Consider the following 121,896-nt stretch of genomic DNA (forward strand, 5'->3'; position numbering starts at 1 on the left):
GCGACCTTGCCTGGAGGTAGTCCCGCCGTCGTCTCTTCGTCTCAGCGCAAGCCTTGCTAACCTGCGGACCTAATTAAGGAAGTTGAATAGTTAACGGTTCTTTTGGGACTATAAATGTTGCCTGACTTGGGGACTGTGTTACCTTTACCGCTCCTTGTCACATTATCAACACCTCCAGTAAGGTCGCATCGCACTAACAATATACGGGCCTATTACGATAGTTTCGTAAGAACACAACGTCCATATCCGTGCACTATACCTATCAAGATAGTGTAGCCTGTGCTGCACCATTCTTTGCATCGATTGGTTGTTGAATTTTCACGCTGCCGTGCATTGACGTTTTGATTGTTTCCTAACGTCACCTCTCTACCGCGCGCCTTGTACTGCAGACATATGCTTTATTCATTCAAGTCAAGTGACAGTGGCGAGGAAAATCCTTGACTTCATCATCAGCCACGCGACTTTTGGCTTCACTCTTGCCATCCGGGTCTCTAACAAGCCCCAGACGTCCGGGCACCCGAGGCATCTGGTGCTAGTGAGGGAGGCAAGCGATAACACCATTGACGACCGACCTAGAATAGAAATAAATGTTTGTATACAAGATTGACTTGATACAATTATTTGCCTGTAAGCTATTAACAGTATTCTCAACCGAATTTACAGCTTCGCCCTTTCCTCCTTTGCATCACTCACACGCAAGCCTTTCACCCTATTCTTATCCTGATCCATGCCCTTTAATACCCTCCTCAGGAGCTTCCCCGCCCCATTCCTCGGAATGGAGTCCGTGAACTCAATCTCAACGAGCCACTTATAGCGAACCTTTCTCTTCATGACAATATCCAAGAGCCTTCTCCCCATTTCGACGCTTGGCCATACTCCCTGCTTAAGAACAACGAAGGCCTTCGGTCGCTCACCCGTGTATGAGTCCGGGATGCCGAGGACGGCGCACTCTTCCACGTCTGGGTGGCTAAGCAGAGAATCTTCCAGCTCAGCCGGTGGTACTTGCAGGCCCTTGACTTTGATCATTTCTTTGATTCGGTCTTCGATGTAGATGAGGCCTTCTGTGGTGATGTGGCCCACGTCACCGGTGTGCAAGTAGCCTTCATCATCAAATGACTCTTTCGTCGCAGCTTCGTTGCCCAAGTATCCCATAGCGATTTGAGGTCCTTTGGCGCATATTTCGCCCGTTTCACCCGGACCCAAAAGTATGGTGGGATCCTCCAGAGAAATGACTTTGGCGAATGTATTCGCAACCAAAATGCCAGCGCTTTTGGCATATTGGTAGTCAAAGTGACTCGGCGGATGGGAGGAAATGCAAGCCGTCGATTCAGTGGCTCCGTAACCCTGACGGAAGCCTGTGTCTCGAAACTTCGCATGCAATTGCTCAATGATCTCTGGAGATGAAGGGGCAGAGCCAGAAGACCACCTTTTTACCACACGTCTCAGGTCCGGGAGATACTTGTCGACGACTGGGTCTCGGACCATGCGCACTATGATTGGTGGCACGAGGATCAACTCCTCGATACGGTATTCTATGATGGATTTCAGCATTTGGTCCATCGTGAATTTCGGAAGCATGATGGAGTCGCCGTTCAGAAAGACGGGGTAGTGGCAGAAGCGCACTAGTCCCGTGATGTGGAATAAGGGCATCACGGCCAAGATGCGGTACCTGGATCCGTCCGAGGGGAGAACCTGGAGTTGTTGCAGTTGTTGACACTGAGCTATGACATTGTGATGAGACAGCATGACAGCTTTGGGTAGTCCAGTGGTGCCCGAACTGAAATTGAGGTATCCGCAGATGTCCTTGTTCGTCTTTCCAGGTGGAATAAACCATGGAAGCTCCGGTTTCAATCCCTGAATTTCGTACTGCGCGATAAGTTCCTGAATGTTAGTGAAACCGGGAGCCGACCCCTCGAGAAGTAGGACGTGGGACTTGGGCATGCCGACACTTTTGCCGGCAGCGATAGCCACTTCCAAGGAGCTCGGCAAAGTCATGAGTAACTTGGCCTCTGCCGTCTTCAGCGCCTGCTTCATTTCTTCGACCGTGTACGAAGGCGAGGCTCCGTTAACTCGACCCCCTTTTCCCATGAAGGGTATTGGTGAGCGTCATGGCAGATATTGCGCCCCCGACCGCCTCGGCCACCTACCTGCTCTCACAGTTGCCCACATTGCCACCGGGTACCAGATTGTGTTTGTGCTAAACAGCGTGACAGTCTCCTGTGACTTGAGTCCATAGTTACGGACTAAGATAGTGCTCAGCTTCGTAGCCTTTTCCTTAACCTGTGCAAAATCGAGTCTCTCCCTGGTGACTGCATTGCAGTAACTACCCAAGTCAGGCGAGGGTTGTTGAAGTGGCGAGAAAACCGCGGATTCAAATGCCCACTCCCATGTCGTGATGTCAGTCGGGACTGTACGGTTAAGTAGTCAGTCGCAGTACGCGTTGAAAAGGCTCTCGTTCGACATCATACTCGCAAGATCGGGATGAGGCGATTTCCAAAGCACCATACTTGTCGTGAAACCCAAGAAACGAACAATACGACAAGTTCAGGATGTGAGAAGGACGCCGTGCATACATCCCTTCATCAAGCGCCGGGGATGGAATAACCGCATCATCGTTGGATTGTGGGGTGCGGGGTATGGGGTATGGGGTATGGAGAACCTGGCGAGCGAACACACTATTAGTAATTGCATACTGTGGCCGGATGAGCATGTATGTATTAAAAGGGCCAAGCCTTGCTTTTATCTACATACATGGCATTTAATACAGATACTTGCGACTAAACTAACAGCAAATGCCTCAACTTCATCCCAAATTGGGTTTGTCCAGATCTGCTTGTCCAAAAAGTGCCTCAATCTTCTTCACGCCCTTCCACCCAGGTCATCTGACTAGTCCGCCGCCCTCAGAGCTCCCCATGCCAGTAGCACTGGACGCCGAATTTTCAATCGACGATTCCCTCTCTTGGAAACACATATGTCTTGACAAATTATTTCGTAAACACAAACCTTGTAGTCAAACAATATCCTTACACAACGTGCCGCCCACCAGGCGATATCAATATTAGATGCCCACCAGGTTGACACGTGAGAACCTCTTGTACCTGGACAGATGGATATGCTAAGCTGCTCTAGAAGCTCGATCGAGTCTGCTAGTCCCCGACGGCCGTGGGTCATGCTCTACGGCTTGCTATATCCAGGTGAATTCCAAACCTAAATCCCACGTGTTTTCCTCGCACAGAATTGATATTTGGCAGAGAAATTCAGTCCCTGCTTCGGCTATTCTGGCAATATGGTGACTGGATGGAAACATAAATTATCCTTATGATCCTGGAAAGGCTATGGACGCGATCTTCCAGTCTCCCGCCTGCGCTGAGGTTGGGACTGGGCCTTCCAGCCTCTATAGCACTCAGTTCTACAAAAAAAAGCAATAGAAATATTGTGTTCCCCCACACTCCACGGCGGGATGGGGTGCGTACGCCTCAGAACCTTCCCAGCAGCCATGGGCACGATGTTTGTGGGGGGGTTCCTTTGGCTCATTACTTAATCCAATGGCCGCGTGACAAGAAATTGAATTCTGGTCCATTGCTCTGGGTCTCTCGAAATTCTATAAGTAGTGAGGCCTTCCCCCAGGTTCATCTTTCTCCGATGATTCTTTTCATCGACCAATTGTGACCACATCGGTTTTCTCCGCATCCCAACGACCTACGCAATGTCTTCTCCGATAACTAACAATTTAACGCATGCTTCTCGAGCACAACAGCATGGTAACAGTTTCGAGATAGCCACGTATGAGATTGCTAGCCCAGTAGGCCCAGGGAAGGAGGAACTCTCAGTCAAGGAAGAGGACGACACTCGGTTCAGTGAGTCCAGCCAGGCCAAGACTATTCTTACCGAGGTCAGCAACCCCGAAATACTAGGATATGCTTTTTCTACTTGGAAAAAATGGAAAATCCTGATTGTCGTCTTCCTCGTGCAATGTTCCATGAACTTCAACACGTCATTGTATTCCAATGGCCAGAAGGGCATCTCGAAGGAGTTTGGCGTTAGTGAGCAGGACGCTCGTAGCGGTGCTGGACTGTTTCTAGTACTCTACGCCTTTGGATGTGAGCTGTAGGTGTTTTATCCCGTGCCTTCGCACAACGCACCGTGTTGACTTATTTCCCAGCTGGGCCCCCTGGTCTGAAGAAATCGGCCGCTGGATCATCCTGCAACTGTCTCTCTTCCTCGTCAACCTCGCCGCCATCCCCGTAGCCATTGGCCCCAACTTCGCCACCATACTCGCTTTCCGCTGCCTTGGCGGTCTCTTCTCCGCCGGCGGCAGCATCACTCTGGGAATCGTCGCCGACATGTACCGCGCCAATGACCAACAGTACGCCGTCGCGTTTGTGGTCCTAGCCTCGGTGGGTGGATCCATCTTCGGCCCCATCATCGGCGGCTTCGTCGAGGAACACCTCGCCTGGCGGTGGAGCATCTGGCTGCAGATCCTCGTCGGTCTCGTCGTCCAGCTCCTGCACGCCTTCATTGTCCCCGAGACTCGCACCACCTCGCTCCTGAACGCGCACGCCGAGAAGCTGCGCAAGCAGACCGGAAACGACAATATCGTTGGGCCTAGCGAGGGCGAGAGCTGGAGGGAGAGGCTGCCCCCCAAGAAGGTCATGCAGATCTGGATCCGGCCCTTCAAGATGTTCGTAACCGAGCCCATCGTCCTGGCTCTGTCGCTGCTCTCCGGCTTCAGCGACGCGCTGATCTTCATGGGTTTCCAGTCCTTCAGACTCGTTTACGGCCTCTGGAACTTCGGCCCACCGGCGCTGGGACTGACGTTCATTGCTATTGGCCTGGGGTACCTGTTAGCGTACGCCACTTTCATCGGGGCGATTCGGAAGAACATCAAGATGAGACAGAGGAAGCCGGACAGCGAGTTCGCCATGTTCGAGTCACGTCTCTGGTGGATGTGCTACACTGCCCCTTGCCTGCCCATCGGTCTTGTGCTCTTTGCCTGGTTCAGCGACAGTTTGACGTTTCACTGGATCTTGCCTGTCATCGCCACTGCTATCATCGGTGTTGCCAACTTTGCTATCTACATGGGTACTATTGACTACATGGTAAGTCACACCGAGCCATTTGGATCGTTCTTACACCTTCTTATTCGATTGACCGCCTACTAATTTCTGCCATCACAGGTCGCTGCTTACGGTGAGTATTCCGCCTCCGCCACTGGCGGCAACGGCTTCGCCCGTGACCTTTTGGCCGGTGTCTTGACCTGGGCCGCCATCCCCTATTACGAGGCCTTCAAGAGCAACCCCGATACCGCCATGTTCCACCTCCAGATCGCCAACACCGTTCTTGCCGCTGTTGCCTTCCTCCTCGTCGCCGCTGCCATGAGCATCTACTTCTGCGGCAAGAATCTCCGTCACAAGTCCAAGATGGCGGAGCGGCTCCACGATGACGGTCCTGGGGCTATTGTCGGGCCTTCGGCAAACCACCCCACTGTTTGAAGGATGCTTGATGGTTATCTGAAGGTGGCATTTTTGTTCCTTCTTTGTTTGCTTTGCAGTTGTTTGGTTTCTCTTTTTGGATGTGTTGTTGGGCTTGGATTCGATGTCACAGCCGGGGCTGGACAATATTGGGCGCGGCGTCTGGCGATGCGGACACAGGCACAATACGAAAACGCACATATCCGCCTTTGGGATTATATAGTCTCCATGGTTCCTGTGTAAATAGGTTGGAATCTGGGGGTTTTCGCGACGATGCCTGCATTATACCCAGGCCACCAGTTGGTAGACCTCTCATAGCCTTCGATAGCGTTGAAAAGTTTGAACTGTTGAACTGTCCTCGAAGGCAGGTTTCTTCCCTTTCGTTTTGCATGTGATTCAAGAGGATCGCTAACTGTAATAACCACCAGATCTCGTCGGCTGTGACGCCGAAGTGAGACAGCAATAACATCTTGCCGTTATAACTCTTCGCCATTTTTACATCTGACTTCCTTGAGAACTATGAGAATGGTTAGTCATAAGAACTTCCACAATAACCTCTCCACTAGATGTCACACCTAATGATTTTCTTAGTCCTTCTCCCTTCTTCTTGACCTTATCCTCCGCCTCCTGGTTTGGATCACACCAAGGCTTTCCCTTGAGGCTATGTTTCTTATATAATGCCTCAAAACTTTGCTCGACATCCTTTACCTGACTGAGAAACGCCTTCAGTTCAGAGGGCTCCGACGGCCGTGCCTCGCGTATGCGTTCCAAGGTGTGGACTTCGATCTTCCATCCCCTGCACTCCTCGCGCGTCTCCATAATCGCTTTCCCTAGGGCCGCATCATCCTCTTTGAGCACCGGTTTCCTGCTCATATTCTCACAAATCCCCTGCAAAGCCTTGATGTTCAACATCCTGTGACTCTGCGCCGGACTCAACATTACCGCGCTAAATGCCAACGAAGCATCCACAAGCCTCCGCGCGAAATCCAGCAGCTTCGACCTCGTCTCGTTCCTCCCATCGACAGGGAGCCGGTGTATATCCTCACCATACACCTCAATCATCTTCCTCAACCTCGCCAGCTCCAAGAACGACTGTTCCGTGTCGACTCGCTGGTCAGCAGCGATAATCGCTTCGACGTCCATTTTTACGAAGTCCCCGCAGAACATAGGCACAACTTCCAACAACCTCCTGTACTTGGTCTTTCTGTCTCGGAAAATCCGCGATACCTGGAGACACCAATAATGCAAAACATGGACCAACTCCCTCCTGGGCGCGCGACGCATCGAAGTAGCGATGTAATACAGGAGCAGCATCAATCGCATAGTCCCCAAGATGGGTGGCCTCCTATTTTCAACGGCCGCCTCTTGTCGGTAGCTCTTGTGCTGGCGGTCGATGTCTTTTAGTGTCGCGACGACGAGGTCGCTGGCTTCTTTTTCGGGGAGGGAGCCTAGGCATTCGGGGCAGGGGAGTGGGATGTTGGAGTCGGGTTTGGTGGGGATGAGATGTCGAATGTGTAGTTCGCGTTGGATGCGGATCGGGAGCCAGCCGCCGGTGTGAGAGCATTCGAATTTGATGCCGGGGGCTGTCTCCATGGTTGGGGGCAGGCACGAATTAAATCTGAACGGGAGCTGTGGGTCGACCTGTCAGTGTCAATGTATCACCCGTCAATTGATTGTTTGCGGTTCAGTAATTCAGAATTGCATAGGTGGTGTGGTGGGATTAAGATGGCACTTCTGTTTGTTGCCGACATTCTGGAGATGCCTTATTTCTACCGTATTCCGCTTGGTTGAGGATGTTGAAAGAAGGCTAAAGGAGGTGCCAGGTTTGACTTTCAATATTTGTTATCCTATGGACAAGTACTTTGTTGTCGAGATTTTCATGGATTTTCGTTGAAACATCAGTAGTTGTCGAAGAAGAAGCACGACGACGACTTTTGTGTTGTACAAAGGTACGTGGTATTAACCCTAAAGCCTGTAGGCCCCTCTGGGGAAAGCTCTGACTTGTCATCCTTAAAAGCACATTTTTATCACATCTATCTGGCCAGTGTACTGTGGTTCTGTTACAGGTCACTTTGGTCCAGTGGCACTTCCCCAGTCTTTCTCTTGAGCCTGAAAACTCAGGTCTCAGGATGCCACTTGATACAAAGTTCACGGCCGACTACTTTCAGGATAGCACACCGGTACAACATGGAGGATTAGATAAGATATGGAGGCCTGCGCGCCTGACAACACATGAACATGATTTGAGAAAGGGTTTTGGCTCAATTGGAGTCTCGCAAGTACGATCAACCTTGCAAGACCAAGCAGCAAACATACTATTGAGAAACCAGAGTATTCCGGAAGGATCGAACCATTCACCGCATCGGCACTATCCGGCCTTCCCTGATCGACAGTTTCTTGCCATATAGTGATATGAAATGACTGAAGGGTTCAAGAACAGTGGCATTAGCCAAGGGGGCAGCCCTGGTTCCACCATCCGGAGTCAGCTCGAAGCCAAGTAATGAGTGTATTCAGGGAATCAGCACTCTCTTGATGACTCTGGATGGACCTCGTGTTAATCGCTATGCCTGCTCTACGCTTTGTGCTAAGTACGTAGGCCTTGAGAGGCTCTGTGAGGTGCTCTTGCTTTCTCCGTCTGAGAAGGCAGGATCTGACCCACTAGCTACACCAGCAATTGTACCGCTTTCGGCCGAAGGCACAACTGTGGCGCTCAATCCCGCATGTATGATCCAACTATTTGCTCCACATATCTAAAATACGTTAATATATGCTGCACCTAGCACCTGGACTAATTGAAACCCTACGAAGTCATAACTTCAAGCGCACAGCCAAGCTCTGGTCCTAGTTGGGATATTGATCCTGGTCAAAGAGGGTGAATGGGTCTCTTGCCTTTCTCTGACACAAGTAGAGCACACCTCCAACGCCAATAATTTTAATGAAATCGAATATTAATCAGAGAAGGATTTTGATTAAAAGGATGAATATACTGATATCTGCTAGTGGAATGGATATTGTCTAAGAGCGCTTGCCGACTGGCTCCCAACCAATCAGAGATAATATAAAGCGGTACCACATTGCTTAATCCTCATAATGCCCAATGAAGCGGGTTGTAGTTGGAGCGGGTCCTACTACATCGACTTCAAATCATGCCTTTTGCTTGACTTGATCGTGGATGGCCCATGCAGCTCCCTTCGCAAATCTATGAAAACACTTATCTGGAAGATCAGAGTGCAACCTTGGTTTTTGGGCATCACCATTGCCTTTTTATCGTCTGATTCATTCCACCTTCTCATATCTCAGCAAGGGGTTTCTATCCGTCAGTCTAAAGGCTATGGACTCGAGAGACATAATTGACTTCATGCTTTCCCGGTTGTTTTCGCAAGCAACGTGTGTTACAGCTGCGTCTACAGTTCCGATTGGTTTCCTCCAATCATGTCTTTAGGCTCATTTCCCTGGCATGGTTATGTTTGACCATCTGTTGCTGCTACCGATCTCATCCATATTTTCCCTTTGACTGGGTGCCCTTTCAGCTTCACCGTCGGTATGCAATTACCCCATTCAATCTCTGATATTCAAGACCCTCTGCATTCTCGTGTAGCTCTCTTAGAAGTTTCAGAGCCTCCTTATCCTTATAACCACACAGCACGTGCGCCTCACAGTATAACAGCTTGACGTCCTCCACCCTCTGCTTCGCATAAATCTACTCGTTCTGTCGCCCTTCTGCTCCCTCTTCCCCATCCAGCACCGGCTGGCAAATCTCCGCCGTCAACTCATCCAATTTCTCGTGGAACCAATCGCAATCCTGCTCCGTCCCCTGCACGGACACCGCCACATCATTCACTCCTTCATAGCGTACTTAGCCACCGGCAACAGAGCCGCACACCACGGCCCCCCGCTCAAGGAGCACCCAGACTAGCTCCAGAAACGACCCTATCGCCTCGGGCCACTCGCTCAAGGTCAACTCGCCCGGATTTTCTACACCCCGTCCTCGAGTCGCACCAGACGATATTACTTTGGGCGTGGGGGAGTTCTTGGATGGTCCACATTCGTCTGCAGTGTGGTCTCGCATGGGTTGTGAAGTGACTCAACTTGTATTTTTCAAGACGAGAAGGTGCTATCCGGAACTTCGCTGAGGAAGGGGCTGTGACGACTAGTCTGCGAAAAATTGCATCGCTAGGTCACTACCATCGGTGTTCATCCCTGAGTACACGAAAACATCGGCGGCCGCGGCGTAGATGCGCTTCATTAGTCTGATTTGGTGGTTATGTTCATATCTGATTAGTTGATACAGGTCATATCGATCCGTAAAACAGTCGGCCGAGGAAAGGTTGAGCTCTGCTGATGGAAGAACGACCATAGATTCTCCTCGGGTTTGATTGAGTCATCTCTAAGGAGTACTCAGTCACCCCAATTGTATAAGATTGTCGTATAATCAGCGGATGTAAATAGGTCTATGTAGATGAATTTGTCTGTAATGCGAGATAACAATGTGATGGGAGCAAGCTGGAACAAATGTATTAGCTGATTCTCTCGGCTTATAGGGCAATTAGACTTTTCCCGTAGCCATGTTTGAGATCGGTAGAGATACCTCCATTTTAGTGTTCCTCGCAGACTGCGTGTGGAGTTGACTCTTCATTGGTTGTTGGAAGGGCTTCAGCTCGTGGGTACCCATGGCTTGAAGTACAGCCAAGCTGAGGCTCTTACAAAATAACTCTGCCTCTCTGGCATCTGCGTCGACCCTAGAATCAGCACTGCGCAGTTCCTCGTGCAAATTTTGTGGGATTATTTATGGCCTGCATACCGCTACAACCCCTCGTATTACACTATTTACAGGTCTCGTACAAAGAGCCGTTGGCTTCGGGGAGAACACATGCCTCAAGAGTACAATAGATCCACAATATCCATCTTAGAACTTTCACGACATTCTCGAGCGGCAGCACCTGTTACGGTCCTTGCCGAAAAGCCATATACTAATACGCATCCTACTTCATGTCTTCTACCCTAGAGATCTATATCCAGCGTGAATAATAGTATCTTGTGTGTTTGGGGCAGTGGTTAGTCCTGTTGACCATGGTAAACTTAGCTTCAGTTGTTTGGGACGCGTGCCATTCTGCCAGAAGTGGGTGCTCGTGAATTCTCCATAGCTGCATTTTCGCTCAGTTACTTTGATGACACTAGATTTGTACCAGGCAGGTTCGCGATCATGAGATTGCTTGCGTCTAGCTTAGCTTAATGCGGAAGGGTCTCTTTGAGAGACGAACGAAATGTGGTTTGTATTGAGATCGTGACCATCTGTCGGCAGCATCAAATTGATTGATAAGAAACCTCCACCCTACTGAAAAGAAAGCTGATCTTCGATGTAGTGGCACTGTCTTTGCTGCTAGTGTCGAGTGATGGTCTTGCCACTAATGAAATGTCAGATACTTCTCTTTTGTGGGTGATTGTGTTTCAGACTTATACAGTTAGCAGCTTTGAAAAGTATAACAATTGGGAAGAATTGAAGTCACTAATTCCCAATTATTAGTAATGTCATGTATAGAAAACTACACTTGCCAAACACCAGTAGTAAGGATCATTGTTAACTCCAGCAGTAAAATCTAGTCAAACCGCATATTGTTGGGAGTAATTATGAGCAGCACGTAGAGAAACCTCCATTTATTTATAAATCGGAGAGTAAGAGACCAATCCCAGGCCCTTCCGTCCTCTTTGTGTGCTTGAAAACGTCAGCAGGATATATGACACTCTTTCCGCCGTGAGTTTTCATGGCATGCATACAGGAAGACCTGACCGTTCCTTGGCTCAGCATTGGGGTCCAACTGATGCCTCACCAAAGTACAATTCAAGACCGGTCAGGATACCCAACCGCCCAGTTTTTGCCTTCATTTTTCGACAGATGCCTGTACACCACCATCATGCAGTCATGATTGTCCCGCGCTTTGGAATTGGCCAATGGCCAAGCCACCTGCAGGCTACTATATCTGCTATCAAGTAAAATCATGCTGGGGCTGCTGCGGCTGCATGGACAACTCATATCTTCCCCGCAATTGTTGAGCGGCCACATCGGATGTAACTATGACTTGAGGCTCTGCAAGAATGGTGCGACGAATAGGAGATTGGCTTTGGAATATCACACTCCCTACTCCAAGCGCTAGCGCTTCTGTATCATGGATTTCACATAATTTAGCCTGCTGCGTTGGCCTGAATAACCCAATGGCAGCCCGACAGCCTCGTGGTCTTCATGCCCAAAGTCCTGTGGAAGCCTCATTCTCGAATGTCGGAATTGGAAAATGGGATAGATAAAAGACCATGATTACCCGCCGTTTTCCGCCTTTTTTCATGCTCATGTGCTCAATTCCCTGCTTCGATTCGCCACCGGTTGACAGCACGGAGAAGCAGGATCGACTTCAGTCATGGCTTCACAATCTGACCTTGAGCTCTTGAGCTCATTGAAAGAGTAAGACTACCCTTTAACTTACCAGGGTTATACTGAGTACCGTCATAGTCTCCTCAGTACTGGTCAATACTCCGACTTGACTATCGCCAGTGCGGACGAGCAACACCAAGTCCACAAGGTCATTGTGTGCCCTAGGTCCCATGTCCTCACGAAGCTTTGTTCTGATCTTGATGCAGTAAGTTGACACCAAAGACCCATCCCGCACTAGTTCACTCCCGCGGGGGCTTTATACTGAACCCGAAATAGAATAAGGAGCAATTGATCTCCATTCCCGAAGAAGACTCCCAAGCCGTGCAGCTGATGATACACTACCTGTACACCCTCGACTATCCTCAGGTCACGCCCCGAACCCAAGTCACCCCGAAATCTCCTGAACACCAACCTCTCGGCGCCAATGGCACAAATGGAGCCAACGGAGCCAACGGCACGAATGGCACCCACCCCATAGACCCCAAGCAATCCAACGGCCATGGAGCTCCCCTTGTCTCCCCGGTGGAATACTCCATCGAGCAAGAAGAGTTCATCGCTGCCACCGACTTGGCCAACAAGGCCGCTGCCAAAAACAAGAAGAAGAAGAAGCGCGCCCAGAGCACTCCTACTACCACCTCGAACCTCGTCATCCACGCCCGAGTCTACGCGCTCGGCTCTAAATACGGTATTAAGGGGCTCAAGAACCTGTCGGCCGATAAGTTCGAGGACGAAGTCAAGCGCCACTGGGATACTGAGGACTTCCTCGGTGCGGCGCAGGAGGCTTATACTTCGACTTCGGAGCAGGATCGCACAATTAGGGATTCAGTGTTAAATACTATCAAGTCGCACCCGGAGCTTTTGGGTAGGAAGCAGGTCCAGGAGGTGATTAAGAAACTGGAGTTGTCGTTTGATCTGTTGATGCATCATCTCCAGAACTCGACTGGCACGTTAACGAAGTAGTGAAGATAAGTTGCGTAGTTTGTTTGACTTGAGTAGAAAAATGATACGAGACTGAGTTATGAAACTGTTTTAACCAGGTTGGTCCGCTGAAGTCTCTTTTCAGAAACGCTTGTGACCTTTCTGTGATGTGAACAGACCCTTGGGAATGCGTAGATCATCACTTATTCCAGTAAGTTCCGGTTGGACTTTTCTGACGAACATGGGCACTGAAACTGAGGGACGACGCTTGGAAGTAAATTATCTTGTAATATTTTCCTGATCACTAATCCTTCAGCGGATAAGTTCGAACTTCCACTCTAATACCCCTTAATCCTATCACGCAGACCTCTCTTCACCTCATCTTCGCATTTCTCACAGGGTCCCTTGATTGTCCCACCATTGAATTTGACCTTGAACTTAGGGCAACGCATCGTTCCCGCGAGATCTTCGTTGCAGCAGTCCCAGTTGCGCGGATACGGGTCTGTTCTGTGACAGTATGGGCATAAGATCCAAGTAGCATCGGCCGCACACATGTTCTCAGATGTCTCCTGCTTGGATTATATACAGTTATGTCATTTTATTAGTTCGTATAGTTGGAATTGTATACTTCTGCCATGAATATACGTGTTGTAAATTGATCGATGATTTTCTGTAGGGGGAAAAGAGAAATGGGGGAAGGAGAGCCGAGCGAAATTTATATTGTTCCTGGGGAGGTGATGCGCAACAGGCTGCGTGTAACCATGGAGGAACTGGGAAAGGATAGTGAAGCAACAGGCACATAGCAATTGACGCGGCGGACGGTGACTGGTGTGGTGCAAGCCGATAACCAGTCTCAACCGATGCATGGCCTAGTCTGGCAAGCTTGGAGTTTTATGTTCAGACTGTGATTCAGGGAGAACTGCGCGTCACTCGGCCGGGGAAGTTAACATTGTCAAGAACCACCCCAACCTGACGGTAGAAAGTAAGGACTCCTGAGAAACTGTTGCGTGCCCCAGGCACACAGGGTGCAGCGCTTGGGCCAATTGCCCTAGTGGTATCCCGTAATTATTTCAACTTCTCAAGAAACCTAGAAGTCAATGTCAAACTACCTGATCATAGCGAACAAAAGGAACGAAACAAGTAATTATTATGGTGACCGGCATCACTTCAATCATTACCTCCAATACGACGATGGTCCGCAGTCGTTTCCTCTATGTTGTCAGGTGCAGATAACACAGTGGCTTGCTGGGCCCTAGCCTATGCGAAGGTTGGCAATGTATAAATAGGCTGCTGTAACCCCCCCCCCCTCTTTTGAGGAGGAACAGCAATTAACTTGTCTTTATTGAGTCCCCTACAATACACTGCTAGTACCCAGCTGGTGACAGGCAACCGACTTCTCTCTAGCACGCCCGTCCTTCACTCTGTACTTGAAATACCCATGAAATATGACCTTCCGATCATGCGTCCAATGATAGCTTGGACTTTCTATGACGTGCACCGGCATCGGTACATCAATGAATCCCAAGCCCGACTAGTAACACAAGTTGGACTGGTCAGTATCACAATAGTACATCTGTGAGAGGAAAAAATATTCAGAAACGGTAGGAACATTTCGTCCGCCTAAGCCCCGAGACAACCCAACCACTTCAACCTGGTTGCCAAGGGTTTGACGTTAACCAGCCAACCCAACCCACCAATTCTCCAGATTTTGGTTGCCAAGGCATATCAATTTCGATACTTGGTTGGTGACTTAGTTGCCAAGTGGTTGCCAAGCCAAGGGCTCACTATGTTAGTAATTTGCACGTGCTAGAGGGCCCTACTAGCCCTGTAGGGACTTTCGCTATCATCTCGGCGGTCTTCTGGCGCTCAAGTCACCCAATTCTACGGAATCCAGGATAAATTTAGCTACTTCACGCTCGACAACGCGGGAAATAACGATACAGCGGTCGAATGGCTTGGCTAACAGCTTGGTTTCGATGGACGGCGCCGGCGAGGTTGATGAAGACCTCATTTCCGGCTAGTTATGACAACCAGTCAACCCAGCCCAGTGTGGATGGCCGGTTGGTCAGTCCAACGGTCATTTTGTTTACTAATTTGAACGTCAATCCAACGGAAGAGCATGGTGAGGTTTATGTCTGCCGACTTACATCTTTCCTGTCAACATATTCCACATATCAAGACGAGTAGTAAGATATTTACATCACCTAGCGATTAGATGTATCAAACCCCGTTTCTGTCGACGTGGGCTCTTGGGCAGTAGATCAATACATAGCTACCAAGATACTGGTCTCGGCGGTAACACACAATGTTAGGATGGGTGACAAGAAAGCTCTGTGTGCAATATCGGGGTAGTCATGTAATACAATGTCAGGGTACGGCTAGGCCGAAGGCAATAGTACAGAGTGATGGGGAGTAACGGGCGTCCCTCCTACGTAATACCGGGTGGTCACTGGCGGTCTCAGGTAGGGGTGCCCACGGTGATGCATTGATCTCTGCTCCTTCCCTATCCTACTTCGAGATGGTCCTTATATAGATAGCTAGGCCGCCGCTTGGACCCGGCATAACAGCAGGGTCGGCGATGCCAAGGATCTCGACTCTCGTCATCCCAAAGCTTCACATAGATTGTAATCATGACTCGGGAGTCTTTTGTCCGAAACACCCCTCCGGCGCCCCACCCGTGTCTTGCGTTCAGTGTCCTGACACCCACTGGTGCCTATGGCATTCTGTTCTCTGACATACAACGAGTAACGTATGGATGTATGTAGACACGGGTATATAAAAGCCTATGCATACACCTCGAGTTTTGCCTGAATATTTAACTTGTAAGTAGCTGTCTCTGTAAGCACAACCTGAAATAAAAGTTTCCATTACAATAAGGAACAACTCAAGTACTTTTGAGGCACGTTAATAGAACGAAAACAGACGCATGATATCTTATGTGATATTTCCGTTAAGCAAATGCTATATCCAGTTCAATACAATCGTGTTTCGGTCAAGTCACATTGACACTCAAATTTGTTAACGAACCAAACCAAGGTAACCCCGACGGGGCCAGTTAATGGCAAACTATATCAAAGAGCTCCTCACTATGTCCCAAGTATTTTGATAGTACGTGCAAGTTCTAAACCTTTCCAATGCAAAAGCTTTAGTTGTTTTGAATTAGAGCTGCCTATGGCTATCCCCCTGATCTCAAACCACCACAGAAAATTCAACACTGAAGCGCGACTTCAGTCATTCAAATTTCAAAGCCTTTGTAATATTTCATGAAAGGAATCATATTAGCAGTCGTAAATCGAATCTTTCGGGCCATGGCGCAGCCAGGCAACGATCTGGCAAGCAGATCAACCAACCTCAGTATCACGATAATGGTGAAACGAGCAGGCCGCTGACATAACCTCCACACCGTACGAATCATTCAGGGGCCTCGGTTCGGAACCTCGTGATGTTGCTGCCAATCAATAGTAGCCATGCCACCTTGCATGATTCTTTTTTCTCTTTTTCAGGAAGGTGTAACGGCATAGTTGGCTTCGTTGACGGGGAGATAAAAGTATGGTTCGGGCGTGATATCGCGCCTATCAGGTTTTCGGCTCCGCGACGAAGGCTCATTATCATAATCCCAGTTAACAAATCCTAATATGGTGATACGATGAGAAGTCGAACGATGTACAACACCCTGCTGGCGAAGATGAAGTTTCAGAATTAGTCCTGGATACTGGTGGCTGGGAAGACCGTAGTGGTTGTGACGGCATTGCTCTTTTATTCTTGCGTGATCATATAACAACAAAAAGGGAATGAATTGTGCGAACGCAAATTGTGATATTGACAAGGGTGGGATTTCGGGCGCCAGCCCATCAAGTGTACAGGAAGCGGTATCGCATTGTGCGTCAAATACTTAGACATACAGACAAGGTGGTGGTCTCTATACCTGCGTGGTCGAGATATTTGACAGGATTTTCTGGGCTGCCAGATAATTTTACAACTTCGAAAACACCGTCGGCACCTCCCCGCCCATTTCCACCAACGTGCTCTTATTCCTTACCCAGGCCTCCAATCCCCTCTTGCCATTCTCAACCCCGACACCACTCTGCTTCCACCCACCAACCGCCATCTCGGCGGGAGACTCGCCCCAAGTGTTGATCCATGTAATGCCAGCCTGCAATTTCGAAATGACAGTGTGGCATTCATTGACGTCCCTGCCAAACACGCCAGCGGCAAGACCGTGCTCCGTGTTGTTTGCCCTCCGTACGACCTCGTCGACGGTATCATATGTGAGGATTGACATGACGGGCCCGAAAATTTCCTCCTTGACAATTGTCATGTCGTCCGTGCAGTCAGTGAATACCGTCGGCTCGATCCAGTACCCGTCTTTAAGCCCACCGGGCAGGCCACGGGGTTGTGCTGTTCCACCACACAGTAGTGTGGCCTTGTCCTTCTCAATTCCCTGCTTTACCATGCCCACAACCTTGTCGTAGTGTACCTTGCTGTTCAGGGGTCCAAAGTTGGTGTTCATATCAAACAGGTCGCCTGCGCGGACAAACCGTATCTTTTCCAACACGGTTTGCTCAAATTCCTGCTTCATGGTTTTTGGTACGAATACCCGGGTACCGTTGGTGCACACCTGCCCCGAACTATAAAAATTGGCCAGCAGCGCCCCGTCCGCAGCCTGGTTAACATCCGCATCGGGGAGCACGACCAGCGGGCTCTTCCCGCCCAGCTCCATAGTGACGTACTTCATGCCACCGGCAGCCGAGCCCGCGACCTTTTCCCCCGTGCTCACCTGCCCCGTGAAACTGACCTTGGCGATGGCCGGATGGCTGGTTAATTGCGCGCCGACATCTCCAGCACCGTACACAACGTTGAACACGCCATCAGGGACGCCGGCTTCCTTGTAAATAGCAGCCAGGTACTGCGCATGCAACGGCGTAAACTCGCTCGGCTTGTACACCATGCAGTTCCCCGCGGCCAAACAAGGCGCCGACTTCCACAGCGCAATCTGAATGGGATAATTCCAGGCGCCAATGCCGGCACACACTCCCAGGGGTTCCTTAGCGGTGTAGACCCAAGCCGAAGGACGGAGCCGAATGGATTCCCCGTTGAGCCCCCCGCCGGCGATGAGATTGGCGAAGTACTCGAGGACGTCGGCGCCGGTGACAATGTCGACGGCGGAGGTCTCGGAGAAGGGCTTCCCCGTGTCGAGGGTCTCGATGCGGGCTAGCTCATCGTTACGGGCGCGTAGGAGGGAGACGGCGCGCTGGAGGATGCGCGCGCGGTCTAGGGGCGGGGTGGAAGACCACGAGGGGAAGGCATCCTGGGCGGACTGGATGGCGGCGGTGATGGAGGCGGGGGACGAGGTGTGGATGGTGCACACAGGTTTGGCCGTTGACGGGTCGGTAGAGCTAAATTGGCCGGGTGAGTCTGAGGATGGCTGCGGTTTCCCTGCGTAGAACGTGTGGCGGTCCTCTTGTCCCTGGTGGGCGGCCATTTTGAACTTCGGGGGTGGGATGAGTGAGATTGATTGATCGAATGAGCGGGTGAAGCGACGTATGAATCGACGTGCCGGGATCCCGAATTGTCGGTCAGAGATAACCAGGGATGAAGACAAGCAATGCTGCTCAAGTGATCACCAAGCTATGCGAGGTTCCCAGCTTCCAATCGGTGCTCTTATCTGCTCGGTGGTCTTTGCTACGAAGTAGAACTTCGATGCTGTGAGATAAGGCCGTGGTCAACGGTGCGGCGTACAATTGCACTTTTTTCTCGCCCTCGGCCTCACCGAATGGACCCTCAACAGTGCTAGCATCCGTTAAGCGCGGCGGTGAAAACCAAGGATCTACGCAGCGTAGTGGGCCCCTGTCAGACATAAAACAGCTGGGACATCTGTTAGCCAGACTTGGCACCTACGTCATTGGCCGGTAGGGTAGTCCGGTTACAATCTCGAGAGCTTATCTGGCCTAAGTTTAGTGCATTTTACGGACGATTCTGCGAGCTGACCAACCCGCAGCCAATCGTCTTATATGGCGTGCTGCCCGTACGAGGCTCCAGTAGTGTCGAGGCTAGCCGCACTAAATAGGGCAGTCGGACCCGTACAGCAGGGGACCGAAATGCGGCTGTCAGCTCATGTTCGGTCACATTTTGCCTCTCCTCAAGCCCGCAACTGGCTGGTATCTGGGCAACGTCAAGGCAAACAAGTCTGAATGCCACAGTGGACCTCACATCATTACGAGTCAGGTTCAGGCACTCCCTACTAGTTACAGTGGACCGCTTCCCGAGTTCCACCCCCACCTCGCGCTCCAGTTTCCTCGTTCTAAGCCCGTCGCGTGTTGATTCACGGCGTCATTTCACTGGGCTGTATCAAAGTTTTTTTCATCCGTGGTGGGCCGGCCGCAAAGCTCGCAGCAGCGCATGGCACCGGCATCTTGGATCCCACGGGCAACTTTAAAGTCTGCCATGGTCACCTGAGGGCATTGCACATTCTTCCATGCCCATTTTGAGTTGACAGTTTGCTGTTGCTTCGCAGACAAGTCACCCATTTTTTGCCCAAACTTCCCCACGCACAATTTCTGCAATCATGGCCACTACCGACCAGCTCCCCGCGTCCGATGTGGAGAGGTATGACTATGTAGTCGTAGGCGGAGGCACCGCCGGATGTGTCGTCGCTGCGCGGCTGGCCGAGTACCTGCCTCAGAAGAGGATTCTCCTGGTTGAGGCCGGACCGAGTGACTTTAGCGACGACCGCGTGCTGGACTTGCGCAAGTGGCTGAGCCTGTTGGGCGGCGAACTCGACTACGACTACGGCACCACCGAGCAGCCGATGGGTACGTATCGCATGCCATGCCCGCTTCCCAACGTGTAATCGTCCGCTCATTCGTGTCGCATTAGGAAACTCACACATCCGCCACTCGCGGGCCAAGGTCCTCGGAGGTTGCTCATCGCACAACACGCTGATCTCCTTCAGGCCTTTTGAGTATGATTTTAAGATCTGGCAATCGCTGGGCGCAAAGGGCTGGGACTTCAAGACCTTCATGAAGGCCATGGACAAGCTGCGCAACACGGTCCAGCCCGTACACGCCAAGCACCGAAACAAGTTGTGCCGAGATTGGGTTGACTCTTGCAGCTCCGCTCTCGATATTCCCGTCGTGGAGGACTTCAACAAGCAAATCACCAACACCGGCTCGTTGAAGCAAGCCGTCGGTTTCTTCTCAGTCAGCTACAACCCGGACGACGGTCGACGATCTAGTGCGTCGGTCGCGTACCTCCACCCGATTCTGCGAGGCGAGGAGAAGCGGCCGAACTTGACCATCCTCACCAACGCCTGGGTGTCCAAGTTGAACGTGAAGGGAGACGCGGTGACAGGCGTCGACTTGACCTTGAAGGATGGCTCCAAGCGGACCATCACGCCCAAGAAGGAGACGGTCCTCTGTGCTGGCGCTGTCGACACGCCCCGCCTGCTGCTTCATTCGGGTATTGGACCCAAGGGTCAGCTCTCCTCCCTCGGCATTCCGGTCGTCCATGACCTGCCGGGTGTGGGTGAGAACCTGCAGGACCACCCCGAAAGCATCATCATGTGGGAGCTGAAGAAGCCCGTCCCGCAAAACCAGACCACCATGGATTCAGACGCGGGTATCTTCTTGCGCCGGGAGGCCCCCAACGCCGGCGCTAAGAAATCGGCGGCCAACCCGGACGGCATCCCCGACGGCGACATCGCCGACGTCATGATGCACTGCTATCAGATCCCCTTCACGCTCAACACCTTCCGTCTGGGCTACCCCGACATCCCTGACGGCTACGCTTTCTGCATGACGCCCAACATCCCGCGCCCCCGCTCCCGCGGCCGCCTCTACCTCACCTCGGCGGACCCCAGCGTCAAGCCCGCCCTCGACTTCCGTTACTTCACCGACCCCGAAGGTTACGACGCCGCAACCCTTGTGTACGGCATGCGCGCCGCGCGCAAGGTCGCTGAACAAGCCCCCTTCAAGGACTGGATCAAGCGCGAGGTTGCCCCCGGGCCCAAGCTGCAGTCCGACGAGGAGCTGAGCCACTATGCGCGCAAGGCGGCGCACACGGTGTACCACCCCGTCGGCACGACGCGTATGGGCGATGTGAGCGAGGACGAGCTGGCCGTCGTGGATGAGGTGCTCAAGGTGAAGGGGCTGCAGAAGGTCCGGATTGCGGACGCGGGTGTTTTCCCGACCATTCCGACCATTAATCCTATGTTGACGGTGCTGGGCGTTGCGGAGAGGGCGGCGGAGATGATTGCTGCGGATGACAGGGAGACAGCTAAGTTGTAGATGATCACGGACGGAATGATGGAGTGAAAGATAGAGGAAGCGTGTATTAGCATTTTTGTACATGTTACTTGGCCAAGTTGGAGACAGACATTTTGGTCTCGTTTGGCGTATAGCTAGGGCATATCTGGGCCGTTCTTGTTTGCTAGAGACTAGCATAAGCATTATATCGTTATGCATTTTCAAGTTGAGTTGCTGCGGTGATATGCTGTCTTTGGGGCCTACTTTGTGGGACTCTGTGGTGGCAGTGTGGGTGTACAGGTTGCAATGTGCAACTTGCGAAAATCGTGGATGTTAGTTATAACTTGCGTGGCTGCGAGTCACCGTATGGCATGGAATCTCATGAGCATGTCGCGAGGGTTGGGATGATCATAATTGATTATTGGGGAAAAACTAGGGCTGAGTCTGCCTCGGGCTTGGAAGGCACCTTATTCATGTAGCCATGGGGCACTTTACCGGCATCTTCTGTCGTCTTTGCGGTTCAGAATTCCACCGTATCCGACGAGTTGATACCAGACTGGCCCAAATACCGGACTGGAGGATCAGGCCAGGTCACCCAAGCGCCTCTTAGCGACGGGAACATACAATCCTAGGTTTCACCATTTCTGAAAATGCGTCCACACCACAGGTCATCTTCGCATTGGGCTGCATATGAAGTCTTTAAGGTCATCGGCCATCAGCAATCTGCCGCATACAATGACTTCGGAGCTTGGTTGGGGCTTGTGGTGCACTCTTTGCTAGCCAGTGTTCAAGAGTCACGACACCAGGAGTACCGGCAGCCACAACCGCCGCCCAAGAGAATGTTCCCGAGAAACACGCACTGTCGCTACCCGCGAAATTTGGAATTGGTGTTATTGGGTCACCTGGCAGTGTCCTACTAGCCGCGATTGTTTTCCTGCTTCGAGTCTAGCACGCAAAGAACGAAAGGATAGCATGGATCAACAAACCAACCAAACTCCAAGCGGGATTGAATACATTGTCAAGCCCGAGCTATTTTCTGAGAGCGCCAGCATCCAAGGGATTTTGACATCCAATTACCCCTCTGAGATCGTCTCGGGTGAACAGGATATGCCGCAAGGGGGGCCGTATGAGAAAGAAGCTCCGAGTCAAGGTGGGTGACGACGTGCCAACGCCAGTTGTTATACCAGCCCACTGAGAGAGCTTCTCGGCATCGAAAACTGGATAGTAGGCGCGTTTTTCCCACTATACTTCGCAAGAAAGAACGGTCAGAGCTTCGACAGAATGTTATGCTAGATTTGGTTTCTCCCTGGGGAGGATATCTGCACTACACAGATGAACTTATCATATTTAATAATGCCGAATAAATTAAAAGTTTCATCGAAAGGAAGGAGAGCGAATTCGTGCATTTATGTCAGCTGTCAAAGGAAAACTCCATTTCGGCACAAACGATATTCTCTCCATTTCGATGGAAAGGGAAGTTAACGTGCATTGGACTCTTTGAAATCGACTAGTTTGAAACAGGGCTGCATACAAAAAGGCTTTAAATACATACATATTATAGACACTGTTCAGAGAGATGTATTTCTTGAGATGGTACATGTTACGGATATACTGTTAAATACTTTGAAGCACAAAAGTTTTGGCGGAGAATTTTCCAAGTATCTCAACTCTTCGAGAAGAATAGGAAAGTAGAACAGAACAAAAATGTGATTCTTGTACCCAGATAGAGAGCGACCGGCGAAAAGAGAGAAAACGTCTTCCTCAACTGATGTGGCCAGATGCAGCCGGCGCAAAGAGAAATGATATCCTCCGCTCCGCAGCTCATATGCCTGACGAATTCCGACCAGCGCAGAGCTGTAGTCCCTTACTTAGATTTACACGCTTGGATATAAATCTCCTCTCAATAGGTTATTGAAGATCTATTTCCACTGAGGTCCCCAAGTATACACCAGGTCTCAGGTATTGGCTTTTCAACGGTTGGCGAGGCGTTTCCGGGAAATTGACAGCTTAGCTTGTGACGGGCGAAGTCGTCTCGGCGGGAGCGTGCATGGTAGGTCTCTCTAGACACAAAACTCACCGTAGCCACATGTTAGTACCCATCTCATGTATGCGATCATTTCGCCAAGAGTTGTGCTTTCCAGTGCCGTATGAAACCTAAGTCGTTCTCAGCTGTCCTTTCTTACCCTATTTGTGCAATGGATCGAAGTGCTCAAAGAAAACCACACTCAAATTGTGCACATGACTGTCGATCCAAGATTTTCCGCAAGAACATGCATTTATGCAGGAGTGCTTGTCGGGGTGTTGCAGTGTTATTTGCGTAGGTGGTACCATTAGCTAGTGGGAATTTACGACTGCAGTAAGTAAGTTAAGTCATCGCAAGACCAACGTCGTTACTCCTGCTTCATATACATAATTGTCATTTATCAGCAATTTGAAATCTAATACTATAATTACGTACAATTGGGATGAGCAATGTTCTAACAGTACAGAGATAGGCATCTGCTAGTGTCCATTGCTCGTTATATTCAGAGGTAATATACCTGGGTGATAGGATCAGGCTGGATCTTCTTTTTTCATATTGAGCACCGGGTTTAATGAGGTTATGAGAATGCCCATTATCGAGAAGAAGGATTGACGACGTGCAGCCAAACCTAGTATTGTATTTTTTACAAGTATGTCGCTGTGTATTCTAATCTATCAGGAAGCCTCCCTAGCACGCAAATATGTTACAAAGCTCCCTTCCCTGTGCCCTCTTCGTCTTAACTACTCACCAAGCCGAAGTATTAAAACTGGACAAATCCTCCTCCACCAACCCCAAAGTATAATTACTCCCGGAGAACCAATCCCCTAACTGATTAGTAGTCTGCATCATTCCCCCTCCACCTGTCCCTGCACCCGTACCCCCGAACCCTATCTCCTCTCCCTCTCCCCCCGCCACCCCCGTCCCTGTCCCCATGCCCTCATCCGTAGGTATGAACCCCAACTGGCTAAGATACATATCAAACTCGTTTCCAACAGGGATCATAGCCTGATCCATTGCCTGCTGGGCCTTGGCTTCGACGTACAAGAGGGCGACGTTGTACAGCATGCGGGATAGCTGGTGCAGTTTGTCGATGGCGGGGGATATGTGGGATGATCCCTGCAGGGACTGGACGAAGAGCTCAAGGCAGCGAAGGTCGTCAGCGTTGGAGGTTTCGATAGCGTGGCAGAAGATCACAATGAAGGGGATGAAGGGTGCGTAGAGGATGGTCCTAAAAGTGTATTGATGTCAGTGATCCATGTTCATACATGTGATATTTATGTAGTGAACGCGGACATGGACAGACTGTGATAAAGATTGCGATACGGAATAGGGTTGGACTCAGGGGTAAGCTCAAGGGTAGGTTCACTCACCAATGCAAATACACCACCGTTAAACTCGGATCAGACATCATATTCATGGCCTCCTGATGAGTCCTCATAGCTGCCCTTGCCGTATCCAAACACTCATCCGCAAATGCCCTACTCCCCGTTCCCGCCCCTGGCGAAATCGGAATTGCCCTATACGCCAGCGCCAAACTCGAAAAATACGACACCTGATCGCTCTTCAGAATCAGCACAAACATCCGACTCTCTTTATCGTCCTGCCTAGCCGCTTCATCGTACAGCTTCAACGTTTCTGAGAGTAAGAATTTCAGGTCATTCACGAGAATTTCCACCTGCTTCATGCGAGTGGCGTCCGTCTGCCGCAGCGCGCCGGGCGAGTAAAGACGCTGGTATATATTTCCCTGAACCTCGGAATGCTTGATCCACAGACTCAGAATCGCTGATGAGGGCTGAGTCAGGCTGCCGTGCGTTTTTTCCAGCACGCTGGGGAGGCTAATATCGTAGTCCTGGAGGATACTTGCCCGGCCCAGTCGGAGGGAAAGGCCCTTGTCGAGCATGTACGTACTCCAAAACAACAGCGCCTTGTCGGACCTTACCCTGGGGCTGTCATTGCGGACACTACTTTCCTGGTGCAGACCTAGTGCGCGGCACATATGCGTTGCTCTACTCGTCAACAGCCAAGCTAGACTGGGTCGGCTGAGGTCGATGGCAAAGCTGGCGCCCATGAGGAGGGCCTCGATGTTTTCGAGGGTGGCGGGCATGAGTAAAGGGAGCTGGGCGAGGGCGGTCTCGACGTTGGCTTGGCACATGGCGCAGCACTGCTCGAGCTGCGTCTTCTCAGGCGAGTTGGCCGTAATCGTAATGGCGTTTTCGAAGAAGAGGTAGTTGAGGGCAGCGTTTACGACGATGAAGGTCGAGATGGGGATGTCATGGTCGTCGGTGCTGAAGTAGATGCGCCGGCATTTGTCCGTGAATGCGTCGATGTCGGTGAAGCAGGTGACGACGAGGAGCATCATGGGCCCCGGTCGTCCTGGTAAGGTATTAGTTATGCATATCACGACATTGCCCCTTTTCACAAGTATAGAAAGGAAAGTGGGTCGACAGCAATGATGAAGCCAGACTCATACGTTTGGTCAGCCTCAACTTCTCCACCACCAAGTCCATCGGAGGCATGGGCAAATCTTTCAACTTGACTCCCGGACCCCTTCCAATCATATTGCCTTTATGGTTTCCCTTAGGGTCTTCATCGCCACCTGTTGCCCTGGCATTCTTCTGCAGCTGAACCATAGCCCGGAGACTCGACAGAGCCGCCTCCATGCGGTCACTGCCCCCGCTGAACGTGGTCACATCGTGGACTGCATTCTCGAGGAACTCAGATGCGAAGGCGGCATGTGCAGTCAGTGAACTGCCCCCTTCGAAGGGCTCCACATCCTCCGGGTCGAGCGCGGTAGACACACTGTCTTCAAAAGCCGAAGGGGTCTCCTTGTCCGCTGAGCTTCCCGTCTGTGGTCCACTGTGTGATGAACTGTGAGAGGACTGGCCCGAAACTTTCGGGTTGAAAGATGCAGATGGGACAGATAAATTTCGGAGCAGTGACTCAATGCCAGCTAAACGCTCCTGCATATCATCGAGCTTCCTCTCACTGGAGCTGAGTCAGCCACTGAGATGGATCCAGGGGGCAGCATCCTGGGGGCATACTATTGGCGAGAGATGAGCACCCTTTGCCCAGGTTCCTTGGGCTTCTGTCCCAGACCGAGTGAGCTACAGGAACGTTTGGCACTTTTGCAATTGGCGCACGGCGATTCCTTGTCACAGCGGATCTAAAGCACGAGCTTGTCAATATACGGTATAAGTCAATATCAAGTATCGAGTGAATTGCCGACAGACCTACCTTTCTCAGTCTACACTGGTCGCACTGCAAGCCAAGAAGTCAGTGGCTGTCTACAATGATTTCCGAAGTCCACGGATTCCGGCCGGGAGTAGCTTACCGCTCGCCGAGTGCCTGCCGGCGATGCCCCACCATTACCACCCGCTGATTCGGCATTCATAATATCTTTGCTTCGAGATTATGTCGAACAGTTGGGACTGCAACCATCCGATGACTGAATGCAGGAACCCAGTACTATGTGGGGTCAGACGACAGCAGAAACTTGGGTCGTACGATGGGCGAGCTCGGCTCAATGTGCTCAATTCCCCCAGACGCCGCAGGTACGACTGTTTGTCCAATCATGATCCATCCCGGAATTCGGCATCCGCGGGTTCCGATGCGAATATTGTTCAAGTCAATAAAATGAACGTTCGACAAACTCATTCTTGATTTCCTCTTCTTGATGACTTGGTTGCGAGAATCGGTCTTCAAAACCAAGCTCAATCATATTTATCTATGCCGTTGGTATCATCACGTCGTGACTGATTGCTGCACATGAGATATAAGCATTTATACCTTCATTTACGGCTTTAAAATCCTCACAAATCCAGAAACCCATTTCTCCCATCGAGCCTCTTCCGTTGCGTGAATCCGTAGCAATTTCGCACTCAGCTCGTTCAGTGACTACCCACAATCCACTAGATTATAGTCGTCCTTAGCAACTCAACTTTCCCAGATCTAACCCCCTCCACCTCCATACCTGCGAACATTTGCGCCAGAAGGCTGGTGCCGAGCCCCTCTGGCGCATGATGGCAACTCCCTGGCTCAATGTTGCAGGCATGAACAAATACGCCGTCTTGCCCCACTACGCACACTTCCTGTGAGCCCACCGTGACCAATGCTTTCTATCCTGTCAAAGTATTACATAAATTGTTGCAGTAGCTAGTGAGCTCGTCATCGAGGTCTTGGCAAACAGGAGAGGATTGTTAGATGATGTGTATTTGCGCTTCTTTCAAGCACACGATTCGAGTAAATGTCTGTGTTCATGGTCCCACGGGAGGTTCTCAGACTCAAGCTGCCATATTGGCCAAAGTCGGCCATGCACCAGGACCAGGGACACGCTTAAGAGAATGAAATCGAGACCTGAGTTTCCCTATGCGTGGAAGTGATGTCTTCTCCCGGGAATAGCTTCCCACTTACATTTATGTACAATGCTTTCTTCCCTTCTCCAACTCTCTCTTCCGTCGTCTGGAATTCCCTTGCCCATCTCCCTTCCTCGCAACTCCCCGTCCTCAACACACCCGATTCAACCCAGCGCAGCGACCTCCCTTTGCGTTTTAGATGTCCTCTCGGCCTCGAGCTCCCTCTCAGCCTGCTTGTAGTACTTGGCCGTATCGACACCATGCTGGGGGTGGTTGACAAAATTGAACCAGGGCAGCAGATGCATAGCCATGGCCGAGTATCTGCTCTGGCGCGCGGCGACGCCCTGCATGTGTGGCGTCAGCTTGCTCTCACCATACAGCGGCTCGCCCGCCTTGACCTTGGCCACCATCTCGCGCATGTCCATTTCGACTTCGCGCGAGTTCTCGAGGACGCCGTAGAATCGGACTGTATATCGCGAGGTTAGTTTTCCGTTCCAAGTGGCGAGTACATAAATATGTATCTGGATAGCATTTTACGCACGAGAGGATCGCTGGTAGAAGTAGAGGAAGCCACCCAGAGCTCCAATAACACCGCATAGTCGCATTGCGCGGGCGAACCCTCCTCGGCCGACTTGAGACGGCGCGAACTTCTCCATGGCGTAGAGCAGACCCGGTCCTCCTAATCCGGCGACGATGCCATGAGCGTAATCTGAGGGTCTCGCATAGCCGATAACTCTCTTGAAGTGCCTGCCATAGTATCAGCCTCCCTTACGGATGAGTGGTCGGCAGCGACAGCCACATCGATTGGGATATTCGAGGATTCGAACGTACGGGTCATTGTCGATGAGCTATGCGCGCATATTAGCCACTTGATATGCGTTCTTGCTGGCCAATTGGGCAAAGTCTTACGGGATACTCGGTCCTCAGGACCTTGCTGGGCGTGTAGCTCGGCTGCTGTGGTGTCGACATGGTGATGTGCACAATTGGGCTGTCCAATATTCGAGCTGCGGAGCTCCTCGAATCGAATGAGGTCGTTCTTGGAAGCTTCAGCAAAACAGCCGAGTTCCAGGGCGGCTAAACATCGGGTGCTGACAACTCCTCAAACAAGATGGTTGAGACTGGCTGCAGGCGCTTAGACCCCCATCCCACCACCAACGCAACCCACTTTAAAGTGATCTAATTGCACGACGCGGTCTTCCATCCGAAGACGCGTTTTGGTACGGGTGTTAGTGACGATCCTGGTACAATTCTGTACATCTTCTCGATCGAACTGCATATTTCATTGTGCAGAGACTGTTAACATGGCGCCAGTGACTGTTGACTACGATATCGACAATTTCGATGTCGACGATTTCAACGATCCGTTTGCCTCGGACGACGACAACACCAGCAACAAAGCCCAGTCTAAGAAGCGCGATGCAGAAGCCAGCGGACTCGGTATTGACGAAGCAATCGCCGTCCACAAGAAGCCCAGAGCGCCCAATGTCAAGTTGGATGAACACAGGTTCGTAATTAAGATCCGTTGTGCTCAAGCCCAGATTGACAATCAATACAGACTACTAAGCGACAATGGCATACCCAAATTACGAAAGAAGGCGGGCGAGCTGAAGTTCAAGGGCAAGGGGCACGAGGTTCGTAGAGTCGACTCTCGTGTGCTCCTACATAGAATGCTAACGCGCATAGTTCTCCGACACCAAACAGCTCCTCGACCTCTACCAATTTTGGCTCGACGACCTGTTCCCGAAGGGCAAGTTCCTCGACTCTCTGGCCATGATAGAGAAGACGGGACACAAAAGCCGGGTTATCAGCGCTCGCCTGAACTGGATCAATGAGTTGAAACCGAAAGCGACTCAGGACAGCGACGAAGAGCCAGAGGAAGAGTCGAATCCATTTGAGGAGCGACAGCCTGCCAAGTTCCCAGCGAGAGTTGCGCCGATATTCCAGAACCAGGTCAGGGCGAGCCAGCGACCAAAGACACCAGATAAGGAGGATTTGTTTGGAGATCCGGATGAAGATATATACGATGCCACTCCGAGGAATACCACAACGACGGCGGCGGCTGGGGGGTCGTTGTTTGGGAACGGTGCGATAGGTGGTGGTGAACCGGATGAGGAAGACCTGGATGCGCTCATGGCAGAGGAGGAAGCGCAGCGAACTTCAACCACTTCAATATTTGGCAGTGGAAGGCCTGCGCCGAAGCCCGCACCACGCCAACAGGCGCCTGATGATGATGATCTGGATGCATTGATGGCGGAAGCTGAAGCTGAGTCGAGTATGCAGGAATATACTCAGGCAAAGGGACCGAAACCCAGCAAGCCAGCCGTGGAAGATGAAGATGAACTCGATGCCCTTATGGCCGAGGCGGAAGCAATGGACGCTGGGACACGGGCGGTGTCAACAAATTTGCCTCGACGGGATAAGCAGCCAGCGGCAGATACAACATTCAATGCAGATGATGAGGAAGCTATGGCGGAAATGGATGGATTATGGTAAGAGTTGGTGTACGAGGAGTTCAGGTGTATTATGGTGTCGGAAATTTGCCCTGGCCCAATAGCTGGGTACTGTTGAACACCTTTGAGTTCTAAGGCCAAGGAGAACTAGGTATTATGATAATATGAAGAATTACGGCTATGATCAATGTCTAACAATAGCATTCAAACGAAGGCTTACATTACAGGTAGAGAAGCACGAGCCTGGGAGTGTAATTGAGATTCCCAGGTTGTCATTCTTTTATTAGCGCGGGGTCGCAAAGAAGTCGGTGTTGCAGCTTCCGACACCCCACCATAATTCCAGTTTCACCAACAAAGACACCACCAATCTGAGGTGTCAGCGTCATTCAATCACCTATTATTTCCGAGCTCGCTTGAGTCCTTATCACTTCATATTCCTCATACGCCTGTCATACGCCTGATATCTGCGAATCGAGCGTCAAGATGGCGTCTTCCGAATTAATAGATGCCATGGAGAAGCTCTATGTCAGCCCGCAACCTGACGATTTCAACATCGACGACATCCTTTTCCAGCAAGGCCCGCGAAAGCGCCTAAAGCAAGACCCCGCGGCGCTCAAAGCCCAGCTCGAGAAAGACTTCCTCACCCCATCGCCCAAGTTCTCAACTGAATGGCTCAACCGTCTGCAGCAGCGATGGGACTGTCCCACCTATGTCACGGATCTCTTCCGCATCGCGCCCACCCAAACGAGGACAGTGACGCGGTTCATGAGACAAGGGCTGGAGGGCAGAGTTACTGGCTATAAGAATGTCACGGTACCTGCGAACAGCGCCACAGCCAAGAACTCCACGAGCATGATGCGCAGACCTGCGGGCAAGGCGGACATGATCAGAGGCGCAGCTGGCTTCTTCCCTTTCGCGCCTGGTGGATTGGAAGGGGTAGACTCCATTGATGCAGTTGAGGACCAAATTCTGCGATCTGGTGGTGTGGGTACGAGTGGGACAGGCAATAAACTCGAGCGTGTCATCAAGCTTGGTGCCGAAGGCGGCTTGCTCGAGGTTGCCCCTGGTCTGGAAAGAGGTATCGACTTCAGCAAGAAGAAGAGCAAGGTCAGCGAGAAGGAAGCCAAGGCTATCGAGGAAGAGCTGGGTCAAGAACCAGAAGACACGCCAGAAAATAACGGCAATAATGGTGTCGGGACCAGCGGAGTCAACAAGGATGACGACGAAGAGAAGGAAGAAGATGGCGAGGATATCGATGCTCTCCTTCCTGTCGAATTCCCAGCTCTTGAAGCTCATGGTAATCTGAAGCCTTCTAGCGGTAGAAAGGCTGGGAGAGACTGGGCGCATATGGTCGACATTAATCGTGATATCACCAACTTTAGGGAATTGGTTCCGAACATGGCAAAGGAATGGCCCTTCGAGCTCGACACCTTCCAAAAGGAGGCTATTTACCACCTGGAAAATGGAGACTCGGTATTCGTGGCTGCTCACACCTCTGCTGGCAAAACGGTCGTGGCCGAGTATGCCATCTCTTTGGCCGCCCGGCACATGACTAAGGCTATCTACACTTCGCCCATCAAAGCTCTGAGTAACCAGAAGTTCCGCGACTTCAGGCAGATCTTTGACGAAGTCGGCGTCTTGACCGGAGATGTTCAAATCAATCCTGAGGCTAGCTGTCTAATCATGACAACCGAGATTCTCCGAAGTATGCTCTACCGTGGTGCTGATCTCATTCGGGATGTCGAGTTCGTCATTTTCGACGAGGTTCATTACGTCAATGATGCTGAGCGTGGAGTGGTATGGGAGGAAGTCATCATCATGCTACCCGAACATGTGACGCTCATTCTTCTCTCTGCCACTGTACCCAATACCTTCGAATTTGCTTCGTGGGTAGGAAGGACCAAACAGAAGGACATCTATGTCATTTCCACTCCAAAACGACCAATTCCTCTCGAGCACTACCTCTGGGCTGGCAAGGATATTCACAAGATCGTGGATCACGAGAAGAAATTCATCGAGAAGGGATGGAAGGAAGCTGACCAGGCGTTGCGCGGCAAGGACAAGGTCGTCCCTCCGCCTGCTGCTCGAGGCGGCGCCAATCAACGAGGAAGCCAACGAGGAGGCGCTCAGCGCGGTAGCCAGAATCAAAGAGGCGGACAACGAGGCGGTGGTCAAGGACGCGGCCGAGGCGGACCTCCCAGAGCTGGCCATGCCCCTGGCCATATGGGTAGAGCCGGTCGTCCAGGTGGATTCACTTCCATGGCCCAGGACAAGAACCTGTGGGTGCACATGGTGCAGTTCTTGAAAAAGAAGGCTCTTTTGCCTGCGTGCATATTTGTCTTCTCCAAGAAGCGATGTGAGGAGAATGCCGATGCTCTCAGCAACCAGGACTTTTGCACTGCGCAAGAAAAGAGTCATATTCATATGATTATAGAGAAGTCCCTGGCAAGACTCAGGCCAGAAGATCGGGTGTTGCCTCAGATTATTCGTTTGAGGGAACTTCTCTCAAGAGGCATTGCTGTGCATCATAGCGGGTTGCTGCCTATCGTCAAGGAGTTGGTCGAAATCTTATTTGCGCAAACCCTGGTGAAAGTGCTCTTTGCTACCGAGACGTTCGCCATGGGACTAAACCTACCGACCAGAACGGTCGTCTTTTCAGGGTATAGGAAGCACGATGGACATTCGTTCCGCAACCTGTTACCTGGAGAGTACACTCAGATGGCAGGTCGTGCGGGTCGTCGAGGTCTGGATACCGTTGGTTCGGTCATTATTGTCCCACCTGGCGGAGGTGACGAGGCACCCCCTGTTGCTGATCTGCAGAAGATGATCCTGGGCGAGCCTAGCAAGCTGCGTTCCCAGTTCAGACTGACGTACAATATGATTCTCAACCTACTGCGGGTAGAGGCTCTCAAGATCGAGGAGATGATTAAGCGCAGCTTCTCTGAGCATGCTACCCAGCAACTGTTGCCCGAACACGAGAAGGGTGTCAAGATTGCCGAAGCCGATCTGGCCAAGATCAAGCGCGATACTTGTGACATATGCGACCCGACCATAGAGCAGTGCCACCAAGCTGCCATGAACTACAGGCAGCTCACCCAAGATCTCTACAAGGGGTTGCTGACAATTCCCATTGGCCGCAAAATGTTTTCCAAATCGCGCCTTATTGTCTTCAACAAGGATGGTGTTCGAACCCCCGGGATTCTACTTGCCGATGGTGTGAGCAAGAAAATCATGGGCAGCCAACCAACCGTCCATATCTTCGAGATCCGAACCCTGCGCGAAACTCGCGATTCAACCGATCTACTCCCCTTCCTACCCGCTTTCAGGTCACACTTCACGGCGTTGCCGCAGGCCAAGAGGCACGTTCAGTTTAGAACATTACACGTGCCGCTGAGCGACGTCGAATGCCTGACCACGAAGGTGACAAGGGGGATTGTGCCGGAGATTTTTGAAGGTGGTGAGGGCTATGTCAAGGCCAAGGACCGTATCCACGGTTTGTGTAGGTCGTGGGACAACGACTGGTGGAACGAAATGGATCTATCCAAGGTCAAGAGCTTGCCTCTTCAGGAGATTATGGAGAAGAGGGCCAAGGAGGAATCTGAAGCGGGCAATTTCGCACCGCAATGGTGCAAAGACTTCTTGAAACATGTAAGCCCCCTGTACATCCCTGGTCGCCATTTTCTTTCTTTTTCATATACACGAAGCTAAATAAGTATTCTGCTAGTTCGCAATGTGCCACGATCAATGGCTCATCAAGGAGCATATTATCTCGCTCCGCCAATCCCTCTCAGACCAAAACCTCCAACTCCTCCCCGATTACGAGCAGCGTATCCAAGTGCTCAAAGACCTATCCTTCATCGACGAGAACTCACGCATCCTACTGAAGGGCAAAGTCGCCTGCGAGATACACAGCGCCGACGAGCTCGTCCTCACGGAGCTCATCCTCGACAACGTCCTCGCTGACTACGAACCGCCGGAGATTGCCGCCCTCCTCTCGGCCTTCGTCTTCCAGGAGAAAACCGACTCAGTCCCCAACTTGACGGGCAACCTGGAGCGCGGTATGAAGACCATCATCGAGATATCCGAAAAGGTGAACAACATCCAGACGTTGCACCAGGTGATCCAGTCTTCCGAGGACAGCAATGATTTCGTATCGCGCCCACGCTTCGGACTCATGGAGGTGGTATACGAGTGGGCCAGGGGCATGAGTTTCAAAAACATTACGGATTTAACGGACGTGCTCGAAGGAACGATCGTACGCGTTATTACGAGGCTCGATGAGACTTGTCGCGAGGTGAAGAACGCGGCGCGAATTATTGGTGATCCCGCTTTGTACCAGAAGATGGAGAAGGCGCAGGAGGGGATTAAGAGGGATATTACGGCTGTGGCGAGCTTGTACATGTGAGCGGGCGGTCCAGGGTCGGTTTTGAAACATGGTGAAGTCGAATGATAAAGCGTGTCAAGGGGTTGGTTCATGTTTTGGGGGCATGATGAGCATGAGTCGGCGTTTGCAGATTTGATGGCATGGGGGATTTTAAGTCCGGGAGGCCCATAACGGATATTGTGAGATGATCAATCCGTTGCTGAGCTTTGTATTTGTACGAAACTTTAGCAACGTTCTCGCGCTGAGCCGTGTGATGGCCATAGACCGATGCACCGGGTTAGGAATCATCCTGACTGTGCCACAACCCTTCCATCAGGGAAAGACAACCCCGTCCGTTCATAAATGAGAAATGAGCCCTGTGCTTGCGCCCGCACCTATTCCAGCTAGAAGTCGCAAAATTTCCTGTGAGGTGATAGCGGAACTCGCTCCGTTAAGGACAGTATCAAGATGACTTCTCGGACAAGCTTGACATATCCAGATAGACCTTTAGCTTTTGAAAACACGATCTGGGGGAGGCGCATCATTTCCTATACCATCCCAGTAGCATAAACTTGGCCAAGGTTCATAAGAATGTGTTTTCTTCTAATCATTTGCAAAGTGACAGTTGCTATCCCGATCATCCCACGGTCCGAACGCCAATGCTCCATTATCTAATCAACGACCTCAGCCACGTCATCTGGAGACCCCTCCACCACCCCTTCCTCACCTCCTCGCTCATCCGCGCCTTCCTAAGCGCGCAAAGCCCTCAACCGCTGCTGCAGAGCATCCTCCTCCTCAGCCGTCGGCTCATTCGTTTGGGATTGCGCCGGCGTTGGCTCCTTGGACGGCGCAGTTGTAAGCTCGGTATTCAACTGCACGCCCGCATCATCCGCCAGCTTGCCCAGCAACTCATGCACCGCATCCTCAGAAACCTGTGCGCTGGTCGTCTGCGAGATGGCATCCTGGTAAATCCCGTTGTTCATGGCGTACTCCTCGTTCTGCGTCTTGAACTGCTCGAGCGTCGTCAAAGTGCGCTCCGGGTTCATGCTACGCTGCGCCACACTCATGGTCCGCGAAGACTGGCCCATCATGTGTGTCATGCGGTTCATGGCATTGTTGGCTTGGATCTGCGAGGCGGAGAGCTCGGCCATGTCGGCCATTTGGTCCATTTGCGCGGCGAGCGCTTGTTTGGAGAGGAGCATCTTGGCTTTTTGGTAGGCTTTGGCGGTTTCGCCTTTCTTGAGGAGGTCTTGGATTTGCTTGCGTAGGAGGGGGTCTTGTTTTGCGGCTCTCTGGGCCTCGCGGCGGGCTTGTTTGGCTTGGAACTATGAGGGGGAGGGAAGATGTTAGTGAGATAGATGGACGATGGGCCGGTTTTAGGGAGGAGGGGGGGAAAGACGTACGCGAGCTTGGAACTCGACTTGCATGTCGCGAGCCTGTTGGCGGTTCGACATGGTGGCTATGGTGCGATATATGAGATTTTTGACGATTAACGGAAGGTTTGCGGACGTGGATCAAGATGGACGTCGTGGGGAGATGAATCGCAAATAGGTGTTGATCTGGTCGAGGCTGAGGATGTCAAGTGGGGTGCTCTCAGTGGAAGATGTATGTGGCAGGTGACAGGTGGGGCTGACTCGGTGCCACTAAATGACGCACCTTCCCGCACACCCCGGATTCAGCCACAACTCTGTTCATAGACTATAATCAAGAAAGTCCATGATGCTTTCATATCCCAGTGTCGATCCAATCAATCCTTCCATCCTCACCTCCGCCCGTATATAAATTTGATTTGATTGCTTTGTACCAATGGCGCAATAATCTCTAGCCTTATCTCACTGGTATAACGATCACTTTACTCTTTGTCTCTGCGGGTATAACACGCGCCTGACCCTGTCCTCCCACAAGTAAAGCAAGTGGAGTGAACCTCAAAATATATGAGGATTCTCAGAATGGGCAACAAGCAGAAACTCAACGTTCAATCCTTCCCCAGACCTCCACTTCTCGAACGGACCCCAAGACATCTGCAAATCAAATGGAATGGACAATTGATCGCTGATACCAAGGAAGCATATTGGGTTCTAGAAACCCATCACCCTCCAAGTATCATACTCCTGTATCCTCTTATAGTCAACCAAACTTAAATTTATGCAGCTTACTATCTCCCGCCATCTGCTATTCTCGTAACCCTTGCCCAGACTGGCCGCTCGTCTTATTGCGAGTGGAAAGGCAAAGCGACGTACTACGATATCCCCTCAGCGGAGATGAGGGTCTCGGGCCGTATTTGGTCTTACAACACACCCACTAAGACTTTTGAGGCCATCAGGGGATATCTCTCGTTCTATGCTGGACCGTGGGACTGTTATGTGGACGGTGAGAAGGTCGAGCCGCAGCCAGGTGATTTCTATGGAGGTTGGGTCACTAGCGATATCGAGGGTATCGTCAAAGGCAAGAATGGGAATTACGATCCTCGTGTTTGAATTTTAGTAAAGTGAAAAATTATTTCCAATCCATTCGTCTCTACCTCGTCAATGTTCCGTGTCTACTGTCTACTGAATACCGAGTACGGGGCTGAGTCTCCCGGCAAGAAATCAGGTTTAGGTTCGTGCCAAACCTCGATCCCGCAATTCGTCCGTAGATCCCAGCACAAATCACGCTTTGTCCAGCCGTGCTGTTGATACGCCATGTCCCATTGACGGTTCTCCAATTGCCACTGGGTCGGAGTAACCTGCCAGTAGGGATTGGCTGGCGCACAGAGCGGAAGAGCTTGATACTCCCGACCGGTCTTTCTGGCGAGCTGAACTATGCCCAGATACTCCTGTTGGTCCTTGTTAGAATTCGGGAGTCTTTTCACCGCCTTCAGGAGCTCTGTTTTCTCTCTCTGTGGAAGGGCTAATAGGCCGAGGCATCTCACTGTGTTCGCTGTAAGCGGTGGGTCTTCGCGAGGCTCTTGAGTATTGCGGTGGTTGGTCTTGAGGAATCGAATAGCTTTCTCGAGGAGAGTGCGATTTTTCACGGTGTACACGACGGTTTCGGCGCTGGAAATGCCGAGTGTCTTGTTTTTGGGGATGTACTGGGCATATGAAGCCTTTGTCGTAGTAGTAGCAGAGGCCGTACGTCATGCCCAAAAGATATCCGTCAGCTGAATCTTCAGCATATATCTGGCATGTATCTATCTGGGTGGTGCAGCCGCAAGTAAAATGCTCCTCGATCCAGAATATGAGTGAGTGCGCATATGGAGGCACGGTGTTGGGAGAGCCGAACAGCATTGCCAAGACAGTGGTCGGAGAGATAATAACAATTCAAAGCTTGCCTGTTGCCTGAAGTCTTTAGCAAATGCAAGTAGCTGTTTTCATCTTCTCCGACTAACCTTCGACCAAAGGGCCCAACAAGCTCTGTGTCCCTGCTTTATGGAATCCATATCTAAACCTAATGGTGTTGGTTTCCAACGCCCAATTCTGTGGTATAACAAGAATCGTCTTCAACCTGGGTCTACTGAATGTGTTGCAACTGTATCCTCATGCATTACCTACTTATCTCTTTCATAGGATTTGGCAAGAGTTTACAAATGCCAGCACTGTCTAGGTACTAAGTAGTGCTAAATGAAATATCATGATAATATCCTGCCATGGCTCACAACAAGTAAATAATTTTATTAACGCTCTCCTCCCACCAGCAGCATTTCCAAACTCAAATGAATAGTTCAACTCAGCTATCCTGACTATTGCTTTTGGGAAAGGAACACGCTTTTCCTCATTGGCCCCAAAAGAAAAAACAGCCGCAAGAAAATCACAAATAAAAGAATTTCCCTATAGATAATAGATAGCAACCCTATTGTAGGCCAAATAATCTGGGGGTAAGCCAGTCCAGAATGCTAATAGAATTATTGCTAAAATGGTAGAACCGCACGACTCGTCGGTGTGAAGTAACTAGCAGTCAGCTAGAACAATTTAGGACGGAAACCAGATCTCATGACTGGAATGCTGCGCCCACCTTGAAGAATGTAGGCAGTTTGGGGTGAGTTAGTAAGGATTTATTTAGTTTCATGGCGTGGGGCTGCGATCTCATACGGGCGAGACTACTGTACACGTCGGTTATTCGCAGCGCGATCGCCTTCGGGGCGGCTGCGTGGCACACTATAAGCGAGGAACCAGCGGGACCAGCTAAGAGCCTAGTCGGGATACAGAATGAGTGCCTCCGAATAGTCTGTGGCGCCTACAAAGCGACACCGGTCCGACACCTAGAAATAGAGGCAGCTATCCCGCCACTAGACCTATATCTCAGTGCCCGGGCGGCGAAATTTGAAGAACGGCTACGGAATAACGGCAAAAGGAGCCTGCTTCGGAGCGCGAGCGCGAGAGCGTCACACATACTCCGACAGGACACGCCGGCGAGACGGAAGCGGACGTCACAATCGCTCAGACCAGCGGGGTACACGATAGAGAAGGAGGCTAGGGGCTCCGAGTGGATAGGCAAGGCGAAGGAAGTCCCGGCCGCCCTCCTAGACCACTGGGAGAAGAGATGGCTCTCCGGGGTAGTATAATACGACTGCCAGTGACGCGCTATCGCCGAGGAGTAGGAAGGCCCCTTGATGCGAATGCCGAAACAGGGCAAGTACTCAGACCTAAACCGACCGGAGGCGTCTACCCTATGCCAGATCAGGACCGGAAAAATAGGACTATCAGCTTTCTTATTTAAGATAGGAGCCTTCGGTGTGTACTCGCCGTTATGCCGCTGTGGAGAGGCCCCCGAGACGGCAGAGCACGTAATCCTCTTTTGCGGCCTGCTGGAAGAATCGAGAGAGCGCCTACGGGCCACTATCGCACCATGGCCGCTGCATACACGTAGAGACCTGGCAACGGCGACGGGGAAACCAGTAGTCAGCGGGACTATCACAAGGTGGCTACTCAGGACTGGCCGGATAGCTCTTAGGCCCGGATAATATCGATCTTCTCAGGGGGACTTTGTTAGTAGGGTGAGAACTAACATAGTATTGTGGTGGACGCAACGCAGTCGCTAATAGAGCGAACCTACGTAGCAGCGTATGTATTTAGTCCAGCCATTAGGGCACGGTTTGACATACGGGAGCACTTGTAGAGGTACCGGGGGCTTCGAGCCTACGGCGTATTTAATAATAATATTTAGTTTCAGATTTCTGTATCGATACATTGAGGGGGTGCTGCGTGATTCAAGTCACCCTCCTCGAACTTAAAGCCATCAACGGTTGCTTATTCGGCAGAAAAGTTGGCTCAGCCGTATACTGCGTGTTTTTCGACCTCCAAGCCAATAATTGGCATGATCACAATTGTCATGCAGGATGTGAGGGGAGGCTGTGTCATCCAGAACGTGGGGAACCAAAGCCTTCTTCGATGGCTATTTTATATAATAGATTCACCTGCGAGCGAAAGAGAAGTGTTAAACCGTCGACAGTCCAGGGACGAGGGTCGTCATCCTCTTGGAAGGACATCCCAAATCGTAGCCTCCACACCTACAACGCAGTGATCATGATGCGGGTCGCCTAGGCCTCAGGGATCACTTTCTTTGCAGAAGAGTCGCTTTGGATGCACTACTCGTTTATATTGTAGTCATCTCACCCCTATGGGTAGGCTCCACACCGGAAATATTCATGCACACGATTGTGGATATCGCTGCAGAGGTCGATGCATTCAGTCTCCCAAGATGGCGGCGCCAAAGTGGTGAGTTCTTTTTTCCGGGACACGTCAGGGAATGCGTTCTGCGCTAATGTACAAGGGTCAGAAAATTGATACATTTCCATTGGCACCACTTGCGGAAGGGTGGGTGGTTGAAGGACCAGTTCGCCTTATGACAGGGGAGTCAACAACAGTAACCAGTTCCTGGGTATCAGGCTAGATTTGGCGTTAAGCAATGGGAGCACGGCGCCCATTGCCTGTCATAACGGAAATGGCGTTTCTATAGCATTGCCAGATGGACATGGGCGGCCTCCGGCCTTGGGAAGTGGACAGAGGAGGAACGAGAAGAATAAAGTATGGAGGCTTTTACTGTGTGCAATCGCGTTTGGAGTGTTGTATTGGTCGTACAAAGGTGCTTGGGGGAACTTGACCAGATTAGCTAGGGGGCACCCTTCAGTCGCCTTGGTACCGAGGTGATGGAAACAATAATCCTCGAAAGCAAAAAAGAATTAAGCATAATATAAATCACTTTCTTGCCTCAAAGCCGCAAATGTGTCTCGGTCTCTTCATGAAATATTTCGCGCTGAGCTAATTCTTCACTTCCCGCCCTGGACTTTCTTGGGAAGGGATCCTCTTAAGAACTGCATCAGGCACTCACAATATGCCAGGCGCAATGATAAATGTTAAACATCAATAGCAGCTGAACGGACACTAATGACCAAGATGGAAATACAGTCACTCTTGTTATTGGTTCCTGGCGCCGTCGTTTGCAACAAATGACTTACACCACTGGTTGACGTTAAATACTCGGCAAATGATGGGAGATCTGAAATCATAAGGGCAACCATGTCACCCGTATGCGTCTTCCTCCCATGTCGCAGAGCAGTGTCATCAGAGTTTTTAGGAAGTTGAAGGAAGTCGGTCATGCCAAAGCGATTGTATCCTTCAAGAAATGCCCAGCAGGCTCGAAGTCTAAGATAGATGAAGCATGTCATCTCAAGACGATGAGATTAGGGTAAATATTTCAATTGGCGCAATCCTTCTCATAATTCAGTATTGTTCCCCATGGCAATAATGCGACTGATCGTCGTGAACTATCACAGATAGCATATCCCAGTCCGTTCATTGTGTGTTAGTGGATGCAGGCCCCACGCTAGGGCGAGACAATATGAGCAAGTTTTTGTCAAGTTTTCCCAACGCCGTTGGCCCACTCCGATGGGTCGGGCCCGACTACGACGTAGCTGCCACATATCCGGGGAGTCGTCCAGATCTAACTGGGTTCTTCCCATTTTCTCATCTTACCTATGTATTGTGCTACAAACCTAAAATTGTCAGTCCTGGGAGGAACCAACCTTTATTCGCGCATTGTCTCACATCCGGTGCCTAACCTCTACTCGTTCAATGATGATCCTATCCGTACATATGTAGATCCAGGGATTCGAATCCCAGATTCTTGCTCACCTCTGCTGCTTGTGAGCGCAAAAAGGTGAAACAGGTACGGCCGGGCCCAGGTTACTGGAACCTGAGGTAGTGGGGGAGTTCATTGCAAGTCGAGGTACTTAGTTGAGTACATCTAAGCAGGTAAGCCGCATGGGTGCCTGTACAGGCGGGCGTGGATCCCGAAACGGTCCAGTGAGACTACAGAATGGAGAATACTGGGCCTGAAAGCTGACGATTTGCTCTTTAAGTGGATGCAGCCTTACCACAATCAACAAATAGGTCTTTCTTTCAGATTCAAGCGATTTGAACATACAGTCTCTAACCATCTCCTCTTCCTATACGTCTGAAAATTGTTGAGTACTCGGTCAGATATTCAAGATGGATATGTCAACCATGACGATGTCAGGAATGTCAGGCATGACTCCAACAAGCAGCAGCGCAATGTCTACCAGCACCATGGACATGTCCTCCTCCTCCTCTTCCTCCTCTTCAACAATGTCCATGACCGCGGCCGAGATGGCCATGGTTTTCTTCCAATCCGTCACGACGCCCCTTTTCGCAATGGGGTGGACTCCCTCCAGCACCGGTGCCTACGCGGGGACATGCATCTTCCTCATTGTCCTGTCTTTCGTACACCAGGTGCTGCTCGCGCTGCGGTGCGTGTTATTTCCGGCAAGTTCGAGGCCTGCCCCCGACCGCCTGCCTTTGAGCGATGAGTATGGTGATAAAGAGTCGGTTGGAACGAGGATGAAGGCAACTTGGAGTAGTCATCCGTTTCGGGTGGCGACAGAGAGTTCGAGGGCCGTGTTTGAGGTTTTAGTTGGAGGCGTGGCGTATTTGCTGTAAGTTGAACACTGTTTTGCGATGACCTCATGAGGACTTGTTGGAACGTGTCTGACTTATTATGTATTAGTATGTTGGCCGTCATGACGTTGAACGTCGGATATTTTCTCTCGGTGCTGGGTGGTATATTTTTGGGGACATTTGTCTGCGGCAGGTTCAGCGGCGTCGATCATCATCATTGACGATTGGCGGTTGAACTATGAGGCATAAGAGACTTCTGTGTTGTGAGATTTACCGGTGAGGATTACATCTTGCGTATAGCATTCTTGCATGAATGGGGGTTATCAACGACACCAGATGCCTTCGGTCATTTTGTTCTGTGTCAGTTGAATGGGGTTTGAATTTCCTCGAGCTCATTCACTTTTAGCGCATAAACACCTGTAAATTCATGGGATGGTATCCCCATCAAGACCATCTGATTGTTCTTGCATAACTGCTGTCGGACGAGTGCTGGGACTCGGAGGCTGTCGTCGTCGAGGACGATTTTCGATGTCTGGGCAGCAACATGCCATTGACTGCTCACATGAATTTGCAATTTGAACTTCATTTTGATTCATGATGTAAAAATCGATCTGCATAAGCTTGGCATCAGGAATTCGGTCGACGCTGCGTAACTAGCATATGTTCTCACGAACATCGTCGTTCTGATCAAGTACAAAACCAGAGTGGACTCGAATAGTGGTACTGGATATCTATAATCAAATTTGCTAACTAGTAATTATTTCGCCCAGCACGTAAATATCATGCATATCTTCAGGCATATACGCCTCCGTCCTCGAAAATGAATAAACCATAGCTTGTTGCCAATCCAACATACCCCCGAAGATTTCCTTCGCCGACCGATTACCATCTAGAACAGATGAAGTCAGCATCGCGATTATATGTAACAGAAAAAGAGGAAACTTACGTAAAAACTTCGGAATGCAAATAAACTTCCCGCGCTCCCGCCTCAGAGCTCAGTATCCTCAATTGCGCATCCGCAGCTGCATTCTGCGTGTCCTTCAATACCGCCGCCGGACCACAAGTGGCTATTCCAACCGACACTCCGGGCCTAAGCGTGCTCTCCCTAACAATAGCCGAGATGTCTGGTCGTCCACACACAATTTTGAAAGGGATACGCCCGGAGGTGCTCGTGGGGGGGCCAGTATTTTCCACCAGCCCCTTCTCGGCCCGCGCGTCCAACTCATCGGATGAATTTATCGCTTGCGGTCCATAAACAGCTGTGAGGTACACCATTATCTGGATGGAGTTCGCGTCCCAAGAGATGCCGTTTTCTTCCATGAACTCCGTCAAAGCTTCCTCGTACCATTCGGTAAACTGGCGATCTCGCGTGGCGATGACGACTTGCATTTGATGCCGTGTGCCCTCTTCGTCAGATTTCGGCGTTCGATATAGGTGCAGCAACGTGTCCATGACCAGGCCGACAGATAGAGCAGAGCCAGCACCACAAGCTATCACGAGACTGTGGTCGTAGCTATGGAGCGGCTTGGTTTTGAGCCCACCATATGGCCCATCTAGCAGAACAGGTACGCTGAAGTTGGGTTGCTGCGCCGCGAGACTTGCCAGGCGGCCCGTCATACCTCCCCTGGGAGAAACGTAGAATACGAGTTTAGACTTCTCCGCGTTTCTTTTCAAGCTGGGCACGCTGCAGATGGTGAAGGGATGCGCCGTAAGCGCGTGGGGTCCCAGAGTCAGGAACCGGAGGAAGAAGTGCTGGCCCGGCTGCCATGTCGTGTCGATGGGGACGGTGATCTTCATGACTAGGTCAGACACCAAGGCGAAACTGGCGCGGTGCGAGACCCCAAACTCGAAGTATGTTCTGATCTGGGAGTACAGGAACGATAGGGTGTAGAGAACTCCGGTTGCGATGAAGTAGTCCCTGCTTCATGTCAGCCTCGCTTGAAGTCTTGAAGGTAGTCAGCAGTGTAGAATTACCACGAGGTCAAGCGGAAGTCACAGTGCAAGAAAAAGAACACAACAAATAGGATCGCGGCAAAGTAGTGCGTGGCCTTGAAAAACTCATAGTATCGGTTCCTGTCGCAGGTTGATTCAGTACTGCAGTCATCCCTTGTCAAGGATAAACTTACCTGATCCAAGGAAGAGACATGACTTGAAGATACGCCTGTGGAATAATAGCAGCAACACCCGTCCAGTAAACCACGCTGGTGTTCCATTGCAGTACCATGTCACCCTTCCAGATGTGGAAGATGATGAATGGAAAGGTGTGTACGAGAGCCAGGGCGAACATAGCCCAACCAACCCAGTTGTGGAAGACGATCAGGCGTTCGTGTGATACGCCTGTCAGGGTAGCAATCATATTGGCCTTGGTCGGTAGTATTCTGTGTTCATCGTATAAGCTGAGAGCTTTCGATGTCGCATTCAAACATTGCATGCTCACATTAGAAAGGGCAAGCAAGCTAGTGCCATCCAACCTGTTCTTGTAGCAAGTGGCGGCGAGCTTCCGTAACTCAGGGTGCGAGTGTTAGGCCAGTAGTAGGGCGAAGGGCCCAGGGTCATTGCTGTGTGAATTATACAGTCAGATACTGCCATTCAGAGCATTGATGAGCAAGTTCAAACGGACTTACCCAAAAAGAACGCAGCACCAATAATCAGCAATGCCACTACTGCCACAGAAGATGTACCCGTGTGAAGAGCTTTTACTTCGTAACGACGATATGCGATAAAGCGAACACTGCTGACCAGTTTCTGCCACCATGCCTGTTTCCTAAGTCCAGAAGGTGCCAGCCTCAAACTCCAGAAAGCGATGGTACACAGGGCGATGGCGGCGATGAATAAGTAGACGGTGGGCAGCGCGAAGCGATGATCTGCTTCATACCTGGACGAATGGGTCAGAAACTAAAGAACAAGTATTTCGGTGTTTCTTTGATCGAAGACTAACCAGTACCGCCAGTATCCAATGCGATAGGCACATTGCTCTGCCGTTAGCTTGCAAGTGTCTGCCCGCGACGAATGGAGCATGACCGGCTGGTCAAGCCAGCGCACTATTTCCATATCCATCTTGTTCGATTTGGCAATAACCTTGGTGTCCAAACAGAAGTGCAAAGGTCGGATCCCCTAGATGACTTTTGAAGTCGTTTGGAGGAAAGAATAAACACGCTGTCGCACGCTCCGAGGGAGCAGCTCGTCTGATCTTTTGGGCATTGAGAGAAGGTTTTAGATTGCACCCATTTCCCGTTAAGTTAGGGTGCACTCTTTGCGGCGCATCACCCGTACCCAGAATTCACGCGTGCCGTCGAATCATGTTCAATGCTTAGTCTTCCTTACTCACTGTGAAAGGATCGCTGAAGGGGTCATTGCTGGGCTGCCAGGTTTTGGCGATGCGGCGAGTGGACCACTTCTGCTCACAAGTGCTGTGTAAGTACCGCATACAACGGGGTATATTCCCAATGACAAGCTTTCTCTCCCGTAATCTCACCACCTGCTTTAAATGAGGCGTTATCTCGGAAGAACGCCTCAACTTGCTCTTTAGTACATGTTCACATCTTGCTGGGCGAATTACGTCCCGTCGCTTTGACTAATGCCTACTACGAGGACCCAATGTGGCTGTCCTCGGTGTATGGCCTCCGCCAGCGCGGGTCAGATTGCAGGGAAACAGCATAGTGGGTTCGGCCGTTCGACAAGTTAGTATGAGGAAGTACTTTCGCATGTTTCTTCGCCTGTGATGGTACTTCGCACAAGGTTATTCGGCCGTTTCACCGCCCCACCCTGGGTATGCGGAATGGACCCGGCAAAAAGGGTATGGTGATTTGGGGGGCTGATATATTTGCTCAAACGTGCGCACATACGTGTAGTCGCAAAGACGGTAGCGGTAATCGCGGGGTCGGATCTGTCGCTCTAAAATTTGCGCTTGTTTTGTCAATTTTGCCGCGAAATGCTTACTTCAACTGCTTGATAGCTGCTTGTCTTATTGACGGAGAAGTTGGCAAAGTTGGCAAATTGTTTGATCCAGTTTGGCTACTGGGAACAAACATGCTCAAAAAGAGATAGAACCGAACGTGCAACGTCTGGAGTTCCTGGAAAGCATCATGTGCCAACCGGAAAAAAGAGAAACAAAAGGAAAGAAAAAGAAAAGAAAACATGGGTTATGCATCTTGATCCTCATCTTCGTTTTTTCTTGTCGACCTTCTCCCACACGACGCAAAGGCTTCAGGCACCACTATTCGAATATGAAGGCCTGGTTAGGCACAAGTAGCCACGAGTGTTAAAAGAATTTCGTAGCTACTTGGAACGCGTAATTTGTCTTGGTTGTGATAAGTTCTTGCATCTACGGAAATTCATGTCATGATGACACGTGCAATAGGTTAAAACATTCGCAGCCGGAAAATATAGTGTAAATACTTATGTCTTGATAAGCCAACACTTCTAATCAAATGCTGTAGTTTCCCTGGTCAGGATGGCTGCTACTTATAGCGTAGAGTATTGGGTCTCCACGCATAACATCGGTCTGTTTCTGTCCTCCGTTCAGTATACTGTTCTACGCAAGCCTGCGGCTTATGAAGACAGTGACGTAATAAGCCTTCAATCTACGAAATACAACCCTTAACACCTAGGCTGCTTTCTAGGGAGCTTAAGGAAGTCACCTTATAGGATAGCCCCTTACTCTTGTATTGTTTTGTGCTCATAAATTCTAGGTTTCCTTATCTGTTCCAGTCCCAAGTTACCGACGTTCTAGGTTGCTACTGTTTCAGATACACTCCCTAGTAGCAATTTTTGTTCCATAGGGTTAGCTATTGCATTGTGGGCAAATGGTCTTGTATTGATGGTGTCATGATCTCTGCAGAGTCCTGAAGGAAGTGAACGGCGGCCGTAAGGGCCTTATACAGGCAGGACTTGTATGGTTCGATGGGTGGTGGTCATCTTAGCCCATAACGTACGGTACGTGGCCATATGTCCTTCCAAGACTGGCAGTCTTGGTGTAGTAGCCTTGAAGGTCCGACACACCCCCTTAGGGCCGCACCCTATGCGTCGACCCCATACGAAAAAGAGTTTTCAAGGTTTAGAAAGTGATTTGTTGTTTCTCCTTTAACCTATACTGCTGCTATACAATCTGGGAGAAAGAGCAAAATATAAGGGAAATTCGAGAAACAATTTCAAAAGAATTGTGTCTGGGACTTATTGATAGTGTCCTTTTTTATTCTTTAAGTGATCAGAAAGTCGTAACCGTGGCCGTGGCCGTGGCCGTATCTCCACTGGCGACGGCACCATATTCGGCACCATATTTAGCATCTGAAGGAATCATTGTGCTGCTGGGGCCTTAAGGCCTTGGTGAGTCCATCAGCGGCAACTTCGGCTGACTTCCGGTGAGTCAAGTCCATAGTGTCTCTCTGGTATTCCTAGCGTAGCCAGTGGTTGTGAATGTCGATGTGCCTTAGCTTGGTCTGCAATTTTGCCGTTTCTTCCACAATAAGCCGAATAGTCTGTTTTTTTTCAATCTCAATTGTTAACCATTCATCCAGATCGACTCTCAATTGGGGAAGTTGTCTCTCAAGTGCTATAGCTTCCTTAACGGTAGCCGCCACCCCCTTAAGTTCGGCCTCCGCATTTGAGGTGACTACTATATCTTGTTTGCTGGATCGCTAGGCTATCGGGCCACCGAAGAGCTGAATGACGAATCCCATAGTAGACTTCCGGTCAGTGTGATCGCCAAAGGACGCATCACTAGACACTATGAGATTGGGGGGTTGGTCCTTGTCTGGAATCTTGCCGCAGGACCCTCTGTATTCGATCACAAGATCCTTCGTGCCAGATAGGTACCGGATTTTCACTTGGTCGATAAAGGCTTGGTGCTATGGACCAGGATTCTGACTGAATTAAGCCAGTCTGCAGACGGCCTCTGCCACGTCAGGTCGTTAGGTTATCGCGTACAGTACGCTACCGACCTTCCTGATACAGTCGTCTAGTATCTTCGCTAGCCTCGCCGTCAAAGGCTTCAACTCTTAGTAGGGATTCCTGGGCACTTCTGGAAAGCTACCGACCGTCTGAATTTGGTACTGTTGGACCAATTTGTCAATATATGACCTCTGTGACAGCCACAGGCGCCGAGTAGCCCTGTACCTGGCCACTTGTATGCCAAGGAACCATTTGAAGTCCCCTAAATCCTTCATCCTGAAGCGCCTGCTGATCTTCGTGATAAATGCGTTTATTGCATCTAACTGGCGCATTTACAGGTCGAATTTAGCTGCAATTGCCATAAGCGTACGGAAAGATCGTCCGGCCAGTGTGCTGGCGTACGTACTGGGAGATGAGCTCGGCTGTAAGTCGCCTTTCACAACTAGACGAGCCTTATACCGTACTAAGTAACCGGTTTTATCGAATTTGTACGTGAACACCCACATCAGAGGGATGCTGAACTGTCCTGCCACCTCGGCAAGTGGCTTTCTTTCCCGTGATACTTCGTTGACGCTGTGGAATTATGTGTTGATAGCTTCCAGCCAGTAGTCCCTTAGAGGATGTCTCATCATTTCCTCCCAGTTCCTTGGGGGAGGGGGGTGTCTCTGCGATGTAGACCCTTATGATAATAGGCGACGGAAAAGGCAAAGTAGCTGGTAGGCATAATCTCTGGCATCGAGAAGCTCTCACGATCTAATTCCTGCAGTACTCCGATTGGTCCTGGATCTAAGGCATTTAAGTCCCTGGATTCACGACCGGTAGCCGGAGGATACGTAACTTGGCCTGAGTGGTCGGCGGTTGCGGTTGAGGGGTCTGTTCTGCCGCAATTGGGGCCCATTGGATATCTTTTTCAGAGATACTGGGTGCTGGAGATGCCAGCTGTGGTGTAATTTCGGCCTCTGGGGTCTTTGCCAGATAATTTCGTCTAGGATTACTTCATCCTCTTCTTCAGGCCCTCCTCTCATCCCCTCAGCGAAGCCTGTTACAGGTTCTGGAATCTGTAGCCCTTGAATGAGCTGGCCCAGGTACCAGTGCGCCACGTGGCTTGTAAAAGACGTCTTTATCGAATTTGACGTCTCTGGTTATTATGACCTTGTCAAGGAAGGGTACGGAGTATTCTTGAGGAATGAGACCCACCTATGGATTCGAATTCTGGCATCTCCCCAGAGCACGATATCCAACTTCGTCCCACCGGCCAGTAGTACGTCAGACTCTATAGCCGGTCGCCGATTTGTGAGATTTGCGTCACTATTGATTACGTGGACGTTAGCTCCAGTGTTGTAAATGACCAAATTCTCCAACGAATAGCTGGGATGGAGTCTGCGGTCAACGTGGAGTTGAGAGCGGCTGGGTTCTAGACTGCTGACGTACCAGCTAACGCTAGCCTCTGGTCATTGGGTTTATCTTGACCGAAGATGCCATTGCGAATAGCATGGACTTTGGCCTTGAGATGCTGTAGCAACTTGGCGTAGTTGGATTCCACAGTCTTCTAGACACTCATCCTAGTGGTCCAGTTGGCCGGTTTGATTAGGATAAGGTGGTGGCACTCCTGCCACAAGTGTTTCCGGCCGCAGAGACATTTGGGCTTCTGCAAAGGTAGCCCTGGATACGCTACTGGTATCATCGGTGTTGAAGTCCAAGTGTTGTTGGAAGGCCTCGGAGGTCGTGTCTACCGTAGCATGTCCTCTCGACTGGCAAGATGTTGATGCTCCTATGTGGAGTTGAATTATGGGGCAGCTGGTCGTATTCCTTTGACGAAGCTGTACTGAGGGTGCTTGCCTTGAACTACTTCACAGCCCGCTTCGAAGGCGTTGATGTAGGCCGCCCACCTGTCAGAGAACTGAATGCTACAGGCCCCGGTGTAGGGACGTGCGAGTCATGACCTAATATGGAAGTCTTGGTATACGGAACAATCGGAGGAACTAGTGCTCTACGGCTCCGACTCCGCGCTCTAGCTATCTATGTAAGGGGCAGGTGTCCGGGAAGAAGATAGAGAGGGTAGAGATCAATGAACCATTGTGGGCACCCCTACCTGAGACTACCCGTGATCGCCAGTGACCACCCGGTGCTACGCAGGAGGGACGCCCATTACTCCCCTCCACTCTGTACTATCGCCTTCGGCCTAGCTGTACCCTGACACCACCAAGCATCGGCCTATTTGGCTGCATTCTGCTTCTGGGCTGGCCTACAGGCCCTCAATTAGGCAGCCTCCATAGCCATCTTGTGGGCTTGGGATTCTGGGTTGAAGTAGCCCTTGATAGCCTTCATCTTGTCTGTTAACGTTTTCTTAGTGCGAAAGATGGGGTATCGTTCAGGGCTGATAGTACTGAAGAACCAGACGGCAAATTTGTCGGCTTTCTCTTGAAGAGCTTTGAATTCGGCAAGTTCCTCACGATATTGGTAATAATGTTGTTGCCAATTAGTGTATTCGAGGTCCGTCAGGTCCGAAAGGTCTGTGGCGTCCTTATTGAAGGTACTTGGATGCGGATAAGTTGGTTTCTTTGGCATGGCCGTGGGCGTGGGGTTGGATGGATCGATAATTTGCCATAGCTGGTGGCCAGCAGTGAGTTCGGCCACTAGTATCCACAGATGCCAGTCCTTCTTGGACTTCAGGAACACTGCTTCGAACATCGGGTTTTGAGAGGGCATAGTTATCGATGGCTTCAAGTAGCTGACTGCTGTAATGGTGGAGGGACGGCAGCGACGTCAGAATTGCTGAATCCGTAGAAGATGGTCAAGATAGAGCCGGTGCGGTTATTCCGGGGTCATAACTATTGGATTGTGGGCAAATGGTCTTGAATTGAAGATGTCATGATCTCTGGAGAGTCCTGAATGAAGTGAACGGCGGCCGTAAGGGCCTTATATAGACAGAAATGAACGATGCCGGTCCCACAGGCAGGACTTGTGTGGTTCGACGGGTGGTTGTCATATTAGCCCATAACGTATGGTACGTGGCCATATGTCCTTGCAAGACTGGCCGTCTTGGTGTAGTAGCCTTGAAGGTCCAATAGTAGCTAATAGTGACTTCCCGACCTAGCTTAGTAGTAAAAATTACTTCTTGGATCAATGATAAACCCTATAGGTACCTTTTTTTAGAACCTGTCTTTCTCTACTCCATAGCTTACAGTAGAGAAGTAAGTGCGCTATAGTCTCTTTTGAATTAGACCTAAAACTACACTCTGTATCGTGTCTATGCCCTATATGCTTTGGGTAGCGTCGGTCCTAATGCAAGCCCTCAATAAGGCACAATTTCAGCTATCAACCTTGCGCTCCAGTGGATACAGTAAGGCTTATTTTACATCCAGCGAGTGATGTGCTAGAGGTAAGCGCGACCCAGTACGTTTTATAGCTATAAACTGACGTGCTTGAATGATAATTCAATTTGCAGCATTTGAAAAGACCCAGAGTAGCGCACTTAAATTTTCCGAAGTAGAGAGTAAGGAAGAGTGAAATAGGAGCTGTGTTTGAGAACCAAGAATGGCATCACCTAAGATCCGTTGAAGAGTCAATTCAAGATACAGCTCCATATGAACCATATCCAGAACTATCGTATAACATAATGAAAGCTGCAATAACTATCGCAAGTCCTCTTAGAACAGTCACAGCGTAAGATTTCAACGTGAGAAAGAGAGAGGAGTTTAAATCTCCCGTTGTCCTATCGAAAACAAGATACAATCCGAGCCTTTTTCAAGTAATGCAGAAGATATAACTTAGTTTGAGATTACTAGATGATATAAGAAAGAGTTAATGAACAGCTGGCATAATAAACAGACATAGCTGTAATGTTCTGAAGTTGCTCTTCCAAGCCAATCCAGCTTGGACTAACGTACCGGAGAACGGGAAAAAGCGCTTCGAACATTGTCAAGCTTGCCCCGATGCTAACTCAAAAGAGAATTTGTCAATGAAGGTCTAACCCTACCGAGGTTTCAACTTGCGAGAGGTTACGTCAGTATTAAGGTGGTTGAAGAGTCGGAAGTCCGACACCTGTTTGCGCTACCCCAGTTAAACCAGGAGGGCAAAGGCAGTGTGGCTAGTGCATGATTGCGAGGTACTCATGTATTTTCATAAACGGTCGGAACAACCTCGCCATGTCAACCTGGTGAACTAGGGTTGGCGTGTATATACACCAATACCCTCACCATTCTCCGGATTTTGGTTGCCAATGCTAACCTCACCGGAGGCCCTGGTTAAGCAACCTGATTGGTTTATGGTTACTAAGGCTCAAGTAGCTATTTTGACTGTGCTAGGGGTCCCTGACAGTCGTACTTTTAGGTAATTTGAAGGTCCTAGAGGTTCCTACCAGCCCTATAGGACCCCTGTAAGACTTGTTAGCTCGCCAATCTCTGCAAAATGTCTGGTACTTTCAACTCTAACGCTTAAGCCGCTGCCCTTATGCTATGGAGGATCTAATTGCCCCTAGAAAGCCGACTCCAGTGGCATCGCCATCTCGCCAGGCCTCGGCTGACGGCTGAGGCTACTCTGATACTCCCGGAGGCTCAAGAGCACTTTTTCCAGTGTTTCCGTGGCTTCACTTTCTCTGAACGCGGTAAGGCCGTCTTATCATGAGCGTGGGCCTATGGCCATAATATTCAGAAGGAAATGAATGTGAGCGGTTATTTTCATCTGGCGGTAGAATAGGCACTTTATAGCGGCCAAGCCTTGACGTCGGTATCATAGGCATGTGCCAGACACTACGAAGTTAGTACAGAGCAGGCTTGATAAGCCGGCTAGATACTCTGCTTGGAGCCCTGACGGCTGGAAGAGCTATGAAAAATAACTGGCTAGATGAACCGGACGAGGCTATAGCCAACTCCGCCAGCATGTTCCCGGGGGACAGCGCCGGTGAGGTTAACAATAGTTTCATATCTTGGAAGTAAATCTAACCAAAAAGTCACCAACCTCACCTAACCTCACCAGGATCACTGGTTGGTCAACATCACCAGCGCCTTGCTTACCAATTTGATCGCCAACCAACTATTGGATTGTGGGCAAATGGTCTTGTATTGAAAAGGTCATGATCTCTGGAGAGTCCTCCAAGAAGTGAACGATGCCCGTCCCACAGGCAGGACTTGTGTGGTATATATTTCCTTCCAAGACTGGTAGTTTTGGTGTAATAGCCTTGAAGGTCCAACACCATCCAAGGGGGGATAGTGATGTTGTTGAAGTTGGTCCGACCCTTGATTGTCATCACAGCGTTTATTGGTGTGTTGGATTTTCTCTTGGGTCAGTCGTTAGATTGTTCCTCCACATGAATTTCCTCTACCAGTGACTATACCGTATGCTCTGCGAAAGGCAACCTCCTCAGATGATAGTAATAGGCGACTTAACACGCGATTATACCGCAATTATAGTGCCATTGGCGGTGTTTGTATGACTAGCTGCAAATGGTATAATAAGGCTTCATTAAGACGTCTAACATAGTATTTGATTATGGTTAGATCTTCAATAACAAAACCTCTAATGTATTAGTGTCCCTGATATGCTCAGATGACCAGCCCTTCAAACATAGGCAGCTAAGAGGCACATCATTCTGTACCTCAGACCCTTACGGCTACCTTCGCACTAGGCCTTTTTTTCCTAGACAGAGACCACTTCAGTTCAACACAACACTATTTGCACATAATAAGGTCAATAGCAATCAAACGTCTGAGTGCCATATTGGACATTTCTACGGACACAAACACATATTCCATATTCAAACCACTCCGTTATGATTATCAGTATTCTCTACTATTGGAAATCAGAGATCGGTACTTATCATTCTCTACGGTGTAAGACCTTCGAGGAATTAACTAGATATATTTCCAATGTGGAACATTTTACACACAGCCTTGCCGCTGTCTCACTTCTGATTAATATTGCTACCCACGCAAAGTCCGTCGAATATTTCGTCTCGTGTTGTATGCCCCAGGCTCACCAGCCGTGTGCTGGATGCAGCGCTTGTGCTTCCTATAGATAACCTTTTCGTAGTTGCAGATTCCTGGGAGTCAGTCTCATCATCATCACCATACAGCGCTTTTGCCTGTATTATCCACATCTTGATATGTGGCATTCAACATGGCCTGGAATCCCAGTTTGCAATTTTTTATATGTTGTTGTATATCAGCGACCATAAGAGACCGGTGTTAGACACTGGTATCCCTTTCGAGGGCCGTAAAGTAGGGAACAATTAGCGTGACTATTTTAATGAACACTACAAGTGTAATCTCTCCACAATTTTCTCGACGCATGCCAGCACAATGGAGGACGTTGGGCACCATCGGGATCGGGTGGCTACGGATCCAGAGGCTCAATACTTGATGAGATATTCGCGGAGCACTAGCCAGCAAGAATCGGTTGTGCATGCGAGTCAACACGTTCGTGGTGGATACACGCTCATGGGAGACGAGCTCTTGCTTGTCATGATGTCCACAAAATGACCAGTGAGACAAATGAGGTGGCTCCAAAGGAGCATGCGAGTTTAATATCATTTCCTTTCCGATAGAATATGTCGAACTGCCGGTCATCAAATTTCACAGTTGCCATGGTCTAACCTCTGGCATCGAACTGAGTTGAAGTATCTTCATTGAACCATTAGTTCAGGATGTAATGTGATTGGGGAACTGCCCACTGATCCTACTGTTGGCAATACAGGCAAGAGGGTTGTATTGGTGATGATGATGATGGGACCAAGTCCCAAAGGCTGCAGCTACGGAAGGGGCAATTGGCCCAAGCGCCGCACCTAACACACAGGCGGTGTGCCTGGAGCCCCCAACACTTACAAATTCTCTCAACATACTGCCACAAGTGCCCAGCTGGATTTGGTTACGTCTACCCAGTGGTTATCTCGAGGATCTACCGAATACGTATATTTCACCCTGAAGGATTGGCATCTCTCTGGAGGTGGGAGGAAGGGAAATCAGGAAGACGGGGAACATGGCAGTCCCACCTGTATGTAACATGAGTCAATAAAGCATATATTTGTCGGATAACACGCCGGCACAACGGTTAACTAGATAATATATAGTGGCCTATGCGCTTGCCAAAAGCGTGAACATACGGTGAGATAGATTTTGGTCCCATCGGACTCTCGCAAGACCAAGCGGCGATTCATACTACCGAGAAACCAGAGTATCCAGGCAAGACCCCATCCCTCACATGTCTCTACCACTACCCGGACTTGATAAGACTCTTACCGCTTTCGAACTAGTCGGTGAGCTCTACATGGAGTGCAACTCGGTTAGCTACCACGGGGTCCGGATCGGTAATGGGTTATTCTCGACTCCGGTTATGCTTGGTATGCTTGGTATGCTTGGTGCCTGCCTCTCCGACTCATTCACCTCGTCGGACATGACAATTGAGAACGAGTTCCTGTGGTGAATGAGCACACTCGACAACTCGGATCAATGACGCGACGAAGCCCCTGGGCAAGGTCAACATACGACGTAAACCCGCACTGGTTTGTGTTGGACCAAATTGACCGTCAAAAGACGAGGGACCCACTCGTTGTAGAATGAGGTATTTTTGGTAGTTATAAGGTCTGACAGTTTGCTCCAGTCTGCCACTGATTTTGCTCACCGTTCCGAGTCTTAATATCTCAATAATATCGTTACCTGGGAAGGGGGACGCCAGTTGGAGCATTGCAATACCTTGTGCCAAGGCTGTAGACGACATCAGGCCTGCACCATCCGACGTCCATGAGTTGCGGGATGGGGCATGAGGAGCCAGCAAATAACCTTATGAATTGAGCACGTTTTATGTCAGGAATCTGGTTGAGGCGTGTATAGGCCATCTTTACCCATGCCGTTCGATTGGTAGAACTGGAAGCTAAGGAGTTGGCATGGCTGATAGGTTGTATGGCGTTTTCGACTACGTTCAACCACCATAGCCTCATGACCACAATATAGTTGGAAAGGTACCGCCAGACGGCACATAAAAGCCCTGCACCTGACCCGATTGAGCTGACAGGACGTAAATAAAACAGTGCCTATCAATCTGATGTCTGATGAAAGTCGCGAACTCTGTTAGCATAGTAGGTCTCGGAATGTGCCAGGTCAACAACGAAGCGCCGTGTAGCACTAGACGCCAACCTTGATTTTAGACTTTGACATCGTCTCAATTTGCGATATCTGACAGCTCGCGAAGCTCTGACTAGTCTGACGAGATCTTGAAGGGCTTGTCTGCCACTAGCATAAAGCCAAAGGAATTATGACAAGGCCCACATCGGCCATGATCATGTCATCACATATAATCGGCTCGCCTACCTGACGTTATGCAAATCGTGTCAGGGTATCAGAGTTTGGGGTCGTTGAAACTTCGCAGGGAAGCCCTCGAGGAGTCCTCCGTCCAAAATGTCGATACCGATCTAACTATCGAATCTTTCTCTTGGCATAAACTCAGCCATGAGTAGTGAAAAGTCTCAATGTAAAACCAACATGACCAGAACAATGGCAAACGGCGAATGTTTGTGGAGGGCGACTGCAATTGCAACTCCCGGAGAAGAAACCCCTGAATGACGAGTCGACGACTTCAAAACGGTGGGAAAAGGTGCTGATCAGACCTTAAAGTTGTCCGTGCGCAGGGGATCACCCCCAGGATGTGGTGAAGCCGACGAACGAATTTGCTTCTTGTCGGCCAAAGCGGGTCGAATCATGAGGGTACTCAAGGTTCTCGGGTTCTGGAACCTGTCACTCCTGACACAAAGGGTTTCGTAAGACCCTCTGCTAACAAGCTAGGGGCAGGGATGAACGAGATAACGCGAACTTTGGAAATTGTAGAACAACGTAGAACAACATCAATTCGAAGCTTCCAAATATCCGGCAACGCGATGGGGGTGGGCGTCCGTCAAATTTGGAAGCACTTGACCACATTGGTGTAGCAGTTCAACATACGAAGCTGGCATGGGTTTGGTTCTACAACTGTATTAATTGCCTCCAGATCCTCTGCTGAAAAATTGGATTGCATTGTTCAGTTCGAACGGTAGCGATCCAATGATACGGGGCCGGAAAGTCCATGGATTGGGATGGCGGGACTTGCCACTTGCGGGGAAGCTGCGTATGTCCTCCCGACTTTCCGGCTTCACTCCATTCGTTCCTTTTTTGTGGCACTATATCGTGTCAATATGGAGCGGAAGGAGAGGCAAAAGGTGGATGAATGTTTCAACCGTCGAGTCAGTCTGTCCATCGGCGGTGGATCTTTCCAGAACTTTTTGTGTATTCCGTTGCGTTTATTGTCTGACGCTTAGCCGGACAAGAAGGTAGATCCTTCCGGGTATCTTCTGGAGTCGTACCGGCTTATCGCACCATCGTCAGCTCGTTTGAGCTCGGGTTGGTACGAATTACATGTTTCGATGGCTGATGCAAGTCAGCGGGCTGGGCTGATGCAGCGTGAGTGAGACCGAAGAAAATTCCAGCCACCCTTCTTGGTCCAAGGAAATCAAGTTGGTTATGTCAATCAAGGGGGAGAGCAAGAGGGATATTGAATGTTTGATTGTCTTCAATATGGCAACAGACTGCCGTTGAAATGGGCTCCGTGAAAGATAAACAGGTATTCGCCACTGAGTTGAACTTCCCGTACCGGCAACTGGTCAATCGGTGTCCTTGTCTCCTATCCTGCGGCGTTCGTTTAATTTCGATTGCAGTGTCAGCGACTTACCCAAAGAGCAACTGAACAATGGTATCGACTAGGCAGCATCCGGCAGCTGAGCTCATAGTCCGCCGTTGGCTTGCATAAGCACCCTGGGCGGGCGAGCTGGAGCATGATCGCCAAGTTTCGACGTCGTCTGAATGTCATCAAGATAAGATGACGAGAATAGACCTTACACGCCGACGGCTATAGATAGGCTGAAGGAACTGAGGATAAGGCTGTTCCATGTTGTACGCCTAATTGCGGCGCGAAGACGGCCGTGTATGGCGCAATTTGACGATCTCTTTCCAGGGTTTGCGACGAAAGGTTGGGAGGCTTGGATGTGAGTTTGACGATGCATCGCAGGTGTTCCGCCTCGAAAGTGCCCCTGAAGTCTGGACATGTACCGCTCGTGGGCATGCGCGAGTGGTATCCCGACATGATGACAGTAGCAAGCCCCCAAACCCATCAAATTGTCGTCGACAACAACAGGGAAGTGGAGATCCTCAACAGTGGCGGTAGCACGATTTACAGGCTGTCAAAGGTCCCCCCCACACAATGGATTGCGAATATAGTGCGTCCACGTCCACGTTCCGTAATAAGGGTTTGCATTCTGTCAAGGGTTCCCATGCGAGAAATGCCAACAAGTCCGGAATCGTTGCAGGCAAAACCTTGGGTTTGACAATAGTTTGCACAGACTCGCACAGTTTGGAGCACATGTGGTTGCTTCAACTTTTGGATGGCCAAAGCTGCATGCAGTGATATGCCATCCAATTGCACTAACGAGATTTTGCATGCTGGACGGCGTCTTGACGCGCCTTGACGAATTTTCGAGTGTGATGGCGGTATTTGGGATTGCATTCCTCGTTAATAGGGGCTGTAAATGCAATTAGCCGGCTGTTTTCGTGCGATCGGGTTCGGCGCACTAGTGCTGCGTACACACACACGTACGGTGATGGCGTGCTGACAGATGGATCTGACGGGTGCTAATAATAAAACTGAAGGGTAATAGTGTAGCTTCGCAGGCCGTGGAAGCAGCCAGTCAAAACATCGCCACCAGCCCGGGCGCAGCTGTTGCAGCCTGGTAGATCTCAGGTACACCACCAGCAGAGCCCAGAGTCCAAGACTCGTGGTGCAGAGGGAGAGTGGAGTTGTCTTGTCTCTGTTCCAGGGTGGCACGGAAGGGATTGCGAGTCGAGGATGGCAGGGATGGATGGCGGAACTCAGGGGCTTGGTCCGTCCTCCCATCAGATCCGCCAATCAGTGCGACCCTCCGTTGGCCTACCTTTGGAAACCTTACATTCCAGGCAGCCAGAAAGTCGGACTTGAGGAAACCGTGTCAAGATAAAGAGACGTGGCTTCGCACATCCCACAGCCTGTTTCGATGAAGCCAGCAAGCACAACCAGACTACGTCCACCTAAGAAGACACTCTGTCCTTTCCCAATTCCTGCTGCCTGAACCTTGACTCATCAGGTAACTCAATCATTTCCACATGGGAGTCATGCGTCGGCAAAGGTGATGTTCCAACTACTGTATTTGTAGCGAGGAAATAGGACGGCACCTCTTCTACTCGGCATACCACCGCCTCGGCTTCCCGCAACACAAACGAGCAGGGCTACTATCCACCTGCATTGCCTTGTTGCAGTAAACCGACAAGTCCTCCTACCTAAGGCTCATTCAACACGTCTCCAAGATGACGTCCTGGGACAACAAGACCTCGATGTCGACTCCACAAGTCAAGTTCGAGGAGTCGCCCGCCGAGTCGTTCGTTTCGACTCCCGGCGGGGACATGTATCCACTATTCGAGTCTTCGTCGGCCGCCAACACCATGAACCCAATGGAAAGCGTCATGACCCCTCGATCATTCAGTGAGGACGGCATCAACTCGCCGGCGGGCGACGATAACGGCACACCGGCACCCGAGGGCTCGGAGAAGAAGACAAAGAAGCGCAAGTCGTGGGGCCAAGTCCTCCCAGAGCCCAAGACCAACCTACCTCCAAGGTAAGACATGGCCCTATCGGCAGCACTCCCTTAACACACGACTAATCCCAGTATAGAAAGCGGGCCAAGACAGAAGACGAGAAGGAGCAGCGCCGAGTCGAGCGTGTCCTCCGAAATCGACGAGCAGCACAGTCTTCGCGCGAGCGAAAGCGACAAGAGGTCGAGGCATTAGAGAAGCGCAACAAGGAGCTTGAGGATCTCTTGCTTCACCAGCAGGAGCAGAACTTGATGCTGATGGACGAGCTTAACCGCTTCCGACGATCGTCAGGTTCTGCCAGAGGCTCATCACCCTTGGATGCCCTTCAGCCCACCCCTATCACATTATCACAGCCCCTTTTCGGCTCCCAATCCAACCCCGAGTCTAAGAGCGGCATGATGAACGACTTCATCCTCATACCAGAGCAGGCACCAACCGTCGATCCCGCGTCGCTGTCTCCGGAACTCACCCCCATCCCTGATGTCAAGGTTATGCCTATTACATCCTCGGCGACGGTTGCCCCCGTGAAGCCCAACACATCGGCGTCCACATCCACCGACATGACACAACATCCAGCAGCGATGTTGTGCGACCTGCAGTGTCAGTCGGTGGAGGTGCCGCAGTCGTGGACCGCCTCGCAGAAGAGGTCGCAACCGGCGCTGGCGCTCTATCTGCAGCTCCAGCTTCTTTTGACAGCTTTTTCGACGCTTCTTTCGGCATGCCGGGACCCGCTGAAGCTGATAGCTGGATCGCTGAAGCACAATTTAGCCCTAACAGCGACCCCCTCAATTACGAGTACAATCATCTGGATGGTGACGCTTCCGCCGAACCACCGTATTTCGACATCAATCAGTTCCTTAGTGACGATAATGCCGGCGCAGCTCCAGGCGCGATGGCAGGAAACGTCTCGATGGCCCACGAGCTCGAGCCCAGCTACGGCCTCTTTGACTCTGAGAATCAAATCTCTTCAGAAACTATTAACCAGCAGCCCCAACCTGGCGCGTCCTCTCAAGGATGCGACGATGGGGTTCTTGCGGTTGGTATCTGAGGGACGCGATGATCGGGTCGAGGGGCCGGCAGATGGATCCCCGGGTATCAAGGGTGATCAAGACCGTGGCCCGCTATTGTGGCCTGACGGCGCCAGCTTACCGTCGCGTGAGGTATTGCTCACGCTCCTGTGGGCAATCCGAGTCGAAGAACGGAAAATGCACGAGGCAACAAGGGAGGCGACTATAGTCTCCCGACAGCCGGCCCCCGCGGTTCGACCCGCATCATTAAGCGTCTCTACAGAAAACCAAACCAACCAGAACAGTATATTATTGGCGGCGCCCAAAAGGAAGCGAGAAATGGACGCCGACAAAGGTAGCAAGCGCCTCAGGCTTGGCTATTAGAAAGGGGCAACAACGGGTGTTCACGGATGGGGCGGTCAACGAATAGGAGAACATGTCTGGCAGGCGTTATCGTGGTTGCATCTTTAGGGTTGCACACTGGGTCTGGCAACCGTGATCTTGTAACACTACATGCGACCATGACCTTCAATCATTTTAAAATTCTTCCTCCTGCGAATTGGTGATTGTGACTTTGATGTGTGAGACGCTTCCTACGCTCACCTCTTTACTCAACTCCAGCGATTGTAAAGCAATCTGACCCGTGCGTCCCGACGTATTGCGACGTTACTTTACAGTTTCGCGTTATTCATGCTGATTCTAACGTCTTATTCACTCACGTCGTCTCAATATTAAGAATTTGCGGGCTTGGACATCAGCACTATGCGGTGCCAGCCGACGTAGGCTACTGTACGCTGTGGCCTTTCGGGAACTCTCGTTGTAGACTTCTAAGTTCGCAAGCGAATGATGGCGCTTGGAACATGTACCGGACCGGGGATTTGGCTCGTCACAGTCAGATTGATCTAGATCTGTATCGCAGTAGGATGAATTTCACAAAATCCGCCTTCAAAAGACAGCCACGAGCCGAATCCACATCCCCGGACCCAGGGTTGTAAGTTCTGCATGTTGATGAACCAGTCATGTCAGGACTCCTTATGCGGTGCTGCCAGGATCTGGGCCACCGGCCTGTTTAACCAAAATGCATTGGGGCTAGGAGTGGTGATGCCTGGGTAGACCCCGGGTCTTGTCCGGCCTTCTCTTGTGGCCATCTGTGGAGAAATCTCGTCATTCCTAGCACTTGTTGCTGGAAACATTGCTAATCATCGTCGCTTATACTTTCTACTAGAGCCCATCTCCCGCCGACTTCATACCGCATCAGCTGAGCTGAAGTCTGGCCACTCTCGCCATTGACTCTGCAGGGGGGCCTCATTGTGCGGCGTCTTCGCCTTGTGGTTGCTTAGCTTTGAACTGCACAAAAGGAAATGAATACCATCGGGAAAATACACGCCTCGCTGGCCACGGCAACGTAGGAGACCATACTTGCTGTAGCCAATGCCAACCTCGACTTCTCTTTGATTCGAGTCTTCGCATCCACTAAATACAAGGAACCCGGCTTCGCGCTTGCAAAGCGCTCAGCTGCTGACTGAGGATGGACAGGTTCACGCCACAGCCCGACGTCTCGGCTATCTGTTCCACAACACCATCCGACTGCAGCAGTTTTACTTACATGGAATTTGTCCCAGTCACAATTGTTGCCCCAATCGCGAAATGGCAGATGATAGAAGAGTTTACGGTGGAGTCGGCCTAGTCCTCTACCAAGCTTGTCACTGCAATTGTTGAGGCACCATCACGGCTAGGCTTGGCCCAGATGTCGGCCTGAGCCAATCAACGCTGCGCTTGCTCTTTATTGCAGTGACTTCGAGGGTCAAAAGACGTGTACACAGTGTATATGCTTAGGCATGTGTGGTTCGGGTTTCATCATGCCTACATTTCCGAGCTTGGGGGTGATTTCTTCCAGTCGCTCTGAGTGTTCTCATTTTAGGATGATCACCCTGGCTTTTTTTATCTCCTCGGTGAAGGAGATAAAATCTCGTCCATCCACATATCAGTCGATCGTTGACTGTGTGACCTGAGATCTCGATTTCCAAACTCTTCCGACTTCTTCATACTGCTTCCAAAATATGGGGCTCGCAAGGAAATCATATTCTATGGACAGAAGACTCCGGAGGACTACGTAAAACAGGGGAAGCGCAGCGACTCCATTCGTTGACGTTTGACCTGATGAGGAATATGTAGTTAAGTGTTTGGGACGTTCGTTTCAATTCACGCTAAGTGGCCAATTTACGACATGGACATACCCGCCCAAGCCGATTCGATCCCTGCTACGTAGAAGGAATGTGCTTCGTATGATCGAGGGCAACTCTATCCGGGCCGTTCGTTTCAGAGTTGTCATCAACACGACGCGGTATGCGATTCTGGAATTCGCCTTCCCGAGGCAACTAGATATCACTGTATGGGGAGTTGGGAATCACCATGCCTTCGATGGCTGGGAGACTGTTTTAGGAGCACATCGCTACATCCCATGTTTACCGATTCGTGCAGGACATCGATCTCGATACCCATAAGCGCGTTGCACAGGGTGCCTATTTTGGAGGCGGTAGTCTCGGCATTTAACAGTGTTAATTCGTTGGGCGACGTCGATAGATTGGGCGCATTGAGGTCGCCCGCACTGATAATCATCAACCGAAGAACTGACTGAGGTGGGAAGCAGTCTGACTGTAGAAACTGACCCTCCCCACAACTTGGCTACCATCGAGAATTGGCAGAAGCTGCTCAGTCCCCATCTGAGAAACCCAGTAGTCGTAAAGGGCCATGGAAACTGGCAAGCAAGTATCGCTCCAATGTCGCTTGGTGTCACGAAGGGCTACCGAACACTGTTTGTTGACAGTGGGATTGAACTTTCAGCATCTGAACAACCTCAAGAGAAGGTTGCCCCAGCCAGGGAGCATCGAGCCGGATGTGGCTGATGATTCTGGTAGCTCTGTAGCTTCGGATGATGACGTTGACGACGATACCATCTGAAACACGTCGGATCAAGAGCCGAATAAATATGAGAATTTAGCATACAAGGCGAAGGACGAATCCAGACCAAGAAACTGGCGAGACTGGCGATTCTGATGACGCAGCTGCTGCTAATGACGCCGCTGCTGATAACGATGTTGGTGACGATGACGGCACTTCGTCCTCGGGAAGCGAAGATCCGGAGTCGATAGCGTCTAGCAGTTCGAGCTTTGCCACGCGGATCGAGTATATTACCACTATTTTCAATCTTTCGTCGTCATGATCGGTCACGGGCGTGAGGATGGTTGCGCACCGTACAATTTTCACCGTAGAGTTTTGAGTACATTGTTTGGAGTTGGGCCATGGGACGAAAGGTTGGCTGGGCTGTGGCCTCACAGAGACTTTCTGGTGCGTCATCGCTCAATTTGGAATGTTTGACACCACGAAGAAATGAAATCGAATCTATCGTTGATTCTCTGACCGGCCATCATGTCGATGACTTCTCTATCTCGCCATCAAACGGCTTCCGTCCGTAAACAACGAAAAATGGGGCGAACATCTGGTTCTTTTCGTCCAAAATCTCGGCCTTGACTTCCTTGGCCAACAGGTCAAGCTCACTTGGAGATATGTCCCCCGTGGTCATGACAATCCTCCGTGTGGAAGCGAGAACCCCGGTCCTCCAGTTGAGTGAGCTATACTTCCCGACCTCCTTGAGCTTCGGGTCTGCCGGCCACGTGTTAAACGGCGCGGGAATCATTTCCTCATGGACATCGACGAACCCGGTCTCAATCAACCAGTTATTGTAGTGCATAGGCACGAGCAAGTCCCTCCCCATAGTCGCAGCACCTCGCACCATCAAATCGCACCACTTCTTCACCGCTGAGCCCTCCGCACTCCCGCCCAGACGGTACAGCTCCGGCAAGCTATCTTGGTACTCGATCCACCCTCCCGGGTTCATATTATCAAAGGCGTGCCTCAAAACCGTTCGATGGCTATGAAAACAACTGCCCACAAACCGCAGGTGCACATAATCAAACTTATGCTCATACATCCACTCCTCCTCGGCGTCCTCCTTGATGAACTCGCAATTCGGCACCGTGGCCTCCAAGTCCGGCTGGATTCTACTCAGATCCGTTCCAATGACATGAGACCCCGGGTTCTGCCTCGCAAATTCCAAAGCCCATATCCCCGTCCCCGTCGCTACGTCCATGACGTGCCGCGGTTGGCGGACAGGGGCGCAGGCCAGCCGGCCATCGAGCAGCAGCATCACGCCCGCGTGTTGGAAGTCGAGCCGATCTTGCTCGTCAGCATCGTTGGGCAGGAAGTACTTCCCATCTTTGTAGCCGTGGTAGAAGCGTCCGTCGGGGGCAAGTATGGAGTCAGGCTCGACAACTGAGTCGCCAGATTTCATACGTGGGGGATCATTGGAGGGGGAAGAGAAGGTTTGTGTAGCGAGGTTCTCCTTGGCCAGGGATTCCGAAGCGAAGCCTTTCTTTATCCAGTCTTCTTCGTTCATAGTATTTTTGCCGAGTGAGCTGTTTGGGGGATGAAGAGTGGAGGAGAAAATCGAGCCACTAGAATAATATGAGGAAAAATCAACGGGGGGTTACTAGGCCTGGGCCTGTATACAAACATATGGTCCTGCAAGGGGTGGTGAAGTGGTGAAGTAGCCTAAACTCACAGTAATACGATATCGAGGGTTTGGCGACGTTAAATACCTCGAGCTTCGGTTTGAAAATACACAAATCTAGTGTGTAACCCCGCTTCTACGCACCGGTGACTTTTCCCGTCAACCGGTATCCGCAAATCAAGAGGCCGGCCTGCCTGTCGGGTATTTTGCCTATTGGGGTGCATTGTGTCCACGTATAATGCCTCGCTGCGGAACCCCTGTCATATATGATATATCTTCATTAAGTGGGGATGCTGTTGGGCTTCGGTTTCTTGTGAGCGTATACCCCTTTTCGTCTCAGATGATGGATAGTCTGTTTCCTAGCTGACTTGTAGTACATTATGAAGATATGAAGTTGACGTTGTCGTTTGGAGCGCAATATGGGCAATAGCAATCAACAGAGGAAGTTGCCTACATGACTCAAATCAGTGGTGGTGGTTTCTGGGTTACAATAATAATCAAGGGGCAAGACAATCAGGAAGACTGCCCCAGTGCTTTTGATGTTTTGACGGGCCAGGGTTCACATATAAATCGAAACCACAAAGTGAGTATCACCCAAAAATGCACAACATGCCCGTCAAGTATGTTAGATGTGTAAGTGGATAGTTCATCGAAGCAACCCTATTTGTTTTTGTTTCGTTATGTCTTTTGTTTGCAGAATCCCTATTCCCCTCTTTGAAAGTTCTGGAGTTAGGGATCACCGCCTCTCATTTTCGACAAAGAATCGAATATTGATTGAGCGCTAGGATAGCCGCCACAAATTGGGAAGTCTGCCTCGAGATCATCTTGTAAGTTGTTTCTCCTGAATAGTAATCCATCCGACGATCTTGCCGTGTAAAATACTTCATCGGGCCTGCCCGATGAAGTCTCGGTGTCCAGAAATGACTGTCAGATATACAAAGTGAAATATTGCGCACTAGTGCGATTCCCAGTATCGAGAATATATTATAAATACATGTCGTAGTGTAGATCTTCGGGTGCCCCCGATCCGCTGGTGTAGCAAGGAGTTGGTTGGAGACTCGGCATGAAATTTACTTCTAAGTTTTCTTTCGGTGTTGTATGCGGTCGGGAGCTCATAATGGAGGCTGCCCACCACCCATTGAGTAATCATAAAGCGCTGACGGACCGTTTGGTGTGTTCCAATGTGTGCTGATCATTTGTTCGAGATGAAAGTCGTACCCGTCATCTCCAATGGGCATAGGGTTGCAATCTTGCATGTATGTCTGGGGATGGTAAGATTGTATCATTGGCGTCTGATGCTGGGATGCCTGGTAGAGAGCGTGGAAGCCTTCGTGCTGCTGGGGGGACTGCTGAGGTGGTTGCTGGAGGTGCTGCGCTTGGTAGGCGTCTTGCTGCTGGGCCTTACGATGGAGTTGTTGGTAAGACTGTGGTAGTTGATATTGATTGGCCTGGTAAGCTTGTTGTTGCTGAGCCTGCTGGCTAGGCAGTTGCTGGGGATGGACATAGGGTGACAAAGGTGGAAGCGAGGGAGGTTGGTTCGCATAACCGGACTGTGTTTGCTGCAAAGGAGGAAGCATCGCAGGACCGTTCTCTGTCATAGCTGCTGCGTTTTCGACAAAGGACGGCGGCGTTGACCGAGGTGGGTACAAGTTGGACATTTTCCGTTGCCAGCTCGATGAGCCCGTTGTGGGGTGTAACAGAGCATAGGGTTGGGGATCCTTCTATTAGTCACTGTAAGTGGCACGACTATATATTTTAGCAGAGACAGGGCTTCTTACACCATGGTCCATAGTAGCCCCTTGGAAAGGCGCCCCGTTAGCATTTGGGTCCTGCTCGAACCACTTTCTTAGTCCTTTCAGCCAGCTTGATGCAAGTGGCCAAATAGTTTTCGTTTCTTCCAATATCTCCACTGTCCGTTGGTACATTTTCTTACCCCTGATTTGGACGTCATCGTGGCCGCCTGGCGTCACCGAACGTGGGTCAACTATGAATTCGGTGAGTGTTAAAAGTCACAGCAAGGTATTAGGGGTTGGGGGGCGGGAGGGTGTTGTATAACACACGTTGTGGAAACTTGCAAAGATAGGTAGCAAGCAGGCCGCAGCTATAAACACAGAAAGCCTGGTAAACAGTTAGGAGACTGGACGGGGACTGCTATGGAGACTGTTATTCACTGACGGCCATCTGTGATCCAACTCTTTCCTCAGCAGTACGATCGTCGTTGAATTGAGCGTCCACTTGCTCGTAAAGCTGGCGGACATTCTCGAAGAGCTCACCGGCCATTATTCGATATACCAGATCCGAAGACTTTCCGCGGATCGAACGGATCATCCTGCAAAATTTTGGTCAGAACGAACGGTCCACTGGAGGCATTCTTGAACACACTCATCAAGGTACGCCTTGCGCAAGACTATGTTGCAAAGGCGTGTGCACGCAGTACAGCCAATATATGCCTAGATGGTCAGCCTGTCCACAGCCTTTGTAAAACTAAGCCGAATGCGACGCGCGACTTACAAGATCCTCGTTATCGTGTCTGTAACCCTTCCACAGTTTCTTACCGAATGTATGCTCGGAAGGCAATTTGTCTTCGAATTCACGAAGCCGTCTAGCCATCTTCGCATAGTCGCTGTTGACGTCCCCAGGACTCGAACTCTTCTCATGGGCGACGGCGCGGCGGGCAACAATGCCCCAGAGATGGTGCACCTGCATCAGGCTTGCAAACAAGGATTTCTTGGGGGGATTGACGAGACTCGGATCCCGGTCTGCCGGCGGCGTGCCTTCGAGCGCGGCACGGCTTCGTGGTAGCCTCGCATATTTAAAGTCGTCTTCATCCGAGGGAAGGAGGGCCGTTATGTCACTGGTCGCTAAAGCGACTGGTGAATACGGACCCGAGTGGAGGTTGTCCTGGCTGTGAAGCATCCACTTGAATCAAGTCTCGTCAGCCTCACTCTTTAACTTGTTCTCGTACTCTGTGGCAAATCCGCCATCCTTGAATGACAAGGCCGACTCGAACCACGTCTCTAACAAAAGTTATACTGTCGAAAAGCGCTCACCAAGGTTCGCCTGGCAGACTCTGCACGAACAATCTCTTCGGGGGAAGAGTTCGGCGTCAGCCTTTCATACGTCTCCTCTCTGTGAAGTCTCATCAAAACAGCCATTCTTGTAGCCACGCCCATGTTGATCTAGAGAGGTCAGACCAGTACAACAGCCTGGCAGTGGACAAACTTGAGGGGCACATAATAACCTACATAACTGGCATTCGTTTTGCCATTGCCTAGCTCGGCGATACTTAGCAGGAAAAAAGCCTGGCACCTCTCCAGGGTAGGTGTTAGGTAGAGCTCCTTGACGGCTAGCTCCTCAGCCCTCTCCGTAAACAACTGGACAGCCCGCTGACCAGAGCCATACCGTGTCTCGAATGTCTTGTTGAACCTCGCCGAGATGCTGAGAATACTCAGCAGGAGAAAGACACTGACAGAGCTGGGGTTCTGCTCGAGCTGTTTGGGAAATCTCTGTTTATGGATGAACCCTAGTTGGAAGAAGTGGAGAAAGAAGGCCTCGACGCCTTCCTTGACGATGTCGACCTCGGGCAACAAGTCCCACTCATCCTCCAGTACAGCAGCGGGCGGTTTGACGTGGACAAGCGCATCGTGGATTCCTGGAGACGAGACAGACTCCCTCTTAACTCTGGAAGTTTCGCTCCTCGGCTTCTTGTCCGATCTTTGGCGGGGATGGCGAAATAGGCGGTCATGGTCAGAATCTCCTCGACTAGGAAATACACTGTTCCAATATGAGCACAATGTGGACTAGAGGTAAAAATCCGGGTAGCACTGGCGAATACCATTCTTCGGGGACCCCTGATTCCAAGCAGGATTTGCATGGTGGTTGCTTTCCGTTCTCATGCAAACATTTGCTGCGCATGCGCCGACATCTGCAAAATCATCAATACGAATCCATCGATTCGAAGTGATTGCCCATTCAAGCTTGGAACAGGAATTGGCATACCTCCGACAGGCGATGGGGGCTCTCCGTTTTATGGGACCAGCTGGGCTATCAGGACCGGGCTTGACATCCGTCTGTGACAGATCCATCATGCCGCGGCGCGAAGTGGGCGGAGTCGCACAGCAGCACCTCGGCGCTTCGTTAGCTCAGGGGAGGAGCCCCTTTGGAATTGCTTGGAACGTTTCTGGTGCGTCGGTAACCATGGACCGACTCTCTAGCTGGCCGCGACAATAAGACCAATCCACCGTGTCCCGGGGCGCCGCTCTTGTGCGCCTAGAGCCGAGCCGGCATCCGAGGTGGAAATCGAAAAGTGGACTGTGGCGGCTTGCACAGCGGGACTGCAATTGAAGGTTTCGGCGGTGGTCACAGCTTCGTTGTCTCCATCCGATGTGCGATGAACGGGCAAAGCGGGAAAGTCTGGAGAAGGTTTGATGGAAAAGGCCCACCGTCGCAGGAACAACGGTGGATATGTACTTTGCGGACCCAGCACTTCGTTGACAGAGGCGAAGAGAAGGCTCGGGATAAGCAAGGTCCACAAGATCATCGGACTCCACCTGGGCAGTTTGATGTTCCCATTGCACCATTACACCATGCAATGGGCCTGCAGTTGACTGCAAAGTCCAGACAGAGGCCGAAAATTACCAACGTCGCATCCCGCAATGAACACGAGAACCTCCTCATCTAATGCCGAATGCACTGTGCCGCAATTGAGCCTCGAGCAGGCTTGAGCTGTCGGTCAAGCTGTAATGGTGCATTGTGGTTGGTCAGCCGACGCGTCACAGGTATTGGGAGATCATGGCGACAAGATGCTGCTGCGCCGTTCTATGTGTCAAGGTCGGTTCAGTTCGTTACCCAGTAAGTACCTCGGCAGTTTAGTCATTCTCCGCAGCTTTTCTCGAAGTCCTCTTCGATGTTGACGAACTCAATTGTGCCAAGGGGTACTGGCAGTCATCGAAGCCCGTTACGAGGCCCAGCGAATAATAGAACATCAGACCTTGCACTCAAAGGAATGGAAAGACACAACCTGAACATTCCAGGATACGTAAACTCATGGGTTTTACGCCCGGACGCACCATGGAGCTTAGATCATGTCCTCGGATGATGGAACTCGAATGGTTGTGCCATGGAAGTCACAGTGACAATAGTTAACAAGCGTGGGAGTCACAAGCAGGCTAGCGCCGACACATACCCACTCTTACAGTTGGGTTCAAAAATCGTGGCATTTGACATGCTTGGCACCGGCCGTCAACCAAGTTTGATGTATGTACCAGGTTCGGTCCTACTTACTTGAGACCATGGCGACGAAATAGAAGCAAAGCAGCGAAAGGCGCTAGGTGAGCATACGGTAGCTTTCAGCTGCATGGACTCAAGGCATCTATACATTCCTAATGTCTTGCAGCCACCAATCCTCCATATCTTGAATCCCAACTGCCGTCTGGTGACGGTCAAAAGATCAAGAATATGAGTACTTTACCACGTCAAATGTGAGAACTGATAGGTTATTGGCAAAGCCCCTACTTCTGGAGGACATCGTTTTCCCATTGTAGAAAAGTTTCCCTCGTGGGCCCCAAATGCTCTGTAATACATGAAATTCAAATCGTTACAGGATCGCAAGAGACGTTTGGTCAAGTCTCGCAACAGGTCAAGCTAACAATACTGAAGCAGTGTTACCAGCAGCCATCGGCTGGAAGCTTTAATTCAAACCCATATGCTCAAACTCGTCCACGTCAGCCCACAGTTGAAGCTGACTCCATCACGACATTGAAGCAACAATATGCGTGCCGAACCCGGAGATGCTGGGCGGCATCTTCTCATCTCGATTATACACACGAATCGAGGAGGTACGGGGCTCCTATTGCTCCTCGCGGTCTCTAGTCGCTGTTGCCAACCTTTCTGAAGGGGAACAACGCCCAACTCCTTGGATCACTGCTTGAACGGGCCACCATTTTATACTCATGTGCCGCGAAGTCAAGTCGCGCTGTCATGCCATGCAACCCCGTAGGGCATGCCGGTACGTCGGCTCGTCGGGTCCGTGTGCAGCTCTTCAGCAACCTAGGTATGATCCTGGGACCACATTCTGCAATGATGAGGATTCTGCATCGATATCATTGGTAGCTCTCTCCGATCCGAGAGTATTTTCACACCAGATCAGCCTTGCAGTGATTCGCAGCGACGTCTTGGCTGTGCGCTTGTACGACTCTGCAGCGGCGGTTGATGCCCATCGCAAATCTGTGACCGACCAACCAGGCAGCCTGAGGCCAGTCAGCGGCATGCCTCGCAGGACACGCGCTGGTAGCTTGTCGAATGGGCACTCGCTCCAGATCCTATTTCTCCGCAGCGATGACGGAACCCACGCTTGTCTCGTCTTCATGCCGAGCAGCGACGGTCCTCTGGGGGCCCGGCGACGTCTGGGATTTCAACCCAATAACACCCAAAGTAGTCATAATGGTCACTCAGCCATTATCCATTGGATTCTCCGCGACCTCTCCATGATGCTTTATTGCAGCACTGCTATTTATTGATGCGGGAGCGGAGTAGCCCAGTAAAATTGTGGGGGCTCCTTTGTAGCGGTCCATTCAACGAATCGACGGTGGGTGTCACCGCAGAACTCTATTTCAGCCCAAGATTCGCTTGACGCTCTCTGACTGATAGCCATACCTTGCCTGGCTTTGACAAGCTTCCATCCGCTATGCATTTATGCTTCTGTCAGCCTCCGGGAAGGGGGAGGGGGAGCCGTTGAACTCTCCTCGTTCACTTACCTCCGGAAACCGTAAACCTTGCGCCAATATGTTGTGGCATCTTTCCGTCGTCGTCCAGATGCTTCTCTCCCTAAACCCCCTTCAGGCTCTGTTTCTCGCGGCCTTTTTGGGTTCGGTTTTCTTCCTGTTATACACCCAACTCGCGCTCAACAAGACCCCCTTTCCTCTTCCTCCCGGACCGCCCGGCAAGTTTCTCATAGGGAACTTCGGACAAGTTAGTATTGATCGGCCGGAGCAAGACTATATACGGTTGGGGAAAGAGTATGGTCAGTCGATCCGTATCGATTTCGGTAAAGTTGATATGAAAAACACTGACTGGCTTAGATTCGGATGTGATATACACGAATGTGCTCGGTCAGCATGTGATCTGTCTAAATAGTATTGAAGCTGCGAAAGAGCTTCTCGAAAAACGCGGACTGAACTACAGTGACCGCCCACGATTCAGACTGTTTGAGTTGTAAGAAAGCCAGTCAGCTACCAACACTTTCTCCTACCTTCGAGCTGACACTCGCCAAGAATGGGATGGGGTCTCACGTTGACCTTCCTGAGATTCGGCCCCCAGTTCAAAATCCATCGGTCGCTCTTCCAGCAAACCTTTACGCAGTCCAACGTGAAGACGTTTCGGCCCATTCAAGTCCACGAAGCCCGGAAGGCAGTGCGGTTTCTCCTGCAGGATCCTGATGACTGGTTACAGATCACCCTCCTCATGGCGACCAGCATCATCTTCCGCATCGCCTTCGGCCAAGAGATTGTCAACAAGGACTCCCCATACGTCAAAATGTCGCTCGATGCCAACGATGCCACGACCAGCGGCGGTGTGGCAGGTTCCTCGATCGTCGACTTGTTCCCGCCGGCACGCTTCTTGCCCAACTGGCTGAACCCATCGCCGTCACTCCGTCACGCAAGGGCCAGCCGGAACGCCATCCAGACGGTACAGAACGTTCCGTGGGAGGCCAACATGAAGGACATCGAGGCGGGCACAGCGGCACCCTCCTTCATGAAAACCCACTGGGAGAAGTTCAAACGAAACGAGAAGGCGGGGATCCCGCAAGACATAACCCCGGCCGACCTCAAGGGGGCCACGGGCGCCGTCTTCATTGCGGGCGGCAACACCACGTGGGCCACCATCCAGTGCTGCCTGATGTTCCTAACGAAATACCCACACGTGCAGCAGAAGTTGCTCGCCGAGCTCGACGCCCTCCTCCTCCTCGAGCCTTCGACCCCACGCCTCCCGACTTACGGAGATCGCGGCAAGCTCCCCTACCTCGACAACTTCATCCAGGAAGCCATGCGCACCCTTCCCCTCAACCCCCTTATCATCCCCCACCGAAGCATCGAAGACGACGTCTACGAAAACATGTTTATCCCTGCCGGCACGACGGTGTTTGCCAACGTGACGGCCATGAATAACGACACGAGGACGTACCGGGACCCGCAGCTCTTCGACCCAGACCGCTACGCCCCGCCTCGGGCCGAACCGTACCCCGTGGGTAACTTTGGGTTCGGCCGCCGCAAGTGCCCCGGGAATCATCTTGCGCTTGCGAGTGTGTATGTGTTCTTGGCTACGTTCTTGGCAGCGTTCGAGCTGGAGCAGGTGAGGGGCGAAGATGGGGAGTTGAGGATTCCGGAGCCGAGTGTGAGTGTTGGGTTGGGAGGGTAAGTTGGACGATTTCACTTTCTTGGTTTTTCCTTTTTTTCTCCATTTTCCCGCGGTGGCGAGCCGGCAAAACGGTGCATGTTTTAATATATGCATACTAATCTGAAGGCATGCCAGGGACCCACATCCTTTCGAATGCAAGCTGAAAGTCCGCTCGCCTTCGATGGCGCGGCTACTTATAAAGGAGAAGGAGGGGCGCTTTTAAAATGGGGTTGGGTATCCTCGCACGAGCATACACCGGTCCGCAGTGGATGGGGCAGAAGTCCACAGTATTCTCGGCATCTGGTGAATGGCTATTGTCGTCGATGACCACCTCTTCTTCAGGTCACGACGCTATGGAAGCGCGGGTCGCAAGGAGGCTACAGGCATTGCGCTGCGCATCATTGGGGTACTGTCGTGCCAAAGTGCGCAGCATTCAACCTCGACCTCTGGTAGCATTTGTTGGGCTGCAGGGACTAAAGGTTGAGCCGCTCGTCCACCCACCGGCCACCCCGGTCCCGCCGGCTGAACCGTTCCTTTGGAACTCAATTTAGATGGGGCCTTGGCAAGGGCTTTTTATGGAGCAGATGATTTTATGTTTTGTGCTTTATGATGATGTGCTTTGCATAGTCAGCGGTTCTTAGGTGGTGGTTATGAAACGGCACAGCATCACATAGCATGTACGTGTGCCAGGTAATGAAAACACATGAAGACGGACGTCTCCGGGAAATATACCTAAATATATACATACGCGTATACATAATACTTTTATTTGACATGCCAGCTCACCTAGGTAGGTCCCTTGAGACGAACTCGTACATATATACCAGTCTGCAGTTTTAGGACCTGATCTACGGACAGTCGTCCTCTGGGGTAGTGGATAGCAAAAATCCTGCCCACCACCCCTCCCTCTCTAATTGTAATCTTGCATCTCGAAAACATATCTAGTACTCTACGAATACCTCTGTATCCCGTCTTCCTTCTCATCGTCTTCTGCAACCAGTCATGGAAACAACGAACAATACGGAGAGGGCTGGCATGGCATGAGGTTGCCTCGACGGGTCGAACTCACTCTTTCGAGCACGAGGTCAAATATAGATGGAAAAATGGGGTTCTGCTCTGAACTAGCTCCCAGTAGTCCTTTCGCGGATAGCACACAAGCGCCTGGGGCCTTCTTGAACTAGCGCTAGGTCGAAACATCATGATGATAATCTCTTGCTTGTAGGGCTGTCTACATGTTCTATCATATAAGTGATTGCTGCTTTGCTCCAGGAACTATAATCACTCCATAGTGGCATATAAGATCCAGAGAAGGAAGGTCCTGCTCATAGATCTGGCTGGCCTAACCTCACTCTGCCAAAACACGCATTCATGAAAGAAACACAAGACATTATAAACAGTGATGAGCATCATAAGAATAACACAACACAAGGACGAATTATCTGTGATCCAATATTTTCGAATTGCCAAAACATGGTCATTGCAAACACATACTATATACTCGAGGTGGGAGAGGTGCATTACAGTTAGATGTCGACGTTGACGCCGGGAATAACTGCATGCTTGCTTTGCAACATAGCGGGTAACTTCGCAACTCTCATGCTCTACCTACATACGGCGGTCTAGAGAAGTATATCCGAAGAACATAAATAAAAACATAAAGCATATCCACAATCAGATTTATTATGGGCAATGCAGGCAAGAAAGCTGTATTGGCGATAATGATGATGAAGATGATGGGACTAACTCCCAGGAGTCTGCAGCTACGGAAGTGCTCTCTATGGGCAGCTGGCCCGAACGTTGCACCCAGCACACCTCCGGTGTGTCTAGGACTCGCAACAGTTACCATAATAAGTCCTCATTCCATTGCGATAAACCCCAACTACCTTGTCCAGGCCTAGAAGCGTTAAGACTTCTTATTGCTGTTCATCAGCGTATTTTGATACCCGAGCTTACTACGCTACTTGTCCGAGCGACCTTTATCTACCCATTCCAGGCTCGGTCATCCCAAAAACTAGTCCCTGCCCAGATCACGAGCGACGCAGCCGACCAAAGTCCCTGCCTGCCTGCGTCAGTAAAATGATCCCATCCACCCCTTGAACGCCTCGCCGACAATGCTCCCATGCCCGTCGTCGTGTCCCTCCCGACAAAAGTCCCAGGTCTCGATCATCAATTTTAGAAAATAATATTATACACAGAGTGACTCTAAAGGGATGGGTGGGTATTAGGTAAGTACGTATGTGATAGTGAATTATTCGGCGTCAAATGAGCCGGGAATGCTTATTGAAAGTTTTTGAGTTCCGTCCATGTCGGACTCTTGGGGCTTGACCTCCAGTGATTGTGTCGAGGTGTCGACGTCAACCTCCTGCGACTTGACCTCAAGTGGTTGTGTAGAGCCGGCCTTGTTAGGCTCCAAGGGGCTGACTTCAACTGATTGTGTCGAGTTTCTCGTAATCGACAGTGTTACTTTGGGTTCTTGCGACGCTGGCGCTTCTGGCGCTTGTGTCTCCAACGGCGCGTCTGTGATTATGGGCTCCTTGGGTTCATCCTTTTCAATGATGCCATCCATTGTTGCAGGCACGTCGATTTCAGTTGAATTGCTAGACAACCTCTCGGACTTAGCCTCCGCTCCGGCGTCTATGGATATTCTCCGCACTTCTTGACTTGGCCGCGGACTCTTCTCCATAATACTGCCATGCACGGGAGCTTGCGAAGCCGGTATGACTCCTCCTCCGATTCGGCCCCAAAACATCTGCTCTCTCAACCGGACGCTCTCCTCCCAAGCAGCGCGCTCTGCATCCGAGTCATCAGCACGCCAATGTCCGTCCTTGACGATACGCAGAAACCCCAAGAAGTCGCAAGTGGACCGCACGCGACCGAGACAGTACTTGCATAACGGATAGCGTTGGGCTGAATCGGCCTCGCTCGTGCGAAAACGGTGGTTGCGAAGGTGTGACGTATCCTTACGGCTCTCGCCGCAAAGAGAACATGGGTAGAACTGTGGTTTGCTAATGGCTGCGAACGGACTATTCGTTGGGACAGGCTCCACAACCAACGTGCCTTCAGTCATGGCATTGATCACAGATCGACGAGCTAGCCAGGATAGACCTGGTGCGATGTCAAGTCGCAAAGTTGGCTCAACATCTTCAGCGAGCACGCGCTTGTAGAACTTTGTTTCCTTGAGAGGCGGTAGTTGGGCTGAAGAGGTGGTAGAGCCAGCGCTAACGGTGGATGCTGGCATGTTCGGGGTCTGTGGAGAGAGGCTCGATGTTGGGGTTCCCATCATCGAGAGTGACGTCGTTGATGCGTTAGACCCAGCGCTGGTAAGGCCCAATAGGGGGTTGAGACCGCTGTAAGATCCCGACGAAACCCTACTCGAAGCATTCTTGGACGTGTGAACGAGCGTCAAGAAATCATCATAGGAGGCGAGGTCGGTTCTGAGTACAGGTTGTAGGAGATGGGTAAAACTGGTAGGATAGGTCGGTGAAAAGGGTTCCGTGATTCCACTGTGAGAAGCGCTATCCGAAACTTGGCTGTCATCTTCTCTCGAATCAAACTTGCTGAATCCAGGTGAAGAAGGCGTCGTTCCACTGTGGTCGTCGCGCTCGGCCGTCATCTGCTCCATGACGACCTTGAGCTCCGTCAGTTGCTCTTGTTGTGATTTCAGCAAGCTTTCAGTGTCGGCTAACTGGGCCTTGAGCTGGTCGTTCTTGCGTTGGAGTATGTCTTGTTCTTTATGTGCGTCTTCTTTTGCCGAGATAACCATCTTGTTCGCTTCCTCAAATAGCGCAGTAGTGAGGTTCTCCAGCTCCTGCTCGATCCTCCTCTTCTCTTTCTCAGCCTCGACGCGTTGCCTCTTCTCCTCGGTGATACGCGCTAGCAGTCTGGCCTTCTCTGCCTCGACGCTTTCTCGTTTTATCCACACATCGCCGGACAAGGTTTCCTGTTGCTTTGCCACTAGCTCTTCGAGCTCTCGTATCTTCTCTCTTGCTGAGTCGAGTTCGAGCCGTGTCGAGCCGAGGGTGTCGTCCAGGGTGGTTTGATGATTAAGAGCGTTGACAAGCTTGGTACTCAAAGTGGCAACCTCGATGTCCAAGTCTGGATGCTGCAAGGGGGTTGCCATGCCGCCTGAGTTGACTAGGCTCGCCGCGCGACTTCGGGGATCGGGGTTCGTACTAAATTCCTCATCTTTTACGAGCGACTGAGAGGATGGCATCCGTTTTGGTTGCGGCGGTAGGTGGAGCGCTGGTAACTCGCCTGATATCGCCATGTCGGATGACTCTGTGATGGATGGCGGCTTCGGGAGCGATTTGGTGGACTGCTGTGAAATGGATGAGAAGGTGCGGAAATGACCATAGCTGCTTCGTTGTGGTTTGGGACTGGGGCTCTGGTGCGGTGTCCAGGCCGCCACTTGAATGAAGCTGAATCCCATGATGTTAGCGGACGCGCTCTTGGACTGGGCAACCTGACTATGAATACGAGTCTTGCGGGAATGAGGGAAGTCATTGACAGGGTGTCAAATATAGACTGGCAGGCACATTAAAATAGTGTTTGGATTGTTTGAATGGACCATGGTAGCGAAAAACTCTATGTGAATTTGCTGGAGGTTGTTTGTACTTACGAATCCAGCTTGACGGCTGGTGGACCAGCAGGTCCAATTCACGCGGCCACCCGCTCGTCGTGGTCGAGGCCGGGTGAGCAATGGACCAGGTGTCGGAATAAGCTGTTTCCTTGCAGATGCAGCAGATGCAGGATAAGCAGCCGTCTGAGGAAGACGCAGCAAAGGTTCTCGATTGTTGTTTTGCGTTTGGTGGCAGCTAGAAAGCAGTGAAACCTATGTCGAAGTTGCAAGACACGGCACAACTCGGTCGCTCCAGTCGGCTTTGTCGGCGCTTGCTGGAAAAACAATAAGCCTCAGCTCCAGGGAAGAGCTTCCAGAGCTAGTGTGCGGATCTCGATATCGACTTGATGAGATGGTTGGAGGATTCTTAATCTGTCGTGGCGAACAACATCAATGATGATGGGAGGAAAGTGATTGCAGGAAAGCTGCAGTGTCTCCCCTTGGATTGCGCTGCGCTGCGGAGAGGTCGCTTCCAGTGGTGATAGGCCTGGTTGGGGGGGGGGTCCCTTGGACGGCCGCCAGCGACGTGTGACATAGGGTGACAAGGTAGTTGGAGAGTCAAGTATCACGCTAGCGTTGACAAGTACCAGCTACTGACAGTCCGAGGTCGTGCGCTGACATGCATAAATCGGTTACGACTGGGGTCCGCCTGCAGGCGGGAATCGGCGCGAGTCTGGTTTTCAGTATTCTCAAGAAAAGACTGGGCGGAAGCATCGAATCGCGAGTTTGGTGGTGCGAAGTTTGATGGTGAATGGCTACTTCTGCGTCTTTTCATTTTTGCTTTTCAAGGGTCGATTCCGCTAAGCAATGGTTGATTCGTACATGCAGGGAGCAATCGACTGTAGACGGTTCCAACTGCATTCCACTCAATCCATTGTGCGGTACAAAGCGCAAGCGCCCTGCTGGATTGAAGCGACACGGCTAATGCTGCCCATTGCCGTTTTCGGCAATGTTGTTCCATCGGCTGAGTTGGGCTGTATTTGCTGTTTTCCAGCTACTTCGTCTTCATAACGAGACCGATGCTCTCTGCTACTCTCATTTCAGTTCCAAGCTTTGAGCGTCGTATTGCTGTAATGACGGCACTACCCTACGCAGAAGCGGAACAGATGATACTGTGATGACGCACTGACGAATAAATCAATCGTCGGGAACAACCCTTTTTTCTTGGTCTAAACACCTGACTCAATAGTCGAGGGAATCCAAGGATGTTAGATCTGGGCTCGCTCGGCTGATCCGAGCTCTACGTCCGGTATCCGGCTCAATGTCTCCTCGAAGGTCAGTAGAGAAATAAAAATCAATCTAACCCCCGGACATCAGACGACTCCGAGCAATCGCTGATGTCGACATGAATCTGCATCACGGCATCTGGGTGTGTCATCAGATAGAATAGCCTCGTTGCATCTGCTGGATTGAGATGCGTGCTCCTACACCCCCGCAAGGGACCGAGGTCACTGTCCATAATCCGCTACACACGTAACAACAATCCCATTGTACCAGGCCATGTCGAGCCCGGCGCTTGGAGATATGAAGTCTGCGTCTCCACCTGGATGTTTGTTTGGCTGTCCAACAAACCTCGCAGCCCTTGCATGTCGGTAGCGATTAAATGCTGAAAAGAGTGGTCAATGAACTCCCGAATTCGGCTTGAGAGCAAACGGATCTATCAGCCAAGTACCAGTACATCAGGAATGTCTCCCGGTACCTCTGGTCGCCCTGCTCACCCCTCCCGATCGCAACCTTCTTCTCGTCAACCTGCATCGTTTCTGGCCATGAGCTTTGTCGGCCTGGAACCATTTGTGCTATTCTTTCTGTGTTTGGGTATGCAGCCACCCCAAATGCTTTTGGTCTGATCTTAATAACAGCCTCAGCTGGGCGTCTCGGAAACACCTTGCTGCTGCAACCACTTGAGATGGATTTCCATGGATAAAATCTGTCAAATCAAATCTTGCAACAATACCCATTCCCGGATCTTACAAATCATCGTAGACCACGCCGTCCCGAGTGTTGGCTGAGAGCTTCCCCAGGTTTTTTCCTCATGCACGTATGCTTTTGCGAATACTTCTGACTTCAAAAATGGTCAAAACGTCGTCGGCAGGATGCGGCAACTCCCACGCCTCAGTAGTCAAGACGTCTCGCTTTATTCCTAGCCCGACAAGCAAATGCCGGGATCGGCACCCTTCGTCAAACGGCCAACACACAAGCCCATCATGGTTTGACGGTTGACAGGCAGCTACCCATGCTCTTGTGCTCGGATGTTTCAAAATGTATTCCTGGTTTTTCTCCTGGAATGTACCCGTCTGAGATCGGCTTGGCAGTTCGAAAATGACTCCTGACGGACAAGTGCTAGGATCCGTCCTATTTTTGCGGGCTGCCGTGGCTGGATTCCTGGTCTCACGGATACAAAGTAATATGTGCAGCGTTTGACATTTTGTTCCCATCGTCCCAGAGATGCACCACTAACCTGTGATACACCATTACTGCGAGTTGTCCTATTATCTATGGAGCATGCATGGTTATACCACCAGCCAGGTGTATCACCGGCCTTCGATTCCGGCAGATCTGTCAAAGATCGAACGAGAACGTTGTTAACCATTTGTCGTCTGGATTCGCAGATCTCCCTCCTCCCATTCGCACTTGGGACGAAAATAAGGTTGTCGTCCGTTGTATACGTTTTTGCCCTCTTTTTCCTCGTCATGGACGAATGGCTGGCCTCGGTTTGGTGACATTGCAGCAGCCTCCCGTGAAATCCCCCCTGCTGTGTTGTCAACTTCACAACCCAGTGTAGGCAGGCTGTTCACATCGGCAGCTGTCTGTGGCTTGGGCATGTCCGGCAATCTCGAGTCTGGAGTTGAGCTAGAGCTTGACAGGTCCATGAGAATGTACGCTCGGTTGCGCTTCAAGAGGAGATGCTAAACTTGCCCATTTGGCGGGCAACTGATCAACTTCACCATGTTTGGAATGTCCATATTGTTGATGCTCGTGCATGCGCAACAGAGAAGAGTCCTGGGTTGTACCAACACGATCAATAACGTCTGTCCTACAATCATCACACTGCTCGGCTGGGTATCACACGATGCAGAGCTTCTGGCAGTGCCGCACCAATCCATGACGTAACGCTGGACTTGTCAAACCCGCTCTACGATGGCCTGGATCGCCCAGTTAAGGCACCTTCTCTCACCATACCCTGGCGCCCTGCCGCTGGCTCTCATGCTGTGCCTCGATCATTACATGAACTTGAAGCTCGCTCAGGACGACATGCCAACTACGTTTTCCAGCTTCAGACTCTGACGTTGCACCACAGTTGTTTCTGGCTTACTTCCGGGTCACCATCTTTACGTAAAACAACCTCGATGACTTTAAAGTGAGCAGCATGTATGACGGCCCATAGCAGTAACTTGTCGTCGACATCTCCCTTTTTGTTCTGGGTCGTCCAGCCAATCCCTACCGGGCCGTTCACTGCCCTACTTGGTTATATTGGGTGCCGTACGCCAGTGGCGTCCAACCATGATGGTTAACATCGTCCACTCCTCAATATCTATTCTGCATGTGGACCGGAGGCGCAATGGGAGAGTTTCATCTTTCTCGTGGACATATATCTCTACCGAGCTCAGCAGGCGCAGCCAATAGTTCTTCACACTTTCAACCGGGGCATCGAGGACAACTGGGAAAGGTATCTATAGGGAAATACTTGACACGCTAGCCAGCATGGCCCTTACCAAAAGAACGCGAAGGCGACATCCTGTTTGCCGAAGGGTTGTCATCCTGGGGCCAACATGCTTGACCTCAGCGCAGCCAAGATTATCCCTCCCCTCCCTCCCCCCAAGCCTCTCAAACATCATCTTCTTGCCTCACTGGTCTCTGTATAACCACATTTTTATACCTTCAGTTGATGGCAGACTGGGCTGGGGATGACTAAGCTATAGCAGCCAGTCGCTTGCGCAGCATCCTGGATGAATGAGCTGAGCTGCAAGGAACCGATCAGAGTGTTTTCCCCATTGCTGTCCAATCTATCATCATTTTTATCGTCTTGGACGCTTGGAATCATGTTATGCATCATATAAGTTTGCATTTATTCAAGTACCATAGTCCCCCAAATACAGTAGCAAGCAGCAAGCCAACAATACCCTTCCTTAACCTGTAGTTCCTTTTCTTGTGCGATCCCTATTCTACCCGTACGACATTATGATCCCCTACATACCGCTCGTGATGAGTGGTAGCCCAAAGACGATGGTAGTAGTACGCGATAGCAAATTTGAGCCGGATGCGAGTATAATATTCAGAAGGCATCCATCTCAACAACGGGTAACCGATTGCAAATCCTACCGCTGTATAAGTTGGTGACAATGTGTAATGTTGCGCGGAAGATACAATATAGAACGCAAATTTCAAGTTGGTTGATTGTCGTCAAAATTGAGCCCCGACTTCCTCCGATGAACAAAGTTTTAATTGCGCCGGCATCGCGACCACTTATTCTGTCTGAACTTCTTGGTCAAGTCTTCAATATCGCAAAATTCACCCAATCGCCAGAATTGATCTAGTTACTGCGGTTGAGCATTCCCTGTAACTTGTTCTATGGTCCATTTCCATTACTTGAGCGATTGCCCAACTGCCGTTGCATTGCTTCCCATACCAACACCATCGCCATGGCAGCCAACCAGATCGTCACGAGCATCGCGCTCACCTCGCTCCCCAAGATTGCCGCAGGCAAAGTGCGAGACGTCTTCGAGGTCGACGAGCAGACTCTCCTCTTCGTCGCCTCAGACCGCATCTCGGCCTACGACGTCGTCATGAAGAACGGCGTGCCCGACAAGGGCGCCCTCCTCACCTCGCTTTCGCGCCATTGGTTTGAGGTGCTCCCGCTCAAGGTGCCTGGGCTCAAAACGCACTTCCTCGCCTCCGAAACCCCTGCCGGCCGGTTGTCAACAGACGAGGCGCAACTCGTCCGCAACCGCGGCATGCAGGTCCGCAAGCTCAAGGTCTTCCCCATCGAGGCCATCGTGCGCGGGTACGTGACGGGCAGCGCATGGAAGGAGTACGAGCGCACCGGCACGGTGCATGGCGTCAAATTGCCCTCCGGTCTGCGGGAATGCGATCCGGTTCCGGGAGGCGCGCTGTTCACGCCTAGCACCAAGGCCGCGGCGGGGGAGCACGACGAGAACGTGCACCCGGACCGCACGGCGGAGCTGGTGGGAGAGAAGTACGCTGGGCGCATTGCGGAGCTGGCGGTCAAGATTTTCAAGGCCGGGCAGGAATACGCGGCCGAAAGGGGCATCATCATTGCGGATACTAAGTTTGAGTTTGGGCTCGATGAGGAGACGGATGAGATTGTGCTGGTGGACGAGGTGCTGACGCCGGATTCGTCGCGCTTTTGGGCAGCGGACACGTATCAGCCTGGCAGGGACCAGGATAGCTTCGATAAGCAGATTTTGAGGAATTGGTTGACTAGGGAGGGGTTGAAAGGCGTGCCTGATGTGGAGGTGCCTGAGGAGGTGGTGAGGGCTACGTCGGAGAGGTACAAAGACGTTTATCAGCGGTTGACGGGGAAGAGTTTGGAGGAGGCATTGAAGGCATAAAGGGGGATGGAGCATAGGAATTGACGAGGAACGTTGGATTTTGATTTGGGGCAAAAGTAATGCTTCCATCCAAAAAGCGAGTGTGTCATTCATTCAGTTTCGAGCCGGAGGAGCTCGTCGTTGCTACTAATCCCTTTCCGGTTCACTCGTGCCTGTTCAGCTCTTGGGGAAATCCACCGAGAGCCAGAGAGACCCAACCAAGTCATTCATATCACATCATTCAGTCATCAAGACAGCGACCGTGAGGCACTTCGCGCCACATCATTTTCCCACACCAGCGTTTCAAGCCAGATTCAGCATGTCCTCCCCCCAGTCCCACCCATCCAACTTCCACAAATATCCAGCTACGGTCCAAAACTTGAGGCGTGTCGGCGAATGCTGCGGCAGAAGCAGCCGCAGAAGCAACCTCCAACATCGACTTGCTGACCTCATCTTCGTAGCAGCCCTCCAGACAATGTTCGGCTCGCCTCAAGGGGGAAATCGGTTGGGAAAAATATTCCATGGAGATGGCGATAGACGAGGAGTAGGAGTAGGGCATCGTACTGGTGGGGAGGATGGATTCGTCGGAGGCGGAGGTGGAGGTGTCAAAGGCAGAGGCAGAGGTAGATTCAGAGGCCGTGGGTTCGAACTCACGCTTCAATGGCAACTCTGGACCCTCGGACGCCGTAGACGAAGCAAAAAGACTGGAGTCTTCCCCGCTGCTAACATCGGTAGCCGTGGCTCGCTTGGGGAAAGGAAAGTCGTCGAAAGTGACTGTTTCAGTCTCCAGATTCTAAGCGTCGGTCGCGATGGCCGTAGTGAACTCGCCGGTCGCGTTGAACTCAATGAAGAAGCTGGAGGTTTCATCGGCGTTTGTGTGGGTCGTCATGGCTCGCTTGGAAAAGAGGAAGTCGTCGGACAGGGTCGATATGACCTCGCGGCTGACGATATCCGGGATCTCCGAAGTGCTTGACTCCTCGAAGATATCGGTCTTTGTTGGCATTTCGGAGGAAGTTGCTGACTCAGTGGGGGATTCAGTAATTGACTCGGTCAGCGACGCTAGTCTGTCTGATGGTCTGGCCATGTTCATCCCGGCGTCTGTGACGGCAAAGGTGGTGAGGGAGGCTGCAGAAGAGTCCGACACAATCACCATCATCATTGTCTGTGGACTTTGATGTGTTAATTTCTAGTATAATGTTCTCATGGTTTATTTATCACTTACGATAGCTTTGCCAGGGAAATACTCGGGATGACACCCGCGAGGACGATGTGGCTCAGCATCTTGACTTAGGAGTGAGAACGAGGACGGTGAGGGTTTGGCTGACTAGAGGAGGACCTCTCCTGGACTGCTTCTCATGAAACTACAATTGCTCTGCTCTCTAACTACAGCTGCTCCCTCTGTTGTCTGCCTGCTTGCTTGTCTATCCATCATCCCCCAACACCAGATCACCTAAAACCTTTATAATCACAACCAGTTCCCCTGTCAGCCCCCCGAGAATCCTCCCAGATTGCCATTTTCATGCCATGTCGAAACACCCAGTCAATCTTGATCATTCTCATCCGGGAGGCAAGGGAACGAATACCATTGCCGCTTTTCCGTTGCGGGTAGTTAGCGAGCAGCGCCCCGTGTAAGACATCGGGCTCAGCACCGATGACATTGAGTTGACTCTCCGTTGATTAATTTGGCTTAGACGGGCTAATGAAACCCACCCTGATATTCTACTATTCCTCGTCGCACGTCCATTCCATCGCCACGAGAATTTCGCCGAGAAACCGAACGCAAAATAAGGGGAACGAACGTGTCGCGAGTTTGGAGATGGCGGAGCAACTGGGATTTTGGAATGTGTGAGGCACTGTCGTGAATCATCGTGGTATTTATTTTCGACATTCGGCCCAGGAACACATGGCGATCGAGATCACGTTCTTCTTGACTTGACCAGGCGATGGGGCTGTCGGTAGGTTGCTAGGATGAATGTCGGTACTCGAATCATATAGTGACTTTCACATAGAGGTAACAAGACCGACCCAGCTAGATTCCTCATTGCCTTCCCGGATTCTTAACACTTCAGTTTCAGTGTAAGTCGGGTCCAACTTGAGGAAATTTTCAAGATATCGAGTTCTTGACCTAAGAACCGCTGGAGAAGTGCCACTTGTATCATCGAGGAACTGAGTTGGATGTACTCATTAATAACAGCTATCTGAGTAGTGCAAACGTCAAGAATAGTATCCGTATCAACAGGTTTCACAGGTGGTGACCCTGAGCCAATCATACTACGGCTTGTCTTCCTGCTTCTAAAGTCTTCCGGGGCAGGACTTGTAGCTTCCGAATTAGGTTGACGTTGCCACTCCAAGTCCATGTAGTTCACATGGCTAATCATTATTTTATTATTAACTTCATAGTCATTATCCTCTAAATCCTGTTTCTCGCCGCAATTCTCACACTAACCGGCCACGGGCTGTAAGGCAATTTGTGATTATACGCGCCCACTATTTTTAGGTGACGTACTTGCTTGACTGGTGGGCTTTAAAGTTCGAATATATTGCCTTTTGCTCAGTCCACCCACATGAAGCATGAATCCTTTGGACTATTGTAAGGGACAGGCATTATTCCCAGGTACGCCGAAGCAAACAAGTCTGTTCTTGGTCACGCATTTTCTAGTAGATGTGAGTCACTAACAACAGTTGTGTTCATTACAGCATTCACATATCCCTCAGAAGACTTATTGCAGATAATCTCAACCCCTTCAACTCTAGTATCACCATTGTGAGTGCAGAGTCTTACACCTCTCACCTAGGTGAACACTACACCCATGCTGCGAGAGGTCAAGTAGCTTCGGTGGCCATTCTATATCTCACCAGACGATATTGCTTGATTCCAAATATGTAATCGGGACTGTGAATTCAATAATTAATTTGACACAACAATAGAGCATTGGGCAAACCTTTGAAGTATGGGGCAAAGCATTCAGCAATCTTGACAACTTGCTTACCATTACAAATAAGACACGCTACTATATGCTACATGCGCTCCCTTATTCAGTCTGCAGTTCTATACTGGGGCACTGAAGTGTAAGCATCAGCGAGGGCAGGGTTGCTATTCTTCGTATTTCCATGACGACTCCACACTCGGCGAGCTACCCTACTACTATAGTACGTGGTAAAGGCAATGTGGATCAGTTTCCGGCTGGGGTCGTCGATTTGCTTCCGGGATCAAGGAATCAGGACGATGCGCTAATGTAAGGTACCAGTTGACCGGCTCAGGGAGCGCAAGGTCATATGAAAAGAGAGGCAACACAACCTTGGGATTTCAGATCCGGCGTGACTTGCGAAAAGGCTGGACATGACATTTCTGGGACTAACATGACTACCTCATGAGGGTAGGTTCCTCACGGGTTTTCTGATCCCAGCATCAATTGCCAAAGGAGCGCTACCTTTGAGTAATAGGAGATTAGGAGATTGCACAACTTTATCAATGCAGGGCTGGAGATTTCAGCCGTAAGTTCCACATGTCCCATTCTCATCAAGCCCCACTTAACATGCCACCCCAGCCTTCAGATGAAATGGCCCAAGCTCCCGCTTAGCAGTTGGAGAAGCTCACCCAATTTCACTCACGAGAAAGTGCCAGCTTGCCCCTCATCTGCCCGCATTAGGTTTCATCATTGATCATAACCAAGTGTCCATGAAGGCAGTATAGCAGATTCCGCGTGAGAAGAAATATCGGTCGAGGTTTGACTGACCTGACCAGATTTTAGTGTGAGGATGACTCTGCATTTTCCGGTATTTTGATGAAACGGCACTTGGTTTAGTCGACATGGGCAGCTTTATCAAGGTGGTTGGGCAACCCAACCTTTCAATTCTTTCCTTGTCTTCATACCCGCGCAAACCAGCCTCTTGTTCTGCATGGAGAACAAAAGCTGCCTCCAGCCACGTCCCGTTCCTGCAGTCTTTCGTAATACATTCCAAGACCTGCATCTATGATAGCCTGACTGCTGTCCTGGCAACTAGCCCCATCGAGTCCAAGTGGAGTTGGCCCGCAGCAGAGTGACCGCCACATAATGAACTGTCAAAACCTCAACTTTGACTATGTCGAACAGCAGAAACGTATGTCTATATTGCGGATGATTCATGAGCGAATCTCAGCTAATTCATTATATGTGCTCAGGAATATATTCAACCCAAAGAACACCTCATACTCCAAATACCACTCCACCAACCATCGCATCACAAGTCACCGTCCTCCACGCTCCACCGCTGCAAATCCAAGGCGAACGAGCGCAGTCCTCTGCATCCGCACCGCAAGCCTTTATTTCGCAGGCAACCTCGCCTGCGGATGCCCCATCACCTCCCTCGACGCCGTCCGAATCAGAGATATATGGGCCCGACCGACTGTTCAACCACCAACGAGCGGTGACACACCATGTCCACGGGCCTTTGAGTACTCGTCCTTTCGATCACTCCAATCAAGAAAAAAATTATAGCGCGCGCCTACCCTCCAACATCGGCGCCATGGATTTCAAAGATGACCTGATACGTGAAGTTGAAGCTTCAGTGACGCCTGGAATCGACAAGGGCCCGTACATCCAGTATGCCTTGGATGTTTTGACCGAACGTCGAGAGGGGCAGGAGGGACGGGGCGACTCCAAAAACCCATCTTCCAGCAGTGATGAGCCGAACCCGATGTATCGATTCATGCCGAATGCAACACCGGGACTCTTCCAAGCCCCTCCTGCCCCCGTTTCTATTCCAGTCCATACCGAGTCCACTCCTTATCAGTCGTTGCTGCCCATCCAAAGATCGGATTGCCAGCCCCCTCTTGTCCCCGGCCATGGCCGCTTCTATTCGGAACCAGTACCAACGGAGGGGAACCCCGAAAACCAAGACGAAATCAGTCCGGAGGCAGAACTTGCTGCGCGGCGGCAACGACGGGCACGGTCGATGTCGGGTGACCAGGGCTCGATCAGACTGCCGGCACCATACACTTTTCTCCCGCCAAAAACAGAGAAGCCACAAGATAGCTGGTACAATATGTCTGAATGGCTACCCAGGAGGCTCAAGGACCCGGCGCCATCTTCGAAGCCCTTGAACCCAGAGAAGTATCCTCGAGCGATGGATTGTTGGCAATCATTTCGACCAGGCGTGGATCCTCAGCCAGAATTTGGGAAGCTTCAGCCGCAGCCGTTGACTTTCAAGCCTTGGATACTGCGGGTTCCATCATTGTTACTTTTGGCCTTCTTGTGTACCCTGATGATTGGGGCTCTTCTGTTCTGTGCTGTCTACTCGAGTCGGCGAAACGGCCTGACGGCGTTCACGACCATATACAGCGGCGACTACTTCGTCTTTCGAATCCTGCCGCAACTCCTCGCTGCAGTCTTGCTTATTTATGCCCAGTGCATCATTATCACCGCATTTCGCGTTCTCCCCTTTTCGGCAATGGCTTCGGATGATATACCACATCGACGAAACGTTGGGTTTTTGCCATTATACCCCAAGTCGTTTCTTTGGCCACAACTTGTTAGCACTTGGCATTTCTGGATACCCGTCATTGTAACCTGGATTTTGAACATTACAATTCCATTACAGAGCAGTCTGTTTACAGTGGTTCTGGTGAACGGAACTTGGAGATGGTCGACTGTGCAGGGCGTGGCTTGGATATTGGTATTCACATATGTGCTGTTGTTGCTATCGATCGGCGTCCTCATTCTGTTCTGGCACAACCGCCGAACAGGCATGCGAAGGAACTGGGATCTGAGATCACTAGCCGACATCATATTCTTGTTGAGCCAAAGCAACTCATTGCAGCCTTACCAAGGCACTGAAACCGTGGCGTCGCGGACCAGCATGAGACATATGCTCAAGGGAAACAACGAACGGCTTGGCTGGTGGTACGCCTCAGGGGCTGTACCTTTTGAGAACTGGTACGGCATCGGAGTGCCAACGGACGAACAGAAAGTCGACATTGAAAAACTTGGGCCTCCGGTACACGAGAAGGACCGTCGAGGAGAAGCGCAGGCAGCAGATTTGGGTGCTACGCCTAACTGCAGCAGTGTGCGCCACCGGTACCTGCCTTGGTGCCTTCGTAATGGCCAGGTCACCATGTGGGTTGTGGCAATGTCGATTGTGCTTATTGCGCTCTTCGTTGTTTCTTTCAACCCATCAACGGATCTGCGCCATGGGTTCCTCCCAGGTTTGAGCGCAGCTCCCGTTACAGGAGATTTCTCAGCAGCCGATTTTGTTTACTCATTCGTGCCATCTTTGCTCGGCCTGGTACTATTCCTCATGTTCCAATCGCTGGACTTCACTTTACGGGTTCTGACGCCGTGGGGAGAGCTCTCGCAGGACAGAGGAGCAACAGCGAGGAAGTCTCTGCTTGTGGATTACGCTGCGTGCTATCCATTAGAGGTGACGTGGAAAGCAGCCCGGAATGGCCATTGGCGCGTGGCCTTCATGTCGCTACTGTCAACTATGTTCGTCTTGTTGCCTGTGGTGGCCGGTGGGCTGTTCATGGCCTTAACGCCCCCATCAGGCATCGTGCACATGTATCCCAACGTCCCAGCTCTCGCCTTTGTGCTCACGCTCCTGGTTCTGTTCCTGCTCGGGGTCGTCTCCCTCGTCCCGAAAAGGGATCAGTTCCGCCTTCCTCATGCCGTCACCTGCTTGGCCGAAATCATCAGTTTCTGCTCAAACGAAGAGCTGCGGACAGACGAGGCGTTCCTGTTCGCTCCAGATAAAATGGCCCTCAAGGGGAGACTGGGCGCTTACTCCGACAGGGAGGATCGGTGGTGTTTTGGTACCGGTCGCAACAGGCAGGAAAGATTGGGCATCAAGCGGTACAACAAGTACACACTTGAAAAGAAGCGATGGGGTGCCGAGAATAGAAGAAACCGGGGAGTAAGCGACGATGGTGTTTTGAGGTCGCTCCGGAATGCTGCTGCCGCTCTCAAGTTTGCCCAGAGGGAAGAGAGTGGATTCGCGCCGTACAATGCCGACAACATCTCGAGGCCGGTGGTCCAGGGTAGCAGCTCGATGATGAGGTAGACGGGTGTTATACATGTATTAGTCATGTCTTGCACCAGATTTACGAGAACGAGAATCTTCATGGCATTTATGGTCAGACGATGTTAGGCAAATTGGATACAGTTTGATGGATTTGATGGTTTATGGTTTTACGATGCATGAAAAAGCATGTTAGTTAGCATGGCGTTATGAGGGGATGGAATACAGAGAAGCACGATAATACGAGAGTAATTACTGCGGCGGTTTGCCAATTACTTCTTAATAATGAACTTGGAAGGACAGTTTGGTCTCCTCGTTTGCTTCTACCACATACAAGAGTTTTCTCATGACTTAAAAACCTATGAACCTACCTTCAATTGATACCATGAGCAAGCGGTATGTCGTGAATAAGTACGGACGGACGGACCTGGATCTCGATTTCCAACGATCGGTCGACCCGGGGATACGAAGGCCAATGCCGTCTTCAGCGTGCCAAAAGAGGTAGTAGCCTAGCATCCAAACGATGAAGATTCAACAATTTGCCACCAAGCAAACAAACTGGTTGGTTGGTTTGCACAAGACTGTCTGTTCAACCAACGTCATAGCTCTAATCAAGGGCAGACAACAGCGACTTCTTAGTGGTTCTCATCAAGCAAATATCCATCTGTTGCCCAGGTTCATAAAGTTGCAGGTTCCGTTGTGCCAGCAAGCAAGCAGAAGATATCTACTGCAAGAGGCAAATTCCGATAAGCAAGCAAATAACTCTCCCCCCTGCTCCTTGCAAGTTGCTGGCTAATGACTCGATTGCCAAATGATCTACCAGATTGTCGGAGCAGACCGAGGATCGAGAGGGTCTACATTGAGGCTTGCTAAACGAGGTCAATTGTTTGGGTATGTAAGTTACGTCTGCTTCAATGATCTAGAACACTATCAGTCCACGACCGTTACACGCGAAGACGTAACCCGGGATTGGCTGAAGCCAATAAATATTCCAGTCACGAACCAGGTCAACAACGACATACAAAGTCAACATAATGGAGAAGATATTCATATCGACGATGTGAATATAGTACAAAATAAAATAAGAACACATCTAGCTCATAATCGTTCAAAAGCTCGTGTCCGTGTTCAACAGATGAAAATTGTTCGTCGTATCTCGTACATAATATTTCCTGAATCGGAAAAAAAAATAGAAGGGTGAAAGACAGCCGACGCACTCAAAAAGACGGGCGCGCCATATCCGATGACGGCTGTCGTTCTATTCACCAACAAACCCCTTGTGGCGATATTTTTTATGTGGCAATCCGGAGTGCCGTAAACTCTCATGTTGTTTTTTCTATCCTGTAGACTGGTGCTCATGTTGATGTTGTTCTTGTCTCGCTCCTGGCGCTACATTCCCGTTCCCGTTGTCGTCAATGCGCAAGGTTGGTTAGATTGCTTTTTTGGTTTTATACTTCTATCGTCCGGGCCGAAAAGGATAAAGGCCATAGCGAGACTTTTTTTCTTTGTTTTGCGTCGATTTCTCCCGTTCCGTCGTAATGATGATATGATCGCCCTTTGCAAATGCTGTCTGATTTGATCCTCTCTCTGTTTACACCGTTGCTGTGCTGTGCTGTGCTGTGCTGCCCTAATGTTGTTGCTGTACTCAATAGACCAATGCTAGTAACCCAAAACATAGTGAATGGCGTAACTTTCTTCTTGCTAGTGGATGTGTGTGCTTGTGAATGTCGTGAGTTTGTGAGTTATGGCGTTGGTGGTTGCGCATGTTTGTGAATCGGATGAATCATCCCATCACCGACTCTTCAATCCCAACATCCGCCCCAGCGAGCTCCCCCGTTTCCGACTGTGACTCGCACTGTTGTTGAACTCCTCGGCACTCCCATCGCGACTACACGACGTAGGCCGACTTCGACTACTACCCCGAAGTTTCTCAGCACTCGCGCTCTTCTTGTGGTGCAGACCGCGGGCGAGGCGCTTAGCCAGACCGCTGCTCTCGCCATCTGACTCATTCTCCGAGTCAGTCTCGAACACAGAGACAAACCGCTCTAGTTGTGGCCGCACGAGGCGTTGATGGTGATTGTTGAGATCCGTGGTGCTGGATTGCGCCAGAGGAGCTAGTGGCGCGGTGGCGTTATGCTGCGTGGCTGTGGGATATGGGCGCCGCGGCTGCTCACATGTATTGCACGCTGATGTTGAAGGGCGGAGAGGGGGGGCCGCTACAGGAACGGGAAGATAGTCACCGTAGGGGGCAATGCTGAGTGATTTAGCTTTTGAAATTGTGGTTGTGCTGGAGGTTTCCGGCGCGGGGGGTGCGAGGTAGAGATGATGTGAACTGGCACTTGATTTGCTTGAGTGGATGCTAGCCAGGGATTTGGTGGCCTTGATCGACTTGCGCCGAATGGTTTGTGCCGATGCAGCCTCTATTGAGAGTGATGAGGAGCGAGGCGGCAAAGGAGCTGTGGAGATAATTGTTGGTGAGAGTTTGGGGTATATCGAGTAGCTCGACTTTCGGTTGTCCTTGGTATCCTTAACGTTCTTCGGCCGAGGAGGGGAGGCCCTCGGAGTTTCGAATGACCAATAGGCAGTGGTTGTGTCCAGGGGGTCTTTCTCTGTGATGGTGACGGTGTCGTCTTCCAATTCGTGGGATCGAGATGGCGAATAGTTAATGGTGAAGAAGTCTCGACTAGAATTCTGTTGCTTCGGTATTGATTCAGCCTTGTCTGTCCCCGTCGGCCAGAAGCTGTCCCAAAGCTTGGTAGCTGAAGTGTTATAATGGTAATCGTCATCCGCAGATACCTCGGAGTCAGAGGCATCGGTCATGCCCGGAATGGAGCCATTGGACGTCAACGACGACCGGCTATCGGCCGATTCATGTTGTGGGGGATGACCATCGGGCCGGGGATACGAGAAGTTGTTGGTCCTCCCGTTGAGTCGGCTGGATGCCCTGGCCGGCTGTTGCTTAGTTCTGCTTCTCGGTGCCTCTGCCCACATGACGGCTTTCTGATGACAAGATCTCTCGAGGGCGGAAATGTAGTCCATGATCACGATGAATAAATCGATCGAGCTAGATCGAACACTGGATCTGGGTCTGAATGACGGGTATGATGATTTATAGAAGACTACTCCAAAGAGGATGAGTGGTCTACCAATACATTGATAGTCGGGAATGTCGAGCACTTGGACGAGGATCCAGGGCAGAGCTCTGTGATATATGCCCCGGGGAAGGAGCTGGAGGCTCGTGAGGCTTGACTAGAATAAGTGGAGAAAATACTTAGGTTCAAGCAACAACATACGAGGATACAGATACAGAATAATAAAGCCAGCCTAATGTAACAAGGAACGTTAGCTGGCTCAGGTTGGGGAATTGTTTGTGCATGCATAACAGCAAGGGGGACGAGGGATTCCAATGTCTGGCCCCTCCAATGTCTTGTGCAAGCCTCCTCTTTCGTATCCTTAGCTTAGTCTTGTCCCCGGGGCGGCGCACTACGCCACGGAATGCGACAAGGCAAGAATTTCCCCCCACCCCAGCCTGCCCAGCTGGTAAAAACAGCCTAATGCAAAGGACAAACGACGGACCAAGAAAAAATATGACGATGGCGCCGGTGGTATCATCAGGTTGGTGTGGCGGCTAGGGGCCCAAAAGCACTTTGACGACAATGCGCACTTCGTACTTCTTGAACACACCTGGGGGGCGGGTGCTGCTGCAACGCAACGGGTGGATGAGACGGCAAGCACGCAAGCAGACGGGCGGTCCGACAGAGAGCAGCGAGAATAACAATAACAAACAGACGCCATCCAACATGTCTTCTTTAGGTTGAGGGAATACGGATCGGATGCTCGGAAAGAATGTGTCGGCAGTCGTTTTCTGTCTTCTTCATTCCAGCCACCACACGGACACGCGGGCCTTTGTCTGGCTTACTGTGTTGTGATTTGTATTGATTTGGGGGCTATCGTTCTCTGACGGGATCGCTCATCACCTGCACTCCATCATTCGGGAACGTAAGGTGGGGAGGGGTGGCGCCGCGCGGAACTGAGGCGAGACCTCTCCATCTCCAGAGACGCGTTTGGAGAGAAACAAGAACGAAAGCTTCAGCTCCCAAGCTCCCAGCTAGACGGACAGACCTTGTTTCTGTTCGTGCTAGCACCAAAGCAACTAAGCTGATCCCTAGGAGCCAACGCTGCAGAGTGAGTACATATGCAGCTAAACGCATTGGATCTTGCCAAGGTCCCTGAACCTAATTAATTTTCGTGGTGCTGCTGCTGCAGGCTGTTGTTGATGAGTACGTCCGAAGAAAACAAATATAGACTTGTCGTTGTGGCTTCGACACATCACATCAGAGAGTAACCCACAGGTACCGACAAGCGACGCCATCATGACGGAAAAAATGTATCTGTAGACTCTATACACACATGCGGTAATGTCACTGTGCATGACAATGCTTTTCCAATAGTCAACACAACTAAGACCTTGTTCCTGTTGCACAGTATGCATACTCTATGCCAGTGTACGCGGGCGGCTGATCGACACAACTGCCGACTGGATGTAGCTTCCGAGCTAGCGTGGGTTACGGGGAAGATCTACCCTAAATAGAGTATACAGTTTAGAGAGATTGTTCTGTTTGTCTTTCCTGCTGAGGGGAAAGGAGTTACTGGCAGCGGGCAAGCGGGAGTCAATCCTGGCTTGCCAACGGGCCGAAACCCGAAAACAGGGCAGGGCCGCGATCACGATGGAGAGATTTTCTACAGTCAGCCAGCAGTACCTGATCCTGCGATTTCGATATTGGATAGCTCTCCTCCCTTCCCCCTTCATCCGGGGCGGACAGACCTCCCGCACGACACGGCCAATTACACAAGCAACCAGCATAGCCACTCATCTTAATCTCTCCCGACGGAAAAACTCAAGCTAGCCCTCCTAGTCGAAAGTGTGCTCGAGGATCTAGAAAATAAATATTGGTCTGGAGGGGTCCAAGGACACCGGGGGCCTGGGTAACGAGCGCACAAACCCCGACTAACACGATGGGTTCCCCGGGGGGGTTCGGTCGTTCGGGCGCCAGAAGGATTTAAAATTTTCGTTCGAAATTTCGAAACTGCACCACATGGCATTCTAATATACAATCTGGAATTGGAAAGAGCCTCTTGCGATCCTAGTCGCCGCTTCTTTTAAAAATAGAGTAGGCTGATATGGGTGGGTGAAAGGCTGAAACGAGCCTCATTGCCTGGGGCTACAGGGAGGATGCCTGTTGTATGAGCTGTCATCCCAACTCATGCAGGCACTCTAACTAAGTAAAACGTTCGGATCAGAATGTTACACGACTTCTAGACTCGTGTTTTATACGTTTTCTTTTCCCGCTAAAACGCATGCGACCACTCAGTTGGTTGTTTTCGGCTGCAGGCGGCAAGATTGCGCATCTTCGGCCGCATCATACGAGAGATAGAGAGAGCGCGCATTGTTGACAAGTTGTTGCATCTCTGTTAAACATCTAACACCAAAGTATACCGATATATTGTTCACAGCAACACAATGGCCGACGGCAATGCAACGGTCCGTCTGCTTGACATGTTATATGCATCATTTGTTGAACTTTGTCCCCATTCCATAGAAAAATGCTGTCTAACGTAGCTGCTGTCAACCGTTGGCTGTCGACTCATCGGATATACACCCGTTGGACGTTGCAAGTTGGTTATCAGCTGCAGAAGGATGTATGCAGTATGCCATCACTCCAAACTCAGAAGACCAGTCCCCGCCATTCATCGCTATCGCAATTGGCCTATAACAACTCATCAACCCACATGTCTTCGCGTTATAGCATCCTGCGCGTTTTGTGTACATTCCAAGTAACGATCAGAGCCGAAGTCATGGTCTCGGTATCACTTTCCCCCATTTGACGAAGGACAAAGCCGACAGGCATGGAAAACGAACCGTTCAAGTGCTTGGTTGATTCGGTAGTGATGATGGAAGAAACTTGTGATCTCGTCGTTCTTGCGGATTTACAGTCCGCTTGCTGACGCATCTCTTGAACAAGAGATGCCGCGTTATAGGCTACGACACCGTGCCTTTCATAATCCAGCCGTTAGGTATTTCAACGTCCAAGAATTGACTATTCGTTATGCACAGGAGTTTCGTTGACGTTCTTCCCAACGCAGTATTCACTCGAGACTTGACCTCCCTGCTAGGTGGCATCGCCATGTCGATGGCAAGAGGATCCAATACATGCAAGAAGACCTCCATGCCTCATTATGTCCCACATCTGTACTTCATTCCGAGGATCGCTATTTTCATTCCGATTCAATGACCATTTGACGATGTTGCTGGCATGCCACCTCTGCTATGCCTGAAACTCTCGGTCGGCAATACCCGAGTCGAGCTCGGAAATGCCAATCATCGTTGGATCCATGCTGCCGCATCGTGCAATGATAACAGCGATTATGGCAAGTAGAGCACCTGGAACGGACCGCATATGCCAAATCGCCACGAGATCTGCGCTTGGGGGGTTGGTTAACCACCCGTCATGTTTGGGCTCTACACATGCCTTCAGTTGAACAAAGTGGGCCGGATGTTGGAACAGGTGATGAGCTATACTCCACATCCATGTGGACAATGTCTGGTTGGGAGTCGGCAGACAGATTTTTGTTTGTACCAACTTCAGTCTGAGCAGCGGCAGGTTGGTTCTTTGCGACTAGTGCGTTATCCATTCCAACAGCTTGCTCCACCGATCAGAGATCGTGCAACGATAGCTCTGCTCGAAGTCGCGATAGCGTGTCTCTGTCATATGGATCCCCAGGTACAGACATCTGTCCGTGTTTCCTACCAGTTCCATCCTACTGCCTTATTATTGACGAAGGTATTGCTAGGGGATTGTCGATAGCAACGCTCTCATCACGATAGCTGATGTCACGAGCCAGAGAGGTTTCACCTGAATGCGGCAGATTCCGACAGAAAAAGACCCGATGTCCGATGCCTTGGTATGAATTGAGATTGATCTGTACAGAATCTCATCCCAAAAGGGAACCTTGTGGGGGTGGAAGTGCGTCCACTAGAGACCGGTCTAGATCCTGTCTTACACCGAGGTGCGGGATCGCATGCGGGAAAAGAACGCCTCAAGAAAATTGAACGTTCTAATGGGCCAACGGGTTTCGACCGCTCTAGGCCTCGCTGCGAGGCCAACCTAAAATTCTCAAAACCTGAGGCGGAATGTTTCTGCGGTCATGTGCGGTGATGGTCACTCACTACTTTGGTCATTGTAGATTGCGAATGAAGTTACTCAGCCCTGATAGGCCTTGGGCAAGGTAGGTAGACAATAGCCTGGAGCGGCTGCCACGAGGCTGTCTGTCAGCTTGGGTTCTGGCCCCTCTCCATCTGTCCCCACGAGACAGGCAAGCTGAGGTACTTCTTTAGCGTTACTACCTTATTTGTGCTTCGATAAACAACCGACGACAAGGACGTTTAATGCCATCGCATTAGTCAGCCAAGGTCGTAGAATGCGGCCCCATTGTCCGCAGGTAAGCTATTACTTACTCCACGGGCGAGTATGCAGCCTCACAGATGGTTTGGGGTAACTATTGCGAGCTGAGGGATTAACCCTGGTGCAATGAGAAGTTGCGGCGGCTCGTCATCCGGAAATACGGTCCCTTGTTCACACGTGTCTTTCCATGTAAGTGAGAAGTACGTACTTTGACAATTCTCAGTAGATTGACACTACTCAAGCCTTGGGGATTGTAAAACATCCCAAATGTCAGCAGAAAGGTCAGTGATGAGAACCTCCAGCTCACAATTTGCAATTTGTTTTTCAAAGTGCAACCGGGAGTGACCCGCTACATCCATCCTCCCATATGCCAACTTATCCGAAGCCGATGAAAAGGCATATGAGTGGCAGTATGCTTATGGAGGGACACTGTCCATAACCAATTGTCCGGTCATTGAGACCCGGAACTGGCTAAATAACCGCTGAAGTTTCTTACATTTCCGTATGTGATGGGCGAAGTGGTCATGCCTGTACGAGGCTTTCCGTGCCGAATCTCGTTCAACATGGGATGGCTCAAGATCGAGTTGCACGGTTCCGATACCCGCGGGTGTGTCGTTACGCAGGCCTTGCAAGCCGGTCTGGCGCTTGCTCGGTTCGGCTGGGTAGTTTCGGGAGTGCGGTTGCTGTTTGCCACGGCTCCGGTGGGAAACAAGCGAACAGATCGTTATATTATCCTTCCAAATCGCCGAAATTCTTTGAAGCTATCCTATTTTGTCTTAGTTGGAGACACCGAATTCCCACTCCCGGCAACCACCACGGATGACCAGCTTAGATGTGACAGCTGAGTGCATTTTGCCTCTGTTCAAGCCTACTGGCCAAATTTGAGGCTGTCTTGGGTAGTCTCATGTCTTGAGACGTGACGTTGGCATTCGGACGCTTTCCCGGAGCTAATTTTTTCTCACGCCCAGACACAGCTTCTCATTGGCCATTGGCTCAGCACATAGCGTTGGAGATGTCGAAGGAGAGACGGGGCATCCCAGGCATGTCATCCCGGGCGTATCGTATCCAGGAAACCTTCCAGGTTGTCTGATCTTGATCGTGCCTAGCTCCTTGCGTAAGTTTTTCATCTTCGTCGGGTATTGCGACGAGTTCTCAATCCTTTCTCAAGATGTCCCAGTCCTAGAGTTGTCGAGATTGTAAGGAACACGGCTGATTCGTCTTTCTAAGACACCTCGGCAGCTGCAATAATCCGCTCAGTGTCGCTTTCACACCTGCATGACCTGAGATTGTCATGTAACACAACTTGTACGCTTTGTGCTATTCCCGCCATGGCCTTATGTGTTGATTCGCGATTTTCCTCAGTTGAAGTGGTTTCTGTCACCAATTCCTTCCTGACTACCGGAGCCTGCAGCTCATGAAGACATGCCGCCCTCATTAGAACGAGATCATTGAGGTTCAAAACCAGAGACACCACAGTTTGACCGAAATTCGAGCAGCCGTACCCTTGCTCAGCTTATGGCCCCCAAATATCCGACTGGCCCGGATAATGGATTGGACCGGCCCATTGGGTTCGCTTAGGCCTGCTCACAAGAGGTGCAGGACAACGTTTCGTCACTAGAATTGACCAGAGGTGCCAACGCACATGTAATCTTTGCCCCCATGGCCATCCTGTTTTTGCGACGTCGTACTCGAACAAGGAAGTATCAGTCGGGCCTGCACTGTACATCATAGTATTTTGTTGCTTGTGATTCTCAGTTGTAGTAGTAGTAGTAGTAGTAGTAGTAGTAGTAGAGAAAGCTCTCGGCGACTTCGGCTTGTGCTTTCTGTTGAATTGCATGAAGTTGTTATATCAGCAAACAAGTTCGCTTTGATAGACATCGCTTCCTTGCAAGGAAAGGGGAAGCTTCAAAGCCTGGCAGCAAACGGACTGTCCAGAAAAAAAAGCTGGGGTAAGCTCCATATTAAACTCATCAAGAAGGGCTGGAAGCATGGTCCATAAACAAAGATGAACAGAAGCTGGGAAAGTACTGGTGATTTCTGCTGTTCAGCATTGAGTAACAGGCTGCTGATTGCGTCTTCTCATGACAATTTAGCATTTTCACATATCAAGATCAAGATAGATCAATAAAGGTACTTCGTATTCAGTATGGAGGACCGTGCGGGAAGCCTCCAATGACGGTCTCCCGCCCACCGTTACTTCCTCAGTTCGACTAGTTATTTCTTTTAAGTCTCTCAATTCAACGCACAATGTTCTCAACTTGGTAACTTACACATTGGGAGCCATTGATATGTGAGCATGCCCGCGCTCGATCTTTCGAAACTAAAAGACTCTCCTCGCGCACTTGTGCTGTCCCGATTGCTGCCCAGGGGTCTAGAGGTGGGCAGCAGCGCTGGCGCTGCGTCACCGCTGGGTCCGCAGTGGTGAGTTGGGCATCAGAGGACGATACGATAACTTCAAAATCTTCGAAAACATCGTCATCTTCTCGAGTCTTACCACAGGGAAACCCGTTCAACTCGGTCGCATGTTGCGATAGATCATTTTTGAAAAGTTTCAGACGGTCAATGGTCGCCTGGCTTGTTCAATTGAACTTCGCATCCGAGTCAACGCTCAATTCACCAGCCATCCACATTTTCCACGTTGTCACGATACCAGCCTCCGAGTTTCCAACAACTGAGCCAACCAAGCACCACTCTCAACACCCGCACACTCTAAAGTACCTTGCAGCTTTTCATTCTTCCTTCTATCCTATTGCCAACTCTCGTGCAGTATTCAAGTAACCTTGAACCTGTACAACCAGCGTGCTGATCCACCAAAAATTGGACAGGTCATTCCTGGAGCTGGTTCCCTCACAAGCCAGGAATTCCCTCTCGGCTGCGAGAGCTTCCCTCGGCTTTTGTGACACAACCGCACCTTCCCCAGGTTTCCACCACTCTGGTGGTGAATTTTCACCTTGTCTGCTCCATCTCCCCCTCGCGTGCTAGGCGGCGCGACAGCAGAGTTGTCCGAACTAAAGCCCCAAACTTCTTACGACCGTCACGACTTTTACGAACCACACACCTCAACAGAATATCAGCGCCAGCAGCATCACCTTCTTTACCAAACTCCACCACCCCAGACACCCGAGCAGAGATCGACCACGTCCTCGCGACATCGAGTACTTCGTCGCACACCGCGCTTCTCGGCAACGCCAAGTCCGAAGCCGGCTGAACCACCGTCCCAGCAGCCCGCCCAAGCTCCTGCTCGCGTCACCATCACTCTTGGACCACGAGGACAATATATTCTGAGTGGTGCTGAGCAAGGTGAACAACCGCGAACGCGTCGACGACAAGCTAGACGTCAATTGTCACAAGACCTAAGTAGTGAAGATCTCGAAGACAATTCACCGCAACCCCCGTCTCGATATCACCACGCATCCCGCACACCCGTGGACCCGAAACAACCAACACCTCATCTAGCTGTCCACATATCAAAACACACTCATAGCGCTATCTTGTATGCGCTTGAAGCAACTTTACGTGGTCCCCAAGAATTGAGTTCTGATCCGATTGAGGAACTTGCCTCGATGGCTGATTTGATGCAAGGGGGCGGCCTTGCCACTTCGAATGGCAATGGCGGTTCATCCAGGCCCACAACTGCTCGAGCGCCAATCGGCTCCCCATCCAGTGGAATTAGAGGTCCCCGGATGATCATGCAAGAACGGGCAGCGCGTGAGGCAAGACAACGCGAAGAACGAGAACGATTGGACCGGGAACATGCCGAGGCAGAACAAGCAGAGCAACGTATGCTTGAAGAGACTCGACGGAGAGAAGAACGTGCAAACGCCGCTGCTGGCGCTGGTGTACCGGGAGCTGGTGCTATGCCCCCTGGGGCAGATCCCTCTGCTATAAGACGCGCTGCCGCTGGCGCGTTGCCGGGCCGCGCAACAAGCGATATTGGTGGTCGTGTCCCAGGCTCGTCCAGACCACCCGCTGATACCCAAGCGCAAGCTTCACAGCGCCATACGCGCACGACTTCGGCACAAGGCGTCCCAGCTACCGCGGTTCCAGGCGCAACAGCAGCAGGCTCTTCAGGAACGCAACAACTGCGAGGATCCGAGCCCCAGACAGCGGAAAGTCGAGGTAGAAACTCGTTTCCACATGCCTTCGAGCGTTGGGAGACATTGTCTGCGCATTGGGAAGGCTTGACCAGCTTCTGGATCCGACGCTTGCAGCAGAACACTGATGAGATCGACAACGACCCGTTGTCGCAGCAACTGTCCCGCCAAGTCACCGATCTATCTTCGGCAGGCGCCAATCTTTTCCATGCCGTCGTCGAGCTGCAGCGACTCCGTGCTTCGTCGGAACGTAAGTTCCAGCGTTGGTTTTTTGACACCCGCGCAGAGATGGAGCGCAATCAAGAAGTTACCGCGATGTTGGAGTCGGCACTCGAGGAGGAGCGTCGAAGCCGAGCCGACGCAATTCGCGAAGCTCTCGAACACGAGCAGGGGTCATCGAGGATCCAGAAGCAGTTGAGTGAGATGCGCAAGGAGCTGACCATTTCGAAGGAGGAGGCTCGACGTGCGTGGGAGGAGCTCGGTCGACGAGAGCAGGAAGAGCGAGATCGTACTTTGTCTCTCCAGCAAGGCCAGCCCACCATAGTCGGAGGTGTTCAGGTTGTGCCTATGACACAAGGCGTCAGTCGGCACAACAGCCAACGTGACAACCGAACCTACGGCCAGGCGGAATCAGATGGGTATGTGCATGCGCAGCAAACGGCCACCTCTCGGGCTGAGTACTCGCAAGCGCCCGCTGTCCAACCGGTCGTTACTTCATCTGGCGGTAATCCCACCCACCAGCAATCAGTCCACCACCAAGGCAGCTATGGCTCCGAGGGTGCTTACAGTGAAGGTGAGTACAGCATTGACGCGTATGGAAATTTCGCCCGAGATTCCCGCGGAGACAAAATTCCCTTCCGCGCTCCTGCTTCAGACGATAATTCTGACGCTGGACCAGAAGACTTCGAGACTCCGGCTTCGCAGCCAGGCGGGCATCATCCCACCAGTACCGGTGCCCACGCACAGCAACCGCAATATTCTTCGGCGCCTGACTACGCAGGCTCAGGCTATACCGCGCCGGGCTGGGAATCCTTGCCACGACACCATCATCCGACGCGTCTTAGTGATGTGATTGAGGAGGACGATGAGAGAAGTCGGACGAGTGCTAGCCAAAGTCAGATCAGTCGTGTTTGATCGGGTAAAGAAGAAACAAACACCTTTGGTACAAGTCTTGCCCATTGTCAACCTGATATGATCATATGGGTCCTCTTAAGGGACCTCTTCAGGTCTAGATTCCGACGTTCTCTACATCCGAGGAAGACAAAATTGTCAACTTCGACCAAAATTGCGACAGAGATAGCATAAATCTCTACGCTACACTTCCGTTTCTCGATGCCCGGGGCCTTCACCGTGGCGTAATAAGGGTCGCAACGATGAAAATAGACCAATTGGCATGGCAGGTTGATTCTTTTGTCTGGCGATCAAGGATCGGCATGGCGGCATCGGCAGCGTTGGTGACATATCCTGCATCTGCGAGCGCGGCATGGGAATTTTCTGTTTCCTTTTATTCAGAGAGAGTTGCCGGAGTATGGCATCTACAATTCAACTGTGCATATTTGCACCCTGTTCTGACCGGGGTTTTTCGAGGCTTGCGATGAGGGAGCATTTGGAGCGAGACAGATTTGTGTGGAAGCAGACAAAACATGTGACCGGCATTCTGCATTTGGGTCTCGCTGTATTTGTAGTTATAATAATGTTGGGACAAACCATCCCTTTCCGGAGTACCGCCATTCCAGAGCATGGCGTTTATACGCTTTGGAACGGCTGAAAAGACAATTTACTGTAATATTGTCAGACAAGCTATCTCGTAGTTCCGGCCGTGATACTTCCAGTTCTCCCCGTTGCAGCATTTGATAATTTCCTTCAATGTTGTCATCTGCTTGACTGTCCAACTTACTTAATTCATAACTAGTGCCTCTTTTTAGCAACCCGAGAAGAACCTGGTGCTTTTTCGAGATTGAAGCTGCGAAAACGGCATAACGACGGCATGACGTTGAAGCGGATGTGGCTGGAGCTTCCACTAGCGCGTGGCTTGCCAGGCAGCTTTCAATGGCCTGTTTGTGTGCCTGATGGAAACTCTGAATTAGAAGTTTCGATTTGCGAGCTGACGTCGAAGATCAACTACGAATACCAATCATGTCGCGGCCAATGGCACCGTCGTCCTCTCTCCTGCGATCCTTCGCCCAAACCCAATCGCGACGACAGTGCCGCCGATTCCTCTCCACCACCTCGACCTCGACACTTTCCCGGCGGCCCGCGGCAACCTTATCGCAACAATGCCTCCGATCCAAGCACCAACCGCCCGAACAGCGGCGCTACAAGTCCCAGTCAGTCGAGGAGGCCAAGAGTAGATACCGAACGGGCCCGTTCTCGTGGAAGGCGGGATTGCTGTTCATCGTTGCTGGTGTTGGGCTCGTGTATTACTTTGAGTACGAGAAGCAGCGCATGCAGCGCAAGCGGATTGCTGAGGCGACTAAGGGCGTGGGGAGGCCGAAGGTGGGAGGGAACTTCGAACTGGTGGATCAAGAGGGGAGGCCGTTCAGTAGTGCGGATTTGAGGGGGAAGTATTCTTTGGTGAGTTTGGTCTTTTGCCCATGAGTCTCGTGATGCAGCCACTGTGAGCACTGTGAGCACTGTGAATGTCTGGTTGTCACTTGGTGTTTTACACATGGCACAACAGGTTACTGATGCGCCTCTTTGATTGAAACAGGTCTACTTCGGCTTCACGCACTGCCCCGACATCTGCCCTGAAGAACTCGACAAGATGGCCACCATGTACGACTTAGTCGAGGCCAAACACCCCGGCAGCGTCGTCCCCATCTTCATCACGTGCGACCCCGCGCGCGATACCCCCAAAGTGCTCAAGGAGTACTTGGCTGAGTTTCACCCGGGCTTCGTCGGGCTCACGGGCACCTACGAACAGATCAAGGAGGTGTGCAAGTTGTACCGCGTTTACTTCAGCACACCCCGCAATGTGAAACCCGGACAGGATTACTTGGTCGATCACAGCATTTACTTCTATCTTATGGATCCTGAGGGAGATTTTGTGGAGGCGCTTGGGCGACAGCATAGTCCGGAGCAGGCGGCTAAGGTCATTTGGGAGCATACAAAGGATTGGAAGGGGCAGTTGAAGAAGTGAGGGGTTGCTTCCTCAGATGCATCTAATATGTACATTGACTTGTAAAAATGGTCGCGGCGGAAAAGCATACTACTTCTCGTGGTGCACATCAGTGCATGTCGATCTTCGTTACTGGGCTGGCTAGTCCTTGCTAGAAGTTGAGATGTATCACTTCGGAAATTTGGGGAAGGCCACACATCACAAGCCTTTAGGTATTGTTCGAAAAGTGAAAAGTCTAGTGCATGTCACATGAACTATATAATAAATCACTGTGCTTGCCTGCATGGCTTCGATGTCATCGGGCTGAGGCTGTAGGTTATATTCGTGACTTCACAGCGGGTTTGAATTGTCCGATAACGATAGCGCTGCCGGACTCCATTGCTAATCTCCTGGAACAGGAACAGTACTGGTGGATCATTAAAACAACCACCGTTGCCTTGTTCCTTCACCACATATCGCTTTTGTACAATGGGAGGACAAATTTGCAACACGATGAGATAAGCAAGATTTTTGTATCAGCACCCAAATTATGAGAGGTTCCTTGCATTTGGCCCGGGGTATATCGCGACCCGGCGCGACCAGCCACGTTCTATGGCCCCGCTCATGTCTGGCCTCGAACCCTTCGAGTTCAGCCGCCGCGCCTCATTACGAAACCGGCGGTATTGAAGTTCAACCTTTCTTTGCAAGCCAGTTATGGCACGGGGGTCCAGTAGTTGCGAGAAGTGGATCGCGTCGTCATTACAGCACCGAAAGGACTACCAGAAGCCCTGGAACCCTGCCTCCATTCGCTTTTGCCTTTGAGTAAGTACACTCCGACTGCGGTCGTGTAAGACAGTCCTCATGAACTGACATGGCCTCAGCATCGACGGCGTTCTACTTCATGTAGCAAAGCCCATACCAGGTGCAACCGAGTCACTCAAATTACTACAGGAGAAGAAAATCCCCTTCATCCTGCTTACTAACGGCGGCGGCAAGCATGAGGAGGACCGAGTCATCGACCTGAGCTCCAAGCTCAACGTCGAGCTATCTACGGAGAATTTTGTGCAATCCCACACGCCATTCCAGGAACTTGCCCACGGCCCCAACGGGCTGAAAGACAAGAACATCCTCGTCACGGGATCCAACGCGGCCCAGTCGCGCGCCATCGCTGAGCAGTACGGCTTCAAGAACGTCATTACCCCGGCGGACATCCTCATGGCTCACCCTACCATCTGGCCTTTCGAGCCCCTAATGGAGGAGGTGTATGCTAAGACGGCTCGTCCTCTGCCTACTTCGCAGCCCAAGATCGACGCCATTTTCGTTTTCAACGACCCGCGTGACTGGGCGCTGGACATTCAGATCATCAGCGATTTACTCATGTCCCGAGACGGTGTCCTGGGGACTTATTCCTCCAAAAACGGCAAACCGGACCTCCCAGATTCGGGCTGGCAGGGAGACGGCCAGCCGCCTATTTTCTTCTCAAACCCGGATTTGTTTTGGAGTGCGAGTTATCCCCATCCGAGGTTCGGCCAGGGCGCCTTCCAAGCGGCCATGTACGGCATCTGGAGAGACATCACCGGAGGTAAAGAGTTGAAGCGCACGGTAATCGGCAAGCCATACAGACAGACGTATCAGTACGCCGAGCGTGTGCTAAACAACCATCGCGCAAAACTGTTAGGGTCGGGAATAGAAAAGCTGGGAGCCTTGAGTCGGGTCTACATGGTGGGAGACAATCCCGAGAGCGATATTCGCGGGGCTAACGACTTTGTCAGTCCCGATGGGACGGACTGGACGTCGGTGCTCGTTAGGACGGGAGTGTGGAGCGCTGCGCGGGGTGAGCCGGCGCATCCACCTAAGATGATTGTGGACGATGTGGCTGCAGCTGTCAACTGGGCGTTGGAGCGAGAGGGTTGGAGGTAAAGCCAATAGGTACCGGCGTTTACAGTGAAATGGCTCCACAACTATTGATGTTGTTGTCGACCAGTAAGGCCGACGAAACCGGAACGTGTCAATGCATCAAATTGCAAGCTAAATGTCTACCATGCGTTTTCAGCCGTCAAATTTATTGGCAAACTTCCGCCCGTTGACTTTACAAGGTAGCTTTCTGTTAGGGGCATCAGGCGAATGCAACGCCCGAGTGGTCGGGCCCTAGTAGGACAAGGAGGTCATCCACTGACTTCCGGTTTGGGAGACGGTTTTCGGACCGCTTGGCTACGTCACCCGGTGATTCTTGATTTTTGGCATGTGCGCCTCCATGTCTCAGTCTCACTGTGGCGGGCTACGCCTGAAGCAACAACCCAACCCCTCCCAACTTCGTAGTTTCATCACATGAACGTCGCGAAATGTGAATTGAGGAAGCAACAGCAATTCGACTCTACCCATCGAGTAGACCAACATTATCCCTCTTTCTACATTAGGGAAACGGTTATCTGAGGAGTCCCACGGCCAGCAGCTTTTAGAGTTCTAAAGACAAAATTGAACCCTGTAGCTTGCCCACATCTGCCGCAGTTCGTCCTGAATTTCCACGGACCATTATTTCGGTTGCCTTCTCCAAAATCAGTCTCTCCCACCACTCATTCAGTTCTGTCCTTATCAGTACGAGGGACCGATCTTCACCACGCAACCTCCACCAGCGCATGCGAGGTGTAGAGATAACGCACGATAGCTAGACCGACAATCCAGGGTCGACTGGTCGTCGCAATCTGGCTTTCCGTATTCTAACTCCCCGCTCTCATCTTCGTCGACTACCACCACCGTTTATCAAGGGTACTTATCGGTTGTCTGCCTCTATTATCATCTCGTCAAGATGTCTCCTACTTCTATATCTACCGTGGGTGGCTTGCCACTGCGGTCTGCTATGAAGGCAGATGATGACAGCGGCGGCACGCCCCCGTTGAGTGCTACAAAAGGTTAGTCACACTTTTTCCATATTATCTTTGTTTGCTGTTGCCTGCCTGCACCCAACATGTTGGGCTGGGCAAGCGTCTAGGATTCCCCGTGTTACCCATTTGGACTTAGCTTCTTGGAAACTGTTTTCTGGGATTGTGGGCTTGAAGTTACCATGACTTACGTCAATGTGGCAATGACTAGAGATATCTCAAATGAGTCCAAGTCAGACTTGATATGATCTCTCCTGGGACATGCTCAATCAAGGCAAGATTAGAAAGGATACAACATAGTCCCCAATAAGCACTCGACCGCATGGAAGGCATTGAATAAGCTTCGTCCGGTCATCGGAAGACAAGTGCATGCTTCACCATAGTTTTCTTTGGAGTATAGTTTCACTGACCGAAATACAGCGGTCCAAATCTCTGAACCAGAGCCAGAGCCCCCGGAAGAGATCCAGCCGAAGAAGCAGTTCTCTGCGGGCATTGCCAAACGCTTGAGTGGTCGTCCACCTTTGTCAGGGGCCAACTCGTCAAGGACATCGCTCATGGGTCAGACTAGCCTCGAGGCCCTGAGTGGCCAGGTTAGCAATCCATCTCCACGTCAGGGGCCGGAAGATTCCGGGAGTTCTCAGCCGCATCACCACCGACTTGATCACATGGGCGAGAGACTCATATCTCAGGTTGCTGAGTGGCTTGAGCATGAGCGGACGAAGAAGCAACAGCGAAAAACACGGCGGGTGTATTCTCATAAGCGGAAATCGCCGCCCGCTGAGCCGGAGAGGGAGCGTGGGAGGCCTGAGGAGCCGGGGGAGCCTTCTGCCGTCGAGCAACTTACCAGACACCACCGGAGGTATTCAATCGATTCCCAGTCTAGCGACGTCTCCCTGGACCGGCTTCAGAGAATCATTGACGACAGTATGAACGCTTTGGGGCTTAACTCGATTCCTCATTATAGGCCGGGCATGGGACGGAAGTCTCACAAGAAACGAGCCCACCACCTGCACAGAACGGCGTCGTCTGATACGGAGTATCACGATGGAGACGTCCGTGTCCCCAGCTGTGATGCAGTCCTGGATAACTCCAAGACCATGAGTTATTCTGGTGGGAAAAGCGGAGAGGGCGCTGACGGGACATCGGTTTCAAGCCGGAAAGTGGACAAGGAGCGAGAGGATTGGATCAAATTCAAGAATGACGTGCTTCGGATAGCGCACACGCTAAGAATCAAGGGATGGAGACGTGTGCCTCTAGACACTGGGGACACAATTGATATTGAGCGTTTGAGCGGTGCCTTGACGAACGCCGTATACGTTGTCACCCCACCCCAGGAATTGCTAAACAACACGGAAGGAGGCAAGAAGGCGCCGGCCAAGTTATTGCTCAGGGTGTATGGACCCCAAGTCGAGAACATTATCGACAGAGACAACGAACTAAACGTGCTTAAGCGCCTGTCGCGGAAGAAGATTGGTCCTCGGATGCTCGGCACCTTTGAAAATGGTCGTTTCGAGCAGTTCTTCAACGCTATTACCTTGACACCAGCACATCTCCGCGAACCAGAGACTTCGAAGCAGATTGCTAAACGTATGAGGGAGTTGCATGATGGCATTGAGCTGCTTGAAGAAGAGAAGGATGGGGGTCCAGCTGTGTTCAAGAACTGGGATCATTGGCTTGACAACACTGCGAAAGTCGTCACATATTTGGATAGGAAGGGCCGTTCCGGGGGGCTTGGGCCTATTCGAGGTCCGGCCGATGCTTGGAAGGAGCGAGGTCTCATCTGCGGTGTAGAATGGGCAAAGTTCGAGCAGGCACTCGACAAGTATCGGAAGTACTTGGACGATTACTATGCCGGACACAAGAACCTCCGGGACCAGCTTGTCTTTGCCCACAACGACGTGAGTACGACACCCGCCCCCCATCAGAACGAAGTGCACTAACTATGACAGACCCAATATGGAAACATTCTGCGTATCCGACCTGACGACGAGAAATCGCCGCTTATGAGTCCCCAAAATGAGCACAAGCAGCTTATCGTCATCGACTTCGAGTATGCGGCTGCCAACATGAGAGGTCACGAGTTTGCAAACCATTTCACCGAATGGACGTACAACTACCATAATGTCACTGCACCGTATGCCTGCAACACTTCTAGATACCCTACGCTGGAGGAACAACGCCGCTTCATCAAGGCATACGTAGAGCACCGGCCTCAATTTCCCCACGCGGGCTCTACTCCGAACCTGACGCCCCACGACACCCCTCTTGGCACACCCGGACTTGGTGCCACCACGCCAGGCTCGAGCTCGATCGTGGACTTCATGCTGGACGCACGCATTCCGCCGGGCGGGTACAAGGACGACGAGAAGCGGCGCGAAGAGCAGGTCGAGCAGCGCATTAAGGAACTGCTCGAGGAAACGCGGCTGTGGCGCACCGCCAACAGCGCTCAGTGGGTTGCTTGGGGCATCATGCAGGCTAAAGTGCCGGGGCTGGAGCAGAAAGACGGGCCGCCTGAGGATGCCGAGGCCAAGGGGTCACAGCCGGCTGCTATCGTGTCGCCTGAGGAGCAGCCGGGCGGTGCGGATGAGTTTGATTACCTGGCTTATGCTCACGAGCGGGCGCTGTTATTTTGGGGCGACTGTGTTAAGATGGGGGTGGTGAAGATGGAGGAGTTGCCGGAGGAGTTGAGAGGCAAGATTAAGCTGATCGAGTATTAGAGGGTAGGCGCCTGGATGGATGGATACCAGGTTGGGGGTCGTGGGAAGGATGTGCAGCGGTATATGCAGTTATTCACTCGCCAGTTTGTAATATGAACTACTAACTGGAAGGCGACTTTGGTACACGCAGCAGGTACTCGCCTTGGCTTGATGAGAGAGCTCGACTGTGGGAGACAGCCCCGATAGCTGCAATACTAAGCATCAAAATGTACAAGAATGCACCATGATTTGGTAACTGAACTCACAATGGCGCACTAGCCCTAAGGAACACGGCAATACGCTGCGGTGTCGGCTATTCATGCCATTGGTTGTCAGGATTTTATCAGATCGGATATTCAAGGCAACCAAATGACAAACGCGCAGCGAGCGGTCTGAAAAGAGTGGTGACATTTCCATCTTGACGGCAGCCAATCAAATGGGCTTGTGGTGATCTACATCATGCAGCTAAGTTAGCACGTTATGATCGTCGCTAGCTCGAGATGACGAGACCAAAAGAAAAATGAGCCGAGAAGGGCACAATGTTGATCTGGAATCGAAACCCTTCATTCCGCCCGCCTACCATACCTCCCCACCTTGACCGCACGTTGGTTTTCCTAAGGACCCTGCTCGAATCGGACTAGAGCTTACCCAAGTTTGCAATGTAGGCTTGGATAAAGTCAATATATCCCTGGCTGCAGGTGCATCTTGCCTGCCGGGATGGTTGGTTGCTTGACTCTCAACACAACCACTTGAGACGAATATGGCCTGACGACGTGACGTGGACACTAGAAACATCAAGCAACGACGAGACGGCGCGATAAACGGCCCCACTCGAAAGAGGACCCTCCTGCTGTACGCAAGAGAAAACGAATAAAACGGGCCACGAAGACGTCCTCGTCTCAAATTGTTCGGCATACTACCGCAATATCTATCGGTGTTGGCGTGGTGAAGACGACGTTCGTCTTGATCTCGACCCATAGCGGCGCTATGTCTCTCCCACTCGACCCTGCCATCGCGCAGGCCCTCGCGACCACATCCTCAGTGCCAATTCCATTTCGCATGCGCACCAAATATGTGCACTCAACCTGGGCGCAGACCTTCACGTCGCTTCCCGAGCTGTACATCCAACCCGAGTCGCTCGAGGAGATCGAACACGTAGTCAACGTCGCGCGGAAATGCCGACGGCGCATCACAACGGTGGGGTGCGGACACTCGCCCAGCTCGCTGACGTGCACGTCGTCGTGGCTCGTCAACCTCGACAAATACAACCGCATCCTGGCCGTGGATGAACAGACGGGCATCGCCACCATGCAGTCGGGGATCCGGCTGTGGCAGTTGAGCGAGCAATTAGCCCAACGGGGCCTGGCCATGCCCAATTTGGGCAGTATCAACCACCAGAGCATCGCGGGCGCCATCTCGACGGGCACGCACGGGTCCAGTTTACGTCATGGTTTGGTATCTGAGTCGATCCTGTCGCTGCGCATCACGCTCGCCGACGGCACGACAAGGAACTGCTCGCCGGATGAGGACCCGGAGCTGTTCCGCGCGTCGCTCATTTCGCTCGGCGCCCTGGGCATCATCACCGAAATTACCTTTCGCGCCGTGCCCGCCTTCAGCCTCAGCTGGAAGCAGGTCATCGACACCGACTTGAGCATGTTCAACCGGTGGACCGATGACCTCTGGACCCACGCCGAGTTCGTCCGCGTCTGGTGGTTCCCCTATACCCGCCGCGCCGTGACCTGGTCCGCGTCCAAGACGGATGCCCCCTTGGTCCTGCCCCCCGTGTCGTACTACGACAACGCGCTGGGCTACTACGTCTACCACAATCTGCTGTACCTCGCGCAGTACGTCCCGCGCATTCTCCCATGGGTCGAATGGTTCGTCTTCGGCATGCAATACGGCTTCCCCAACGGGTCGACCACCTCCGCCGTCCAGCCGAGCCGCGACGCCCTGCTCATGAATTGTCTGTACTCCCAATTCGTCAACGAGTGGGCCATCCCTCTGCACAAAGGCCCCGAGGCCCTCCGCCGCCTCAGCACCTGGCTCAACCACCTCACGCCCGACGACCCGGATTATGCTCCCCACAATATCCCCTTCTCCGCCGAGGGGCTCTACGTGCATGCCCCCGTCGAGGTCCGCGTCAGCGATACCTCTAACCCCTCCCTATCCTCCGTACAGACCCACACCCGCCCATACCTTGACCCGACCTGCCCCGACGAACCAACCCTCTACCTCAACGCGACGCTGTACAGACCTTACATGGCCGACCCCCCCTGTCGGGCGCGGTACTACGAGGCGTTCGAGTGGCTGATGCGCGACATGGGCGGGAAACCGCACTGGGCTAAGAACTTCGAGACCGAGGGGCAGGTGATTGAGGATATGTACGGCGAGGCGCTGACACGGTGGCGCGAGGTCAGGGACGAGGTTGACCCCCAGGGCATGTTTGCTGGGGCGTGGCATCGTAGGTATGTCCTTGGGTCCGGGGCGAAGTTGGAGTTAGAGGAGATTGAGGTTGGGTGTGAAAAGAAGTGGAGTGGGGGTGTGACGTATTTGGGGACGACGACGGCATTGTTGGAGGGGATTGTGGAGGAGGAGAGTAAAGAGTAGGGGGAGGCGGCAGGGACTTGCTTCAGAGCTCAACTGTTACTTGAGTATTGGGGCTCGGCCTGGGCATGTAGACATTATGTATGTATGTCTACAGCCTTTGAAGTATCCCCCGTCAACGCATTCGTAGTAGATAACATGGCACGACGAAATGAATTAACGCATTTGATTACGAGGGCACTGATTGGTCTTTGTTGTTTCTGAATATAGTATTCTAACTTCCGTTTATGTACATGCCTTCCTTATCATGGAGTATACATTTTGATTTCGACGTTGGCTCACACACACAAGCAAGCCAAGTCAATGAGACAAAGGACAACCACAAGGCGCCCTCCTCCTCACTTGATCCGCTGCATCTCCCTCTACTTCTCGTCGTGGTGGCGTCATCGTCGTCTCCTGTACCAGCATACTCATCCTCTCGTCCGCACCATGCTCACTCCTCCTCGCCCACCTGTCACTTTCCCTCCTCAACCCAGAAGACCGAGCTTCATCATCATCAGGATCCTGAGCAGCCTGCCTCGGCCTCCTCCCATTCCCCCTTGTCCGCCACCACCCCCAATAAACCGCCCCACTCCCCAACACTGCCAACGCCGTAGCCGGGTACGCATAAGAAGGAAACCCATCTCCTTCTCCCTGCCCCTGCTCCCCAGTACCACTGCGTTGGGGCGGGATCCAGGGGAAAACAAGGAGTACGCAATTCGAGGCAGCGAAGACGACGATGCTGATGCAGTTTGCGGGGTGTGGGGAGCTCCAGCGTTCTGACGGGGTGGCGTGTAGATACCAAAGCCCGAGACTGACGGCGACGGAAATAGCCGACACAGGATACCCGCCGATGTCGACGAGGAAGTTGTAGATTCTGCCTGGGGGAGGGAGCACGATTACTGAGGCAGAGACGAGCCAGTGGAGGAGGAGGCCGCGGGAGGGGGTTGTGGGGGTGTCAGAGCCTGGTAGAGGCAGGCGGGTTTTCTTAAAGGGCTCGTTCAGTTGGTCGAGAGAAACTGCGGTGCTGGGCTTGGTTGCCCATAATTTGCTGCCGGGGAGAAGGCCGTCTTTGGCGAGTTCCTCGTTTACTCTCGCTTGGGAAAACGACGTGGCGGCGATGTTGCCTGCTGCGGATATGACGACGAAAAGGGGTAGGATGTGCGTTCCCACCGATTGTCCAAAGACGTTGCAGAAGAAAGTCCCGGCCACGACGATACCGGAGGATTTGAAGTCTGCCTTGTCGACTACCAGGAAGAAGGCGATGTTAATGGCGAGGTAGGAGAGAGATGCGACGCCCAGTGCCACCGGTGCGGCGACCTTAAGGGTTCGCACGGGGTTCTTCACGTCGGAGAGCACTTGGTTGGCGGTACTGTAGCCCCTGAAACAGTAAACGACCTTCAGGAGTGCGGTTGCATAGTCGTAGGGCTGCATCGACGACCCAGCCCAGATGTTGCTAAAGTTACGCTGTGCCGTGCTCAAAGTCGGGTCGACAGAAAACGGTACGTCAAACCGTCTGCCTTCCAATACTGCGCCTAGACGTCCCACGCCCATCAAGCCGCCAGCAATCCCAGACAGGATTACTATCACAAGGATGACCAGCTTCCCCACGCCAAGGATATTGATAAGCTTGAGACCGAGTTTCGGATGCCGGGCATGGATGTAGCAGAGTACTGACACGGCCAGAACAGCAATCGCACGGACGTTCCATCGATTTCGTTGGATGCCCAGGGCGTAAAGAACGTAATCCCCCAGCACTATCGCGTTCGGAGTCGAGAATCCCAGCAAAACAGCGTACGACATGAACATAAACGTCGCCAACATGTACGGTTTCCGAAATATGCGTTCGAGGTAGACGCGTTCACCACCGCTCTTGGGCATCGCCGTGCCGAGATCTAGATAGACGGCCATGCCGCAGAAAGATATAATGGCGCCAATGATCCATAGTGACAGGGCCATGCCCACTGACCCGACACCTTCAAATATGGCCGATGGGACCGTGTAAGCACTGACACCCAGAGTCTTGCCCAGAATGACATTAATGGTCGACAACACGCCCAGTTTCCCTTCTTGATTGCGGCCGCCATGCTGCAGCAGCGAAGGCGTGCTCGGTGATAAAACCCATGTCCTATCTGAAGGGGAGAACACCGTCAAGCTGGAAGCATCGTCCTCATCATCGCTATGCCTTGAAGACTCTTCTCCACAACACAAGGATGCCGGTTCCAAAGTTTCGGATATCGAAGAGCAGCACCTCGGTGGTGCGAGCCACGACGATGATGAAGTGCCATCTGTGTTGTTTCGAGTTGCCCCTTCAAAGGTTCTTGGCGTACAGGGCGAGCGGCAGCTCAGCTGGAAGTTGGTGCTGTGCGGAGAGGCGGCCGTCGTTACGGCCCCGCTTATGAGCGAGCGAGAGTACCGCTGAGCCCCCAAGGCCTTCAAGGGTAACGGTGGTGGCACCATTATTCGGAAATCTGATGATGTGTGGTCCGAACCTGGAGAGGGTGCTCGAAAAGTTTGGTTATGCCAAGACAGACTTGAGGCCCTTTGAGCACGTTTTCTTTCGTGTGGTAGTAACGGTAATGGCCCAGAATCCCCTATCCGCCTAGCAACAATGGTTGTTTGAAGGAGGGTACAGAGCACGAAAGGAGGCTCTTTTAGATGGGGCAGTGGCCCATTGTGCGACAGAAAACAGCTTTTCAAGCAAGACGAGGGAAGGATGCTTGGTAGATATAAGTTGCACGAATGTTCATTCAACTCAACTCATCTAGAAAATACCACGGCCCTGCTGGATCAAAATAGACTGCGAGAGAAACACACAAACCTCGCGGCGATCCAACGACCCCAGAGCAGCCTCCTCTACCAACGAGCACGACGTGTACTGTTCATGTCATTACGTCCCGGCGGCAGCGCCAGCACCAGAAACGGCCGTAGTTCCCTACCGAAACTCGGACGGAGAGCCAGTCGACAGTAGCCATCCAGCAATCTTGGCATGATCGACGTCAGAGCAGGGCTTCGAAACGACCACAGTCGAAGCGGGGGAGCGGTCCAATGAGTCGCTCCGGGGGCATAGCGCGGAATTTCTATCAGAGGCTGTTTAGCCCTGACAGATAGGGACTTGGTACTTGAAATTGTTCATTTGTCTGCAGTCGCCAGTTGCTTTCCGGCAGGTGGATAGTGAGTATTCTCTCCACCGGCTGGGGCGTATAGTGGTTCAGGAGCAACCAACTCATAGCTCCTGCCAACTTGCAGAACGTGGATAAGCCATGCAATAAATCGACAAAGTTGATAGACATCGGGCGACAAAAGAAAGAGGCGCACAGAACAAGCATTGACGGCTCTTGGCACAGACGTCGTCGCGAACCTGTCAGTCTGAAACCAGCCATCCTGGAGAAACCGCCTAGGAGCCCTGCAGAAGCGCCCTCGCTGTGGGGCTGCCATGTTTCAAGCTTGGCGGCAGCACATCAACCAGAGGAAAGCCGATCTTGGATGACCTGTCGAAGCTTTTGCCCGCAAAGCTTGGCTTCATTAGAGGGATCTTATTACGTGCGGGCTGGTATCTTTTGATGACAAGTGATTGGTTGGCTGGTTCTGATGAGGAAGAGATGGGGGGGGGGGACGGTGGATTTCGACTTATTTTCGGATGAGGTGATGCCATCTGATCCAACATGATATCAGCCAGGCATCTTTTCAGTTCGTGCAAAGGTAGGACAAGACACTGGCAAGCTGGACTTGTCGCAATCTGAGAGGAGAGCTGAGAAACAACTACCGTCTATCTGCTGCCCAGAAACAAGATCTGCGCATTGGCAAATCACGACCGTGCCAATTATTCCGGATGAAGATCACGACCTGGGACGAGTTTGCTTCTGGTGATGCCATGCAAGTTATCGTAGGCATCATGAAAGGTTGGTTCTTCAGGCAAGATGGTGACAATTCTGCGTGTCAATGCCACTGGGTATCTATTACAATTTGAATCGTCGGTTATTTCGTACTCTGGTACTTGTTTCTTGGTCTATTTCGTTGTCTTCTTGGTCTGCTTGCATAGACCTATCTGTCGAGAAGCTGACTTCTTGTTAGTTTCTGGTAGCACCATCGTTGCTCTGTCCACTCCATGCTGGAAGAGCCTGTGCTGTTGCAGCCAATCACCAGCCCGTCCAGTCTTGAGTGCCCCCATAAACAACTATACTGTCATTCACCAGATGGGCTCGCTTTGCAGGTCAGTCTTGGCGTTCATTTGACTCCCCATCACTCAATGGATGTTCACTTGCAGTATCTGAAAGGCACTCAATTAGTTTGGTAGAAACGGCACACTTCGATTCATGTGTTACAGCCTTTATCTATTATGGACATTTGTGCAAACTTGTCTGCCAAGAGCGGAATGGCAACCAATCCAGGTGTCACGGCTATCCATCTGCCATGAGCCATTATGCGTTATGCAACCCCCTTTGATGAAGGCCAGATGCCAATCCACATATTGCGGCCATGCCTCTGCCGTGAACAAACCAGCCATTGTACAGACCTGGACGCTAAAATTCAATCCCAAATCCACGACGTCCCTTCGCCGCCATCCGGAATAATGTGTAGTGTGTTGAGGTCAGTGACGACACTTAACTTGATGGCTCGGGACCCACTCCTCCAAATCGTTGTCCGAGACCGCGCTGGCCTCAGACTCGTCCTCTCCGGAGCCCATATCGACGTCCCCAGCATTGTTGTCCTCTTCCTGCTGCTCAGCCTTTTCTTCCCCAGCGAAGTTATGCTCGACAGATGGCTGCGGAGCAGCACCACCTTCTCCAGAGAGACCTGAGCCAGCTTGTCCCTGCCCATCGATCGTCTTGCCAGATTTCTCCTCCTCCGTCATAGCATCCCAGTTGGCCTTCATCATCTCCATTCGGCGGCGTCTCTCTGGCCTAGGCTGATCCCAGACAGCCGTCGACTTGGCCTTGGCCTTCTGTTGGCAGGAAAAGAAAATTCGGTGGTTAGTTTCAGACCCATCTTCAGGATGATTAAATGTATTCGGCGATGGCTTGTTACTTACGATGGCTCTCTCGATGGGGGTCATCTGCTCGTCGGGAACACCCTCCAGGACCGAGGCGCTTCGGCCGTATTTATACATGCCCGACCTGGGCTTCTTCTCCTTGTGAGGTCTCCACACGGGACGCCCCTTTTTGGTGGGCTTGCTGGCGGCGGGCATCTTGGCTGCGGTCTTCTTGCTCTTGCGTCCCTTGCTACTGCCCTCGCCGGGGTCATCGTTGCCGTCCTTTTCTACACTCTGATCGATGGCGCTAGAGCAGGAGAGCTTGACCGTCGCTTTGGAGGTGGACTTGGAAATCGCCGTCGAGGCCGGGGGGAGTTGCCCGCGGGCTGATGGATGGATCCTAATGACGTCGGTATTGTCAACCGCCTTTCTCTTCGCATTTCTGTTCTCTTTACCGGCTGCGCTACCGGCCGCATCGCCAGACTCGTTGGCATTGTCATCAACCGTGAGGCAGGTGTTATGGTAAGCCACGAGATCCTTGTTGAGTCTCGTCATGATATCAGCATTACGGTCAGCCTCAGGGGTATTGCCAGTCGCGATGGCATTACGGAAAGCCGCAGAGGCGGTGCTGTAGTTGACCAAGAAGTCGGCATGTTTAGCAGCCATGATGGCGGAGTTGTTGTTGACCTCGTCAGCAGGGCGGTTGGCCATAGAGCCGGCATCATGACCAGCCATGACGGGGGCATCACCGTTGATCTCGTCGGCAGAGCGGTTAGCCACGAAGTTGGCAATGCGACTGTGTCCATTCACTCGCTGAACGAGGAGCGCATTCGTGGTTGTGGTAACTCTCTCAGCCCGTTGCGTGAGGTCCTTGGCCTGCGTTGCGATGTCGACCAGCATGTCGTCAGTCAGGGCTCCGTTGTCACCATTCCAGAAATGGTCGAGACCTGCTATGAGCGGGTTTACATTGCTAACGAGGTTGCCAATCGCAGCGTAGACCTGCTGCTCGGAAGGAATGTCGCCGTTGTTCATTGCGCTCGCTATGAATGGTTAGCATGAGGCATGACAATTTATAATGATGGACAGGAGTGAATAGTTGGTAGGCGGAGAGGGAACAATGGGATGTGCCGGTGTGACGAAGAAGAAAACAACGGTCGGGCAGACTGCTAGCAACCTGTATGGATTTGTTCTCATGGTGGCAACAACGTCACTGGGAGATAATTACTGGCAAACGGGGACAGTGAGACTGTAGGTAGCATCGGGAGAGTGGGATGTGCTGATGGGCGATAGAGAAGGGGATAGAAGTTGGCAGGAAATTACCTAGATCAAGATCCGTATCAAGTGATGGAAGCGACGTGACTATGCGATCATTAATAACAACTGGAACAGGACTTTGGAGACAAAGGATGGCTGTAGGGGAATTGAAGTGCGCGGGTGCACACTGAGGAGAAGATGAGGATGAAGCACATCATTACCTGGTAAGGGCAATTCTGAAAAACGGCAGCGACGTCAATGAATGGTAGGCAAAGGCGTTGAGAAGAAAGAGATTGTAGGTAAATATGAAGGAGTTGGAGGGCTTGCCATAGACAAAATGAAAGATGAAGATGGGCGCTCACCTATCCTGGCCGTCAAAACGTTCCCGGATTACAGTTAGCAGTGGTAGTTGGAATGAGGCTGTGGTTGGCCAAGAAGTCAGGTTGTGTTAGAGATCGACGGAGAAGAGGCGTGGATGAAGACTAACCGGGACCAGCCGCAGAGATGCCGCTGGACAATGCTAGAGTTGGGAGGAATGGAGTCGTCGTGGGCAAACCTGGAGCGTGCTGGTTTGGTAGAAATTGAGGATCGGGCACCTGCTCAAGACCGAAATGGTCTTCAAGAGGTGGAAGAGTTGGTAAAAGGTCTCTGCATGTGGAAGTAATCGTTTGGCATGCTCAGCAACGCGAGCAATGATTGGAGCAAAGGCTCTTCTTACGAATACAGTGTTTGGTACCCAGAAGACGCGACAATAATATTCGGCAATATGGTGGTTTCCGTGCAGACGTTGCTTACAACTGCAGTCACAGAAGAGGGAAAGCCGGGTCATGATGTGGTACCTGAGGTGCACAAGTTATTTACGGCTGCACCAGTTGGCTTACAAGCAATCAGTCACAAATTTGGTGGTTGAACTTGCAGAATATCTTCAAAGGCATGGTATCAAATGTGAAAACGGGGTCAAGGGAAGTGGCGGCGAAGTGAGGAAGTCGGACTGTGTCTAATGGTTGATTTGCACAGGTGACGGAGGGAGTCGTGGTACATAATAACGACACGCGTTGCTGGACGCGTCAAAGATCCTCAGTTGCTTGGGCATGGGATTTTGGCATGCAAATACGAAGGGGGCAGGTACGGTGCTTGATGTATTTGAGCACAGCACAAAGCGGAGGGGTCATGGGTTTGGTGGTAGGCCTACGGCTGCTGTCAGGAGCGTGAATACTGTCTTGCTGTAGGAACTTGTAGGCTGATGGGACCCCCTATTTCATCAGGTACCCGGTAAATCAGAGTCTATATGTCCTCTCCGGGCAGGGGCACGCTACAGTAAAAGCTTGAACTTTCTGTTTGACCTTCCCATAGTATATGTCAGCTACGAAGACAAGAAGGAGTGGCACAGGTCCAAGAGCTCAGGAGTATTGGGAGCCAGGCCTTCGCATCCCCACCCGCTGGTTCGAAGCACACACGAGAGAACAGCAAAGGAAAATGTATGAATTCGAACAGGTTCATTAATAGTCACCCATTATGAGGGATACCGTATTCGAGAATTTTGTATATGGAAAAAATTGTCGTCTTGACGTTGACAAAGGGTATGGTACACGACCAGGTCGAAACTCAGAAAACTTGCGCGTATAATACGACAAAGTAATCAAGCCAGGGAAATGGTTGCAATAACTGATACCGATGATCGCAGAAGCAGGCAGGTCAGTATGTTCATGTCGGTACTGCCTACGAGCCAAGAGTGGCAGATACATGACCTGCATGTTTCAGTAGTTGCCAAACGGGAATCGTCTATAGAGGGATCAAAATGGTGCATGGGGAACCATTCGTCGTGGAGAAATATGGCAAATTCACATCAATTGGCTTGTATAAGGCAAAAGACCCGTCCGTCTTCCGCAGCATATCTTACTGAAACATCAGAATGACATGTTGCGCATCTAAATGGCTTGAAAGGCAGAAAATCAAGTTAGTGATGATAAAACACATTCTTCTGTACGATATCAATGATTGCTCTGCTAAAACCACGCGCACTCAGCTCCGGCACTCCCTATCTCCCCAGGAGGCCCCTA

At 51.3% G+C, this 121,896-nt stretch overlaps 34 protein-coding genes across 34 annotated transcripts; 17 read left to right on the plus strand and 17 right to left on the minus strand.

Annotated features, from left to right (window-relative positions):
* Positions 1 to 491: 491 nt before the first annotated feature.
* On the minus strand, positions 492 to 2,522 carry BCR38DRAFT_464696 (4-coumarate-CoA ligase; the record flags this gene model as incomplete). The annotated part of the gene is made up of 4 exons (XM_040862677.1): positions 2,469 to 2,522; positions 2,148 to 2,408; positions 694 to 2,078; positions 492 to 572 (listed from the first exon to the last, which is right to left on the minus strand). Exons 1-4 carry the CDS (start codon positions 2,503 to 2,505, stop codon positions 492 to 494), a joined length of 1,764 nt encoding a protein of 587 aa, XP_040718208.1. The 5' UTR covers positions 2,506 to 2,522.
* A 1,184-nt stretch (positions 2,523 to 3,706) lies between these two features.
* Positions 3,707 to 6,794, plus strand: BCR38DRAFT_464697 (major facilitator superfamily domain-containing protein; the record flags this gene model as incomplete). Its single annotated transcript, XM_040862678.1, has 5 exons — positions 3,707 to 3,802; positions 3,878 to 4,107; positions 4,163 to 5,099; positions 5,178 to 5,445; positions 6,465 to 6,794. 5 exons carry the CDS (start codon positions 3,707 to 3,709, stop codon positions 6,596 to 6,598), a joined length of 1,665 nt encoding a protein of 554 aa, XP_040718209.1. The 3' UTR covers positions 6,599 to 6,794.
* A 4,879-nt stretch (positions 6,795 to 11,673) lies between these two features.
* On the plus strand, positions 11,674 to 12,932 carry BCR38DRAFT_522484 (uncharacterized protein). The gene is made up of 3 exons (XM_040865235.1): positions 11,674 to 11,925; positions 11,974 to 12,100; positions 12,172 to 12,932. The coding sequence occupies exons 1-3, from the start codon at positions 11,882 to 11,884 to the stop codon at positions 12,853 to 12,855; spliced, it is 855 nt and encodes a 284-aa protein (XP_040718210.1). The 5' UTR covers positions 11,674 to 11,881; the 3' UTR covers positions 12,856 to 12,932.
* A 3,669-nt stretch (positions 12,933 to 16,601) lies between these two features.
* Positions 16,602 to 18,777, minus strand: BCR38DRAFT_427585 (aldehyde dehydrogenase). Its single transcript, XM_040859841.1, has one exon. The coding sequence runs from the start codon at positions 18,293 to 18,295 to the stop codon at positions 16,787 to 16,789; it is 1,509 nt and encodes a 502-aa protein (XP_040718211.1). The 5' UTR covers positions 18,296 to 18,777; the 3' UTR covers positions 16,602 to 16,786.
* A 142-nt stretch (positions 18,778 to 18,919) lies between these two features.
* On the plus strand, positions 18,920 to 21,350 carry BCR38DRAFT_388281 (GMC oxidoreductase). The gene is made up of 2 exons (XM_040857526.1): positions 18,920 to 19,625; positions 19,690 to 21,350. Exons 1-2 carry the CDS (start codon positions 19,379 to 19,381, stop codon positions 21,096 to 21,098), a joined length of 1,656 nt encoding a protein of 551 aa, XP_040718212.1. The 5' UTR covers positions 18,920 to 19,378; the 3' UTR covers positions 21,099 to 21,350.
* A 2,354-nt stretch (positions 21,351 to 23,704) lies between these two features.
* BCR38DRAFT_388283 (fungal-specific transcription factor domain-containing protein) lies at positions 23,705 to 26,576 on the minus strand. The gene is made up of 6 exons (XM_040857527.1): positions 26,411 to 26,576; positions 26,314 to 26,337; positions 26,121 to 26,242; positions 25,550 to 26,064; positions 24,450 to 25,452; positions 23,705 to 24,307 (listed from the first exon to the last, which is right to left on the minus strand). The coding sequence occupies exons 1-6, from the start codon at positions 26,468 to 26,470 to the stop codon at positions 23,824 to 23,826; spliced, it is 2,208 nt and encodes a 735-aa protein (XP_040718213.1). The 5' UTR covers positions 26,471 to 26,576; the 3' UTR covers positions 23,705 to 23,823.
* A 576-nt stretch (positions 26,577 to 27,152) lies between these two features.
* BCR38DRAFT_510816 (NADH-ubiquinone oxidoreductase 21 kDa subunit) lies at positions 27,153 to 28,400 on the minus strand (the record flags this gene model as incomplete). The annotated part of the gene is made up of 4 exons (XM_040865019.1): positions 27,153 to 27,897; positions 27,973 to 28,178; positions 28,263 to 28,279; positions 28,341 to 28,400. 4 exons carry the CDS (start codon positions 28,398 to 28,400, stop codon positions 27,596 to 27,598), a joined length of 585 nt encoding a protein of 194 aa, XP_040718214.1. The 3' UTR covers positions 27,153 to 27,595.
* Positions 28,401 to 28,610: 210 nt separating this feature from the next.
* Positions 28,611 to 30,129, plus strand: BCR38DRAFT_427594 (replication fork protection component Swi3-domain-containing protein). The gene is made up of 3 exons (XM_040859842.1): positions 28,611 to 28,935; positions 28,987 to 29,062; positions 29,115 to 30,129. The coding sequence occupies exons 1-3, from the start codon at positions 28,733 to 28,735 to the stop codon at positions 29,922 to 29,924; spliced, it is 1,089 nt and encodes a 362-aa protein (XP_040718215.1). The 5' UTR covers positions 28,611 to 28,732; the 3' UTR covers positions 29,925 to 30,129.
* A 262-nt stretch (positions 30,130 to 30,391) lies between these two features.
* On the plus strand, positions 30,392 to 34,286 carry BCR38DRAFT_456307 (NUC185 domain-containing protein; the record flags this gene model as incomplete). The annotated part of the gene is made up of 2 exons (XM_040861901.1): positions 30,392 to 33,529; positions 33,606 to 34,286. 2 exons carry the CDS (start codon positions 30,392 to 30,394, stop codon positions 34,284 to 34,286), a joined length of 3,819 nt encoding a protein of 1,272 aa, XP_040718216.1.
* Positions 34,287 to 34,993: 707 nt separating this feature from the next.
* Positions 34,994 to 35,698, minus strand: BCR38DRAFT_338233 (Snf7 family protein; the record flags this gene model as incomplete). The annotated part of the gene is made up of 2 exons (XM_040855597.1): positions 34,994 to 35,569; positions 35,648 to 35,698. 2 exons carry the CDS (start codon positions 35,696 to 35,698, stop codon positions 34,994 to 34,996), a joined length of 627 nt encoding a protein of 208 aa, XP_040718217.1.
* A 241-nt stretch (positions 35,699 to 35,939) lies between these two features.
* BCR38DRAFT_427598 (uncharacterized protein) lies at positions 35,940 to 36,763 on the plus strand. The gene is made up of 2 exons (XM_040859843.1): positions 35,940 to 36,344; positions 36,396 to 36,763. Exons 1-2 carry the CDS (start codon positions 36,179 to 36,181, stop codon positions 36,719 to 36,721), a joined length of 492 nt encoding a protein of 163 aa, XP_040718218.1. The 5' UTR covers positions 35,940 to 36,178; the 3' UTR covers positions 36,722 to 36,763.
* A 20-nt stretch (positions 36,764 to 36,783) lies between these two features.
* Positions 36,784 to 37,662, minus strand: BCR38DRAFT_407556 (uncharacterized protein; the record flags this gene model as incomplete). Its single annotated transcript, XM_040858179.1, has 2 exons — positions 36,784 to 37,329; positions 37,612 to 37,662. 2 exons carry the CDS (start codon positions 37,660 to 37,662, stop codon positions 36,784 to 36,786), a joined length of 597 nt encoding a protein of 198 aa, XP_040718219.1.
* A 4,192-nt stretch (positions 37,663 to 41,854) lies between these two features.
* Positions 41,855 to 42,357, plus strand: BCR38DRAFT_456310 (Ctr copper transporter; the record flags this gene model as incomplete). Its single annotated transcript, XM_040861902.1, has 2 exons — positions 41,855 to 42,174; positions 42,246 to 42,357. 2 exons carry the CDS (start codon positions 41,855 to 41,857, stop codon positions 42,355 to 42,357), a joined length of 432 nt encoding a protein of 143 aa, XP_040718220.1.
* A 721-nt stretch (positions 42,358 to 43,078) lies between these two features.
* BCR38DRAFT_510821 (ferric reductase) lies at positions 43,079 to 45,611 on the minus strand (the record flags this gene model as incomplete). Its single annotated transcript, XM_040865020.1, has 6 exons — positions 45,075 to 45,611; positions 44,761 to 45,011; positions 44,574 to 44,694; positions 44,263 to 44,514; positions 44,111 to 44,230; positions 43,079 to 44,054 (listed from the first exon to the last, which is right to left on the minus strand). The coding sequence occupies exons 1-6, from the start codon at positions 45,191 to 45,193 to the stop codon at positions 43,079 to 43,081; spliced, it is 1,839 nt and encodes a 612-aa protein (XP_040718221.1). The 5' UTR covers positions 45,194 to 45,611.
* A 12,469-nt stretch (positions 45,612 to 58,080) lies between these two features.
* BCR38DRAFT_160616 (uncharacterized protein) lies at positions 58,081 to 59,151 on the minus strand. Its single transcript, XM_040853776.1, has 2 exons — positions 58,628 to 59,151; positions 58,081 to 58,565 (listed from the first exon to the last, which is right to left on the minus strand). Exons 1-2 carry the CDS (start codon positions 58,934 to 58,936, stop codon positions 58,305 to 58,307), a joined length of 570 nt encoding a protein of 189 aa, XP_040718222.1. The 5' UTR covers positions 58,937 to 59,151; the 3' UTR covers positions 58,081 to 58,304.
* Positions 59,152 to 59,382: 231 nt separating this feature from the next.
* Positions 59,383 to 61,058, plus strand: BCR38DRAFT_456312 (uncharacterized protein; the record flags this gene model as incomplete). The annotated part of the gene is made up of 2 exons (XM_040861903.1): positions 59,383 to 59,690; positions 59,747 to 61,058. 2 exons carry the CDS (start codon positions 59,383 to 59,385, stop codon positions 61,056 to 61,058), a joined length of 1,620 nt encoding a protein of 539 aa, XP_040718223.1.
* Positions 61,059 to 62,658: 1,600 nt separating this feature from the next.
* Positions 62,659 to 63,427, minus strand: BCR38DRAFT_472964 (uncharacterized protein; the record flags this gene model as incomplete). Its single annotated transcript, XM_040862926.1, has 4 exons — positions 62,659 to 62,831; positions 62,912 to 62,975; positions 63,144 to 63,308; positions 63,344 to 63,427. 4 exons carry the CDS (start codon positions 63,425 to 63,427, stop codon positions 62,659 to 62,661), a joined length of 486 nt encoding a protein of 161 aa, XP_040718224.1.
* Positions 63,428 to 64,101: 674 nt separating this feature from the next.
* BCR38DRAFT_338084 (S-adenosyl-L-methionine-dependent methyltransferase) lies at positions 64,102 to 65,025 on the minus strand (the record flags this gene model as incomplete). Its single annotated transcript, XM_040855586.1, has 1 exon — positions 64,102 to 65,025. The coding sequence occupies one exon, from the start codon at positions 65,023 to 65,025 to the stop codon at positions 64,102 to 64,104; it is 924 nt and encodes a 307-aa protein (XP_040718225.1).
* Positions 65,026 to 66,118: 1,093 nt separating this feature from the next.
* On the minus strand, positions 66,119 to 67,209 carry BCR38DRAFT_160714 (uncharacterized protein). Its single transcript, XM_040853777.1, has 2 exons — positions 67,025 to 67,209; positions 66,119 to 66,915 (listed from the first exon to the last, which is right to left on the minus strand). Exon 2 carries the CDS (start codon positions 66,900 to 66,902, stop codon positions 66,357 to 66,359), a length of 546 nt encoding a protein of 181 aa, XP_040718226.1. The 5' UTR covers positions 66,903 to 66,915; positions 67,025 to 67,209; the 3' UTR covers positions 66,119 to 66,356.
* BCR38DRAFT_336741 (fungal-specific transcription factor domain-containing protein) lies at positions 66,969 to 69,329 on the minus strand (the record flags this gene model as incomplete). The annotated part of the gene is made up of 9 exons (XM_040855484.1): positions 66,969 to 67,204; positions 67,305 to 67,362; positions 67,420 to 67,548; positions 67,599 to 67,694; positions 67,756 to 68,163; positions 68,295 to 68,423; positions 68,490 to 69,018; positions 69,080 to 69,169; positions 69,244 to 69,329. The coding sequence occupies 9 exons, from the start codon at positions 69,327 to 69,329 to the stop codon at positions 66,969 to 66,971; spliced, it is 1,761 nt and encodes a 586-aa protein (XP_040718227.1).
* Positions 69,330 to 72,057: 2,728 nt separating this feature from the next.
* Positions 72,058 to 73,861, plus strand: BCR38DRAFT_456315 (cytochrome P450 1A2; the record flags this gene model as incomplete). The annotated part of the gene is made up of 4 exons (XM_040861904.1): positions 72,058 to 72,265; positions 72,324 to 72,456; positions 72,516 to 73,655; positions 73,774 to 73,861. The coding sequence occupies 4 exons, from the start codon at positions 72,058 to 72,060 to the stop codon at positions 73,859 to 73,861; spliced, it is 1,569 nt and encodes a 522-aa protein (XP_040718228.1).
* Positions 73,862 to 75,886: 2,025 nt separating this feature from the next.
* On the minus strand, positions 75,887 to 78,067 carry BCR38DRAFT_336790 (uncharacterized protein; the record flags this gene model as incomplete). Its single annotated transcript, XM_040855487.1, has 2 exons — positions 75,887 to 76,171; positions 76,292 to 78,067. The coding sequence occupies 2 exons, from the start codon at positions 78,065 to 78,067 to the stop codon at positions 75,887 to 75,889; spliced, it is 2,061 nt and encodes a 686-aa protein (XP_040718229.1).
* Positions 78,068 to 82,896: 4,829 nt separating this feature from the next.
* Positions 82,897 to 83,826, plus strand: BCR38DRAFT_456317 (phosphoribosylaminoimidazole-succinocarboxamide synthase-like protein; the record flags this gene model as incomplete). The annotated part of the gene is made up of 1 exon (XM_040861905.1): positions 82,897 to 83,826. One exon carries the CDS (start codon positions 82,897 to 82,899, stop codon positions 83,824 to 83,826), a length of 930 nt encoding a protein of 309 aa, XP_040718230.1.
* Positions 83,827 to 83,975: 149 nt separating this feature from the next.
* BCR38DRAFT_160864 (uncharacterized protein) lies at positions 83,976 to 85,070 on the plus strand. Its single transcript, XM_040853778.1, has one exon. It carries the CDS (start codon positions 84,125 to 84,127, stop codon positions 84,776 to 84,778), a length of 654 nt encoding a protein of 217 aa, XP_040718231.1. The 5' UTR covers positions 83,976 to 84,124; the 3' UTR covers positions 84,779 to 85,070.
* A 2,814-nt stretch (positions 85,071 to 87,884) lies between these two features.
* On the plus strand, positions 87,885 to 91,121 carry BCR38DRAFT_427676 (uncharacterized protein). The gene has a single exon (XM_040859844.1). It carries the CDS (start codon positions 87,931 to 87,933, stop codon positions 90,838 to 90,840), a length of 2,910 nt encoding a protein of 969 aa, XP_040718232.1. The 5' UTR covers positions 87,885 to 87,930; the 3' UTR covers positions 90,841 to 91,121.
* Positions 91,122 to 92,589: 1,468 nt separating this feature from the next.
* BCR38DRAFT_483225 (uncharacterized protein) lies at positions 92,590 to 93,837 on the minus strand (the record flags this gene model as incomplete). The annotated part of the gene is made up of 1 exon (XM_040863595.1): positions 92,590 to 93,837. One exon carries the CDS (start codon positions 93,835 to 93,837, stop codon positions 92,590 to 92,592), a length of 1,248 nt encoding a protein of 415 aa, XP_040718233.1.
* A 6,637-nt stretch (positions 93,838 to 100,474) lies between these two features.
* BCR38DRAFT_472973 (uncharacterized protein) lies at positions 100,475 to 103,489 on the plus strand (the record flags this gene model as incomplete). Its single annotated transcript, XM_040862927.1, has 4 exons — positions 100,475 to 100,682; positions 100,811 to 100,975; positions 101,060 to 101,199; positions 101,244 to 103,489. Exons 1-4 carry the CDS (start codon positions 100,558 to 100,560, stop codon positions 103,487 to 103,489), a joined length of 2,676 nt encoding a protein of 891 aa, XP_040718234.1. The 5' UTR covers positions 100,475 to 100,557.
* A 1,014-nt stretch (positions 103,490 to 104,503) lies between these two features.
* BCR38DRAFT_338248 (SCO1/SenC-domain-containing protein) lies at positions 104,504 to 105,494 on the plus strand (the record flags this gene model as incomplete). The annotated part of the gene is made up of 2 exons (XM_040855599.1): positions 104,504 to 104,929; positions 105,066 to 105,494. The coding sequence occupies 2 exons, from the start codon at positions 104,504 to 104,506 to the stop codon at positions 105,492 to 105,494; spliced, it is 855 nt and encodes a 284-aa protein (XP_040718235.1).
* A 387-nt stretch (positions 105,495 to 105,881) lies between these two features.
* On the plus strand, positions 105,882 to 107,618 carry BCR38DRAFT_365202 (HAD-like domain-containing protein). Its single transcript, XM_040857227.1, has 2 exons — positions 105,882 to 106,274; positions 106,334 to 107,618. Exons 1-2 carry the CDS (start codon positions 106,003 to 106,005, stop codon positions 107,370 to 107,372), a joined length of 1,311 nt encoding a protein of 436 aa, XP_040718236.1. The 5' UTR covers positions 105,882 to 106,002; the 3' UTR covers positions 107,373 to 107,618.
* An 843-nt stretch (positions 107,619 to 108,461) lies between these two features.
* BCR38DRAFT_160978 (kinase-like domain-containing protein) lies at positions 108,462 to 111,209 on the plus strand. The gene is made up of 3 exons (XM_040853779.1): positions 108,462 to 108,698; positions 108,752 to 110,229; positions 110,281 to 111,209. The coding sequence occupies exons 2-3, from the start codon at positions 108,886 to 108,888 to the stop codon at positions 111,046 to 111,048; spliced, it is 2,112 nt and encodes a 703-aa protein (XP_040718237.1). The 5' UTR covers positions 108,462 to 108,698; positions 108,752 to 108,885; the 3' UTR covers positions 111,049 to 111,209.
* A 314-nt stretch (positions 111,210 to 111,523) lies between these two features.
* Positions 111,524 to 111,838, minus strand: BCR38DRAFT_427690 (uncharacterized protein). Its single transcript, XM_040859845.1, has 2 exons — positions 111,693 to 111,838; positions 111,524 to 111,631 (listed from the first exon to the last, which is right to left on the minus strand). Exons 1-2 carry the CDS (start codon positions 111,820 to 111,822, stop codon positions 111,591 to 111,593), a joined length of 171 nt encoding a protein of 56 aa, XP_040718239.1. The 5' UTR covers positions 111,823 to 111,838; the 3' UTR covers positions 111,524 to 111,590.
* BCR38DRAFT_427693 (D-arabinono-1,4-lactone oxidase-domain-containing protein) lies at positions 111,524 to 113,821 on the plus strand. The gene has a single exon (XM_040859846.1). The coding sequence runs from the start codon at positions 112,015 to 112,017 to the stop codon at positions 113,632 to 113,634; it is 1,620 nt and encodes a 539-aa protein (XP_040718238.1). The 5' UTR covers positions 111,524 to 112,014; the 3' UTR covers positions 113,635 to 113,821.
* A 356-nt stretch (positions 113,822 to 114,177) lies between these two features.
* Positions 114,178 to 115,674, minus strand: BCR38DRAFT_327757 (amino acid/polyamine transporter I; the record flags this gene model as incomplete). Its single annotated transcript, XM_040854831.1, has 1 exon — positions 114,178 to 115,674. A coding segment is annotated over one exon (1,497 nt), but the record flags the coding sequence as incomplete, so codon positions are not given.
* A 2,527-nt stretch (positions 115,675 to 118,201) lies between these two features.
* On the minus strand, positions 118,202 to 119,614 carry BCR38DRAFT_407574 (uncharacterized protein; the record flags this gene model as incomplete). Its single annotated transcript, XM_040858180.1, has 1 exon — positions 118,202 to 119,614. The coding sequence occupies one exon, from the start codon at positions 119,612 to 119,614 to the stop codon at positions 118,202 to 118,204; it is 1,413 nt and encodes a 470-aa protein (XP_040718241.1).
* Between the last annotated feature and the right edge of the window lie 2,282 nt (positions 119,615 to 121,896).

This window comes from Pseudomassariella vexata (genome assembly GCF_002105095.1).
Source record: "Pseudomassariella vexata strain CBS 129021 chromosome Unknown BCR38scaffold_4, whole genome shotgun sequence".
Classification (NCBI taxonomy): domain Eukaryota; kingdom Fungi; phylum Ascomycota; class Sordariomycetes; order Amphisphaeriales; family Pseudomassariaceae; genus Pseudomassariella; species Pseudomassariella vexata.

Excerpts from the sequence above, each read along its gene's own strand:
- BCR38DRAFT_427594 (XM_040859842.1), top strand. The coding sequence starts at position 28,733 with ATGGCGCCAGTGACTGTTGACTACGATATCGACAATTTCGATGTCGAC. Across the intron at positions 28,936-28,986 it reads GTCAAGTTGGATGAACACAG|ACTACTAAGCGACAATGGCA; the intron begins GTTCGTAATTAA and ends CAATCAATACAG. Across the intron at positions 29,063-29,114 it reads TCAAGGGCAAGGGGCACGAG|TTCTCCGACACCAAACAGCT; the intron begins GTTCGTAGAGTC and ends TAACGCGCATAG.
- BCR38DRAFT_388281 (XM_040857526.1), top strand. The coding sequence starts at position 19,379 with ATGGCCACTACCGACCAGCTCCCCGCGTCCGATGTGGAGAGGTATGAC. Across the intron at positions 19,626-19,689 it reads CACCACCGAGCAGCCGATGG|GAAACTCACACATCCGCCAC; the intron begins GTACGTATCGCA and ends GTGTCGCATTAG.
- BCR38DRAFT_522484 (XM_040865235.1), top strand. The coding sequence starts at position 11,882 with ATGGCTTCACAATCTGACCTTGAGCTCTTGAGCTCATTGAAAGA. Across the intron at positions 11,926-11,973 it reads CTCTTGAGCTCATTGAAAGA|TCTCCTCAGTACTGGTCAAT; the intron begins GTAAGACTACCC and ends GTACCGTCATAG. Across the intron at positions 12,101-12,171 it reads TTTGTTCTGATCTTGATGCA|AATAAGGAGCAATTGATCTC; the intron begins GTAAGTTGACAC and ends AACCCGAAATAG.
- BCR38DRAFT_427585 (XM_040859841.1), bottom strand. The coding sequence starts at position 18,295 with ATGGCCGCCCACCAGGGACAAGAGGACCGCCACACGTTCTACGCAGGG.
- BCR38DRAFT_160714 (XM_040853777.1), bottom strand. The coding sequence starts at position 66,902 with ATGTCCAACTTGTACCCACCTCGGTCAACGCCGCCGTCCTTTGTCGAA.
- BCR38DRAFT_160616 (XM_040853776.1), bottom strand. The coding sequence starts at position 58,936 with ATGGGAGGACGGACCAAGCCCCTGAGTTCCGCCATCCATCCCTGCCAT. Across the intron at positions 58,566-58,627 it reads CCATCACCGTACGTGTGTGT|CCCCTATTAACGAGGAATGC; the intron begins GTACGCAGCACT and ends TTGCATTTACAG.
- BCR38DRAFT_427676 (XM_040859844.1), top strand. The coding sequence starts at position 87,931 with ATGAGCGAATCTCAGCTAATTCATTATATGTGCTCAGGAATATATTCA.
- BCR38DRAFT_160978 (XM_040853779.1), top strand. The coding sequence starts at position 108,886 with ATGGGTCAGACTAGCCTCGAGGCCCTGAGTGGCCAGGTTAGCAATCCA. Across the intron at positions 110,230-110,280 it reads TTGTCTTTGCCCACAACGAC|ACCCAATATGGAAACATTCT; the intron begins GTGAGTACGACA and ends TAACTATGACAG.
- BCR38DRAFT_427690 (XM_040859845.1), bottom strand. The coding sequence starts at position 111,822 with ATGTTTCTAGTGTCCACGTCACGTCGTCAGGCCATATTCGTCTCAAGT. Across the intron at positions 111,632-111,692 it reads TATATTGACTTTATCCAAGC|GTGCGGTCAAGGTGGGGAGG; the intron begins CTACATTGCAAA and ends AGGAAAACCAAC.
- BCR38DRAFT_388283 (XM_040857527.1), bottom strand. The coding sequence starts at position 26,470 with ATGAATGCCGAATCAGCGGGTGGTAATGGTGGGGCATCGCCGGCAGGC. Across the intron at positions 26,243-26,313 it reads ACCAGTGTAGACTGAGAAAG|ATCCGCTGTGACAAGGAATC; the intron begins GTAGGTCTGTCG and ends CTCGTGCTTTAG. Across the intron at positions 25,453-25,549 it reads GAAGTTGAGGCTGACCAAAC|GACGACCGGGGCCCATGATG; the intron begins GTATGAGTCTGG and ends ATACCTTACCAG.
- BCR38DRAFT_365202 (XM_040857227.1), top strand. The coding sequence starts at position 106,003 with ATGAGAGGTTCCTTGCATTTGGCCCGGGGTATATCGCGACCCGGCGCG. Across the intron at positions 106,275-106,333 it reads CCATTCGCTTTTGCCTTTGA|CATCGACGGCGTTCTACTTC; the intron begins GTAAGTACACTC and ends ACATGGCCTCAG.
- BCR38DRAFT_427598 (XM_040859843.1), top strand. The coding sequence starts at position 36,179 with ATGAGGATTCTCAGAATGGGCAACAAGCAGAAACTCAACGTTCAATCC. Across the intron at positions 36,345-36,395 it reads AGAAACCCATCACCCTCCAA|CTTACTATCTCCCGCCATCT; the intron begins GTATCATACTCC and ends AAATTTATGCAG.
- BCR38DRAFT_160864 (XM_040853778.1), top strand. The coding sequence starts at position 84,125 with ATGTCCTCCCCCCAGTCCCACCCATCCAACTTCCACAAATATCCAGCT.
- BCR38DRAFT_427693 (XM_040859846.1), top strand. The coding sequence starts at position 112,015 with ATGTCTCTCCCACTCGACCCTGCCATCGCGCAGGCCCTCGCGACCACA.